The sequence below is a fragment of the Haliotis asinina genome, chromosome 7 (genome assembly GCF_037392515.1).
Source record: "Haliotis asinina isolate JCU_RB_2024 chromosome 7, JCU_Hal_asi_v2, whole genome shotgun sequence".
NCBI classification, from domain to species: domain Eukaryota; kingdom Metazoa; phylum Mollusca; class Gastropoda; order Lepetellida; family Haliotidae; genus Haliotis; species Haliotis asinina.
In genome coordinates, this window is record NC_090286.1 from 5648996 (window position 1) to 5758914 (window position 109919).

Genomic DNA, 109919 nt, shown 5'->3' on the forward strand with positions numbered 1-109919 from the left:
TCACCAGACTGGTACGATGCCATTTTATGACAGACCTGGAGTTCTATATGATATTCATTTGTGACCTGTAATTTTTTCAGACCTCAATCTGTGTGCGATTGTTGCCATGATGATGTATTGTAACAGTCGTCTTGTATTGTTTGCCCAGAAATGGTATACTATGGCAATAACCTTTGTATTGCCCACAAGGGCAAGGATCTAGGTGAAATTATTTTCAGTAGTTTTCATGGAGCGTTATGACAATATTGTTCCATTGTTTGATAAGAACCCGCAGCAGTGTGATGTCACCCATTGTTCATGTAGTCAAGACAGTCAGATTTGATGTTGTTTCTGCTGTAGGGTAACCGTGGTAACAGAGCTTATGTCTCTCGTTGAGATCAGGAAACTTCTCCGTTTCCTGAGATAAGACTGGGTAATATAGAAGTATCCTGTTATGTCAGGGAATTACTTGTGTTTATTTGCCATGTGAAATCGCTAGAAAACTTCAAAATCCCCTCACTCAGGACACAGAACCTGTCCCAGCTATGATATTTTCATGTTTTTAATGACTGTCCAGAGTCGTGGGTAGGGTAAACTCTACTACCTAGAAACACTGTCTCTATGTTATGCGATGATACAAGTAAACCAGACACCTTGCGATTTGTGATGTTTTTGAGATTACTGGAAGTAAATGCATTATCATGCTTTATATCAGTGTAGCTTTATCAGATGCAGCGTTGCTGATTCCTAAATCGACACTCATTGGAGGTCAAGGCTGTTTGTGACATGTGACAACTCACCTACTTACACTATTACAGTATTTGTTGAATGTAGATGTTCATCAAGTTAGATGTTGATCTTGCAGGGGAATGTCTATGACACATATTTTCCACAAGTGAATGGTGTTATCTCCTTTTTGCATAGAAGCGCATAAAAATGTTTTTCTAAATTCGAGACATATGTCTCTGTTTGGCAATCTGTTGCTTTGTAATCTGTTATTGCCACATTGTTTGAGATCGTAAGATGCGATAGAAAATGAGAACACTTGACAGAGGTTCTAACACAAGTCTTTGAGAATGAATCATTTGCCTGGAGCTGCCATTTTGCTTGCATGAAATCCTCCCCTAAGCCCATTGCAGAAAGAATCACTAGATGCTGCTTGGTGTAGGCTGGTGAAAGCACTAGCACTTGTGGATCAAGGAATAGTGGGGATGGAATGGTCTTGTGTCCTTGGTAACACGGAGACACTTTTGTCCGTTCTTGTCTAACAGAAAACAAACTTAATGAGCTGTAAATGTGTAAAGTTTTGATACAATTGTATAGTGACAATCCTTGTGGTATATTGGATTGCTGGTATTTTGCATATGTACATATATCCATTGTTGCAGGAACTGTTGTTAAATGTATCCATGGCAACACATTCAGGGGATAAACAGTGTTTGTCACCTTGTGATCATTACCTCCAGAACTGTATCACTGATAATGAACTTCCCTCTTTATACAGTTATATAAAACTGAAATCAGTATTTGAAATCTTAAATGACACAAACTCACCTCGGAGTAATATGGTATGAATCTTTTAACATTTGATTTGAGACATTTTGTTTAAGCTATTAGTGCATTCACTGCCGAAAGGAGATTGCTTGCACAGAACAGGAAGTTCAATGGGGTGGCTAAATCATTGTTTCCTGCTAATCTTTGTCCTGTTTTCAGCATGCCATTAATCAATCTTTTCAAGTTATCCCACATACCCTAAATTACTAAAGTGGCTGTCCTGACTTTTGTTGAGAATTCAGACTGGTCCAGACTTAACATTCTGTTCTCTTCTGTTCTCAAAGTGACCAACTGTGTGAAGGTGTGTTAAAGATGAGAGTTATGCAGAGGGAAGCCCAGTGATTAAAGCTGTGGCACCTCACACTGAAGACCTATTTTCGATTCCAGTTGGGTACAATGTGTGAAGCCCATTTCTGGTATCCCCAGCTGTGATATGCTGGCATATTGCCAGAAGAGTGTAAAACTAAACTCACGTTCTCACTGCTAAGATTTCTTAACATGGGGTTCTGGTCTTCCGTCAAGGCGGACATTTGTTAGCTTATTTTTGGGTTTTTTTTTTTCATTTCAGACGTAGGTCCACTTGCACAAAGTGATGTTATTGCTATGTCTGTCTTAGGATGTGTTAGAGTGTGTGAGTTATGATCTAAGATCACTTTGTGGAAGTGGGACCTGGCCATTCGTCACGTGGGGATGGTATATGGGATAAAATTAGTATTGTCTTCACATCATTGTTTCTGGACCTACCACCTATCCACATGACGGAACAAACTTGTGGACCATTATGCTTTGTGCCAGAGTACTGTCGGAAATAGGAAAAAACTGAGTTTTCACATTTATCTCAACATCTTATGTAGTTGATATATGAAAGTGTGAAATACCTGTGCAACAAAAAAGTTTGTTTCTATTTCCAACAATACTTTAGAACTATTTACATGGTTTGTCGAAATGATGTTTCTTTTGAAACATATATTTGTCAGACTTTGATAACATGATCATCTTAGGTACGTATCTCCATGAGATAATAGAGTAACAATTTTTCTTTTGATGAATAATATGACTAAACAAGCATCTTCATTGATGTAGGTGAGCTCCTGAACAAATGTATGTTACAAATGTTTGTATGATATGTTACTGGTCTGGATATGCGTATCATGTTTTGCTACGGGTTGCGTCCTCGAAGTGTGAAGATTCATCCCCCAGTGATCATTTTCAGAAGAAATGAGGGAGATATTATTTTTGTCTTGTCAGCTCATCAGCTTGTCAATCTGAGGATTTACTAAGTGGTGATGATGCAAACGTTTTCAGAAGGAACATGTCGATATTGAACATAGTGTATATTTTTAATGCACATTTTTTATTTCTAAATTTTTAAGGTATTAGATGTATTAGAAATGATTATCATGTACAACTGTTCTATTATGCTGAATTTTATATGAACATTAGGGCACTATCCCTTAAAATATTCTTTGTTTCTCGTTGTTTAAAATGAGAAAAATTAGTGCAATGGCTGTTTTTCTTTATGTGTGGTTAGAAGGCAAATTTATGTTTACCTGACTTAGTTTAATGTGTAGCCCTGCCAGTGTAATGTTTACAGTTACCTGCTCCAGTGTACAGATGTAATTTTTAAGGAGGAGAAATAGCCAGACCAGAAACGAGAAACTTTTTTTGGCCAGAGTACCATTGCCACCTTTGCTTGACATTGCATGGAGGACTGCCATGTTGGCCGCAAGTCATGTAGGATACTTAGTTGAAGCTAGCTGCCATTGTTTCACCAAGCCTCGTGATAGGCTTGCAGGAGCAAGTCATGTGTTCTTGTTTACAGTTATTTTAAGAGACATGATCAGTGTATGACTGAGGATATCTGTTCTCTTTGCATAAATTAAAATTACTCTCATATTACATGGTTTCTGTCATCATTCAGAAATAATAGAAAGCCGTTTACTTGGTGTGTTGGGCAGTGTGCCAGCCAGAGAATCCGTGGTAGATGGTCCTTGGCTTTGTGATACTGAAACATGGGCCATAGTTTGGTGACACAAGACTGAAGGCTGTTAAAAGATGGCCTTTATATGTGTTACACATCATGGACTTGGTATACAGCTGATAAAAGTACTGGTGCTCTTTCCGAGTTGTCTTTTTTCAGCCAGTCGACAGACTGGAACTGATAATCCTTGCAGGGCTGACGAATTTCCGATCTAACCATCTCCAACTATAACTACTGTCAACAATCTGGTCCAGTCTCGGAAAGTCAAATTTGGAGGTCGCGCAATTTGGAACCAAAACCATTTACTGAATATACGCCCGGCACAGGAAATGTTCCGGAATTAAGTCGGGCCCCGTCACTCATGTCGCAACATGGAACTCTCAACGGGTGCCGGAAGTAGGGACTCGCGAGACAGAAGTAAACAACCCAAGAATTGTGAGAATAGAAGATAAAGTATGGTAACGCGACACAACAAAATATTTGACACAGGTTTATTGCACAAAATGTTATTGCAGTGGGTAGCTTTCTCCGTGCATAATACAGAGTGGTTGTCAGAGAGACAGAAATCAGCAAAAACAAAAGTTACAATATCGCTGCCACCATGTGCCATAACGAGGCTGACTTCCTGTCATGTCCATAACAGCAGTTTTAAAACGTTTCCAAGGGAGACTTGATCGGAAGTTGAAAACAGCAGTTTTATCAGCACTGAAAATAGGATAATTGAAAATCGGTTTGTCTTTAACATTGCCATTAGATGTGAAAACCATTTCATATCTAAAGAATAACTCTGGATAGAACAAGGTTTAGCCAAACTGTAAACACATTTAAATAATACGTATATATTGTTTATCTCCTTGTATTTAGTTAAATATTAGGAAATTGGTGTAAAAGTACAGAAGTCGGACTAGCAATACACACTATATTATTGTGTTCGCCACATGTACATGTAGGAAGTGTTTGTCAAAGATTGATGTTACGTGTTTCTAATTCAATGTTTTACGTGCTAGAGCAGAGTGGTAGACGTTGTGGAGATACATGAGATTTATCACATTTGATTAACGATATGTACATGATAATAACAATGTCATCAGCAGCATTTGATCTGTGTACAGCTGATATCAAATATTTACACATGTTTCAACAAGTAAGATAAGGGCCATTTGCACAAAGCGATTTTAGCGCTACGACTGTCTTAAGCCTACGTTGGAGAATGGGAGTTACAATCGTTGTAGCACTAAGATCGCTTTGTGCAAGTGGGACATTATAAGTTGTCACATCGTGTCGAGGGAAATACGGGGTTTTATCAGTCCCGAGTAAGGTTATATTCCCCGAGAGGCGATAAAACCCCGTATTTCCCTCGACACAATGTGATAACGCATTTATCTAGCTGAATGTTTTCACTAAATCAAAACAAAACAACACGCATCGAATCGACTTGCTGTCATGTTGACACCAACTGATCGCTTGACCTCAATGCACCGCACGTTACTAAAGGCTTGTCGATGCACGCTTTTCTCACTTCTCGCGTCGTCACCCAGGAGTAGCGGGAGGATATAACTTTCGCAGCGGGAGTATAAAAGTCGTATACTCCCGCTGGCGGATCGTCATGGATGTACATCTTATTCTATCAGAGTCACGTGGACCAATCAAAACTCGACATTCTTACATGAGGCTAGATAAGATCCGTTATGGGTTGCAGTAAAAGAGATATGAAATCATGAGAAGACAAGGAAATTCCAGCAATTCTTCATCATCATAAACTCAATAAAACCACAGACGTTTTATAAGCACTAAGATATTTATAGAAAGTATGTTACTCCAGTGAGTGCAGGTTCCCCCCGACTAAGCAGAAACTTCACCGTTGAAGGTATCCCAGGGACTTCTTGCAGTGATACCTACGGGAGTTCATGAGATATGGCGTACGCTCTTCGACCGACCAACAGGTCCTTTTTTGTATGCTACTACACTGCTTTGGATGCAATGAAATGTTTATCTGACACCCTGTTGCTAACATATCAGTGTTAGTATCCTTGCAAGACAGTAACTCAATTACATGTTCAGCCCTGAACATAAGATGAGGGAACGTCATGCACTCAAAGTGAAAATCGTTTGATTTACGTAATCATACTCTGGACACTGATGCAAGGAGACCTTGTGAATACACATTGTTAGTGCAGGCATATTTTAGTCATTCAAGAGATATATGTTACCAGATATGGAATTGGAGTCTAGTATCAGTGGCGATATTAGCGCTAAGGCGAGATTAGTTAAAATCACTCTATAAACGAACCCGGACCTACCGCTCATTATGGGCTTATGTCCATGTTTGACACACACAAGAGTGTACACTTGAACAAATGGGAGAAATGTTGCAATTTGGTTGCTGGTTTGAGATCTGATTTCATTCTTATATGAAATTAACAATTAGTTAGATGAAGTCGTGCATATGTTTCAGTTTATTTAAATTTGCCTATTTGATTTAACGTCCGTGTGCTATATTATGATTCCATGTCAAGACGATGCTTTAGATGATTAATTTTGTCTAATAATAATGCTGGTAAATATGTAGAAGCGAAATAGTACAATAATGTGACAGAATCTATATCACATGAGAGAATCACTTGCAAAACCTGAGGTGAAATTACATTCAGTTACTGCCCCTTGTGTCACTAAATTATGACAATTGCGGCTTAAACGTAAACAATGATGCACTAATAATTAGGATCAATGTAATGCTTATATGGACACTATTCTAAACACAATGATGGCATATAAACAGGATTGTGATAAAGAAAGTAAATTAAACCACAGGCCTGTCCACGTTGGCCATACTTCGAAAGAACAGAAGTATCTGTCCAAAATCAGCTTGGACAAGAGAGTTAAATCGACTTTATATTATACTGAAATAAATTAGCTGAGTTCAAGTCACTTACTCTGCAACGAAGGTCAAGGACACACGGACAAGAGAGATAACTCTCTTCAATAAAACAGGACGTAGACATCTAGTAATCTCTGCAAGTTCAGTATTTTCACAAGAGTATTATGAAGGATTGTCAGTTTCATGAAACACATCAACATTGTTGAGAAGATAAATGCATAAAAAGTCATTTGATGGCCTCAGTCCAGACTCGGATGAGTTTAGTGTCGTCAGAAATCTCTGCTATGAAGTATTCCATTTAGCCAATCATAAGGACTTTCTCAGGAATGGTTCTGTTAGGTAAGTGTTTGCTTCCGTGGACAGACTGACTTGATTCACGCTCCGAACTGGCCAGTCTCAATTCACGAATTCTACATATTTGATCTAATTAGATATATTATACCATTATCTCATTAAATATATCGATCCTTTATATATACACACTAATATCACAGTTACTGAATATTTACAAACCATACATTATATACATAAAATCAATCAATCACGTATCAATAAATGCATATGTAATGATTCTAGATTCGTAGTATTATGCATCTTTATCAGTAATGAAGTTTTTCAGTACAAGTGAATGTAGTATACTATATGGTACATGATATTCTACATATATACAAAATGGTCAGCGAATTTAATTACAGAGGATGGGTAAATGTACATCAGTGTTGACATCTTCGTGGGTCCAGGGAATAATTATTGCCATGGTGGTTTACCTTCGACCTCAACAACACCATGCTGGGCATAACAATGCAACATAGAAAGTGTTCAAATGCAACATATGTTATATTTGGGAGTACAATTTTCTCAGTTAAGTACAGATACTAGTATTTCTTGATTGAATCCCATCTGCGATTCAAACCCACACTCTGAAAGCTAGGCACCTAATTGCCAGCACACAAAGTCAGTTATCTAACCCACTCAGCCACCGCGACTGCCACTGTCGGTTAGAGCAGGTTTACTTAAGGCACTGCCTCTATGGGGAAGGTGTGTGCTGCAAGCGTGGATGTTTAATTTCCATGGCGGTCATGTGGTTGTCCCAAAGTCTTTTTAATCAGAACTGTCCATAAAAACAACTTCATCCATTTCTCAGACATGATCAAAATGCTCATTTATTAGTGTACTCAGGACTCGTTTATCCAGACGACACATATAGACACCATTTCGTCAGGATAAACGAATATGTGCTACTATTAGTAGGTTTGAACTTCTATGCACCCGATAATACATGCTTATGTTTAACAGAATCAGTCTATCAAGGCTAAAATATAAAAGACCACGTACTAATGTCAGACTGGAGGGTTGCATACAGTTCTCAAAACAATAATATTGCAAAATTGAACCAATTCGTCAGTGATAAAATATAAATGGAAAACAATTGCATATGTACAAATGTCTTTAACTATGTGTAGTTTTTCTTGTTGCATATTAAGTATAAACATTTATAAATCAAATGCAACAAAATGTTTTTTCACCGCAAGAATAATGTTAAAAAACACAGCCCCGCCGTGCACTGTAACTATTTTGATATGCCATTCTTTTCCTTCTTGTCATTGTTAGCGGCTGGCTTGTTCCGACCAGTACTGTAGTCGTCTCCCTTGTCATCGCTCTTGGGCATTTCGAGGTTGTTAGTGAGGCCTTGCATTGAGAGATACTTCTGAACAACCATCTCCCAGTTGACGACGTCTTCGATCCCCTGCGGGCCGTGCGTACCCCCACCAGCAGCACGAAGAAACCCACCTGAGGATGGAACAGGATATGATAAATCAGTACTATCTTATAACGGTTAGAAATATCATGGGGATTGTCATAAAAGCATTGGTGTCATTCTGGCTTCACGAAACTATGACTTAAGGGAGAGTGTAATACAATGCCAAATATATAACTCCTATGAAAACGGTAAGGGAACGGACGAATATGGCAATCGCTGTCTATGCTTGGTTATACCAGAGACCATGGTCTCAGACCATTATAGTGCGGCATTAAACAACAAACAGGCAAACAAATCTTTTGCCCTTTAGTTTATGTTCCATAAACTCGTTTTCATCAGTATATATAAGTAGACCACAAGGGTTCTGACCTTCAGGGGCGACCTGTGTGTTGCGGCGAGCGATGTTGCGGAGCCAGTTGGCAGAAGACTGGGCCATGAGGTCAACGGAACGGGCGTCGGCGTTGGCGTCCATATCTTCTTCTTCGTCTATGAAGTCGGAGGCTTGAGAGGAGCACATCTTGCCTGTAGCACAGAAAGGGGAGGTGTGACAACCTACACTCTACGCCCCAGCGTTCCATATCACGACTACTAATGCAAATATCATTTGGGTAGCACTGACACATATTCACGTCTAAAATTTAAATTTAAAATTAGTAAATCTGGTATTAGAACCCCGATCAAAGATCTCTGGTACGTCTAACGGGATCTGGTGGTCAGGCTCGCTAACTTCGTTGACACATGTCATCGGTTCCCAATTGCGCATATTGATGCCTATGCTGTTGATCACCAAAACCAGCCCGGGTGATGAAATAGGTTAGTTTAATAATATTCACATGCAAGGAAATGTAATAGAGCTGGGTGTAAGGGGAAGAAACTATGTCTTACTTCCATGCTTGATAGCCACCTTGATGTACGTCACCAGCTTCGTCAGAAGATTCCAGGGGGATGGTGTGGCCGACGTCTTGTTCATGTTCCTGATCAGCTTGGCCCTCCCGAACTTCCACTCTGTATCTGACTGTTGCTGAATACGCTGGTACGTATCCGACATCATAGCAATGAGGAGATTGATGAGCACGATCAGCGTCACCATCATGTACGTCCCGAACACAATCTTCACCAACGTCGTCACCCAAAATGGACTTCTATGAATAGGAGGCAAATTATCGGGCTCCACAAGCCCAAACAGGGCAAAGAACAGATACTCGAAGGTGTCGAGGGGTGTCTGTATGACAGCCCCGGCGCTTCCATCCCCGTCCCCCAAGGTCGAGTCGAGTGCTCGCGGGGCATACACTGGTTGATACAAGGCTGCAAGGTGGAGCGTAAAGCCAATCATGAAGATGAGGAGAATGACGAGGAAACGAGTCAGATCCTTCATCAAATCTCGGATGATGATTGCCCAAGGCCCAAACAGGTGGTGAAATGATAAGAAGTCTAACAGCTGCACAAAACACAATAGCAGTGCCCATGCGAAGAAGTGGTTCCGCAGATATATACAAATGAACCGATCATTGTCTCCAAAGGCAATCGCGATGAGATGGCAGAAAATTCCTATTGCACATATTCCTATGACTACGACCCGGATCCACCCGAGTCCTGCACGATCTCCTGGGTTGGTCAGCTCCGACACAAGGAGCCCGCTCAGCCAAGCCAGCAGCAACCACTCGTACCAATGTGGGATCAGAGAGCCTGATTGGTAGATGGGAACAAGGGGGGCAACTGTTGTCAGGCAGAATAGAATCATTAGGTAGAAGTGAGACACGAGGTATGCCATGAATTTGATGATTGGGACCTTGTTGAAGCGATGCCTCAGTGGCATGCAGAAAATAAACCAGATTATTGGGATGAAGAGGAACGTGAAGAACAACATAATGATTTTCCATGTCGCCCACTGGAGGTTCCCCATCCACACGTCGGAGAGGTATTTCTGGACGGATGGATGGGACACCACCTCCTTCTGTTCGTTTTCGATCAGCACATCAAGGAAGGGGACTCCGTGAGAGTCAACTGACTTTAGCAGGTGCTCGGCACTGTTGGAACTGGCTGCAACAGCCAAAAGGTCTGTTGCCATGGTTTCACAATAACTTCCCGCTGCCAGCAAATCGCGGGATCTCTCTTTTTCCTTGATTGCCAGAAGACGGAAGTTTTTGGACATTTTTGCAGCAGTGTCAACCGGCGCGGGTGACAGCAGTATGAACTCTTGTATACACACGTTGTCGATCAGCTTGCCACACACCATCAAGTCGAACACAAACTGGAATGATGAAAGAAAAGGAACTGAGTATATATATTTTATATAATTTAGAAATACATCAGTCATTGGGGTAGCCTAGTGGTTAAAGCATTCGCTCGTCACGCTGAAGACGGGTAAAAAAATCCATCTTGCAGTGAGCATAGCTTTGGATATTATAATGCATATAACACTGATTCCTATCAGAGTTACATCCACGCAAATTATCTCCCCTTTATCGTACCTGCATACGGAAAGCGGCACCTACATTTGTTTTATGGACCTTCTGGCTGTAGTCACAGATACGTCTTTGGTAATTTGGCATCCATGTTTGGTCATATGGCGTACATCTTTGGTTATCTGATGTATCGTCACACTAAAATTAATGTCCTTGAACTTCACTGCGACGGTTTGGATCAGTGTCTGGACTATAGTACGTGACAGAATTGTCCGTTAAAGAGGTTCTAGAAAAGCTGTACATTCCTGACCAGATGGTCGGATGTTGTCTGAGGTGAACTGTGGCTTACCTTCTTGTCGTCCACCGTTAAGGAGGTTCTAGAGAAGCTGGACATTCCTGACCAGATGGTCTGATGTGGTCTGAGGTGAACTGTGGCTTACCTTTTTGTCGTCCACCGTTAAGGAGGTTCTAGAGAAGCTGGAAATTCCTGACCAGATGGTCTGATGTGGTCTGAGGTGAACTGTGGCTTACCTTCTTGTCGTCCATCAGAGCCCTCGTATTGTGGTCCTGTTTCATCAAGTAGCTGAGGACGTCACTGTGGTTGGCGGCAGCGGCGTAGCAGACTGGAACCTTCCCGTCCTTTGTCTCGTTCATCGGGGACGCCCCCGACTCCATGAGCAGCGTGACGACGTTGTTGTAGCCCGACTTGGCGGAGAAGTGCAGCGCTGTCCAGGCATTCTGCGAACACGTCAAGTGGGTTAATGGATGGGTGAGTGAGTGTGCAGATGGTTACTCCCTCCAACCAACTGGGACTTCCGATCAATGTGAGATACAAATCCCCTCAATACTGAGGGTTAAACATTCATTTCGCCAAGTTATAATATGGAATCAAACAGGAAATGGTGTTCGATTATCACCCAGGCTATCAGACGCCACCCAGGAGCATGCTTTCTCCTCTCATAGTGTGTGAGTTGAGTTTTACGCCGCACCTAGCAATATTCCAGCTATATGGCAGTGATCTGTAAATAATCGAGTCTGGACCAGACAATCCAGTGATCAACAACATGAGCATCGATCTGCGTAATTGGGAACCTATGACGTGTCAACTAAGTCAGCGAGCCTGACCACCCGATCCTGTTAGTCGCCTCTTACGGCAAGCTGAGTCGCTTCTCCTTCCATACACGATCACAGACACTGACCGTTGTTTCATAGCTTGACAGGGTACTGACATACTGACGTCTACCGCTTACACTATCAGACATCGATGTCCGCCTCTTGTCCAGTTACAGACATTTATGGACACATGAGTGTCTGCTCATTACCCTAATACAGACATTAATGTCGGGCCCGGGCCCTATCATAATGTGTTGTCCAATTTTAAAACAAATCGCGAATATCCTTTCATGCCTCTTAATATCATACATCTTCTTAAAACAGTGAAAATATATCGATTTTACCATGGAACCCTTATACAAACTCAGTGTTTACGAAATCATCATTTTCCTATAAGGGGACTGACATTACTTTGCGTGGTTATTGTAATAACCAACGCGAAACAGCTGATCGTCTGTTTGGTATTGTAACCATGTGTCCATCTGGGGACATTTTGAAAAAGGGTCAACCAGAAAGCCTATTTATCCATTTAACTCAGCAATAAAGTCATACTGCTTGGCTCTCTGTTACCTAATTGTGGACCAATAAATCGTTTAATAATAGTGTGTAAACAATATATTTTCAAAAACAAAACATGTACAAAATTCAGAGAGAACTCACATGCTTTTTACTTTACGAAAATACGCAGCAAAAACGTACGGACATCTAAATGACTAAACCAGTTTACTAAATTCAGGTCATCTTGTCGCCGTTTGTTCATATAGACAATGATATGCAGCCACGTGCAACTATGTATATATGCAGCAAAAATATAGAAATTATGTGAAAAAAGAATGTGCGACTCCCTACCTTGTCACAGGCATTAATATCCGCCCCTTGGCCCAGGAGTAGGGCCACCATCTCGTAGTGCCCGTTGGCCGCCGCCAGGTGGAGCGCGGTACGGCCTCTCTTGTCCTTGATGTGGAGCTGGGAGGTGGACTTGCTGAGCAGCAGGCTGACCACGGAGCAGTGTCCACTCTGAGCGGCCATGTGCAGCGGGATGGAGCCCTGCACAACACAGAGAATGAACGTTACTTGAGAACGGATAACGGTATTGGTAAATGCTATCTACAACGGTTTGAGTTTGCCAACAAGGTCCATCTATTTCAGCCCAGTCACAACTAGTCGTAAACTAATATTTATAAGATAATTGTAAATTTGTAAAATTAACAAATATGGGCCTTGATATATTTATATGTATATAAATGCCCCCAAAACAGCATTCAGTCATTCATTTTGAGCAAAAGTAGATATTCTCGGCCATGTGGTAATTTGTTTCGCCCATAAGCGAAATGTGTCAATAAATTAACCGTATTACGTCAAACTTTTGTGTTTTCGAGTTTTTTATCCTTAGCATATATTCATGATACCTGCATGCTGAATTTTGTTACATTTTTTTCCAGCACTGGCCACAGTGCAGAGAGTTTCAGCACTTTGGGGGTTACAGAATTATATTGTGACGTGTTATTGTCATTTCCTGGTTCTTTTCCTCAGAGTTTTTCTCTTACCTGTATGTTCGTGGGCGTGTCCACTTGTACCCCTGGGCAATTGAGGAGAAGTCGCACGACCCCCTCATGACCGGACTGGGACGCCAGATGGAGAGGGGTCAATCCATACTGAAAATATCATAACACACATTGTACGTCCCAAGATAAGCCTGACCTGCTAAACTCCACAGTCAACACTCAACACTACAGGCATTCATTAATGTCACTTAAATATCCAGACACCCACATGCCATGCCATCACTCCCGCACTACCAACACGTACCTAAGCAGCACTCGTAAGCTTATCGTAACAATTCTGTATACATGGCAAAATCAGGATTTGTCTTTAAACATTTTCCGAAAAGAGGTTCACTGTAGAGATATTGACAACATGAAAGGCACGCACTTACCTACAGGCATTTGGAAATATGGAAACATCATAACATACGATGTTCTAAGTTTGGTAAAATAGTTTGCATATAATCTGAATGGCAAATATAAGTATGCATGCCTGTTTGGTTGATATTAAAGATGGTACAGATAGGAAGCATTATATATGAAGCGATTCTAATACTTGTGTTTTTGACCGTAACTTTGCAGTGATTCGACCACTTGTCAGCATGGTAACCTTTTCACCTTTTAATACTTTGGTCCAACTGTCAAGTATATAATTTACACTATTAAAAAAAGTAGGGGATATTTTATTTTGAGATAAAAATTTTCACATATACCAATGGATACGAAACAAAGTTATATAGATCCTTACTGAGGAAGCATTTTCAATGAAATTCACCGCCCAAACACAACAATGACACCCTCAGGATCTGCACGGGATGCTACTGTTGATCATGGGGGTTGTGCACAAAATTGGCATGACTCAATTTGAAGGTTGGAGCCACTCTAGAGCAAAATCTTGAAGCGTAAGCATCAGATTATCAGTGGTTGAAGTCGTTAATCAAACAGAGACCATATGCCGTCTAACACAGAATGAGAGTTTACGTGCCCTTGCCATGCCTCAGGTTGGCACAACAGAGGTCGTTGCGGCAGGGACAATGAATGTTTCCCAGTCTGTCATCAGCAGATTATGGTCCAGACATCGTGATATAGGGTCTGTTAACGATAGATCTGGGCGACCAAGGGCATAAACTGAGGCTCAGGACAGATTTATCCCCACTATTGCCTTGGTAGGAGCAAATCAGAAAAGTTATCAACTTCAAAGAGATACTGGTTTGGTAGTGAGTGCCCAGACCACCCGGTATCGACTGTACAGACATCACTTACACGCCCGACGCCCTCGTGTCATTTCCGGTTTGAGGGATCATCACATCAGGGCAAGACGCCATGGTGTCGTGATCGTCAACACTTGAATGATCGCTGATGGAACAATGTAATGTTCTCCGACGAGTCGAGGCTCACTGGACAGGCGTAGGAGGATTTGGCGCCGACCTAACGAACGTTTCCTTGATGAAAACGTCATTAGACATGATCCATAACGGGATAGATCTGTAATGGTGTGGGGAGGCATCACTGCTGCTGACAGAACGGACTTGTTGCTGGACGTGTCACAGGGCAGTACTACCGGGACAACATTTTGGCACCCCATGTTGTGCCGTTTGCACGTCGTCATGGCCGCCGTTTCAGTTTTCAAGATGACATTGCCAGATGTCATAGGGCCAGGATCGTTACAGATTACCTCCAACAGCAGCATATCACGACACTACCATGGTCAGCGCTCAGTCCGGACCTTTCCCCAAGCGAGCATGCCCAGGACATGCTTGGACAGAGGATACGCCAACGTCAATAATCTCCTGACAGTGTTCAAGAACTTGCTGCAGCGTAGCAACAGGAATGTAATAACGTTCCCCCAAATGACCTGGACGCCTCGTTAGGAGTATGCCACGCCGAATTCAAGCTTGTCTGGCCAACCGAGGGGGGTTTACCTGCTACTGTGTGATGATAAATTTGCTGTTTGACCCTGTTTGTGTCTACCCTTACTCTGGAAAATCTGTGCTTCACTGACTGTACCCAGGGTTTCGAATAAATTGACAAATGATCCCTTAATGTGTTTCTGTCATTTGTTTCCTTCTTGACTTCATGATCTCCATTTCATTATCCTTGTAAATCCCATATCCCCTACTTTTGTAATAGTATATTTTCTTCGGTAATTGACATTGTATCGGTATAATCATATTTACTTACACATCATGACAAACGTAACGACAAACGTTAAGAAACGTTACTGTGAAAAATACTTTGGTGCACATAGCGGTTTTTGCGATTGATACATCAAAATTGTGTTACGGAAACAGAAAATACTTTAATGTCAGTGAGACAAATTAATGTAATTAATTCATAAATGAAATTAATTCAAATTAATTCTTTATAAATGGGAACGTTTCTATGATTGTACTTCCTAAAGAGTGCTGTGAAGTCATGACGTGCATACAAATTATACAAAGCGTATATAGACTGGTTTATATTGTGGATATACACTCTAAATATATATTACGCCATAAAAGCGTAGTGTCACATTTAACGATTCGAATATATAATACGTGTAAAGTGCGAGTGATGGACTTTATTGATTATATTTGCCAGTGTTATGCAAGGCACATATACACGTGGGATTATATATGTGTGCGCTGAACATACATTTGTGACATACATAAGCACAACATCTTCTCTTAAGTGAGTGAGTGAGTTAAGTTTTACTCCTCTTTTAGCAATATTCCAGCAATATCACAGCTGGGGACACCAGAAAATGGGCTTCGCACATTGTACCCATGTGGGGTATCGAACCCGGGTCTTTGGCGTGATGGGCGAACGCCTTCACCACTAGGCTACCCCACCGCCCTCTTCTCTTAAAATAACAGCTGAACATGTTACTGTAGTTATTCAGTTATGTCATGACGCAGTTGACAATATCGACAGGAAGAATCGTGTGGACCTCAGAGCTGCGAGTAGTTTAAGCCTCGGATAAAGCATAATTACCCCGGTGTCATCCCACAGATCAGTCTTAGTGCAAAACTACCATCCTTAACATGGACTGTCATGGCTATAGGATCGCTTTGAGGGCCCGTTTGCACGAAGCGATTGCAGCGCAATGACACAAGTGAGTCAAGGTTAATCAGAGGAAGACGCTGGCCACGGAACCGGAACCGGAGAAGAAACCGGAACCGGAGAAGAAACCGGAACCGAAGAAGAAACCGGAACCGAAGAAGAAACCGGAACCGGAATTAAATCACACATTCAATAACATCAAGCATGTTTCTGTGCAAATAAAGCTAGCGTGGATGTTAATGGTAATATATACACTATACAAGTGAAACATGGCGCCAACATTTTGATGAATGTATGGTTAGACGGTACAATACTTTCGCACTTGAGCTTATCCACACCTGTACAATACTTATCATAAACTCCAAAATCTTCAGTATATAACTGACTTTCTAATTCAACCCACATCATGCCGTGTTTAAAAGCGGCGTAAAACTAATTTCACACACAAACACTTGCCTAAACAGTGTCGGAAGGGTAGCCAAATGGTTACGGTGTTCGATGCTCAATCGAGTTCGATTCCGACATTTGCTTAACGTGTGCCCGCATAGTGATACAGCTGAGACTTATTTAGGGTGAAACCATATTCTTTCCTAGAATTCGTAAAACAAAACGGTTCAAACTACTTTCCCCGAGACTACAACGCTGAAATAGATAGTGTTACGTCAATATACGAATGTGAATGCTTCAACATGGCAACAGTGATGAGCAACATGGTGTTAAACATACAACGGACATATGATTGCGCGTGGAAGCCACGTTGTATACATCGGCTGAAACGTGACAGACGTTTTATAGTTAGGCCACACCAACTGATTCCTTTTTCACTGAATCGCCAAGAAACTTTTCAGTTGGTTTTGCTGTTTTCCTATGAGGGATTTTACAGGTAGATAAACTTTGACCAGCGTAACACCCGGCTACTATACCTTCTTGCCATTACGGTTTCATAATGGATAATTATGTTGAACTTTACATTTACACTTTATTTGTCGGAAATGTTTTGTTGAAAATTGAACAGATAATATCCTCAAAAGGTTTAAGCTGATGTCCTAGTATTTGAGGCAGTTATCTAACGCTCGCTTCAAACGCGCTTAAGAGTTTTTGTATAAACTGACGAGCAAAAGGAAAGTGTTTCTTCCAATATGAAGGAAATGAGAAAACCTTTTCATGAAATAGAAAATATATATTGAGGCACACTGCAATACACGTGTTTTATCAGCAAAATAACAATAAACACCGATGTGGTAATGACCACTGCAGAATGTTCCAAGGTCAAAGCCATGCAACGCATCAGTCGTTGGGCCCATATGTCACCAGCACGAAGTCGTCTTGTCATTGTGAATCGGCTCATGCAATGACACAATGACGTGGCTACCTCTGATGATGTCACGGTCAACATCCGGTTGGGTTGATGAATAACCCGCAGATAGCGATCCTCTTTGGGTTTTGTGACTGGGACGTCGAATTCTAGGTCGACCACGTGTCTGATCTGTCATATTGAAACGGTTAACAGTTTGACTTGTGCAAACCAATGCCCTTGCAATATGGAGGCTCCTGTTTGTGGCATTTATTGTGGCATTTCCTCATGAGATATTTGTCAAGTAATTGTTCAGCCGTCACGACCCGATGTACGAAATTTGCTTGTGCATAGGACAATAATCACAGTTTTGCAAAACTTCGTGCAAAACACAAACATATGTTTTAGGTTGCATTTTGGCAAACGAAACATGATGGTTGCGTTGTATAATCAGTGTTCTTCAAAAATTTAATTAGTTTTCTTAGCAAAGTTGGGATTGCTGCAACAACTACACCTGTTTACTTTCTTTTGCCCAGGTGATATTGGTGTGGTCTTCAGTGGAATGTTCAACAGAAGTTCTAACTGATCATCAAAACACAGGTGTTGTCTTTCGTAAAAAAATCACTGTGAAATGTTCCTTTTTGAAATTCATAATGTGAATAGACTGACACTGAAATCGAAAAATATTCAAGAACAAACAATTAATTTGCAGTGGCAAGTGTAACAGTACAAATATTGGTTATATACATATGGTAAATTGACATGCACACTGGACAGGATTGACAAACATTTACACATGCTACTCATCGACACATTTCTCACCTCACAACTGGTTGACAAGAAATTCAACCATTTCATGGCGAGCTGGAAAACGGAAGAGTCAGTCTACAAACATGCAGGGAGGTGAGGTAAGAAGAAGTGGAACAGTCTATTTCACATATTTTCACACACAGGTAACAATCTATCTACATAGATACACAGGGTTAAGGACTGACAATGGAAGGGGTACTGGGATAGGAGGGATCTATTCCTACAAGCACCATGTCGATGTAAGATTGGAACTTGAGTATTCCGCGCTTCTTGAAAGTCTTTTTGAAAATACACGTAGGAAACTATTAAGTTATATTCTTCACAATGGAAGTTTTAAAAATTGCGGTTTCCCACTACAGTTGAAAAAGTTACCAAAATAATTGGCAGATCGGATCGATAAATATGTTTGGACAGATTATTATGTCTTAAACGTTATTATGTAGAAAATATCCAGACTCAGTATGGTATTAACAGCTTCAGAATTTATCTTGCAGCCCACAATTCTTTAAAATGCATACGTTCGTGAATGCAAGTATCGCATATTAACATCTGAAGTTCTTAGCTCTCAGTCAGTACTAGACCTGCATTTAACCCCAAACTATGCACTACTGGACTGTCTACACAGGGAACGATGTTGGAATTATTTTCCAGCTGTAAGTACCAAGCATGACTACCATTTCTATCCAAGCTGAGGGATGCATGCAGACATATCAACAGCATTCGAGTAACACACAACACGTGACGGTCGCGCTGGTCCTGTGATGATGCGCGATTATCAGTGAATGTAATAGACTAGTTCTGTGTTCTTGTTACCTCTGTGTCTTTAATTCCGCCTTCACCATTTGGAGGTTCACTCTTGACCGTCGCTGGCACCTTGGTCAGCATCTCGCGGACAAAGTCAATCTGGCCGAAGTGGGCAGCCACGTGGAGCGCCATGAGGCCAGTCTGGAAAGGAGACGAGATTATACGTGAGTGGACGAGATACGACATGAGGATACGAGAGTAGATGATGAACAAGGAAACAGAGCCAGAGATCTGGGGAGAACTGCATCATACAGTTCATATAATGGCGACCACGTGAGACGACAACAACGAAGATGATGACGGTGATGAAGAGGAGGAGGATGAACAAGAGGACCTCAACTTGACCCTGACTAATAACCTCTACACGTCTGGGACCTAGGCAGCGCTTGCGTTCCACAGCCCATCATGCAAATCTATTACGTTTGCAAGTTACAAACATCACCAATGAGTTGCTCTCTATATCCAGATTATGGCCATTGACTAAAGTGTACTGAGCGATATGAACAGAAATACAAACATTTTCATTTATACTTGTTTCTTAAATCCAACATTCAACAATAATTATACATAAAGGGGACTTGAAAATAGTTCAGTTTGTTCACGCCCAGTATTTCTGTGGGTTCGTACTTCCATCAGTGGGCTTCCTGCTGCTTGTAGCTCACCTTCTTGCTTGTTGTCTTGAATGACACTCGGCCTTTGAGGACATCCAGCACTGGAACGTGGCCGTGTTTGGCGGCGAGGTGAATAGCCGTCATCCCGTCCTGCAGAACACAACCGGCTTACAAAGGTCAGCCGATCAACCATGTCAAATCAGCGTCCCCGCTAACCCTAATCGTTAATTACAAGATCATTGAAACTTTCATTGCCGTTCATGAATGATAATTTTATGGGTATGCAACGCCTTTATTCTCATATTCTCTTATATACCATAAAGTCATCATCATTCTTCATCACATTAGCTTAGAAAATGCTATTCTAAGTTTTCACTGACTGACAGGCTAATAATGATTGTTTCACACCAATAACATGATCTTTGCATGGCATGTTGCATGACTACAACAATGGTCTCAGTCCCACAATTTTCCAATATTTTGACTTCTGAATCACTAACATTGCAGTATTTCCCTGCTATATAAAGTATGTGAACTGCACCATCACGTAAAAGGGACACACTGTATATCGTGTTTAGATTAAAGAGATACTGTCTACCATTCTTACCCCGTTCTCGTCGGTGGGGGACGCGCCGGCCTCCAGTAGCGCCTGCACCACGGCCTTGTGACCCCCTGCTGCAGCCAGATGGAGCGCCTGGGAGTCGTTAGTCTGTCAGGGAGAGAGACTTCGCCATAGTAACACTACACATAGAATGAACTGTCTGGGTAGGTGGACACTGTCTCATCGGTGTCTCACCTATACCAACATTGGACCAAAGACCCGAATGTCTTGACTGAACATACGTCTTAGGATTTGGGGTAGTTTGATTGTTGTCGCACTCTGCAATATTCCGGCAGTACGTTTTCTGAATATTCGAGTCTGAACCAGACAAGCCAGGGATCAACAGCATGTGCATCGATCTAAGGGATACGATATGATATGTGTACAAGTCAGAGAGCCTGACCACCCGATCCAGTAAGTCGCCTCCTCGAATGGAGGTAACGCTACTTCAACATGCCACTTACTGATGGATTATACACGATTTCATTCAAGGTGTTTTAATGGTAGACTGCACATGCCTTCACGGGACATATTTGATAATCAATGCAAAACATGATGTCAACGAATGTGTCTCTCGATAATGAATTCAGAAGATTTTCTTAGTAGTGGGGTGAGTGAGTTTAGTTTTACACCGCACTCAGCAATATTCCAGCTATATGGCGGCGGTCTGTAAATAATCGTGTCTGGACCAGAAAATCCAGTGACCAACAACATGAGCATCGATCTGCGCAACTGGGAACCGATGACATGTGTCAACCAAGTCAGCGAGCCTGACCACCCGATCCCGTTAGTCGCCTCTTACGACAAGCTGAGTCGCCTTTTATGGCAAGCATGGGTTGCTGAAGCCCTATTCTACCTCGGGACCTTCACGGGTCTCTTAGTAGTGGATATGACATTACCTTCCATATTGGAGATACAACAGATATGACAAAATACCTCTCAGTCAGTTTTTTGACTGCCAAAGAGTCAAAGACTCACATCCAACTGTACCATCAGCAGTACGGTACCTACCCTGTTCCTGGCAGTGGTGACGATGTGTTTGTTGAAGCGCATCAGTTCCTTCACGACGGCAACACTACCCTTGGCTGCTGCGATGTGGGCACACGTCATGCCGTTCTGGAAGCAGAGGTCGCGTGGTCAGAACAATACCCAAAACAAGCTGCATGACCCTGTGTCAGCTAGCACATTCAACACAGGAATCAATCTATGTCACTTTCGTCTCGACATTACAAGATTTTGATGCTTCTGAAAATTCCAACTTTTCTTGTCACTCTATTTTATCGGGTATCAACTTCCGTTGCATTGGAATACATTGTTGACGCTGTGGTATACAATTAAAATGTTTCAGTTACCCAAATATTGAAATATATTTTCACTGATATGCAACTATGGCCTGCAGGACCTGCCATGCTTATGCACTATGACAACTTTATGTCTAAAATACCCATAAAAATATAGAGAGAGTAACACATGTCAATTCCTATTTGATTCCAACATTAACAGATATTAACTGTTCACAAACGGAAACACAAAGTCATCCGTTGTTTCCATATACTGTTCAGTTCCAGGACTGAAAAACAAACGGGCCCCACACAAGATATAGATACGAATGTCCCTCATATCGATACGTTCAAGGTAGATCAGAAATGTATTTCAAACCAAGAGGCATACAGTAAGCACACTTGAGAATTAAAGGGGGACTCGTCTCTTCGTAAAAGAATGGGCATGCTTCATACACTTTCGCTGTGCAGTTACACACATGGTTCAGTCTTGCAATATCCGTACATCCTTGTACGTTTGAGACGAGACAATCTTAAAAGAGGTAAGAAAGGGCGACAGTTCAGTAAGATACAGTAAAGAGTTATGAAAGCACTATAACGACACTTGACATTTGTTATGTCTTCAAATTATTTCTTTGAATTAATTCTGAAATAAATATATAGTGAGCATTGTATTATAAAACACGACATAAATATACGCATGTTTACACATAGATGCCACTACGAGCTACACATTGAGCAGCATCACTATCTACTCAGTCTACTTCATCCTTGCCAGTCAGGGATATATTTATCACAGCTACAAAGTCACAATGAATCTAATCACAACAGTTTGACTATGAAAAACGATTGGAATCCCTTTGACGAAATGCAAACATTTGCATGCACAAGAGTTGTTTTGGCTTTTTCATGTAGTTCCTTCTGGTTGCTTATCGGTTTTCAACAAGTTCCGTGGTGTTGCTATAGCAACGTCTTGTACACTTGCGAGTGTACGAAAACCAGCTACTCTCTTTAATGTTGATAGAGGTTTCTACAGATAACCGCTAACCAGTCCACATTCATATTTGCCTACATCTGTCTACGTACACATTGCACAATAAAATGGTAAGTGTTTGATACTTGTGATTGCGAAAAAAGTCATGACAAATATTTGCATGCTATACCCTAAGATCAATTGTTTGAAGGCGAAAGTCTTCAGAGAACCGAAGTCAGGTCCTGTTGAAACTGCATCTGAGATATGCAGAGTAAGACAGAGTAAAATAGGAAATGTGTAGATGGAGGGAAGTCAATACTCTGAGGGCAAACTTTAATGTAGCATAAAAGCAGTGTATGTAGGAAAGTAGTTTGATACAGCAGAACTAGGCATGTGAGTGGATTCTATTTACATGTAGCATGTTTTGACGTCTGTCGTTAAATATTTTGAGGTTAAGTAACTATGCATGTGGGTAGATTAATATGCACAAAAGATAAATAGGTATGTATACCCGTAAATATTTGATTGCATCATCAATAAACATGCACGTCCGTAAATAATTTGGTGTAGCATGAATACGCATGTATGTGGGTAAATAATTTATTGCAGCATGCACGGACATGTACGTAGGTAAATAATGTGGTTCATCATGAATAGACATGTATGTCGGTAAATAATTTAGTGTAGCATGAAGAGACATGTAGGTAAATAATTTACTGGAGCACGTACGTGGGTAAATTATTTAGTGTGGTATGAATAAGCATGTACGTCGGTAAATAATTTAGTATAGCGTGAACAGACATATACATCAGTAAATAATTTAGTGTAGCATGAAGAGACATATGTAGATAAATAATTTAGTGTAGCATGAAGAGACATATGTAGGTAAATAATTTAGTGTAGCATGAAGAGACATGTAGGTAAACAATTTAGTGTAGCACGTACGTGGGTACATTATTTAGTGCGGTATGAATAAACATGTACGTGGGTAAATAATTTAGTATAGCATGAACAGACATATACATGGGTAAATATTTTAGTGTACAATGAATGGGCATTACGTGGGTGAATACTTTCGCGCAGCATGAATAGACATGTACGAGGGAAAATAATTTAGTCTAGTGTGAATGGGCATGTGCCCGGGTAAAGAAGTTAGTGTAGCATGCATAGACATGTATTTTGGTAAAGAATCTGATGTAGCATAATTAAGGTAGGTAACTATGTGTATGTAGCATGGCTAAGCATGCATAAAAGAAAATGATGCATGGAGAGACATATTGATTGGTGTATCAATGTCCAAATAGACAGACAGGCAGACAAATAGATAGATAGATAGATTGATAGATAGATGAAAGGCCACTGCAAACTTCATAAAATCTATTAACAGTTGAATTCGAAGGTTGATGTTGAAGAAATCAATAAAAACACGCGTGGCTATGCGCTCGTCTTGTTTATTATGTCAAACAAACAAGCAATAGTCGCTTTGAAGCAGAATAAACATTCCTTTATTGTGAGTTTCCACTACAACATACTCAAAATTTAGCACCCCGAGAAAATGTTCAAAGTAGCTTTGATATTATACAGTATCTGTAAGTATATGAACCTCGTATATGTTTAAATACCACATTTGATGCACATAAATACAATTCTAACACTCACTGGTACCGCCTACAATCTAAAACATGCTCACAAGATTAAAACATTAAAATAAGCGCTCAGTACTACCGTTCACGGCCATCAATGCACAACGCAGCATCATATATAAGAACATACTTACTTCATCCTGTGTGATTGGCACGTACAGTGAAAAGCATATATAGATTGAGGCACAACAACATGCTAGTGTTAGTAGTGTTAGTGCTATATATACGATAGATGGTTACATAATATACTGATGAGCGGAAGTCATGGCTATATATACAGAATTAGGAAATGGTTATATATTTAGCGGTTGGCATGGTTACATATAGTAGAGATAGTTACAAGTAGACCATACCCCATGTTTTACTGAAACCATGATACTGGACACGTCTTTCTCTGTTATGAAAAAAACCCAACCCAAACAAAATTCTTACAAGACAGCCTGTGACCAAACGTTGTACAGAAAGAATTGATTTTGGAATGGAATTAAACAATTTACATATAAGAAAGAGTTTAAGTAGTCTAGATAACTTGGAGTCAGTGATAGTTGATGTCTGTATTAGTGAGTGACAACTGGTTTCAGATACACACGGGGTATGCTGTGAAGTTTACGGTTATATGGAAAGTATGTAGAGATGTCACATTTGCATTCAGTCTGTATTTACTTAGCATAAATGTACCTGCACTACAATAGCATAACACACTTCAACACATAACTGAACTGCTGTTAGTAGCACAAACATCAGGAATTTTCCGTTATTAGCACAAACCTGGTAACTAAGTGCCACTAAATGACAAAATACCTGGCATTTTGTAACTGATACTTGAACAGAACAACATATCTAATTGTCGTTAAACGACAAACAAAATCCTGATTTTCCTTACTATTAATAGCATGATATCACATATCTAAATGCCATTAAATTATACAATATGGGAATTTGTAACTATTATAATAATGATAGGATGATTGACAGGTAACTGTAATTGAATGACAAAATATATGATATTTCTAACTGTAGCAAAGATTATTACTAGTTATTATTACATGTACATGACAAAATTGACATTTGAACAGTTAGTATTACAAAATGATGACACGAATTGTTACTAAATAACAAAATACCTGATCTAACTGTTAGTAGAGCATATTACTACCAGGGTCAGTGTCTAAAGACGTCGACAGCAGCTGACTACAGGACGTTCTCTGTTAGCGTTAGCATGGCTGGTACACAATGTTATTTGTCACTAATAGCAGGATAAGGGTTGCCTGGATACCCACAAACTGTTGAGTACCATGTCCAGGATGTGCTTTATTCTAGTCAGTATGAGTGGAACTCGGTAACTACTACTTACGGTGTTAGCCATTGTGACCAACTCAGGGCGATACTTGAGGAAGAGTTTCACAACGTCAGAGTGATCATTTTCAGCCGCCAAGTGGAGTGGCGTTTGTCCTCGCTGGAACATAATAGAGTGAGTGAGTGAGTGGGTGAGTTAGGTATTCCAGTAACATCACAGTTTGTCAGTCTGGCATTTGAGGAAATCTCAAAGTGATGCTGGTTTTATGTCAAGTAGAAATCATGACAATCTGTTGATTCCGTGGCTGTGGTTAAGCATCCAAGTAATTATTCATGAATAAAGTAATGGACTCCCTCTGGATTAACGGGGCTCACTGTATCTGTGATGATGGTAGCTTTTCCATTCCAGGGGAAGATTGAACGGAACGGTATTTCATAACCCTAGCAGAACAAACCATTTCTTATAGGGCTGCTGCAAGGGCTGTCCTTACAACCATGTCTATTTTGGAAGTGCGTGTATTCAACTTCAGAGTACAACATGATTTTGTGGGACTAAACCGTGTGATGTGGTTACCTCGTCCGTAGCGTTGGGGTCCGCCTTCATCTTGAGGAGTGTACTACACACCTCCATCTGACCACTCTGGGCAGCCATGTGCAGAGGTGTCTTCTTAGCCTGGGGACAGGGGAGACAAGTGCTATGGAACTGTTTTCTGATTTCTTGGATGTTTTCATAAATTAAATTGACTTTTCAGATTTACAATTAAATACATGATATTTTCGTTTAATACGCATTCTACATATTTTCAACAGAATCATCATATTTAGAAAACAAATTAAAGTCATATGACATGGTTGACCACGAAAGTTTTATAATGTGAGCCATTGTCCTCTCATCTTAACTGATACTTCTTGTTTAAGGGATATTCGAAAAAAAAGTTGCTTTCTGATCGTTTCAGAGCTCAAAGTAGCATTACTGCCTACCAGGGAGAGAGCGTCAATGGTGGCGTTGTGGGTCTCGATTAGGAGTTTCACCAGCTTGTTGTAGCCGTTCTGTGCCGCCAGGTGGAGTGGCGTGAAACCCTGCTTGGACTTGGCGTTCACGAAGGCTTTGTGCCACAACAGAACATCAGCAACCTGGTCATGGCCGTTCTCCCCGGCCAGATGGAGCGCTGCCTTACCGTGCTGGAGACGTGATGGAGCGCGGAATGAGTGAGTGAGTATTGCTTGATATACGGAAATGCCAGAAATTTGATTCACACCTAGTACCTGTGTTGATAATGTAACCCCGATCGTCGGCATTTAACATTAGGCTAGTGAGACAGTGCCCTTCACGTAATGCATACGACATGGTTCATAGAATTGGCGAAGAATGTTTGTTGATAAAACTTAAGGACGAATAACTTCGTCCTTAAAAATCAAAAATCAAAATGCAGTATTAATGTTAGCAGTTAATTTCACATTTTTATTAATAATCTTATTCTCGCTATAAAACGAATACAGGCCAACCAGGCAAACTAAGATTTTCTTGTCATGAGTAATATGTGTTAATGTATTTCCTGTTATGCGTAGTAAATGGTTGTCTACACCCTGTTCACTGTCCTACCTCATCGAAAACGTCCACCCTAGCGTGATTCTTCAACAGGATCTTGACTATCTCCAGGTGACCTTGCTCACTCGCCACCAGCAGCGGGGACATGGAGTTCTGGAATTAAGCAGACATATGGTGGTACTATATTGCTGTCTTTCGGACATGTTTGGCGATAATAACTTAACTACTTGAATTGTTTTTAATATATTTTCTCAAATCTCATATACACTGAATACTGTACAATACTTGTGCCCCATCAGACAAAATGTCATGTGATAGGTTTCAAGTAAAAGTTGCCTTGTTGTTTTCAAAGAGGGCGTATGCCTGTGTATATTCATGTGCATGCAGGTATTCCAAGTACGTGTGCGTGTGCGTGTGCGTGTGCGTGTGCGTGTGCGTGTGCTACCTTGGCCTGTTTGTTGACTGCGACCTGGAGACTACTGGCTTCGATGTGTTTGACAATCTCAAGCATGACGTCATCGTTTCCGGCGCGGGCACAGTAGTGAAGTGCACTTTCGTGGGTCTGTAGGGAGAGGGGATTACTACAGTTATACATCAGCAACAGCGTCGCTTGGCAAATGCAAGTAACTTTCAATTTTAAAATTCATTCCAATCCATTTTAAAAGCAAACCTAAAATAGTTTATGTTTACACATACCATGTCAACGGCCACAGACCCTTCTAAATCTGTATGTCATCAAATGAAGGATTTTCACCAATAAAACACGTATTGTCTGATATTCTTTAATCGAAGGGCAAACTTAAGGGCGAACTTAATGGTAGAGAGCCATGAAGTTCTCACAAGTTTGGTTTGGAGGTTGGTATCGCCATCAAACTCCAGCATCAGCTTCATCATGTCGGAGTCCTCGAACTCGTCGTGAGCCATGTTCTTGGTCAACTCCGCCGCGTAGTGTACCGGGGTCTCCCCCTCCTGCAGACACAAAGACACACGGCGTTAGCGAATCTACGCCACTGTTACTAACAAATCAGTTACATGTTCATATTTAAAATAACACTCACCCTTAACAATCTTATATAAAGTCTTAACTTTCGAGATTTGACATATACGTAAATTACATATTTATTCGAAATTACAATCCCACTACTGAGGATAAGAGTTCATTTATTGACCACTTCTATCTTACTTGGCCTCAAAGTGGCCTGTTTTCAATTGGTTCGTGTGTTTTGGGCGTATGTGTATGTCGAAATAAAAACTGTAGTTTTCTGATTTTCCGTCTAGGGAAAGACCGCATTGGGTACAAAATGGTTTCATATGCTCCGGGTCATTACTGTTATGCAGTTTTCTGATTTTCGAAGGCAAGAGAACCAGCGCATTGCGTAAAAGATGGCTCAGACATTCACACTGTACGTACAAAGTTCTGCTGGTTCACCATCATGACGGCGTCTATCCGGGACTTCTCCTGACAGACGAACCGGAGGATCTCCGCCGCCACAGACAGATGGCAGTAGCGCACCGAGACATGGAGGGCGGTTTCCCCCGCCTGCAGCAGAGATCGTGTATACACCACAACAGCAATGGCGTAGTCAAGAAATGAATGAAGTACCTGACATCGTTACTATCCCATGATGTTTACACATATTTATTACCCAATGATCTACTTTGCAAAAACAATGATAGGTTGATCAAATGTTCATAAACAGATAATATGCAAACATCTTTCATGACAAAAATCAAATAAATCCTGGTAACAAAAACAACTAACAACAAAAATCCAAAGAACAACAACAAAAAAGAAAAACAGGAAAACAAACTCGTATGTTTTTCTCTGAATGTCATTCACTCCCTCACCTTTGAGTGTTGTAGCGGGTCCGAGCCCTCATCCAGGAGTGACGTCACCATCTTGATGTGGCCATATCGGGCAGCTATGTGAAGGGCCGTTTCGCCGTTCTGGTACAAGGATAGATATACAACTCCAGGGTACTACATCAACCACAAATTACTACAAATCCGCTCGGTGCGTAGACCACCATTTCCATATGTAGATAATATACACATGAAAACAGTTTGGTGGTGATCAAAGATTTTTAATACACACTTCCTAACTTTACATACGTTATGCTACTATGTGGGCTACAAGTTGGGAAGGTCATTGTCACCTAATCTGGTCTCACATCAATGTTGGTCTTTCACTCCGTTGTTATCAACAGACCACAGCCTTGGACGGTAATATATTTTCAACAGTCTAATTGTACATGGCATGATAAACAAGAGGAGAAAGGGGTATCTGTACATGAATCCATGTTTAGTTTGAGTGTCATGGATGTGACGTCATTACCTCTCTGGTTGCGTTGACGTTGGCTCCCGACCTGAGCAGCATCTCGCCACACTTCTCACCCTCCACTGTCCTGGCAGCGATGTGCAGGGGGGTCTCGAAGGCCTGCAGGGGTAAGGAATAGGGGCGTTTTGAAAGGTAAAGGCGAAAGCAGCTTTTTTTCTCACAGCAGATTCAATAATTGTAGATTGTAGATACCGTGTTAATATAAGTTGAAATTTGGTAATTACGTCGTCTAATCAAAGTTTCAATGTACGTCAGTGTACGTCAAGATATGGTACTGCATTCTACCTCTCCTCCCTTGAGCTCCACCTGTGCACCGTATCCTAGCAACGTCTGGACCACCTGAGGCTTGCAGTGTTCTACTGCCACATGGAGAGCAGTCGATCCGTCCTGCAGTACACAATGATGACGTTGTTCTCAAAACACCTTCAAGGCATTAAGACCTTACATTTTATCATTCCCTCCAAAATGACAAAATGAAGAAGGGATTATTTAGTGAAATTTTAAGGGAACTTTTTCCAAATTCATTTTGATCACAAACATTCTCCGAGTAAAAAAACGAGGACGTCAAAGGGAACACTACAGATGTGTTGGCTGGCCATCTTATAATCAGATCACACAACAATACACTCAGGAAGGGCTAATTTTGTTTTGCAATAACTGGTTTCTTTATAAAGCCTTGTGTAAGGCTGTTGTGGTCTGTGGTCAAACCTTGGTTTTAGTGTCGACGGGCGCTCCTTTCTGCAGCAGGGCCTTCACCACCGCTGTGTGACCCTTCATGGCGGCCGCGTGGAGGCAGATAGCGCCGGACTGAAAACACAAACAGAAATACACTTCTGTACGATAAAAAAACTGTCGAAACATAAATAACAGCAAGAGGTGCGTGCATTTACACATGTGTTAACATCACCTTGATCAATAAGGACAATAACTGGTTAAACTCTACTGGTTCGATAGTTTTGTTGTTTAAACACTTGAAACATGGATTTGACAACTTTTGCAAAAGCTACATTTTATTTTCTTTGGCACGGCATTTCATTACTTGATGGGTTTTTCTGTGAACAGTAATGTCATGAGAACGTCAATGTTATCAATGGGCGCTCTATTGTTGTTTTGAATTGTTCTTCACAGAATACCTTATTTGGCATCTGTAGAGGCACGCCCTTCTTGAGGAAGGCCAGTGCTGTTTCTGGATGTCCGAACTGGGAGGCTATATGCATCAGCGTGCTGCCATCCTTTGTCCGCGCGGACACAGACGATTTGAACTTGTCCACCAACAACTCCACGATGTTGGAGTTGCCTCTCTCTGCCGCGATGTGGAGCGGAGTTCTGTCAAACTGTCATGACAATCAGTGGGACATAGTAAACAGAAACAATCATCCTCCTAAAGCGTTTGAAACTGTTTAATGTCATTGCATGCTAATATTAAACCCCCGTTTGTCTCATACGCTCATACTTGATCACGATATCAATAAGAAATCAGCAAACGATGTGTTTGTTTGTTGTTTTATGTTGTATTCAGTCTCCTGGCGGAGTGTTTCTACAAAGCGTTCAAAATAATTACACCGGACACATATGAAAGAACCGAGGAAGTTAAAGTTTTACGTGTAAACGCTGGACTATAGTCATCACGGATGGAGATGACTTACAACAAATAATATCGGTTGTTGTAGATATGAACACGAACTCTCCACTTATTCTTTAGCTTTGTTATAATCTGAGCAAAGAGACAACGTGTCACGACTTAACACTGATTCCACAGTGAGGTAAAATATTCTGAATCCAAGATGACTTGTTTTATACCCTTGAAGTTCAAGGCAGGGTAACATCAAGCACCTTCTATTCAGGTCGTTTATTATGAAATAACCGGGAGTCGACCTATCGAAAATTAAAAGGAAGATGTTATTGCAGTATTTACGTTGTCGGGTGTGTTTGGGTTGGCTTTCATGTTGTAGAGGAACTTCACCAACGGTTCGTCTCCCTCCCAGGCCGCCAGGTGGAGCGCCGTGTGACCTTCTGCCTGGAAACAACATAACACACACGTGATGTAAGAAACAAACGAATAAAAAAAACCCCAAACAACAGAACAAAACACAACACAACACCAACAACAAAACAGCAACAAAAAACAAAACAAAAAACAACAACAAAACAAACAAAAACAAACAAACAAACAAACAAAACAAAAAAACTGAGTGCCGGGCTGTTGAAACTGTTTCGCATTCAGCTTAAAGTGTTACTTATATATCTGTTGATATTCCGCATGTAGTAAGGATTACGTATTTAAATGATGTGGTAATTACCTGATCTCTACCACGAAGGCAGATAGATACACAGCTGGGCGGATTTTACAGATACTATTTCACACTTAATTATCAGTTACGTATATTATATGTCTCCACTTCGAGGCACTGTGGAAGGAGCGTTATGCAAGGCCCAAATACGTGGAAAGAGACTTCTTTGGAAAGAGACTTCTTTAATGGACAAATACGAGCAAAATATATGAGTTCATATCATAGATGAAATATAGTGTTTACCTTACAACAGCACATTTTAAGACACAGCAGAGAGAAATAACATGTTGTACCCGAACTAATGTCAGTCTGTTACCTTGAGACATAACAGATCAGCAAGATATTTCGAGTGAGTGATTATGGCCTGACGCCGCTTTTAGCAATATTCCAGCACTATTGCGACCTAGGACACCAAATATCGGCTTCACTTCTTGTACAAATCGAAGATGGGCGCTTTAACCACTTGCTTTGACTACTCGGCTACCAAACTCGGCACTAAATTCCGAAATAACAAAAAATTATATTTCTTTTTTGCCCCTTTTTGTTGTCTCACATTTTGGTATTCCACGGGAGTCTTGCTGTCCAGGAGCAACTTGACCAGGTCAATGTCCCTCCGCCGGGCTGCGATATGTATTGCTGAATCCCCCGTGTCCTGTAAACAACAAACGCCAACAATACCGACATCAATATATATGTTTAGTAAGTATATTTTATACCCTGTCACCAGTCGCTGAAACAAATGTATCTACAAGCACCCCATACAAGTCTAAACTACACGACAAATCAAGACGCCTGCTCATTCTGAATATGAAGACGATCCTATGGGCAATATCATAAATAATTATTTTGAACAACTTGATAATTGTTTTTGTCTGCGAAATATGTTTTATTTCCGGAGACTAGAGCGTTTTGTTTGTGTCTCTTTCTATTTCTTTAAGAAAATTATATCATTCCATTGTTGTTCTTTGGTTTTTGTTTTTGTTTTTGTATAATTATGTATATATATGAAACGAATGTCTTCTATCATAAGGGTCCAGAGAGCAGAGGTTTTTTTTTTGTCGTTTAACGCCGCATTGAACATCTAGAGACGAAGGGTTAGTTAAGATTCTTCATCACAAAATTATAACCTTATATTTTGTACATATATTTGTGCGAAATACGTACCAATTTCATTAGAAGAGTACATATCTACTATTTTGATAAAAGTTTTTGTTTGTAATATGTTGCTGTTGTATCATTTGACAGAAAGCCATGACAGGTCTTGAATTTGAGCGTGATTGTAATGCTTTAAATTTGTCTCGAAAATGCCTTAACCGATGATAAATGCTGAAATGGCAACCGTGTTCATTCTGCTATTAGAGAACTTCTATACATATTGTTTTATACACAGACAGTGATGATCGCATAATTGATTTGTCCGTGCCACGATCGTTACATTGTATCGATACGCCTGTGTGCGGACTTGGATGTACAGGGATGGCACAGAACAAGCAGAGCATTTCTGGCACTGACGTCAAACAACTCGAAGAATGTCCTGGTTATGCAAACGGTCTTGGGTCCTATATTTGGTCCTGGAAAGTAGGCCTGTGTCCTTGAAATGAAAGATATGTTAGAATGCCTTGGAATGGACATAAGTATTGTGTACCGAACACTATATTCTGATCAATTTATCATACACGTTCGTACACATGCACCTGTCTTCAGGGGTTTCTGTTGTAATTTGAATTGGTCACGGGTTAGCGGTTGTCAGGACCTATTTTTCCACTGTCATGAGAACAGTGGCTGATTGCTTATCGTTCACACATAAATGCATTCTATTCTGACATACACAAAAATGTACCCGGATAAAGACCAGTGGATTTGATGGTCCGCCTCAGCTTCAAATACTCTTCGCCATGGACTGCCAGTTCCTCGTTCCTTCATCATATGAGCCTTAAGAAGGAAAGCTACAGCCATTCTCGAATAGGAGTGAGTAAGTTTTTTTACACCGATTTTAGCATTATTCCAGCAATATTGCGTCAAGGACTATAGAAATGGATTTCACACATTGTACCCATGTATAAACTTCAACCTGGCGCTTTAACCATTATTGTAACACACCGCCTTACCTCCAATACAGAACACTTCGTATTTCATGTTTTATTCTGCTTACCTTTCTTTTATGAAGAACCTGTTGTTCTGTGGACAGGAGCAACAACTCCCTGCATACGGCCACGTTGCCAACCTCGGCTGCCAGGAACAGGGGGATTGACCCATCCTGTTGAAAGAAAATACACACTGATCTGACATCATCCATCATGAATATAAAAATAAACGACAAAATCATATGCATGATTCATAATCTCATTGTCAATCTGACTATTATAAGTATACGAACCAACATCAAATAGTGAGTGTGCATCCCTCCACCACCTGTAGCAGCCTTCACAGATATAATCTTAATAATAGGAATAAAAATATCTGCTGGAAGAAATGTAAATGTTATTTTTCTGATAATAAACATTTGCTAGTGAATGAAATGATTCCAGGAGTTGTATTCTGCCACACAGGTAACACCTGTTACAAACACATGCAAAGGCAAACCAATCAATCATCTGAAGAAATACGGCAAAGTGGGATACCAATGGAAAAGTATAAGTGCTACGGACATAATTTTCGTTTTTGATGTGTCAAGTTTGAATATGCTATCTTATGTTCTCTTTATATAGAAGCAAAGCACATCTGTCGCTTATGATAATGATTTCACTGGGCGGCTATTTAGGCCGAAGTGGCAATCTAAAAGGGCTCAACAGGAAACAAAGGCGGCCAATGGGTCAGTGGTATCTATTGTAACTGTGATACTGGATATGAGGGTGAATATCTGAAGGCAAATGTGAAAAAACACTGATCTCAAACCAATACCATGCGCTCAGTAAGTCCAGGGTGTATAACAGTATGGTAAATATAGTACACCCTGCATACACGAAGATGCCCATCACCAAATGAGGTGCATTCTTCGAATATAAATACTACCTTATTTCGCTCGTAGTTTGTTGTGCTCGTACGGTTGGAATCATACAAAGGACACTGCTTTTAGATTATAATAAAATGATTTTGGTGATGTATATTTTCATCTCCTCGTCAGGTGGTCGAAAGAAATTCCTGTATTGCTTTTGGCTATATAAATATCTATATGCATTTTTGATCGTGAAGTGGAAATATATGATAAACAGTTAAGTGTTTACAAATTCTTTGAATATTTTGTCAAAGTTAAACTAAATGTTTTCTCAAGGATGAACGGTGACACTCACTGAAAGCTACAACCGATCTCAACGATTACTTTACATATGACGTTTATAAGGCTTCTTAGGTCTATTTGGCCTTTGAAACTTTCCACTCTCGCTCTGCCCTTGTCATTGTACTGTCTAATGAGAAGATCAATGTACATCAAATGCCTCTCTGTGTCCAGTCATTGAACGTTTAATGCTTCGAGAAACGTCTTTCAGTGACTAAAAAGTTGTCAAATTCTGTCATGTTCAAAATGTCGAAGTCATGCAGAAATAGACAATAAATGAATTGTATTTTCGAACATGACTTAGAAACTTTAAAAGACTCGGAAAATCAATGAAGTGTTTTGTGAGAACATAACATAACTGTAGAGCACTTCACCTCGCCATTGATCGTCATGGTTGTCGAGGTAACGCGAAGTTCCTCTATAGATAAGGCACACCCCATCAATATTCCACTGTCTACCATTATGCTACAGACATAGAATCAAATGTACAATCAATTTTAAGGACTTTCAGATCATTCCCTGTCGATTAATTGTCTGTCATTGTGTAATATCGAAAATAACCGAACAAATAGTCTCTTATTTCAACATAGGACTGTTCCTCTGTAACTTTCCATTGTTTTATTACAATATGAACGTCTCGCAGAAATGGTAGTTTATGTCACGGGATGAACAAGTTGGGGCTTTATCAATTACCGGGAATGTTAGCTCCTTAACGTTGTTTACAGCATTCAGTAGAAATTTGAAACCGTTATTTTGTAAACATGTGAAGGACCAATTCTACTGCCATTTCCAATTTTTACTTTTGCCACTTCATCATGAGTTTGTTCAAGGGAAACTTGCAAACCCATACCAAACATCTCAGGATCTAATTCAGACAAGGATTTGCCGTTCAGCCGATCCGAATTTTCTCGTGTGAAAGTGAAAAGATACACTACAAACAACAATGGTTACACGAAATTCCAATTCCTTGTTTCATAAAAAAATGGTATTTAGGAATGAATTTTCATTTTAAAGTCGTCACAGACTGCCCCTGTGTAATGAGGTAAAATGAATCATAATTCATCTTGCTCATTGCTTGCACCTATTATGTTGTTTTTGCATTTATTAAATGTGATTTTGTAACGTACATTGTAATTGAAATAATACCAAGTCCGTACCAGAGAGCCAAATGTTTTTAGCGGGCAAGCCTTGTTTTGAGACTTCCACGATTTCCAGATTTCCGTTTGACAGCATGCTGCACTACGTGTTTGCGAGGATCAGAGAGTGAGTGAGTGAGTTATATGGCGGCGGTCTGTAAGTAATCAAGTCTGGACCAGACAATCCCGTGATCAACAACATGAGCATCGATCTGCGCAATTGGGAACCGATGACATGTCAACCAAGTCAGCGAGCCTGACCACCCGATCATGTTAGTCGCCTCTTACGACAAGCACAGTCGCATTTCATGGCAAGCATGGGTTGCTGAAGGTCTATTCTACCCCGGGACCTTCATGGGTCACATCCAAATGAATGAGTTCTGGACTGACCATTGCAATAAGTTGCGCAACAGGACGGAACTCAGTCAGCAGGAAACGAGACTGCTGTGTAATCAATATTTTAATTTGCATGCCTTTGCATGTGTTTGTACTGCACTCTGCAACACGAGACCAACTATGATAACTGTATGAGGCGGATGTTCATGATGCAGTGTGAATTGTACAAAAGACACTGCTTTTCGCTATTTTGCTGGTGATGGGAACAGTTTTGATGCTATTACTTGAGACTGCAAAGGATTTAAAAATCAAATAAAATGAATAATAGTAGGGTGAGAATCAAAAGTGAAAGCTTTAGTTTTGTTTTATTTAATGTCATCTGGTGAAACACTGAGACGTAAATTTATCAATGAAATACACGTTTTCGGTCAATTTGTAAAATAAATAAGACATTTAGTCGTTTTGCAATTTGCCTGTGTAACACTTTCAGACGTTCAGAGTGTTGAATAGTATACTATTGATACTCTCTGTCCTCTTTCCATTGTCATGTCTTGGGGCACATTGGCGTTCCCATGATACACAAATCAGGAGTCTCTTTGATCTAAAGTCCTTGCATGGCTTTGGCTTGGTATAACACGTGGTCGGTTCTAGGTTGTTGTCAGACATACACGTGTAAACATTTCATTATAACTTAGCAAATACCTATTCATATATCTTTCGTTGTACATCGTTTCCTGTTGCAAAAAATGTCCATATACAAAATTAAAAAAACACGTTCACGAAATAGAACTGGAATTTCGTTGTTTTTATTTTGAAAAAAAAATTGTTGGTATGAGTGGCCTATTAACGAGGTAAACAGTGTTCCTTTTGAAGCAGAAAAAACAACACTGAAGCCAGTTTATACTTCAATAACCCCAAAAATATAATCGAATTCAAAATGGATACCGGATATTGTTTCTGAAAATGAGTGTAACCAAGGTAAATACGTTCGTTCTAGATGACGCAAAGACGAAGAAGTCAACATATAAATGAATGACATCGTAAAAAAATATTTTCTCTCCCATTAACTATTCTGCAATAACAATCTTGTATTTTTCAAGCAATAAGAACCGATGGTATAGGGAGGCTTTCTATGGACAGACCTCGTGCGGTTCGGGTTCAGTTTTATTTTTATATATCTATTACTGACAGTGCAAGTATTACCAAAGAGATCGCGCTGATTATTATGCGCAAGTCAACTCTCCACAGCCAATGACAACATTGACGTACCGCGTGCTGTATTATTTAAACCTAAGTTTAAACTTAGCTGTAGCTGCAGAAGCAGTTATGAAAATGATATTGATTAAAGAACAAGGGCAGAATGACCCCGTGAAAAGATACAAGATCTTTCAGAAGAAATCGATGATCTACAATATTTAGTACTCGTCTAAAATGATTAGAAAGCTCCTTACTGAAGCAATAGATGAGATTACAAAACCACTGCAATTGGCCATGTTCATTGTGAGGCAACATTCGCATCATAAAGAAATGCATTTTTATTGCAAAGCAAGAATTAATATTCCAAGACAAGACCTAGTTGGAGACACACAACGTCCGGTACTGAATGTACCGGAATACGATGTCTTACTAACTGATAATAGCCGCGCTGATTTCGAAGAGAATGCGTGAATTATTGACAACCTAAAATCAAAATAATAGAAATAGATTGTTTATATCGATTTTATGCTATTGAACAAAACCGAAATGAATATTCGAAGACGGGATTGAGATGTGTATTTATGGTCGCAAGGGAATTAAAATGTATTTTTGTAATAACTAACTAACGACGTGCACAATGAACCCCACGTCTGTCATAAGCAATAACTCGTGATCAATAGTTATGCTAACATATTTTAACATGTTCTTGACCTATCTATATGTATCCATGGTGACGTATATCTGAGCTGGTTTTCAGGTCAACGTTTGTTTGCTGTGGTTTGTTTCCGCATCTGTTTGTTATCGACATTTCATTCAGTGAGTGAGTGAGGTTTTACGCCGCACACAGCAATAATCCAGCTATATATGGCGGCGGTCTGTAAATAATCAAACCTGGACCAGACAATCCTGTGATCAACATGAGCATCGATCTGTGCAATTGGGAACCGATGACATGTGTCAACTAAGTCAGCGAGCCTGACCACCTGATCCTGTTAGTCGCGTCTTATGGCAAACTGAGTCGCTTCTCCTTTTATGGCAAGCGTGGGTTGCTGAAGGCCTATTCTTCATTTCATTCAGAGTTCTGTCACTGTCAACATTGAAAGGAACATGTCCGTATTTCGTATCCATATGACTATCATATAATGAGGGGAAAAAATAAGGGATCACATGAAAGGACAAGTGCTCCTTTAATATTTCCCAATATCTCGCTTTGATGCGATTCTTTGTTTTTTTCCCATCAGCATATATTCCAACTATCTGCTGCCCATGACAACCGAATCCCCTAAATGCGCATGCGTGTTTGTGATGGGTCCTATCATGGGAGTAGAATGCTCTCACCTCACTTGGTATAGTCGGTATTTGACAGTGATGCATTAACACATATTCATGACCTAGTTCTGTAGAATCGTAACCCAGCTTTTAGCTGACAGCAAGAGTTGCATTGGTATTTGCATCAAGATGTCTTGGTCCTATTGGTGTGTATGGTGCATCAAGTCAAGTAAAATCGGTTTCCAGCATAAAGTGATCTTAGATTTCGAATGGTGGATTCAGTTTTTGTTTGTGTTGCACGTTTATTGGACAAGGCTCTGTGAGAGTCTTTTTAGACTCAATTATATTTAATTCTGTAAATTCGTGCCAAATATAGGTCTCAGACATCTAAACCTTCAGCAAAAGCCAGAGGTAGGCAGCTTGCAAACCCGGAAACATGACTCGGACAAACCGAGATCTGAGCCCAGGATCTGAGCCCAAGATCTGAGCCCAAGATCTGAGCCCAGGATCTGAGCCCAAGTTCCTGGCATTCACAAGGGACTTGAATAATGATGCGTTTCCAAGTATGGAAAACAAAGATACGTTGACTGATACGTGTACTGGTTGGTTGAAAGTAGTTCTTGAGACATTAAGTTCCCAGTGAAGACATCATGGAACTCCAAGCATCATCTCATAGCAAGCTAGGCCGTGGGACCTGGACCAATAAGTATACTGCCGGCTCCAGATTGCTCACCGTTTACCATTCTATGGAGGGATATGGCGGGAAACAACACAGAAAGTACTAGGCTCGGTAATCTGACCAATGAAGCAAAACCATTTGGAAACGCCTTTTCGCTTGAGCTGGCATGTTTTGTCACTGGAATGCCTGAACAGCACTTAAGGTATAGGGTATGCTTAATTGTAATGAATTACTTAATGGAAAAGATTGATTTCAGGAAGCTTACATTTCTAATATTTGAATGTGAGCATGAATTTGACCAGGGCTGATTTAGATAAAGGCAGGAAAGAGCTATGGCAGAATTGTCTTCCTGGATCAGAGATTTCCTGAATTTGCGAAAAGTATGTCGTTTTGGTTGATAATCCTATTCTTAGCGTTGCAAGTTCAAATCTTTTCAGTCCAAAACTGTAATTATCTGCCCTTCATTTAAACACTTTGCCGTTAAATCACTGCATGTGAATGTGGAAGAGACGAATGTCTTCGTGTGAGGAGAATTGGTCCTGAGTTCAGGATCATACCTTGTCCTGGGAGAGCCGTCCATCTTTACCGGATGCCCTGAGAAGCAGCTGGACCGCGTGGACAGCTCCTGCCGACCGGGCACACGCCATGTGGATGGGCAACTGGTCACTCGGCTGAAACACAGCAACAACAGGTATTTTTAACATGGAGACAACATCATCACTCGGGGTACTGCAAGACAACCAGAAACATCGCCAGTGTGTGGATAATGGTTTGATGGGACCTACCTTACTTCGTCTTCACCATTGATAACAGTCCGGATGAAAGAGGCTATTATGTTAAGATACGTTAAACATCATGGAGATTCCCTTGCTTGATACTGACATATCTGGAAGATGAGTGAGTGAGTTGAGTTTTACGCCGCACTCAGCACTATTACAGCTATATGGCGGCGGTCTGTGAATAATCGAGTTTGGACCAGACAATCCAGTGATCAACAACATGAGCATTGATCTGCGCAATTGGGAACCGATGGCATGCGTCAACCAAGTCAGCGAGCCTGACCACCCGATCCCGTTAGTCGCCTCTTACGACAAGCTGAGTCGCCTTTTATGGCAAGCATGGGTTGCTGAAGGCCTATTCTACCCCGGGACCTTCACGGGTTTTCTGGAAGATGACTTTGGAGAAAATCTTCTGATTTTAAAGTGAAAACATTCTAATCAACCAGGTTACATCTTCCTTGCTATTGCAAGTTTTGATAAAAAGATTGTGGTAAATACTATGAACGCATTTATGACCATAGTTTCGTTTCGGGTGTGACGTAAACAATTCGATTGGTCTGCTTTTCAAAGAGTGATGCCATTCGAATCGGACTAGAGTATGGTTTACGCTGTTTTTTTAATCAACATTCCAGCAATATCAGGGAAGGAGAAACCAAAATGGGCTTCACACACTGTACCCATGTGAGTGGGTGAGCGAGTGAGGTTTTACGCCGCACACCGCAATATTGCAGCTAAATGGCGGCGGTTTGTAAATAATCGAGTTTGGACCAGACAATCCTGTGATCAACAACATGAGCATCGGCCTGTGCAATTGGGAACCGATGACACGTGTCAACCAAGTCAGAGAGTCTGACCACCCGATCCCGTTAGTGGCCTCTTACGACAAGCACAGTCACCTTTTATGGCAAGCGTGGGTTGCTGAAGGCCTATTCTACCCCGGGACATTCACGGGTCGTACCCATGTGGGGACTAGAACAAGGTAATTACAGCACAAGGGATAATAGAAAACTATATTTCGCAACGACGGCTTGTTTAACGCAGCTATGTTCCAGTCATGTGGGGCGGTCTGCAAATAATCGACCAGACAATCTAGTGATTGGCATTATGAGTTTCGGTCTACTCATTTGGGATACTATGACATGTGTCAACAAAGTCAGTGAGCCTGACCACCAGATCCTTTTGGTCGCTTCTTAAGACAGGTATGAGTTGCTGAAGACCAATTCTAAACAGGATCTTCACGGGTAGATATAGTTATTATGGTGCAATCAGTGAGTATAAATTCAAATCAATACAACGAATACACGAACAATCATTTTATTACAGTCATATTTAACTTACATCACTGACAATATTTATTCAACAACAGCGACGTGAGCCACACATCCAGTACAACGGGCCGTGACAAAAACGACGACCCTGCCTGACAACGTCAGGATTAAGGGTATTTTAACCCAGATTTCTCACGGAGTAAATATGATAAATAGACGCCATAAATGACGAGAGTCCTCGACCCCCAACCCTTGATTTCCGCTCTGACATTATCAAGCATCGTCTAGCTCTGCGGCGAGACAGTTTATGGGTATATGACAGGATTGATGGTGATACGGAGGATAGAGGATGCAGACAATGTACTGGAGAGTAGCAACCGGGGACAATGGAACGTTCGCCAGAGCTGGTTAATTGGAAAACGGTTTACCTAACGCTAAATCAACCCACTGGAAACTGGTAATAACCCATTGGCTGTAACTATGGCATGTGACTGGCGGTATGAATTTTATCAACAAAATATAACATATATTCTTTAATACTGAGAGGTTCTGACAATCTCTGATAGTGACTAATAGTGACTGTCGCGAGGAAACAACACTAGTCATTCACAATACAATGGGACTGGGAATTTTGTCAGAGTAATAAGTCATTGTTGAATTGATAAAGATCAAATATTGGACGTGACGGACGGTTTGCATCGGATGAGGCCAATGGCCCAGAGCCCTTTGAATCCTATAACTCGAACCAAACTGTATTCTACATTGACCTGCATAGTGGTATGATTTGACAAACAGAAATCACGGGACTAAAAACATTAAATCATAAAAAAAAACAAAATCAATATGAAATGATCAGTTCATTTGCAACACGAATTGTACATAATTTCCACATACTATAATTTGGCCTCAATGAGAAATTGGCTTCCCATAGGAACTCGAACCCGGTCTTCGGCGTGACGAGCCAACGCTTCAATCACTGTGCTACCCGACTGCCCTCGATTACTTGTGAATGTCACCTGAACAGTACAGTATTCAACATTACCATGAAAACGCTGGCCTTAATTTCTTGGCACTAGAAAGTACCTATCCCTATGTAATTATAAATACTTCCCAATGGCCCAAGGGTTTCGGACTGGGCAAGAGGCCTCATCCCAACTAATAGCTTGTGAAACGTAATTATCAAATCCTCATATTATACCGATGCCGCCGTGTTGATGTATTTTAGGTAGTTTTTATATTTCTTCGATGAAATACGTTTTCCCTTTCACACAAAGATTCCTCCTTGTCATACACAACTGAACAGACATTGATATTCATGAGGCATTTAACCCATACTAGTCTCTACACGATCATTGCTAAAACATTACAATGCCAAAGCGATAACACCAGCTCTGTGTGTGACACACCCATCTCAATGAATGATGATGCATTTAAAAAATCATCAGGGTAAAGCATCATTCATGTCTGTCCTTGCAATAGCTTTGTTGTGTTGAATAACAATACCCTTGTCCCATGAGTTGAAAAGAAATATCACGAATCGTATCATGAATATTTAAATCATCTACATTGCTCCAAGACCGGGTAACATACCACACAACCTCCTATGAATATAAATCAGTCAGCTATATTTTATTCAGTATATCACATAACGAGGAAATGCGGATTTAATTGCCAAGTGTGTCTGCCTGAATAGTCAACTACCTGCGCGTCCATCCTATTCTCCACGTCGTCAAATCAAACTACCACAACGAGGCGTGACGTCATGATGGTGATTAACGTTATGTAATGAAATAAACGCCGAATGTCAATAGACGTTGCAGCGTCGTTCACAAAGAGAAATTGAAACCCCATAAAACTCTTTTGCATATTTCCGGTCAATTTCCTTACAATTAAAGCCAAATGGAAACAACTTGTTTCGTTCAACCAGGAAAATTCTACCGAGGTTCTCGCTGATGCGAAGTTGAAGTCTTGTTGCCCCACTTTCGTTTACCCTTCTGGAAAATTGACGCTTACGTTCGTGGTGGAAGAAATTAATTGCACAATAAGTGCAGTTTTATCGAGCTTTCATTTACACTGATATGATCAGTGAAGCGAAAGTGAAGTAGGGATATACGTAAAGGCTGCCTTGTTCACTTGGATATCAACTACAAAGACAATTGATCTTGGAATACATATATGCATCCACAGCAGAGTCGGTCTGTTCACGTCACAAGCTTACCCAGAAAACAATCCTGGGAAATAATCGATTTCATAGAAACCATTGACAAGGGCCTTGCTCGCGTTAATGCATGAAAATCCGAACACACTCACGTCTCGGGACGCTGTTGATAAACCCTTCTCGGTAGTAGATAAAACAGGTTGCTTAAGGACCTGTCAACGGTGACTATTTTTGAAATTGCGACAGGATGTGACAAATCTAGACGAATACTTTTGTCATTTGTCAAAAGTGTGGGAACCCGTGCGGCTTTAACTGCGTTTCGGAAATCTTTAGAATGAAGAACCGCATTTGTTTTGTTAGACGGAGTCAGAAACATAACGACATTAGGTTACTCCTTATAACAGAATACTTTATTATAGTGGAGATCTGAAATGGTATAAGTTAAGATATACGGGTTATATCCAAACAATATCCAAACAATATCCAAACAATATCCAATATCGATATGGGTTATACATTGTGATATACTGTCTCGACCCATTTGCCCAGGCGGGGACGTCATAACTCCATTTACACCGAAGAACAAAAGAAAAAGTACCTCCATGCTTGATGGTAGTTAAAAATGAAAAAAACAAAAACAACAAGAAATCGTTGTTTGATTGAGATGTATAGATGCAAATATGCTACGTTTTGGCGACCGATTTCTGCCTAGTACATTTTTAGATATGTGTAATGTTTTCATCAAAATCTATTCAAATATTCATTTTGCCCTTAAGTTTACGATATCAGTAAACACGGTATTTCTTCAGCTCAGAGAAATGTGATTGATGGGTGCATATAGCGCCGTGTTCTATATACCCATGTGAGCAGAGCCCCAGGGCCTTGATGTAATATAATCGGATATAATGTCTTGTAAATTGATAGTTTTGCGAATACTCCATCAAATATCTCAGACTAACTCTCATAAGGCAACCCCACCAAGGGGAGGTAACTCATCTCTTTTCCAACACGTGTTTCAGAAAATGAGGAGAAAAGATACATTCATGTGTATTTTTGCTTAGCTAGTTCTCAGAAAGAGGCATATTTCAATATTATGCTATGTTAATGTTAAGAGTATTTCGATTTCCTTTTGAATGAGTGAGTGAGTGAGTTTAATTTTACGCCGCACACAGCAATATTCCAGCTATATGGCAGCCGTCTGTAAATAATCGAGTCTGGACCAGACAATCCATTGATCAACAGCATGAGCATCGATCTGCGCAATTGGGAACTGATGACATGTGTCAACTAAGTCAGCGAACCTGACCACCCGATCCCGTTAGTGGCCTCTTACGACAAGCATAGTCACTTTTTATGGCAAGCATGGGTTGTTGAAGGCCTATTCTACCCCGGGACCTTCATGGGTCGATTTCCTTTTGAAAAAGCCGTGTTCATTTTGTAACCCGTCAAAGAATTAGTCTCTTTTGGGGACGGTGGCTCAGTGGCACAAGAACCAGCAATTTTCTGTACAAAGTTGCGTCCCTATGGGTTCGATTCCTGTCCCATCAATGAAAACATTCAACTACTCCCAAAAACATATGTCGTATAACATTGTATGAAATAGCATCTGCCCGGCAGCCCGTTGCTTCCTTGTTACATGGCGGGCTTACAACTTTTTTGTAGCCGGCCCTGTCCGCCAATACATTCTCCAAGGGTATGTATTTGACCATGTCATTGACTAAGGGAAGTATTTCGAAAGTAATTTACAACTGTGGTAACTAGATGATGCCTGTGTGGTTCATGATCAATCAAACTAACTTCTACAGATCAACCTACCCATTTATCAAACACTAAATGTGACTGCTCTAGAGAATTCTTTCCGACACTTAATAATGTCATTCTTTTCTGATGGCAGTGACAATAAATGAATTAACAGTGACCCCCAAGTCATGGTTTTATTAAATTTGCTTTTGCGCATGTTTAAGTTTACCTCACTGCAAGTAATTCATTAATTACTTCCGTTTAACTCCTTGTCTCATTTTCCTACATTTAATACAGGGCTGGTTACATGGTAACAGGGCTGGGAACTTTCTCAGTTATCAGCCCTGTGGACTTCTTGTCTTTTTGTAGGAGTTTCATACACGGTGTATACCTAAGTAAACAAATCAAGAAAAGTTTGTCCAAATTTCATCAAATTTACGCCGTTACTAATCTGGCCTGAATCTGCTCCACCGTGATGTTTGTCCTGCAAAACTGGGATACACCTACACATAGCCGGGGTATCAATAGCGCATAGTTCTCAGCACCGATCGCCAGCATACCACTCAAACCTATCTTCGATAATCTGGCCTTCAATGGCTCGCCTTCAGCTTCCGCTCTTCTAGAATATTCCCAGAATGAGAAAGGGTTGTCTTTGTTAATGCGAGGGTCCGCTGGCAAGGACAAAAACTAATGCTATTTGGATTTACATATATTTACTTAGCTCGACTTTGATTAGATTTTTGTTGTTCCAGTGATATTAAAGACCTGCTTTGTCATTTGTTGTGTCCAAATAACTTTGGTGTAAATATCGCCTCGTCAACACTAGTATCCAGTCTGTATATGAATACTTTAGGATAAAACAGCTGGACAAACAGCCGCCATATTGTCTCACACATACAGTTTGCAATTACCTATTAAGGTTGAACGTCTGTCAGAAACATCGATTATATACGGTTTAGGTGTGACTGAAGTGGTTCAGTTCACTTCTATTTCGGTTCAGATAACATCACAGTAAAATAATTTGATTGCTTTTAGTACACATGATTAGGGCAACTTTGATGCCGGCCGGTGGGTGGTAATGCAAGTACGATAATTAATACACTACAGGGCGAAAGAAAGTATACCTTTGGAAGTAAGACTTGAACAAAACATATGAAAGCTAACAAAAAGTTACTAGTGTGAAAAGGATATCACATCTCCCCAGTTTATCTTCACACAGATGTAACCCGCAAGTACGTAAAGTAATACAGTACTGGACGAAAGAAAGTATATCTTTGAAAGTAAGACTTGAACAAAACATTGGTAAACGTTACCAGTCTGAAAAGGATACCAGGTCCATACACCTCCTCAACTCCAGTTTATCTTCACACAGAACTACCTCGCAAACCCTAAAGCTGTGCATTTTCAAAAGGAAATACATATTCCTAAATCAGATCGCGTCACCTTGACCAAAGTTAAATTTCTCAGTCAGATTAGATCATAGCCACATCAGCTAGGTGCTATGTAAGTAAGTGGGGTTTTTTTCATCCCAATTTAACACCCTCAGTTTCCATTTCTCAGCGGTCCCAAGAAGCACCTTCTACCGTTAGTCATGTTGACACAAATTCATAATCAATTTCTGGAGAAAATAAATGATAAATATGCACACAGTCATCACCATGTGTTTTAGCTGACCTAATCCGTAACATCAAAGCAGCATTATCGTAAGCTCGGTATAGTTTGGAATAAATGTATCCTTGTCAAGCACCGATGATGATCACGGTGTCTACTGCTTGTAGTTGGTAGGAAACACTTACCCCTCCGGGTATGCTGGGATCGGCCTTCCGGTTGAGCAGCAGTTTGATGATGTCATCTTTGGCGAATGAGGCAGCGTAGTGGAGCGCCGTGCGACCATCCTGTATGAGCACAAATAGACAGAATATAAGTTCTGGTATAAGTAATCAAAACGCCAACGACAGACAATAACCGAAACAGACGTGGCGAAAAAGACAAATATTGTTAAAACTTATATTAAACTTAAGAATCAAGGCCCAAATTTTCGAAGCTCTCTTAGCGCTAAGATAGTCGTAACTTAATGTTAATGAATTGCAATTACGACTATCTTAGCGATGAGAGCTCTTCGAAAATCTAGGCCCAGCCTACCATTCATACCCTGCCCATTAAAGATATAACAACAAGTTGGTGAGGTGTGGAGGTATTGTAAAGGTCAAGGTCAAGGCAAGAATGACATTGCTACATTGTGTACAGTGGAAGCTGTCAAAACCGGTACCTGTCAAAATCCGGCAAGCTGTCAACACCAGCATAGTCTCAGTCCTACCGATGGCTTGTACATTTATCAGCTCTAAAATCCAACGTTGTCTAAACCGGACTATTTCTTCAGTCCCGATGAGTGCCAGTTTAGACAGCTTCCACTGTGTTTCGTTTGCACTTTAACGTCGCCCTCACATGCGACAAGGAATTCATCTTTTTAGAACAGTTTGAAACCAAGTCTTCCCGTGTGAAGTTAGCCTCAGCAACACCCCACCTATATGACCCACCGACTGTATAAAACTGAGTCTGAACCACAGAGATGACATATTACAATCCTCGATCAACGCAAATGGTGTATGGTCACAGGTATCAAACGAGTGAACGAGTCTGACCAACTCGAAATCAGTTTGAAATTAGAGGGGATGGTGACATTTTTAAATTTCAAAATGTTCTTCGAATTTTCATAGTTGCCTCCCTGTCATGGGTCAGCCGGAAGTACGTCGCTGTACTCACAGCAGAACTCCAGGGGCATCCGTCACGACCCTGTGTAATCTCATTACTGATTTGGGTTTAGGCCACTTTTGAACAACAATCAAGGCTACAGCAATCACGTATACCTTTAAGAAAGGTTCCTGGTAGACATATTGAAGATATGTCACATATCACTGACAAAAATGATGTCCTACGCAGTTCTCAATTTTGACTTGCACCATATGTTCCCGATTTTATTCTGGTGAGCAGGTGTCTAGACTTAGAATATGTTTAATGTTGTTTATACCAGTATGATAGTGATTCACAAACACATACTATGTTATCACATCTTAAGGTGTCAAACACGGTTATTTTTCTGGTCCAGGCTCGACTCTGACTATAGCAAAGATTTCTTACGGATATGGAAAGGGTTTGTTGTTTTTATTTCGAGAGAGTACACGTTGCGGATTTTGCGACAAGAAATTCATCTTTTCGAATTCAGCGTAGTTTGAAACCTAGTCTTCCTGTGTGAAACAAAAGTCAGATTTAGAAAAGTTTATCTTGTTGTGGGGTCAAGGTCACACAAAAGGTACATTAAAGCTTGATGCCTAAAGGATAATCGCACGATCTTATATCACAGAGTGAGTGTAGTTTTACGCCGCCTTTAGCAACATTCCAGCAATATCATCTTGAGGGACACCGGAAATGACTCACTGAATCCAAGAGGGGAATCGAACCCGAGTCTTCAGCTCGACGTGTGGAGTCTTTAACCATTAGGCAAAGCCTAATCAGATTGGAAGGCGAAGGGTTTTTTGCGCTTTAGACGACAATTTGTTAATGGTTACAAACATTGATGTTGATACACTCCACAGAGTGGGAACAGCGGGATATCAAATCTATCTGAGTTTTCAGATGAAACGCTCAAATTCGACAGGTTTCTTTTGTTTGTATTGTTTAGGAATAATTACATGAAAACACTTGTATATTGACAGTAAATCCCCTGAGGTCTTCATATCAAGCCATGACAATAATTCCATATTTACACGAACTTCCTACAAGATGAAGGGACTATCGAGGAACAGAGCGTTAATTTCATTTTTCGATGACAGTATTGCACACTCGCACAAGAACAGTAGCTACCCTGCCGCACCACTAATAAAACAGTATGCACAGAATATGAACTAATGAGACAGGGAGACAAGTACCAATATTTGTGCACACAACAAATCACTTAAGTCCAAAAAATGTTTTAATAAAAATACAGAACAAAGTTTCGTTCTCGAAAAGTTTGAAACTTGAGATAGTATTGAATCGTTGCTGGGGAGGATTAGGCTGTGTTATTATCAACGGTATTTTGTCAATATGAAATCATATCTTGTCGTGATGGTTAATTCATAATCTATTCACCCAGAGTTCGTCTTTTTGATTCCTCATCACCTTGCAACAATATGTCGTAAAAGTACAACGTTCAAACGAATGAGCTAATTGAAAACTCATGTCAAAACCTGACGCACTGCTCACAGTATCCGAGATGAACCGTCAAGTGCTGCTTTTAGATGAACACACACCTTCTGAACAATCAACAACACAAATGCGTTCTGCTGAATTCACCCGCGGCGCTGTTTACCAAAAAGTGGTTTGTTTCGTATTTCCGGAACGAAAAATCCGGGAAAGGTGTTACACTTTAGGGAACAGTGTTGGTTTATTTGCTTTGAATCTTATGCCCGTGTTTCCATGGAATTCTTCAAACACTACGATCTCTGTGTAAGGAACGTTATGAAAGACGATAGTGTTTGATCAATAACTTGCTGATGGCGACTCCCGCCGACTACCGCACGTGGGGTGTCAGTTTTCAACTGACGTTAACTACGTAATTATCATCGATGGTGGTTTGATTGTACTTAATGTCTTCTGAGTTTATTTTGGCTGCAATGCCACCCAGCTCACTAAACCGTGGAGTTTGATTATTGCTCTGGTTGTAGACGTTTATAGCAAAATCATTCCGTAATTGACTTTGTTTGCGTAATGAACTTGAAATAAATATATTTTGGCTTCACTTTCACCCTGATTACTGAAACGTGCGGTGTGATTATTTATATAATGCTCAACATTTATAGCAAATGTAACTGCAGCTGTTTGTTATTTGTATAATAAAAACCTATTTCAACAGATGATGGCAGTTATGTAAACGTTTAACGAGCAGTACATATTCAAAGGCCTATCCTTTGACGGTGTTTTTTTCTTGAAAGGAGAGAGGTAATGTATGAGACTCAGTGAGAGATAGATGATGAAAAAAACCCACCCTGACATTTTTCTTTAGACATCAAACAGGCTCACTTATGGACAAAAAGCACAGACCGTACTACAGGGACACTAGCCCAATCCCACTGAATTTTGAAAACACAGAAATATACTGGGGGAAAAAAAAACGGATCACACGACCGGACAAGTGTTCCTTTATGATTTTTCAAAGAAAGCTGGAATAAAACAAGGGAACACTTGTGCTTTCATCTGATCCCTATTTCCCCCCCTCTGTATATATAAACAAAACCAAATATTTCCGTACTTATAAGAAATGTCTTGTGAACGCTGAGTGTATTCATCACATCGGAGTATGTTAAACAACATCAAAATGAAAAGAAGCGATGGGATAGCCTAATCGTAAAGCGCTCGCTTCTCACACCGAACACTGGGTTTGATTTCCCGCATTATTATGTGTACTATGTGTGAAGCCCGTTTCTGGTGCCCGACGCGGTGATCTGGATGAAATATTGCCGAAAGCGGTGTAAAACCATAGTATTACTCATTCACTCAGAATCAGAGCACCACAGATGCCGCATTGGCGTGCGACGTGGCCATCGTTTTATGTTCTACGCCGAATATGGGGACGACCCCGTCAGACAGTTGACTGGGAAGGTAGATGAATACAACGTTTGCTCAAACAGACGGAGATACACTCACAGATGTCTGCATGCTACCAAGACTGCACTAAGATGTAAAGCAACAAACGTGAGCGTCTCACGCAAGATTACAGGATAATGGCCAAGTTTTTCGGATCAGTTTGAGATTCTCTCCCTTGGAATGGAAACCAACGTCATTGGTTAGCACCAATCATGGTTCTTGCACAGGAGTGTGAAATTACGCCGAATTTTACCAATATTTCAGGAGGATTCTAAAAATATCTAGGATTCACACATTGTGCCCGTCGAACCTAACCCAAACGCTACACGTTAGAAAGATAATCGCAAAAAACCGGATAGACAAAATTTAAATCTATAACCGAGTTGAAAGGATCGAAGACCAATGTTGGAAGTTCGTGGTCTTAGTTCAATGTTACAGATAAAAAAATGTGGAGTTAGATTTTCATACATTGTGATACAGATGTGTATAAAACGAAAAAAATTACTTCGTCGTCAAGGTAACAGTCCTTTTGTCAGTCTCTGTTAGTAATGAAAGTAACTCCTTAGAGCGAAATGGCGTCGCGAAAAATATATTAACTGTTAACTGAGATGCACTTAAGCGTTGCTCAGAGTCTTAATTAGGGCCAAACCACCACCTCGGTGAGCGTTAGATTCTTATGGGAAAATACCCCGTGTGCATCATAATAAAATAATTCAGATGGAACGTTTCAGATTGACTTACTTTCCAGTAAGTACACTGGAGAATCGTTAGCCTCAAATTCTGCTTCATTACGGCTCAGTAAAAATATCAACCTACTTGATCCAGTACATCAAGCATTGTGTGCAGAACGGGTATTGAAACTTGTCTGCAAACTTGGAGCATATCCAGATCACTGGGCAGTGACTAATGTCAGTAGAAAACTACATTAGCTCTTCGCGGCCGGTTGATTACATACCGATATTCACATAGCTTCACCTAATCATTACTCAGGTTTTGAAGCATATGTGTTAGGAAGCACATCTGCTCAGGGAACATGCCAATAATGAAGCACGCCTGACACGGTGTTAGGAAGCATACCTCTCAATGATTTAGGAAGCACATCCGACAAGGCGTTAGGAAGCACGCCTGACACGGTGTTAGGAAGCACACCTGACACGGTGTTAGGAAGCATACCTCTCAATGATTTAGGAAGCACATCCGACAAGGCGTTAGGAAGCACGCCTGACACGGTGTTAGGAAGCACGCCTGACACGGTGTTAGGAAGCACGCCTGACACGGTGTTAGGAAGTACGCCTGACACGGTGTTAGGAAGCACACCTGACACGGTGTTAGGAAGCACGCCTGACACGGTGTTAGGAAGCATACCTCTCAATGATTTAGGAAGCACATCCGACAAGGCGTTAGGAAGCAAATACGGGTGTGCAACAAAGACCAGTCTTCCTATATGCGAGCGAAGCGAACAAAGGTTGCCAACGTACTTCCCTCCATATAAAATTTCGCCACCATCGAAGGTAGACACCGATTTCCCCAAGGCATTTTGCTCTCAGTTCCAGCGTCATATTTAATAAAGTGTAAGTAAACTTACGCTCAGTATTATTCGCTATACGCCTACACTGAGTCTAGCAAATCCCAGTTGGAGATCGCGTCAGGCAGCCTTTGAGATTGACCAATCTGAACATAGCTTACCAAATCGTGAAGGTGGACGTTCGCATATAACCTTCTGAACTTTCACTTCGAAAAGGTTTGAACCCGAACGATTCCGAATGCCATTTTCCGCTTCCTGGTGATGCACACTGTCAACAGTGAGTAATTAGTCGCCGAAAATAGCGTTTCAAGTGAAGGTGGTAAATCTGACAGCATAACCGTGTGAGGAATTGGATGTCTACCTTTGATGGTGGCGATACCATATTTTCACAATAACAAAAATCGAACCGGACAGGGAAAAATACGCTACCAACCTTTGCAACATATGGTCATTTTTCTGTTGCGCCATCGTATTTGCGCTACAGCTTGCCCGCGGTCGGAATGAAACCTGGAAAGGCATGACGAAGCACAAAGGGAAACAAAATCTCGGAAACAACGCGCTGTGAATGTCGTACTGCCTACATAGCCGTCTGACAAGTATTTATACCTGAACCTTGGACACAACATGATTTCTCAAATGAGAACAACTTGATAACATCTTGTTTATGTCTCCTCCACGTAGTGCAGAAAATGTAACACGATCTTGTCCGGTTTCTGTTTCCATGTAAGAGTGAGTGAGTTTAGTTTTACGCCACACTCAGCAATATTGCAGCTATACTGGCGCCTCCTATTCTCGCGGTACTTACGGATATCGGCTGAAAAAAATAATACAAACAGTTCTTTTCGTATGTATGCTTGTTGTTTTTGAATGAAGAGATCCCCTCCTCTAACATCTGCATCTATCAACTGCTTGATCCATCAAGTTTATTATCTCAGTTGAGCTCGATGAAAAACATGGTCGTCCGCCGCTGACTTTTCGAGGCGTCTCCCATTCTCGCGGCATAACGAGAAAGTAACGTTATTAGGTGTAAGGAAGGGGAATCTTATCGGCAAGGGCGGTGAAAAGTTACGATTTTTACAAGCTGGTTACAACTCAGGAATATTCGTTACATTGCAAAATTTTGATAATTCACTGACCTGGGCCACTTCCTACTTACCGGTCAGTGATGTAAACAACCGTTAAGTATCACGCATCGGCGAACTCAGCAGAAAATGCGCTTACCGCGAGAATAGGAAACCCGCGAGAACAGGAGACGGCGGCGGTCTGTAACTAATCGAGTCTGGACCAGACAACCCAGTGATCAACAGCATGAGCATCACCATCGATCATCGATCTGCGCACCTGGAAATGTGTCAAGCAAGTCAGCGAGCATGACCACCGAATCCCGTTAGTCGCCTCTTACGTTTCCATGTAATATAACACTTGATGGAACAGAGCTGACATGTTTTTTACTAAAGTGTTTGTTTTGCGTGCAGAGATGTCGACTGATTTCTGCGATATATGCTCTCACATTGTTGTTTTGTCCATCACTTATACGACTGATCAATTTTCGAGCATTCATTTACACCTAACAGGAATAAACGCTATAATATCACATACAGCAAATACAAGACCACGTGGTATTTTTATTGTCAGTCGAGTCTGCCGATGATATTTTGGGACATATATTAGTATGGACAATAAAGAGTCATACTGAATACATTTCAAGTTTATGGTCAAGGTTCAAGGCTCCCTCTAATGACACAATTCCTAGCTCATCTAAATGGGTGAGTATAGCTTGATGCCGCTTTTAACAGTTTTCAAGCAATATCGTGGCAGGAGTACGAATGAGTTTCGCTCATTGGAGCCATGCAGGGAATCGAACGCGGGTCTTCGACTTGACTGATGAACGTTTTAACCACTTGGCTACACTACCAACCCAACTCCACTGAAAGCAGTAGTAGTAGCTGTAGTAGCAGCAGTAGTAATTCCCGTCGTCGCCGTCGTAGAAGAACCCCCTTAGTTCGACCAAATGCGAGATATCCACTATATAGTAGCCCACTGTATGGAAAACACCCTCAGTTTGACCTTAATCTGTAACCGTCAACGCGACCTTGACTCAGTTGTTGCAAGTTCAATTTCATATGTGACCGAAATACAAGGGAAGTTGATATATATATTTAGGATTTCACCGTTAGAAGCTCCTAGGCTCCATTACGTCCATGAATGGCGAGAAGTCCATGAAACTGATGCCTCTAGAAATATTGGACGTTTTCTTCAGTGTACATGAAAGAAGCTGTTATTGAATATAATGGTTCTTATTAAAATATTACTTGTGAAAAGGTGTAAGAACCCTATTTTTAATATAGTTTGATTAATAATCACGAAGTGCGAAAAGACGTCTATTTTTACTCCAGTCTGTGATACCAAATCGTTTTTGGACTAGCTCTACAGCCCCTTATCCTCAGCCCTACAACCTCTCCCTCACATCCTCTCTCGGGGAGATGAGTGCGACACCAACATGATAAATGATTTTCTAACATTTCCTTCAAACATTTTCATCATTTGTTTCACATGCTCAACGTTATTTTGCTTCTTACTTCCATATTTTGTTCGATAATCGTGACTACTTACTCTTTTGACATTACAATCGGCATCCTGTAGCGAACAGCCAAAGTAAGGCCGTATGTAACACCTACAGTGGGTTCAGTGCATATCAAAATACGGGTATAACGATGCTTGTACACTGCACGAAGTGTTAGCCTTGCATGTATTCATGACATTGCTGCATTGTACTACAGTTTATTTAATCCTGACGAGTTACGCTGCAAGCTTGCTCCATGGCAACACCACTGAGTGGTATATAGACTGCTTTCATATTACACTTCTTAAATAGAGAATAATCGATTTTACCCTAAATCGTTGAAGTAGAAATGATGGTGAATTGTGAAAACTATTTGAAAATGTCGTTGTAAAAACACAAAATCTATATTCTCTTACACAAATATTAACTTGAGGAAAATATTCTTTGTGAGAAGAAAACCGCGTCTCATTTAAACAGAATCGTAATTTCAGAAAAATTTGTATGTGCTTGATAGTCACTGTGGTGTATTGAACGGGGCTAAGCACTGTTAACCCGTCATGCCACACGCTCAGAACATTCAGCACAAACATCAAAGGCACTTTGTAATGTAGAGATGGATGTGACACAGAAAACCAGAGAATTGATTGTTGAAGGACAGGTATCCGACATGCTGAAAAAACAAACAGCGACTAATACACAGGCAAACATCGGACAATGAGAAATTAACAGATTTACCTGCCCAAACAGACGATATAATGACGCCGGCACGAACGCTGTTGTTGCAGTCAAATTGATGTTTATGTCAGTCGTACCACGGTGGTACGCATAATAATGTACATTTGCTTTTTAATATTTTCTGATAACATCACTTGATGAAGAATTAATAAAGCATTTTTATTGAAAAAGTAAGTTTATAATTCCAGCAGTGTGGACGTAATTGCCTTCAGTTAGGTGACCGTTTGGCTGATTTAGAACCAAGATCATAAACTCGCTACGTGGTTTGACGGATGGAGAAATCGATATTGTCCAAGCATGTATTCAATGTGTGTTGGTATTCTGTTAAGCGACAAGTACGTTTCATTAAACACACCTGACATCATGGGGGCAAAAGCAACAAATCTCTTTTCATAATCATAGGAAAATTGAGCTCACTGTGCGATTCTGAATATGTGGTGAACACATGTTTATGAATCACTGTCAAACAGTGCTACTACGGGTTGCCCTAGAAAAAGGGAACTTAACCTGCCAACTCTACGGCAAGTCAAGTGTTCATCTGAATATCATGGGAACTTATGTTACAGGTGAAAATCAAGGGGAATGTGATATCACTTTGGTTGTTATGGAAGCTTAGGCGTAATGTGCAGGACATTATGTGTACGTTCACTTAATGTGTATGACATTCTGTGTACGTTCACTTGATGTGTATGACATTCTGTGTACGTTCACTTGATGTGTATGACATTCTGTGTACGTTCACTTGATGTGTATGACATTCTGTGTACGTTCACTTGATGTGTATGACATTCTGTGTACGTTCACTTGATGTGTATGACATTCTGTGTAAATTCACTTTACGGATCACGTTGTGAATACGTTCACTAAATGCATGTTACGTATACCCGTGGCATTCCGTTTAAGTTCTCTCGATACATATGATATTTTGCCCAAGTCTGACTTTCTGTGTAGATTCACGCAATACGTATGATATTCTGTGTGATTTATTTAATACGTATAGCATTCTGAAAGTTCAGCTAACACGAGAGTTGTCTCAGTATAACACAGCGGCCATCAGTATAACGTAATAATTACCACTGGTTCAGCTTTCGTTTCTGTGTTTTTCTTTTTCGGTTCAGTCTGGAATTAGCATTACGAATAACCCAGTAATACAAAGAGCCTCTTGACCTGTCATTTCTTTATGATCTTATTTGTCTTATTTAACAGTAGAGCGTTGACTTATTTTTGTTACAAAATATGGATGCTTGTGAGCCAAAATATTGCGTGTTTAATGTTTGTTTGTACTTCGTGTATCGAATCGAAATATACGGAATCGAAAGATGCTGTATCGATGCATCGAACTATCGGTGGATTGAAATTGTTGAGTCTCCGGCAGTTTAGCAATTGACTTCCGTTGATAAATGCGCAGAGCACAATACGGGAAGTTCCAGATTCATTCACTCTGATTTAGAGTTATCCGCCCCTGTTATCTCTTAAAAAGATATGACTGTTTACCTGATATGGGTTTACGTGTCTTGTCATTTCTTTATATGAGACTGAAACTCATTTTACTTTACCTCAAATAAGAGAATTCAAAAAGAAAAGTGTTGCAGTAGTACTGCAATAGTATGTTGCCATAAACTATCGCTATCGCAATCGCAGTAATTGTTTCCCGCTCTAAAGTCACCCATTGTCTCCATGGTTAAGGTATCCAAACGATGATGTATCGTTGGAACTCTAGGTACTGACATACTAATTGATTTCACTTAATACGACTAACATTTTATTCGCTTAATACGCATGGTATCTAGTGAATGATATGCCTAATACGCAGGATGTTCTATGTACATGAGTTTAAAATGTATCCTGTGGACGTCTTCTTAATTATGATATCCAGTGCATGCTACTCTTAATACGTTGAGAAATGTTCAGTAAGAAATTTTTCAGTATGTCTCCAATGTGAAATTTTTGAAATATTCAGCTGTAGACTGAAATAGTTTGAACATTATGGTGGCATTAAACAGTTTGTTGTGTCAGCCCTCAGGAACCTCACTCAACACTTGAAGGTCACACATCTTACTAAAACCAGAAACTGAAAGTAAATATCAAACAAACTGCATTATCTTGTGTTTTGTTGAACTGTGCTCCAAGCATGTGTGAGGATATTTGACCCACACTATCACGTTACGATGATATAGAAATACATGAGAGTTTGGAGTAGTCCCCCTTGAAGAAAGACCGGTATCTATCTAGCTGTGGAAAGATTACATACAGCAGATGGCGCTGTATATTGAAATCAACTTTGTATGTAAGGCTGACACTGTCAGAGTCAATACTGCGAATTGGGAGCTGGCTGTTTTACGATGTGATCATCTTAGTTTGGAGCGTAATGTGTTGGAGAAACTGGTGTTCAATTTAAAGTATATACGGTTTGTGAGGGAGGGTACAGCATGTATTTATTCGAATTAATATTTTCGTCATTATTTTCTTACTTTCGTATTACTTAAAAAAATAATACGGCCTTGTCCATTTTTAAAGGGTTAGGATTATATCGGTTCCTTTCTCATGTGAATGCTTACATTTAAGGAGATAATAAAATTCATCTCCAGTATTATCCATGATACGTCATGAACATTTATATTTTTATTCCGTCTTTTGGACAGGCGGTCAGTTGCATTGTGCATGAAACTATAATAACGATGAACTATCGAAATTTCAGCCAACCTATATTTACTGCTGGAACTGTGGACCGCTGTGTGCAGTCAGAACAATGTGCTGATACGAGTGAGTTTAGGTTTAGTTTTACGCCACTATTACCAATATTCCAACAATGTGACGGCGGGGGACACCAGAAATGGGCTTCACACACTATACACATGAGAAGAATCGAACGCGGGTCTTCAGTGTGTACTGATACAAGATGATGATGATGATGGTGGTGCGCTAACACGGTTTGTTTGCCTTCGTTTTTTGTTTAACGCCACTCTGAACTATTTCTATACACATGACGCCGGATTGTAAATCGTCGAATCTGGACCTGACAGTCCAGTGATAGGCACCATGTGCATAGATCTAGGCAGTTGGGATACGATGATATGCATGAACGATGTCAGCGAGTCTGACTGCCCGACGCCGTCACTCGGCTTTTACCACAAACATCGGTCAACTGAAGACCAATTATACTGAAGACCAATTATACTGAAGATCAATTACACTGAAGACCAATTATACTGAAGACCAATTATACTGAAGACCAATTATACTAAAGACCAATTATACTGAAGACCAATTACACTGAAGACCAATTACACTGAAGACCAATTACACTGAAGACCAATGATACTGAAGACCAATCACACTGAAGAGCAATCATACTGAAGATCAATTACACTGAAGATCAATTACACTGAAGACCAATTACACTGAAGACCAATTACACTGAAGACCAATTACACTGAAGACCAATTATACTGAAGACCAATGATACTGAAGACCAATTATACTGAAGACCAATTACACTGAAGACCAATTACATTGAAGACCAATTACACTGAAGACCAAATACACTGAAGACCAATTATACTGAAGACCAATTATACTGAAGACCAATTATACTGAAGATCAATTATACTGAAGATCAATTATACTGAAGACCAATTATATAACCAATAGTTACGAAGTTCTTGGTTACAGGAACACTAATATGACACGTGATTGTATTTATGATGGCAGAATTGTATTTATCAACTTCCAAATCAGGAGAAAATGTATTTTAATGGTAAATGGTGCGGGAAGAACGTGAACATCCCGACATTGTCCTTTGAGACATTAATACTCTATCATTATAATGTCCAAACTAATTCTGTCATATATTCTCAAATTATCAGACAGGCACCATGACCATTTTTCTTGAGAGTATTCCCTTGACATAATTATCACCCACAGGGCCTAGAAGGCACCACTACCAGTACTAGGCTCCCTATTTCTTTGCGACATGGGAGACAGAGCCCAGCTAATTCCCGGTACTACATTTCCGGTGACAAGCGCATGTTTAAGAACCAGTTATGGGGCCATAAAAAATGACCGGACCTTGGCTTACAGCTGTTTACAGTCGTAATAGTTAAATGGTTAGATCGGAAATTTGTTCCACCTGCAAGGATTATCGGTTCCTTACTATCAACTGACAACTTTGAGACTATTCGCAAGGAAAGTTTGTCACCGGAAGTACTAAGATCTCGCGAAGTGTCGTGACCTACTTACATGCCTAAAACTTAAAACTATTTACATACCTATAACTTAAAGTGACAAACTTCTTTCATATAATAACTTAATTCAGCACATTGTACAAAGAGTAAACCCATGCTTGATTTATCAATATTGACATTACTGGAATACTACAAACATTGCGTAAATCCGTAGTCGCTCGCTCACATTTTTATGAAAACACCCAACTCAAACAAAAAACGATATATACTATCATCATCTCTAATATCAAGCCAAACGAAGATTTTAATAGAAGCAACTTTTTATTACCATCCTTGTTTCGAAAAAATCGTTTAAAGCACTACCCATTTGGGATGCTCCCTGCCGTGATATTACAGAAGTGTCGTTAAATGTAGTGCAACACCACACTGACTCAGTCAAAATATATTTTGAAATGTCAGTCTCTCTTTGAGAAACTTCTTTCCTTTCATACGTTCACAGCAGTTCACAAGACTTATCAGACCGTTACAATACTTTGAAATAACAATACTAATTGAGTAAAATCGATACTAAATTATCCCGGAATCAGTTGTTGACATTTTGTGAAGGATAACGGTCGATGATATTGTTGTGTCGCAAGAAACTTCAAATTCAGACATTGTTGTCGTCGGCTCGTTATTTTAACCCCCCAACAATGAAATACAAACGTCTAGAGGTCTCACACAAACAACTAAATATCGTTCGAAATTGTCGTTTGCAAGCTTGATTTCGGGTAATCATACTCGATGTTTGGTTGATTATTAATGTTGCATAAGTGAAAATCAATCAGCATTTTTATCGATCGTAGAGAGCGGCGTCCCTACCAGTATGTAGCATGTGTCAATAACTCCCTTGGTTAAGTGAGGTCTTTTCCTCAAGTCAATAAAATGAACCTACTCATCTCGGGGGTATGTTAAACACAGAACACCGATATGTAAGCGGTGGGAAAGTGTTTTCTAGCAGTCTCCTCCCACGTACTGAAACGCTCAGATGGTTATCCTCACATTGTCAGTTTCCGTCGAAGAAATCAAAATGCTTTTAGTTCCACTGAAGATGTTGTCCCAGTTTAGATCTCTTGGAGATGCTGCTCTGTCATCGATGCCGCCATTGCAATGTATATCATTCGACCGATCAGCTGATTGTTGTATCGATGCTGGTTAATTATTCACACAATCATTACAACGTCTCATGGTTATGAATTGATTCTTTGGCGCGACCTTGACAACAACTCACCTTGGCCTTGGCGTTGACGTTGACCCCGAGGTCAATGAGACGTTCGGCAATTACAAGCTTGTTCTCTCGTACAGCAACCATAAGAGGGGTCACACCCGTTTCCTGGAACAAAATACGTGATTCTATAGCATCATGTGCATCACATGCACCATACTATTCAATTTATTCAACTATCCTGATATGGATAGTCACATTACACAATGATCAGTAGAACGAAATTCTCGTTATTTGGTTGTTATGTCTGGAAGCTAAGACTATGTCGGTATCCCTATCAATCTGACTAGTGTGCGTCTTACTTAGCACTTAGCAAATAAATCGACAATGAAGAAATTAGAAGATTTGCGAACAGTATATCTAAAGTTTGTGGCGAGATAGCGAGTAGTCTCCTTGTTAAACGCAAGATTTGTTTTATTCTACTACTTCGATACATAAAAATAACACCAGATTAGAGTTCAGTACGAAAGGCGACAGTTGATAAATTAAGAACCATCAATAAACAAAGGTATAATTGCCTACATTTGAAAACGCAGATGAAATAACCGCATATTGCAGCATGACGACTGCAAAATACAAAGAGAAATCGGGAATTTCACATACTCTCAGTATTTTTATTTGGATCCCTTTTTTGGAACCCATTAGGAACAAACGGTGGGCGGTTTTGAAAAGCAAATATAGTGGAAACTGTCTAAACCGGCACTCATTCGGACTAAAAAAATAATCCGGTTTAGACGATGTGCCGGATTGTAGGGCTGGGGATAAGTGAACAAATCACTGACTTGCCGGTTTTGACAGCTTCCACTGTACAATGCATGTATTGTTTACCGAAATACGGATGCTGGTATATGGCAGTGTTAGCCCGTCATTATATTTCTTTATCAAGTTTATTTCTGTCCCAGATATATAATAAATGAACACAAAAGATTGTGAATTTGCTTGAGTTGCATTATTTAGAAGTTGAATTCATCACACAACCTGTACAGTATCATCTGAATAAAGAAGCTGTTAATGCATAAAGCTTGTCCTTATGACTTCACGTGAATTCCCAGATTTGACTTTCCATAAGCGCAAAGACATACTGATTAAAACATGTTTTGACAGTATTGAAATTATGAATATCATAAATACTAGCTTGTACCTAGAGCACGATCAAACAAAGGTGACGGTCACGATCCATGATTCTGCAGCAGCCATAATTACTTTTTCAGTTTTTGTTGTTACAACGAAAGTGGATATGGATTTGGTGATCGTATAGGCAAAACAATAGTAATCTGTTAACACGGAGTCCTCATCAGTTACGCTTTTTACGAAGGTATCTGAATAATGTTTACATAATGCAGAAAAGACAAAGGGATAGCATGAATCCTCGCTGTACACAATTTGTCGGGATTGCATGTATACGTGAGTGAGTTTATAGTTTTACGCAGCACTCAGCAATATTCCAGCTATATGGCGGCGGCCTGTAAATAATCGTGTCTGGACCAGACAATCCAGTGATCAACAGCATGAACATCGATCTGCGCAATTGGAATACGATGACATGTGTCATCCAAGTCAGCAAGCCTGACCACCCGATCCCGTTAGTCACCTCTTACAAGCATGGGCTGCTGAAGGCCTATTGTACCCCGGGATCTTCACGGGTGCTTGTATACGTGCTGTCTATAACTGGTGGAGGTGGTTCAGGAAGGCCAAGGTCGTTACTAATACAAGTGTACTTACAGAGCTGCGCTGCCATTATCGACATGTAATCCCATGTAGTTTGTCTATATTTCCAGAGCAAACAGATTCCAATAATAATAAAGTTCAATTCTAACGTACATGGACAAATATACCTACTCGTTCTGTGGCGTTGGTAAACATAACGGATGTCTAAATATTTGTTGTATTGACCGAGATGTCCACATACATATAAAAAAGGTCAATACAAATGGTCAGTCACATCATAGGGATGAAACAATGTTGCAATCAATTGTACGATCCAACCGCTGTGTTTCAAGGATGAGGACGAGGATGTCCCTTTGTGTACTGATCAGTATATCAAGTTGGCAGGATGTGTTTGACCGTTTCTTGTGGAATTAACAGAGGCGATTCTTCGATAAGTCTCGTATTTCTGAATGAGGGTTGAACCAAGTTTACAGCACAGGCACGCAATTATCGAATAATGATATGACTATTTCTTAAAGTCCAGTAGGTCTGTTAACGATTGGTGGTGGCAAATCTGACCGCACTATCAGAGAGCTGATGGAGAGAATTGTTAGTCAAATGACACAGCTGAGTAAAAAATCAACATGAAAAAATAAATAAGATTGTGCACGAGAAGCTGTGAAGATCTTTGAAGTTATTTTATGTAATGTTCACTCCGAAAACCGCTCGCAATTCCTAGATTATCTGGCAAAACCTGCAGTGCATCAACGCATCAGGAAGGACGACTGAAGGAGAGAATTGTTAGTCAAATGACACAGCTGAGTAAAAAATCAACATGAAAAAATAAATAAGATTGTGCACGAGAAGCTGTGAAGATCTTTGAAGTTATTTTATGTAATGTTCACTCCGAAAACCGCTCGCAATTCCTAGATTATCTGGCAAAATCTGCAGTGCATCAACGCATCAGGAGTACGAATGACTCAGCTCCATTTCTTTCATAGAAATATGTTTGTCTTATTTCTTGAAAGCCAAAATATGGCATGAATAAAAAAAGTATGTATTAGTATAACAGTAAGGAGAAAATTCAGGAATGGTCTTTACTGAAACTGACTGAAGTTGAACCAAAGCGTAGTAGAACAAAGGTTCACCTCAAGTCACTGGAGCGATAAAATGATATCCTTTACGTCAACATCGTTGTTACCTGTCAAAATGGGGGTCCAGTGAACTAATGTTGAGGTAATTAACAGGAATATGACCTAAGTAAGGTACTGTCCTCTTACAGCCGGATGACTGGAGGCAAAGCTGTGAAAAGCTGAACTATCTACTAAAACAGAGTTGCGTCCCTTGGGCACATCAAAGTCTTTGCTTGTGGGTTCTGTTTCCTGGTTTGTAAGCCTCCCATCCGGGCATGTGGGTTTGACCAAAGAAGTATAAGACAGCGATCTGCAATGCTTCGGGATTCCCCTCTTTCGCTTTGCCGTGAACCATTTGTCATGCACTGGTCATTATATTACAATGGCGATAAAGAATAATTATGATTATATGGTTTGGTCTCATTAATATATGCACATGGAAACGAATAAGGAAACAGGTGTTCCTGTACTCATTTCCGGGTTTCTTGCCATGCTCCATATTGCACTGTGACTGTAAATCTGGAAACAAATGAAGCCAAAGGTTCACTTGTACTTTCATGTTTTCCGTTAGTCGTTTCCATGAGTACAGGTAAGACCGTTGACAGCGTTGGTTTACAGAGGACGTTGCATCTTCATAAATATTTTGGACCCCTTCATCGCCATCGTTTATATCAGATAACCTAGAGTTATCTCCCCGGAAGCCTCTCCACCTCCTTCGAACAAGTATGAACTAGGCGGATAATTGTGTGGAGCCTTTTAACGCATGTCGGCTGCTTTATTCTTTGTATCGACATGTTGCCGTCATCGCTTTGTCCACAATAACCAGTTAGATATTCATGCTGATATGTTTACATAAGGTACAGGATAACAAAATAAGAGTGAGTGAGTGAGTTTAGTTTTACGCCGAACTCAGCAATATTCCAGCTATATGGAAATAATCGAGTCTGGACCAGACAAGCCAGTGATCAACAACATGAGCATCGATCTGCGCAATTGGGAACCGATGACCAAGCCAGCGAGTCTTACCACCCGATCCCCTCTTACGGCAAAGCATGGGTTGTTGAAACACTATTCTACCCCGGGACCTTCACGGGTCACCAGTATAGGAGCAGTCTACAACCATGGTTTAGGCTGTCACGGATTCTGGGTCTATTTAGAGAGTATTTGTAGCAGCATGTTACACGGGGCAATTTGTTTACCGGGACTTAGCATTTTTGGTAATAATTTTGTAGTAAAACTGTTAATTTGTCTTCAGTAGCCTATGCTGGTCTTAGAGGCGTTTAGAGGGATTGGGTGGTCAGGCTCGATTCATTCGTCCATCTCAGCCCAGTCGTGCAGATTGGTGGACGTGATGTAAATCACGAGGTCATTTCTTCCAGAGTCGTGTATTTACTGACCCGTACACATAGTGTGATATAGCGTCTGCCCGCTGCTAGTTACATGTCCGTTCTTTTCTGATGGCAGTGACAATATTAATGAATTAACAGTGACCCAGTTGTTTTTTAAAACTTGCTTTTGCCCATGTTTAAGTTTACTTCACTACATGCAATTCATTAATTACTTTCTTTTAACACCATATCTCGATTTCCTATATTTAGTACAGGGCTGGTTACATGTTAACAGGGCCGGCAACATTTTTCAGTTATCAGTCCTGTGGGCTTCCTGTCTTTTGTACGAGTTTCATACACTGCAGCACATTTAGTGGGAAGACTGCTAAGGTCGGTGTTAAACAGGCATTCAAACCACTGAACGTATATGTTCGACAGTTTCAGCTAATCTTCAAATCTAAACGTTTCCTTTGACTGATCGACGGTTAATTCAGCTGTTTCATTTGAATATTTATGTGTAGTATTTGGCATTTACGGACAGATATTGAGGCTGATATTGATATCAAGCCTTCGGGGTGGGGAACTGAGACCGTAATAAAATTGCTGGAAATTGGGATTCAGGGTGAGTGAGGGTAATAAAAAGGATGGTTGGGGGGATTCAGCAGATGGGTTGCTACCATAAATGATTAAACAACGATATTTTGAGTGGGAGGATGCACTTAGTCGGTGAACTAAATCTTCGTGCATCGTGAGCGGGAAAATATTGTTTTTCTCCACAATGGCACCAACTCGGACACATCACTGAAGTCTGTGTTGAGTACATTAACAGGGAGTTTAAGTCACTGGCACAGATCCACCCTGATAAATACCTTTCATAGTGGTAAATGCATAATATTTGTATTTATTTAAGATGTTTACGCTTTTTTCTAGAATATTTTACGTTATTTTTCTGCAGGACCTATTGGTTCAAATACTGATGGAGCAGGACCTATTGTTTCAGATTTGATAACCGCCTGCAGAATTATTGAATACTGGCTTATAGTATTAAACTGAGTTTGTGCTCGAACTTGTACCCTATCACAATATTTAGGTACAGGCAACATGCAGTCAGTAAGTTTACATATCTGAACCAACCATTCCACATTTCAATTTGTTTTGACATACAAAAATGGAATGGGGGCTTCCTGAGTAGCCATCGACTACTGGACGAGAAGTCTGATAACCTTGACATTACAGGTCATTACGGTTTCGTGTGTTGAAATATTCCACGTGATCCACGAGTGACTGCATGCATGCAGGTGTGCTTGCATTTAGTCCTAGGCCAAATGTTAGAAAAGTCCCTATCTTTTAGGATCTCTCAGCAGCAGTAAACGTGTTATTCAGTAATTAGTAAGACACCTCCCACCCGCCAAAAATTCTTGTTGATGTGGAACTAGCAACAGGAGGTATCAGATTACTAAAAACTAGCTGGGTTCAATCCACTGTTGAAACAGTGTCCACATGTTCATAAACAAACTGCTTCAGAATGATCACATTGTCTAATGTGTGGTGACAAGCACTGGTGTTCAGCATGGTCAAGATATGCAGTATGGGTCATAAGGCTGGGTGTATCATATTACCTGATTTTCATGATATCTCTACATTTGGCCTAGGAGTACATTGAGTTAATCAGCTGTTGTAATTAGAGGCATGTTAATGTAATTTGATACCGATTGGTTGGTCACCATAACGCTGCTGTGACAGAACGGCCGTTCGCTACAAAAACTCTGTACTCTCAACTCTGTGCCCGCCTCAGAGAACTCGTTTAAAGCAGTATGGAGATATTTGGTTCATTGATTTCAGAATTATTAACGCTTCTCCGGAAGAACTGATAACATTTCTTCTAAACACCGTTCAAATGAATTGAACTTCAAACTACACGCGATCACATCGGGAGCTGCCAACGAGATATGGTGAGTTAGTTTAGTGTTACGTCACACTCCGCAATATTCCAGCTATACTGTAAATAATAGAGTCCTGATCAGACAATCCAGTGACCAACAGCATGAGCATCAGTCTGTGCAGTTGGGAACCGATGACATGTGCCAATCAAGTCAGCGAGCCTGACCACCCGATCCCTTTAGTCGCCTCCCCCGAGTAGCATGGTCGCCTGTTATGGCACGCATGGGTTGAATTATTCTACCCCGGATTTCAAGTTGTGTACCAGGTACTATTTTTTGTCGGAACGTCACATTAAATGATGAGTGGCGTCAAGGAAAATCGTTCATTTAAGTTTATGTTTATGTAACGATACGTTCCTCTGATGACACGGGTGTTCGCCTCAGGAAACTGATGAAACATTTGGAAGAATCTAGCCAATCACGGTTGAGACCAAATATAGCTTTCTGAATCACTAAAAGATTGATTATGATGACGATGATGATGTGATGATGACGACGCGAAAATGGAATGATGCAACTATCGAACGTAAATTTTGCGAGGTAAACAAATCGACATTTCACAACAGTGTAACGTTTGTTTACAATATATTTGCTGTTTGTTTTCTTTTATTGCGAGACATAACAACTCTTGTCAAAAGTCTCACCATATTAAATGTCAGTTCTACGTTTATCGAACATTCACCCAAAACAATAACTCACAGAACAAATATGCTTTGTTTCCGAAAGTATTTACGATGCACCGAGCATTTTAAGTTTCCATGGCGTCTATTGGGAAACGATATTGTGATTGTTCAAAAACGATGCGGGTGTGCATCGCAAACACGTGATGCTGCACATCAAGGGAGATAATTACCATCTGATCTAGCGGGTAAACTCTGCAACCGACCTATTGTCATGGTATTTAGTTTTTTGAAACGTTCATATTGGTTATGTATGTATAGAGCACAGACTGGATGCAGAGGACATACACTGATGTACATAAAATACATTTACACTTGGATTATCTTCCTAAAAGCAACGTTAATGTTTTGAAAAGAGTTTTGACTGTGACTGTCACAAAAATTGTGTACCTATTGGCAAAGCATCACAGTTATAGTATCTCTCGTCCAAGTATGACGACTCAGCCGATGTGGACGGGGATTCTGTAGGTTCGGACTCTAACAATCACGTTGTTGTCTCACCTCTGATTTCCTACAAACCTGCGCGAGTCCGGTTAGAACTGGCTTTCAGCAGCCCATACTGGTTGTAACAGGCAACTAATTGGGTGGTCAGCGAAACTAAACAACAAACATGGGGAACTAAACGTGAATCTCTTATAATGGGGTAAAAAAACTTAATGTGAAACCTTTAAATCTTGCTATCTATGCTATATATTAGCATTGCAATATTGCTGCTCTGTTACAACTAGCAATACGCTGCTTCTATTTTGATGAACCATGAAAATTCTATCTAGCTACATCCTACCTGGACAAGCTAATGGTACAAATCGTGACGAACAGTCGCCTAACTCGACCAAACCTGTACACACACTGACCGATGCGACAGTTTCCCACGTGGCCAAGATCACGTGGTCTGACCGCACGTGAAAAAGCATGTTTCTTGGTGAGCTGAGAAGCATGGTGCGTTTGCCCGATCCGTACATATGTTTGGTACACAGGTTTGCTGACTTTGTTGACACGTCATCATATCCCAGTTGAGTCAGTGGCTCCTCATTTTGGTGACCGTTGGATTGTTTGGTCCAGACAAGGTTACCGTCTAAGTTAACTTAGGTTCATTATTATTTATTGCACTGCTTATATCGAGTCTATCAAACCATAGCAGAAGATCGCGACGGCTAGCCTTTTAGCGACCAATTGCGCGTCAAATGACTTAACGAGTCAGACAACGTTACTGTTTAGGGTTTCTGCGGAACTTACACAATTCCGCTGTCACTGACACTGATCTCCCAACAAACGAAAATCCGCATGAAACACATATAGATGACCTGCTGTATATACGCTCAGTGCTTTCTGATGACACGGTTACCATCAGCTGAAATTTCCGCAAGCTGACAACCTTGAATATGGACGAAAACGTTATTTTCTGCGACTGGTTAGTCACTGTTGTGATGTGCTCCATGCGCATCACTCGGAAGCGATCGTACGGAAAATAACACTCGGAATGGTTCGGGTACAAACTTTTTTTTCGAGGTAAAAGTGCAAAAGATATGTGAGAATCTGGCTGAGTGCGGTGTTAGACAACAAACCAACCTGCCAGCCAACCTAGTGATACGGTGGAATACCGGTGTCGATGCAGATGGTTGCGTTGATGTGCAGGTGGTGGATATCTTGAGGGATTTCTGTTACGACGCCAATTGTAGTAACGCGTCGTAACAATGTCCCCGCCGTAACAATGTCCTTTCTCCGTTCTGGGGCCCTCGGATGTTAGGCCTGTCTGGTTGACTCGTCTCAGCAGTTTGTCTGACGACGGTCTGCCTTGTAATGCCGAACGTTCGGACAACCTGGATGTTCGAAACCATCTGCGACACGGCAGTAGATGGTTTACGCCCCACTGATGAAAATCGTGGCATTTTGGTGTGTGGCTTTAACAGGTATGTCACCAACTTTCTCAGTCGACAGTGCTTCATACTCTTAGCAGTCACCTTTGATTCAACAAAATCATGATTTTCATGACTCAAGACGTCCACTCCGTAAAGGATCTCCGTGTTACTTCGTCAATAGACACAGGACCTCACAGTTACTTCGTCAATAGACACAGGACCTCACAGTTACTTCGTCAATAGACACAGGATCTCACAGTTACTTCGTCAATAGACACAGGATCTCAGAGTTACTTCGTCAATAGACACAGGATCTCAGAGTTACTTCGTCAATAGACACAGGACCTCACAGTTACTTCGTCAATAGACACAGGACCTCACAGTTACTTCGTCAATAGACACAGGATCTCCGTGTTACTTCGTCAATAGACACAGGATCTCATAGTTACTTCGTCAATAGACACAGGATCTCAGAGTTACTTCGTCAATAGACACAGGATCTCCGTGTTACATCGTCAATAGACACAGGATCTCCGTGTTACTTCGTCAATAGACACAGGACCTCAGAGTTACTTCGTCAATAGACACAGGATCTCAGAGTTACTTCGTGAATAGACACAGGATCTCAGGAGGAGGGGAGGGAGTTTGGTTTTACGCCGCTTTTAGCAATATTCCAGCTATATCACGGCGGGGGACACCAGAAAATGGGCCTTACACATTGTACCCACGTGTGGAATCGAACTCGGGTCTTCGGCGTGACGAGCGAACGCTTTAACCACTAGGCTACCCCACCGCCCCCACAGGATCTCAGAGTTACTTCGTCAATAGACACAGGATCTCATAGTTACTTCGTCAATAGACACAGGATTTCCGAGTTACTTCGTCAATAGACACAGGACCTCACAGTTACTTCGTCAATAGACACAGGATCTCAGAGTTACTTCGTCAATAGACACAGGGTCTCAGAGTTACTTCGTCAATAGACACAGGACCTCACAGTTACTTCGTCAATAGACACAGGACCTCACAGTTTCTTCGTCAATAGACACAGGATCTCAGAGTTACTTCGTCAATAGACACAGGATCTCAGAGTTACTTCGTCAATAGACACAGCATCTCATAGTTACTTCGTCAATAGACACAGGACCTCACAGTTACTTCGTCAATAGACACAGGACCTCACAGTTACTTCGTCAATAGACACAGGACCTCACAGTTACTTCGTCAATAGACAAAGATTGTCTGTGACTTGCAAGTCACAATCAAAACACTTTTCAAACGTTAACGTTGTGTTTTTTCTCAAAATAATCCCCAAACACTATGTGTACATCTTTCAGCTAATGCATCAAGGAGAAAGAGATCACAATGCGGAATTCAAACATTTATAAAAAAATATATACATCAACCGGTATCAACAGGCCTCTAGACTTGAAATGACACGTGATTTTTAAAGGTGTAAACGTTTTGCACAGGGCACCAAAATTAAGACTGTTTTTACCGAAACTTTACCAGAGCTTGAAATTCGATTTAATTTACTAGTCTTCACGTAACGTTCAACACGGAGACAACGATGGGGACATAGTAAACGTAACATGGCTACCATGGGGACATGGCTAACAGTAACAGTTTAAAAAGTTGAAAAGGGTTTCCGATTCCAATATTTGTGTTATTCGTGCCCAGGTTAGGCACAAGTGACGATATAGATGTGGAGTAATTTAGGTTGCTATGTGAATATGGTGACATGTTGAGGAGTTTGAGAACGCACCATTACTACAGTGTATCACAAAAATGCCTTGGTCCTGTGTCCTACGTGCCTTAGACGTGATCGTGCCCAACAGCAGTCAAGGCTGAGACCTGAGATACACCAAACCGTACCTTCAGATACATTTAAATATGCCCTGAGATACACCAAACCGTACTTTGAGATACATTTAAATATGCTCTGAAATACACTTCATATGCCCTGAGATTCACCAAACGTGCCCTGAGATACATCTAAATATGTCCTGAAATACATTTCATATGCCCTGAGATACACCAAAACTTGCTCTGACAGAAACTTAAGATACACCTAAATATGCTCTGACGTGCACCTGACGTGCTCTGAGATACATTTAAACAGGGCCTAAGATACATTTAAACATGATCTGAGATACGCACAGACATACCCAGATATAAACAGAAAGATATACCTAAGTAAGCACGCATTAATGCTATACATATAGACATATCTTGATATACCCACAAACATACCCTGAGACACACACAAACAGACCCTGATATACACACAAACAAACCTTGAGATCAATACAAACAGCCCCCGATATACAGAGAAACATAACCCTGCATACACACAACAAAACTTCGAGATCCACACAAACATTCTTTCACATGCACACAAACATCCCCTGGAATATATACAAACATAATAAACACAAATATACCCCGATATACCCCTTCCAACATACCAGAGTTATAAATATCTCCTGGAATATATACAAACATACTCTAGTAGCTACACAAACATACCCCGAGGTATGCACACACATACCCTGAAATATATACAAATATACCCCGAGGTATGCACACACATACCCTGAAATATATACAAATATACCCCGAGGTATGCACACACATACCCTGAAATATATACAAATATGCCCCGAGGTATGCACACACATACCCTGAAATATATACAAATATGCCCCGAGGTATGCACACACATACCCTGAAATATATACAAATGTACCCCGAGGTATGCACGCATATATTCTGAAATACACACAAACATACCCCGATGTATGCACACACATACCCTGAAATACGCACAAACATACCCCGATGCGTATACGCATATACCCTGAAATACAAAAATACCCCGATGTATGCACACATATACCCTGAAATACACACAAACATACCCCGATGTATGCACACACATTCCCTGAAATACACACCAACATACCCTTAGATAAACAAAAACATACCCGATATACACACAAAGATACCTAATATATCCACAAACATACCCTGGGATACACACAAATATACCCCATGTACACACACACATACCTGATATACTCACAAACATACGACCCGTGAAGGTCCCGGGGTAGAATAGGTCTTCAGAAACCCATGCATGTCATGAAAGGCGACTACGCTTGTCGTAAGAGACTAACGGGATCGGTGGTCAGGCTCGCTGACTTGGTTGACACATGTCATCGGTTCCCCATTGCGCAGATCGATGCTCATGATGTTGATCACTGGATTGTCTGGTCCAGACTGGATTATTTACAGAGGGCCGCCATATAGCTGGAATATTGTTGAGTTCGGCGTAAAGCTAAACTCACTCACTCACTCACAAACATACCCTGAGATACACAAAAACATATCTAAGATACCTACAAACATACTCTGAGATACACACAAACATACCCTGAGATACACACAAATATATCCACGTACACACACATCCGTACCTTCATCCACACACAAACATACCCTGATATACGCACAAATATACCCCGAGACACAGATAAACATGCCCACTCACATAAACATACACCCAGTTAGCACGATGATACAGTATCACAAACATTCCTGAGATAGACCCCAATATACGTCAGAATATATTCCAGAGCTATTGTCCCTCACAAACAAAGCCAAACATTTGCCCTTAGGGCAAGCACGTCCACGAGTAGGCTGAAGGAACCAGAAAAAAACAGGCACCATTGATCTCAAATGTGTGTGCGTACTGCCAAAGGCACCCATCGGATCGAGATCGCGCCAGGAGAGCACTAGACGCCAGGTGTCTATAGGTACATCGCAGATATTGCCTTCATACCAACAATAAAAAAATGCTACATATAAACGGATTGTTATTTTATTGAATTGCATAAGGGAGATCTTGTAGTCAGAAGAGAGTTCATCGGTTATAAGTGTGTTTGTCTAATTCTGAAGCCCCGGCCCTGTGATCACCGGTGCATGCTTGTCCATCGAACGTCTCAGTAAGGCACTTGTGTGAAGTGTAAAGATGTTTTACAGTGAAATCCAAATATTTGACTAACTATTCGTAAAGATACGAGATAATATTTTGTCTGGAGATTTTTTCCGTTTTGTTTTGTTTATCGAACCAATACCTTATACCAAGCTTTCGAAATTTCCATTATTGAATTGTTTTTTTCACAATTATGAATATGAAAAACACCTGTTAAATGTCAGCATGATTTTCAGTTCAAAATAGTTTAGGAGTAGACACTGACATTAACAAGGATGAACTGTCATTGTGCTTTGCTAACACTCAAAGAATAACTCCGCATTTTTAAAAAGATATAATTCAATTAATAACTTTTGAAAGGTACAACAGTCGAAAATACTCGACAGCGCATGCATACCTAACCTTAGTATATAATATTAAAATTTGATTTGTCGGCACACATTTACACTTCGAACATGGTAGTGGCCATGTCGTTGCAAATTCAGTTCATTTCATGAAATCATTTTGTTTGAAAAACTACCCTGGATAGACTACTTTTTGCAACCTGTTCTAGGAATGAGGGTAAAGTTGGTACAAACATATTTAAGGAATGTTTTAGAATACAAACTCGGTATAACTTCTTTAGCGTACCAATTTACGTTGCTGTAAGCGATAAAATTAATCCCATGGCTGTGAGAAAGCTAAGGGAATAGCCGAGTCGCTTGTTAGAATACGAGTGTATCTGTGGCGTATGTTAAAGATTCAATACAAACAACGAACTTTTGAGCCCAGAGTTATTAATATGAACAAATGTTCAAATAATCTCACTTGATTGTGTTTTGTTAACAAATATATGAACACGATGTATACATTTGTTTGAAACTCTGAAGCTTGTGGAGAATTTTAAACGTATATTGATGATTCTGTTGGTCGAGGTATCAAAGAACACAAAGATAATCACAGTAAACGATGATAAGTACTTCATTAAAACATTCAGATACTAAGTAAGCGGTGCCTAGAGGGTAACAGTAAACAGTAAACTCCACAAGCAAAGGGGTTAGTGATGCCATTTGACAGTGATGTTTTCGTAACGGATGATGTTGCAAAGCCTTGCCAACATATCCGTATGTATTCTTGAAATTAAGACAGATCTTAACAGCCAGAAAAGGCCAGGTAAATATATTAATATGTTTGAGATTAACATTGTTTCGTAATTCAGTTACAATTCATTCCTAGGAGACATCCAACACTTTTTCAGAAACTTTTGATATTAGGTTCGAATCCCGGTTCACCTTGACTATGGTTGGAGGTTTGCCTGCACGATATACGTTTTCGTAATCTTAACTTACGATGTACATGTCAAGGATCTACATTACTTCGGATTTTACTCCCACAATAAACTGATACACTATTATAAAAAGCTTAAACTCGATGTTAAACCAAACTCATTCTCTCATTCTTTATCGACAATTTTGACTGAGAATACGTTCTGACATTTAAATGTTAGTGCTTGCAAGCATTTTTATATCACGTTGTCGTTGTCGCTGTGGTTGTTGTTAGCGTTATTGTCGACATCGGCGTCGGCGTTAAATACATTGCAGTCCATGTCGGGAAGCCGTATCTTGTTTCCCTTGTCACGACGCACCCAAAGAACTGTTATCACAAAAATGCACCCGCTGTCCCTTTGGAGCCCCGTTTGCATGGTAACTAAAGAATGTTGAGCGACAAGGGGTGTTATAAAAGTCCTACGCTAGTCATGGACAATGAAAAGGTCACCCACGTAGAGGAAACAACGTATAACACAAAACCGATAATGGTTTGATTTGTATCGTGGATTTTAAACTGAAAACACGGAAATGAAAATTTCTTAATGTCGTTAATAACCCTCACACCTGCTCTCATTTTTTAGGGGGCAACAAAATGCTATCTTTAACATGACATGTTTAATGTGCGATTTGAAGGTTAGAAGTCGACAGAACTACAATCTCATGAAACAACACTGTACTCGTCTCCTCAATGAACTGTCTTTGTAGAACGTATCATTCATCATAGAAGTAAAGGACAATGTAGAAAATATCACGTTAAACCAACATGATCACCTTCGGGTAAGCAACGCATTGTAAGAGTATATGTTAGGGATGTCTTCATCACTTCTGTCATCTGATAGCATAACACGTGGTCTTCTTGCTCTCTTTCTGATGATGTGTTTCTACCTGTAACATTCTCGTCATAATCAGCTTGTTCAGGACGTACTTCTCTCGTGTGTTTTAACAATGTCAGCTTAAGTAGAAGTAAGTACAACTTAAGTGGATGTGTTCAGGTGCATACAACCTGCCTCATCTGTCTGAAGTAGCCATGTTTTGTCTCTCGGAAGGCTCATAAAACCGATAAAAGGTCCATAGTGTTACAGTTAACGAACTGGCTTTTGACGTTTCCTGGTGAGTTTTGGTAGGAATTTCACTGATTCCACTTATTACGTGCTATAGACATCAAGCATGTCAAGCCTCACCGAAACATTTATCACAAATACTGTAAAAGTTTTGGTCAGGAAACTATTGTTTAACTCTTGTGAGTTAAAGTGAGAGAACTTAATGAACTCTCATGTGTATAAGGTTTTGGCAATAATCAGTGAGTGAGTATCTCAGGGTATGTTTGTGAGTGAGTGAGTTTAGTTTTACGCCGCACTCAGCAATATTCCAGCTAAATGACGGCGGTCCGTAAATAATCGTGTCTGGGCCAGACAATCCAGTGATCAACAACATGAGCATCGATCTGCGCAATGGGGAACCGATGACATGTGTCAACCAAGTTAGCGAGCCTGACCACCCGATCCCGTTAGTAGTCTCTTACGACAAGCATAGTCGCCTCTTATGGCAAGCATGGGTTGCTGAAGGTCTGTTCTACCCCGGGACCTTCACGGGTCCTGTAGCAATAATATCACACTTCTTCATAACATGACGCTAACATACACAGATTTGTTTCCAGTTAGGATCCTGGTATGATGAAGAGCGATACTTTCTATGGCTAGGCAAATTCTATATTGCAGTGGATTCCGGCGTAGATCCTAGGCTTGCCTAATAACGATGTTGGGATCTACCCCGAAACGTCGCATCCACTGCAATGAAGCTGTCTGTCCATAATAAGGATCCGTTGTGGGTTACAAGTCACAGTTAATGTTTAACATTAAAGATAGAAACTGATAACTAGTTCAGTGGGCTAATCATAGTTTGGCCGTTTCTAATATTGTTCCATCTTTGTTGTCCTGTTGTTACAAATGTTTAAATGGTCTGGAAAGTATGTATTAACGTTTCTAGTGGTTTGATGAGAGTGGCGGATTGTTTGGAAATTGTGAGAATGTTTCGGTGACATTTACCTCATCCGTAGCTAACAGCTGCGGGTTGGTCTTGTCCATGTTTCTCAACGTCTGCTCTAGTATCATCCATTCACCTCGGTTACACAACCCGAGCAGACGATCAGAAGTACCGGAAGTCGTCTGCTGATAGACACCCCCTGAACTGAGGGACGCCGTGTCCGACCCCGACTCTGACCCCTTGCTCGAAGTCCCACTTCCGATACCACTAGAAGTGGCACTTGTTCTTCCGGCATTGTCAGTTTTAGGGTCTGCCTCCCTAATTTTGTAATCATGGTTGTTCATGGTGGATTCCGGACATCAAACGCTGCCCCCCACATCACTAATCATAGTCAACATCTACACACACTCTGTCCCCAGCGTTGTTGACATTGCTGCAAGTCGCTCAAGACTTGAAAGAAGTCGTATGGATAAACTCAACGGTCTTCACAAAACAAATCGACAACAAACTCCCTTTGGGGGATTCAGCAAGTACCGTTCCAGTCCGGAAAGAAGGGATTCGAATTTCAAACAGTTTTGGATTTCAGCGAATTACTCCCTCCGCGTCTCACAAAGATTATTCCTCCTCATCAGCCAGCCATTAACTTATCCGAGTACTTTTCTTCAGCCTTTCTGATTTGGTCACATGTGACAATAGGTCTGTCAGAGAACCAACAGCACCATGGAAACACCAAGCGAATTCCTCAACTGATGGATGACGGACAGGTCCATTTTACCAGAGGGGGCAAGGAGCATAACTGTTCAAATACCCGAATATCCGAAACAAATACCCGCCACCCGTTTGTACGTGCAGTTGGTAGAACGCCTAATGCAGCCACACTTCACGTCTGTTTATCGTAGGATAAGAAAATAATTCAAATCCAACGGTAGGAATTATTGAGCGGCTCCCTCCCGCTCTGAAGTCGATTGTCCCGCAGTAAATAACACCACAGTCTTCGTCAGTAGCTAAGAGGCCCCGTATCCTGTGCTGGCAGTTCCAATAACGAGATTGGAAGATGATCGAATAATTGGAAAATTACGCGGTAGCTATCGCGTTGTTTTGACGTTTAGCTGCGAAAATAGTTAACGAAAATTACACCACTCTTCCTTCTCATAATCATTTTCAACTATTTACCTATGTCTTGCTGCAAATGTTGTTTCGCGTCATAAATACACCCATTGGGGGTAATTGGCACTGGTTCATATCATACTTGTCACCACGAAGTCGATTATCGATTAGGCTGCTATTGATACGGCAGAGAACTGTTCCTTAGACCACAGTACAGTCTCTTATGGTCAACAAGTAACGGCAAAAGGATAGCTATGTTTGTTACGAATAACGGTGTCGTGTTTACAAAGCTGCTTCTTTCCTCTTGTTTGTGAACGCAGGTGGACCGTGACGGTTTCAGGACGCCATTTATGCATCCTGTTAACCAGGCCCGTGGAATTACAATCATAAACAATCATAAAATTATATCACAGATCGATAAGCACTATAACTCTCGGTGGCCGTGAGACATAAGAGTTAAATGATGTCACGTGACTTAATCAATGCTAACAATGAAGTGTAAGGAACCGCAACTTTGTTCCGAATTCAGTCGATAAACCATACGATAATACAAATTTCATTCCTGGATGAATCCCCATTAAAGATTAATACACATCGTAGCTGGTGAGGAGCCTTTGTGCTGTAGGCGACAGAAGATGCCCATACTGTTGATGTGTCATCGCTGAATAAACGTAGGTCTGCAACCGAAACCAATTTACTTTTACGGCGTCACAATGTACACAAACACTCACTGGATGAGGTGTTATGAAATATTAATTCATATTTATAATACATGCGTCAAGATAGACCATAGTTAGTTGATGGGAGGTAATTCTTCATAGTCTTTGTAATAGCTGTAAGTGCTAAGCGATGGAAGAGTGGGGTGAGACGTAATGTCTTTGGAGCTGTTTAGTTTTGTTAGTTAGATGATTAATATTGAGGCGTGTTGCTGATCAGAATAAAAGTACAATGACAGGTGTACGCCAGATATTAAAAATAACTTGATGAAGGAAATGACTACTCTCTTGGCATTCTGTGTAGGCTCATTTCTGGGAGTGGTTTTTTGCGAGCTTAGCGCATTGCTTTAATGAAGTTGTCATGCAATGCTCTTATTGATATGTCATAAAATGAACAATGGAGAGTTGACAAAGAGAAATCTGGCTATTTGCAGAACTGATTCTCTGAGGAGGAAGGCTTTACACATGGGAAACCAAAAAATTAGAAACCTTTGATAGAGTTCTGTGCTTTGGGACGTCCCTGGGCATGTATTGGTTGGCAAAAAGCGAAACGCTCGATGTCTGACATCGATTTCGTTTTTTGTGGGTCTGATGCGTGTGTATAAATTGTACAGTGTGTGTGTTTGTGGTTTGTACAGTGTTCATGGGTGTGTGTTGTTTGTAGTGTGTGCACCTGTCTGGTGTTTGTAGAATGTGCACGTGTGTGTTTGTACAGTGTGCACGTGTGTGTTGTTTGTACAGTGTGCGTGTGTGTTGTTTGGACAGTGTACACGTGTGTGTTGTTTGCTCAGTTTGCATGTGATGGCTGTAAACTGTGCATGCACCTGTATGTGCTGTCTGTATAGTGTGCGTGTGTGGTTTGTACAGCGTGCATGCATGCATGCATGCATGTGTTCGGTCATGTGTGTTGTTTGTACAGTGTGCACGTGTGTGTGGTTTATACAGCTAGTGTGTGCGCTGTGTGTGTGGTTTGTAAAGTGTCCACGTTTGCCTGGTTTATACAACGTGCGTGTGTTGTTTGTATAGTGTGTTTAAACAGCGCGTGTGTGCGCCGTATGTATAGAGTGTATGTGTGTGGCTTCCACGTGTATTGCCTGAACAGTATGCACGTGTGTGTGCTGACTGTATATTGTGCGTATGTCTGGTTTGTACAGTGAGCGTGGTTGTGTGGTTTGTACAGTGTGCATGTGTGTGTGTGGTTGTACAGTGTGCATGTGTGTGTGGTTGTACAGTGTGCATGTGTGTGTGGTTGTACAGTTTGCATGTGTTTATGTTATGTTTGTTCCAATGTAAGTCACAGCGCCGTTATTTAGAGTTTCACTTCACTTCACTTATTACAGATCGCCTCCATATACAGTGGAAGCTGTCTGAACCGGTACTCATTGGGACTGAGGAAATAATGCGGTTTAGACAAAGTGCTGAATTGTTGAGCTGACGGTAAATGTCAAGCCGTGGATGGGGCTGAGATTTTATGCCGATGTTGACAACTTGCCGCATAGGGCAGATGCCGGGTTAGACAGCTTCCATTCTAGCTGGAATATTGCAGAGTGTGGCGTTAAGCAACAACCAATCATCGCACTGGTCAGTGTTCGTTATTGTTGGCAGAATACCGAACTTGTCTCTCAGGTCTATACCGCCGACACAGCGAAAGTTGTGTAACACCGCACTTTACCAGCACTCCAGCCTCTATAGCAATCACATCTGGACCAGACAAGTGGTTGACAGTGCGGACACTGTCCTAACGTTATAACAGAATTCCATTTAATCATTAGCCTCCACAAAAACAAGAAGGAGCTGAGGACTGATACTAATCCTGCCCCCATGGCTTGTTTTGGAATGTTGTGTGTTATGAAACATTATTTATTACTACGGGACTTTGATGCCATTCACCGTTTAGCGCCGGTACACCAAGAAGCTAACTGAGTCACGTGTCAGATCAACGGCTGCTCACAACCGGCGAGCCTCGTTATGAATATTTCATAACAGAACAATAAGCTCTAAAGATCAACCTCTTTACCAGTGGGAATAGTCTGTTTATGGTTACAATAGCAACATAAATGAATGAATTAAACTTTGATATTTACGCCAAGGAACGTGATGGTGTAAATGCATTTACGCGGATCAATAGGTTGAACCCAAATATCAATTTTTAGTGGAGTGTTACATCAAATTTAACTCATTATGAATATCGCTAACGTTTTTGACAATAATATCAGTTTAGTCATTGTAAATATTTTTATACTTTAAGTAAAATTTTATTAGTATATTTAAAAAAAAAATACATTTCTACTTTAAAAATACATATTTTATGAGAAATAATGCTTTTCCAGGAACTACTTTCAAGTCTCTGGAATTGTTTCAGACAATAAACTCACAATTCATAAATAATTGATAAAATATGTACATTTCCCTATCCAGTGTGTCTGCCAGATCCCCTGACCAGACACAATGACTGTGAGTTTTGTTAGGTCACCAGATGAGATAACACTCTATTAACAAACGGAAATATCCGCTAAGCCTTTTATGACGTTTAAATCAATGTGTTTGTTGAGGTACTAAGGATGAAGGGACATAAGGCATTTGTGATACGACATTTCCGTCAGAACGGTGTAGGTTGTAACGAATCATTGTAGATCCTTGAAACGCTGAAACGCTGAAACGCTGAAACGCTGAGCATCACCGGAGGCGTTGATCAGTACAGCAGGGATTGGTCGTCGCTATGAGAAGGTTCACGCTTCAGTGAAGTCACAAGGTGAAATATAAACCTTTATTAGTGTTACTGCATGCAAAATACTCTTTGATCTTTTTCATCCTTCTTTGCGTTTTCGAGGGTGTTTGATCTTCATCAAGTAGGTACAGTTAGTGAAGTGGCTTTTTTTATTTTGTTACCGTTTGATTATCGTAGAGAAGAGGTATGCCTCTATCCCATACCATATTTCATGGGATAGCCGAGATTTCGACATAAATTCAAATGTCGTATTGTATGTACATAAAATTATCATCGTTCATCACATTCATTTCTAAATGCCCACCAAAGACGACTGTACGTAGTTGTTTGAACAAACCTCTGTTATACATCATACATATATTTGTTAAAACGCTTGTCTGATTACACCTGTATCATAGAAAATAGATATATTTGTAAGCTGTCTTTGGATCAAATCTGTGTTGAAGATCATAAATATACCTGCCTTGTGTGTGTGTGTGTGTGTGTGTGTGTGTGTGAGAGAGAGAGAGAGAGAGAGAGAGAGAGAGAGAGTGAGAGAGATAACAGAGTCTGACTGTATTTAGTGTGAATGATCAAACTATGTCACAGATCATAAACATTTCTGTCTGGAAGCAAGTGTTTGATCGACTGTGTATCACATATATTTTGTGTTATTGTTTGATGTTGCTGTTCAGAGAATCATGGAACTCGGATTGTAACGCTAACGTCTGTGCTGGACTAAGATTCAGTTCATCTGGTTAGTCATCACACAGTATGTTTGTCTGGATTAAATATCCTTTCAGTTGTCCTCACAACATTTCCTTGTCTCCCTGGGCGTGTTATCCTTCTAGGAAACTGTCGAGTAATATGCAATCAATAATAGAAAGTTTGTTGCATAGAAATAAACCACATCACCTCAACTCAAGGTGAATATTGGACTTGAAACAAAGAGTCATGATGAGTCAATATGGCCGCTCTCCCGACAACACTGTCGTGGTCGATGACATTCGTGTCATCTCAGCCTAGTGAGTGAGTGAGTGAGTGCTCGGTTGAGTCGGTGTGTGGTCGAGTGTGTGAGTCGGTGAGTGAGTGAGTGAGTGGTCGGGTGAGTCGTTGAGTGGATGGGTGAGTAGATGGTCGGGTGAGTGAGTGGGTGGGTGGGAAGGTCTTTGGGCGACTGGATGAGTGTTCGGGTCAGTGAGTGAATGAGTGACCGAGTGAGTTGACTTTGGATCTGCGTTGTTAAGTGTAGTACGCTTATAATTGGGAAGTATAGTCGTGTAAACACAAAGAAACAAATAAACAGTCATGCGATGTACACATTCGGCAACAATTTCGAAGGCATGGTCACAATACTTCATGCCCACTGAGTACAATATCACGTGAATAGGGCAGCCGTCAAGCTCATGGCTTCTTTTCTCGTAGCGTTGCAATCATTATGGCGTTACTGGCGCTTTGAGGATGCTACAGGATCATCAGCTACATTTAGTATGCCACCATTAAATATGGCGCCTTGTAATTGAGTCTGACCTCAAGGAGCAACCACACAGATATTCGGATGTCAGCAAACACGCTGAGAGGAGTAGCCAGCATATAGAGAGTGAGTGACTTTAGTTTTACGCCACACTCCGCATTATTTCAGGTTAGACTAAGGTTAACCTTAGTAAAGGTTGCTTTGTGAAAGAAGCCCCAGCTGTATGGCGGCGGTCTGTAAATGATCGAGTCTGGATTAGACAATCCAGCGATGCCGAGTCTGAGCACCCGGTCCTGGAAGTCGCGTGTTATGACAAGCTTGGGTTGCTAAAGGCCCATCCTCACGAATCCTCTAGGGTCAGTCAGGATATAATGAATCCCCCGACGGTACTTAACCTCGGGCTCCGCGGCACACCATGACGCGTAACGTTTAAGGATACCCCAGTTGATAATATACACCAGTCCACATCTTACACAAAAGCAAAATATGATTATTTATGTGGGTATACGCAATCTTGGAGTTATCTCCCTTGTCCCTGATTCAGACAATGTCAGTGACCGTCTTGAAGTGGTACACGTAATTATGAGACTCCTGCTGTGTTTAAGATTCAGGAATCGCGAGAAATAAATTCCCATGGATTAATCCAGGAATCAATAGGTAAATAGTCCAAGACAAACACTTATTCTATTTTAGAACAAACAATGGATGCAGATACTCAATACTTTTCACATCAACGCTGTCATCCATGTCTAAGTCTCCAAGCCACTACGTTCTCACCGTATGAAAGCAGCGGCTCTCTCATTGTCAGCAGTATTTATGAATACCTATAATTTTCACTTTAGACGGCCAGAGAACAATAGGAAGACTCACACGACGTTGTAATCACCAATGATCCCCATGCTCCGCTTGTTAACACAAGGGGTTCGATCTTACACTTAACACTCACTGGACGTTTAGAGGTGAAATACATTTGAGACTGGTTCACTCGCTCTCACTGTAAGGTCAATGTCCTCTCTCTCTCTCTCTCTCTCTCTCTCTCTCTCGTCCTGGGTTAATTTCCTTATTATGTCCTAAGTCATAAGTCGAAATTGCGTGTGAATGTGAGTGTGCATATGCATGTGTGCGTTTGCGCAAATGTCTGTTCTTCCTATCAGACACTTCTTGTCCCAGTCAACATCCCTGACATGTGATTTCAGACCTACCTAGAGCTAGGTGACTACCCATATCACCATACCTTGTTCTGACCCATGTCCATTTCTATTATACTGGGGGTCGGGGGAGTCAGTACTTGGAACTGGAGCCAAGGGCAGTAAGCACTGAGACATTTACACACATCAGTGAGTGAATGAGTCCTATTTTACGCCGCTTTGAGAAGAACATCATGGCGAGGGTCACCAGAAATGGCCTCCACATACTGCACCTATGTGGGGGGGGGGGGGGGGGGGGGGGAGGGAACAAATGAACGCTTAACCACTTGTTTACGACTTGTTAAATGACACGCTCATTTATAATGGAATGGCATTTGACTGGTATAATGGAGGGGTACTCTGCGAACCTGTGAGTACATACCAAAATCCGTGCCACCCACGGTGTATCTTGGATTAAACAATGGTGTTTCGTATTTCAGAGGAAATGCCCCCCACAGCGCCAGGTTGAGATGAAATATTAACAAGACAGATCCGGTGGCCTCCGCTTACTGAATTACCAAAGTGTTGTGGTATTAATGTGTACTTACATATTGGTTGCTATTCATGCTTATTAACCTCTGGAAAGAAACAAGATGTCAACTATGGCAACAGTCTTCTCGAGCACACCATGTCATGTGAAACTCTACTCTTCAAAATAGTTAGGGGAACTGTACTTTCAATGTACGATTGTCGAGAATGGGAGATACATATGATCGAATCAATGTTGATACAATAATAATGGATGTTTTGAGAATGCATCACCACACTGATTTCATTCAAAGCAAGGCTGCTCGTTCAGTTATCCCCCTTAATTTGTTAGGTAACTTTAGTATGAGATGAAAATTTCATTTTTTACAATTTTGGGTCAGTAGTGTGTGATTTGACCCTGAAAAAAATCCTTGACGATGCACACATGCAAGAAAAATATCGGAAAAAATGATCTTCAGTGATTTATCCACCTGCCTGAGAAACGTCAAGATTCATAGTGACGCCCCATGTACGTGTCGGAGGCACGACAATCCAGTGATCAGCAACAAGAGCCGCGATCTCCACAATTGGGATACGATGTCATGTGTTAACCAAGTCAGCAAGCCTGACCAAATGATCCCGTTCGTGGCTATTTACGACAAACATGAGTTACTGAAGATCAAGCTAGGGTCTAACATATGGGATTCTGCAGAAAGGTAAAGAAAGGTAACACACTGTCAACGCGTACTTGTCAACAGGGACGGGGTAGCTCAGAATTATACGGTGGATTAAACCAAGTCCAAACTCTTTTAGCTGGTGAAACAACAAATTACATCAATAAATACGTCCAGCAGTGACTTCAACCGTTCCCATGTCCGGCAAGCCAGTGTATTCTAAACGCGGTTTTACATATATGTGTGGTCGCAATACTAAATCGACGCTTAGTCTCTGAATCTATATAATTTTGAAAAGGAGCCCCAGGGAGAGCAGAAATTCAGAACGTGAGGAAATCTAGACTTGCTTTATTTAAAATAATGTGGTACAGAGACTGTGAGACAGACTAGGGAAAATAACGTGGTACAGGGACTGTGAGACAGACTAGGGAAAATAATGTGGTACAGGGACTGTGAGACAGACCAGGGAAAATAATGTGGTACAGGGACTGTGAGACAGACTAGGGAAAATAATGTGGTACAGGGACTGTGAGACAGACTAGGGAAAATAATGTGGTACAGGGACTGTGAGACAGACTAGGGAAAATAATGTGGTACAGGGACTGTGAGACAGACTAGGGAAAATAATGTGGTACAGGGACTGTGAGACAGACTAGGGAAAATAACGTGGTACAGGGACTGTGAGACAGACTAGGGAAAATAACGTGGTACAGGGATTGTGAGACAGACTAGGGAAAATAACGTGGTACAGGGACTGTGAGACAGACTAGGGAAAATAATGTGGTACAGGGACTGTGAGACAGACTAGGGAAAATAATGTGGTACAGGGATTGTGAGACAGACTAGGGAAAATAATGTGGTACAGGGATTGTGAGACAGACTAGGGAAAATAACGTGGTACATTGATTGTGAGACAGACTAGGGAAAATAACGTGGTACAGGGACTGTGAGACAGACTAGGGAAAATAACGTGGTACAGGGATTGTGAGAAAGACTAGGGAAAATAATGTGGTACAGGGACTGTGAGACAGACTAGGGAAAATAATGTGGTACATTGACTGTGAGACAGACTAGGAAAAATAACGTGGTACAGGGACTGTGAGACAGACTAGGGAAAATAATGTGGTACAGGGACTGTGAGACAGACTAGGGAAAATAACGTGGTACAGGGATTGTGAGACAGACTAGGGAAAATAACGTGGTACAGGGACTGTGAGACAGACTAGGGAAAATAATGTGGTACAGGGATTGTGAGACAGACTAGGGAAAATAATGTGGTACAGGGACTGTGAGACAGACTAGGGAAAATAACGTGGTACAGGGACTGTGAGACAGACTAGGGAAAATAACGTGGTACAGGGATTGTGAGACAGACTATCGGAATACCAGCAGGTGAATACCCGCTCATGGCCCCGACAGTATACATGTGAACATAGTTGTAATTAAAGCCAATGGACAGACGAAAATATAAGAAGAAGACAAAGTCATCAATATCCCGGCAACGGCAAAATACTCTACGTGCATATTTCTACCAATTATGTTAAAAGTATGTCAATGTTTTGGTGTGTATATGCCAGAGTGGAAGGAGAGTATTGTAAGGTTTTCCACTTCTGCTCCTTAAAAGAACGCTACCACCAGATAAAGTCGATGTTGAACTTGTTGCCATGGAAACGAAAAAGAAAACATTCAGAAGTCCAAACCTACCAAAATAACCATACCACCAGACCTATCTATGTGCCAAGTTTGGTGAAGAAATAGTGAACGGCTTGAAGTTCTGCTCCGGACAATGGCACAACCACCAGTTTCAGTCAAAGTCAAACGTTTTGTCGTGGATACCACAAAAAATAAAATTCACACACTGGTGTAACCCCCAAAAGGTACATCTAGGGATCATGGCGTACATATCTGGGTCTAACCGCAAAAGGCATATCTAGGGACCATGCTTGACTTGTTTACCAAGTTTGGTTAACCTGTCACGAATACTTTAGGAGATAAGCTTCGGACAAAGTATCGCGGACCGAACTCGTTTCTATATTCCATCAGATTCGTTGTTCTGGCGTCCCCTGTCGTGATATTGCTGGAATAATGCCGAAAGTGGCGAAAACTCACTAACTTGATGTTTACATTTAAACACAGTCGCAAACATATTTAAATCTAAACACGTTTAGGTCTTATCCTATGTTACAATGGAGGTGTTTAAGTTTGTTGTTAGGATCTACATATCAACAGTATATGTGACAGGAAAGGCAGCGGCAACATATATGTTACAGGAAAGACAGCGGAAACAGTATAGGTTACAGGAAAAAACAGTAGAAACAGTATATGTTACAGGAAAGACAGTAGAAACAAATGCAAATACAAAGCTATTAGTCCAATACGCCAGTGTTGAATGCAGTGAGGCAGGGACGGGTAACACGGATACCCGAACGGATGGTTGATGAGTAGGGTCCGGGCTCGTTACGATCATGTGACTAGGAGATTAAACAATTTACTATGTTATTCTTTCATGATTTAAAGGTATTATTGTCTTTGAAGATTTAGACATAATCCTTAGTCATTTGTAAACATAATACATAGTAAAGATATTGAAAAGCTCGAAATTGTCGCCTGTAGAATTTATTGCTGTTTTTTTTGTTGTTGCAAATTTGATGTCAGGAATTAACATAACGGTTGTCCGAATAGGGTAGGTTAAAATGGGTAGGGTACCATCTAGAAAATTTGGATTCGTCCAAGCTCTAGAATGTACAGTTCTGTAAGGACAGAATTTATCTAAAGGTCACGATGACTCTCAGACGTCATGATTATCATCACTAAACCCCGGAATCCACAGACACAGTCCATAACGCAAAAACTGAATACTGTATAGTAACTTCCTTCTCGGGTCCAAGGCGTTGGAGAAGCCTAGTGGTTAAAGCGTTTGCTAAGACCCGGGTCCGATTGCCCACATGGGTACAATGTGTGAAGCCCATTTCTGGTGTCCCCTGCCGTGATATCGCTTGAATATTGCTAAAAGCGGCGTAAAACTAAAATCACTCTCTCGGATCAACTCGGATTTTTCCGGAATCTATACAATCCCTCTGAAAAGAACGGACCGTCAAGCTTCTAGTTGGTACCGGTCATTCCAGTCAAAATGAATAGGTCGATGTATCGTAACCTAATCAAGTCAGGAGTTTGGAAGCGGTGGGGTAGCCTAGTGGTTAAAGCGTTTGTACTTCACGCCTAAGAACCGGGTACGATCCTAAACACGGGTGCAGTGTGTGAAGCGCAATACTGGTGTCCCTCTCCGTGATATTGCTGGAATACATGCAATGCTGAAAGCGACGTAGACCACACCTACTCACACACTCATTCACTTACTCACTCACTCGCCCAGTAAGGGGGTTGCTACGCCCAGACCAGAATAAATTATTTACAAACTGTCATCATATAGCACGAAACAAACAAACAAACAAACAAACAAACAAACAAACTCAAATACAAAGTCACAATTACGAATATGGTGAAAAGTATTATGTCAATGTGGACGATGATTATCAGTGACGGAAATACTTGTGTTGCTACCCGAAACTGACAGCTGTTGAAATAATACCCGCCGTGTGGAGACACCCCGCGTCGCAATTATACACTGCGCCATGCGTTAGTTCAGTAATGGGAGAACAAATCCATACATTTTCCATTTCATGCGCATATCTTAGATTGTATTGTGTAATTACAGACATGTATTAATACATGATATAGCTTGGCACTGAATCAGGCAGCCCGAGTTCGGTATGGTAAACGCCGGGAGAACGCTGTGTACTTTCAATGCTTATCAAGCGAAGCGTCCGAGAAATATGTCAATGTCGGTATGCTAAATAACGATCACTAACTGCCAGGAAATTGGAGCTTAACATTCGTCAATACTAGGGTATTTCTAGGTACAGCCAATGACAATGCAGTTTTCAGCGTGTTTTGTTTACGCTGGGTATTTGTACGTGTAGATGAACGTGTAGTGAATTCGTCCTTTACCATCTCTCTCATTCTCTTTCTTTCTCCTCTCTCTTACTTCTCTCCTTTCTCCCTCTCTATATCCTCTAAAATTCTCTCTCTTCTCTTGTTCTCTTTTCCTCGTGGTCTGCAATAATATCGCACCCTACTTCCCCAATCTCTCTCGTTCTTTTTCCCTTCTCTCTTTCTCCAGTTTCATTTCTCTCTCTTTCCCTTTCTCTGTCTTTCCTTCCTTCCCCCCTCTCTCTCACCCTCTCTTCGTCACTGCATCTCAAACAGACGATATTGTCAGTAAACACGCACCAGAGTTTTGCATAACAATGAGTACAATGGCTGAATTGTCCGTAATGTAAGACTATACAAAAAATAAATACTCTCAGACAATTGATCCATGATAATACATTTATATCACCACGACTCTTGGCGTAAATATCAAAGTTTAATTCATTCAGTTATGTCGCTGTTGTAACCATAACCAGCCTCTTTTTGTCATCAAAGAGATTGATGTTTAGAGCTTATTGTTGTGTACTGAAACATTGATAACGAGGCACGTCCCTTGGGAGCAGTCGTTCTGCTGTCGCATGACTGTCAGCTTTGGTTGTCCTTGAGAGCCAGATATGTACACTCGCCGGTGCATGACATCAAAGTCCAACGTGAATAAATAATGTAATATCACACAAGACCTTCCAATACTAATTTTATGAGCGTTTAAGGAGACCAGGTAAGAATTTCCTCAAAACTATTCCTTACCTCTCCATTGCCTGTACGGACATTTAGATTCAATTCAGTGCTCACGTGCGTAGACTCGACTTTCACTTATCATCTTACTCAAACCTTGCAGCACGGTGCTCACGCTATCCACCACACACACACACACACACATACACACACACACACATCTGTGTGTGTGTGTGTGTGTGTGTGTGTGTGTGTGTATATATATATATATATATATTTGACTGGCAGTTGACTATTTATCTTTGTCCCATATGGAAGGGTAGCCTAATGGTTCGCACGTCACCCCGAAGATCTGGGTTCGATTCCGCACATGGGTACAATGTGTACCCATTTCTGGTGTTCCCCGGTCTGATATTGCTGGAATGTTGCTAAAAGCGGCGTAAAACCATACTCACTCACTATCTTAAAAGTGTATGTTTGTACAGCATGCTCTGGAGGAGCTGCACGACACCAGGTAACAGCAAGTCACAACAGAACCTCCAACTAGCAATCAATAACTACTTTTGAAATAAAATGTCTCTGTTCTCTGGTCCCACAATTGTTTAGTTCATGCAACACGTGTTTTTATTCGTTTTTCTAACTTTTGTCTGAAAAATCTATCCCACCTGTCATGCTGCGTTCTCTATCGGTAACATCGGGGTGGGGATGGGATGGGGGACGTCATGGCCGGCGTCTCTTAATTTACTTTTCAATTTGATCAAATATCCTTTAATGTTTTCAAGAATGTGTTAAAGTCTGTTAACATGTATGGCTCACAGAGAGACGTACATTGATCAGTACTTTGTCGATTCTTGTACAGCATTCCCCACTGCGGCACGGCAGGACGAGTGTACAACAAACACGATTATCTCGTAAAACCGTGTAAGAAAAAATATAAAACCGTAACTCAAACATAATTTTCTTAATTCGGATGACAGGGTGGATGTTTCGTCTTTCGCAACGTACATTTGGAGCTTGAGACACTGTCAGTGTCAAAGCATTTGAGTGATGATTATCTTATCGCTAAGTCCATGTTTACGTAAGGAATATGTCATTTAATCGCCATAGATTGTTGAGGCATTGGAGATACCCGATCGTCAGTAGCTCTAAGTGTGTTGAAGTGTGAGAGAATAGTCCTCCTATTGTCGGTAAAAGTATATTAAGTCTCAACTAGCAATATTTCAGCATCACGGCGGGGGCACCTATAACGGGCTTCACACACTGGAGGCTACCCATTTTGGGAATCGAACCTGGGTCTTAATCGAACGAACGAACACTTTAGCCACTAGGCTAACCCGCCGCCCTGCCATGAGAGAAGTATGAGAGAAACGCGATTGAAAGAAACTTCCAATCAAGGTATGGCAATTACGATCCTCTTGGCGCTAAATATTATTTAAAAACTATTCGACAGAAACGATCTTCTTAGCGTTAAAAACTATGCTAAAGTATGAGAGTTAAAAAGTAACGGATGACATTGTGTTAATGAGTGTTAATTACGATTGTTTTAGCAGTAATTCTAAGTTCAAGTAAGAGAGTTACCATCATTATTGCGCTGTGACTAGGTTGAAGTATGAACACGAAGCATGAAAGATGAGATAGTGATATAGCCACCTGTATGTTAATGACGGGTAACTACGGTAATGTGTGGGGATTTAGCAGTAACCCTTAAAATGTGTGCATTCAAACCACGGTATCGCTAAGATCTGTTGTGAAATAGTCCACCGAGTAACTTTCCTGAACACACTTAAATGTTTTTGAATGGCAATCTGCATCCTTTTAAAAGCATTGTGCTACGTTGTGATTAACAAGTTCACTGCATACATAATAAACAAAAGCACTTAAAGAAACCCAGAGAAACCCTGTTGGTTACTTTGCTCAGATAGTCGAGGGAATGCAAAGCAGCCTCTTCTATGGATTCTAAATAAAGGTATTGCGAAGTCGCTTTTGTTCTAAAATATTTGTTAGTTTGTACTACACAGTATAGGTGCGTTATGTCGATGCTATGTATCGGATGTGCACCAAACAAAACTGTGATTTACATTGGCAGCAACGCTCAAGACTATACGCAGCCATACCATCGGGCTTTATCATCCGGTCAAGCTTATCTGCAACTTGCATCGGGAGCAAAAGTATGTGACAAAGGTTAAAACTGACCAATGAAATGGACGCATTGTCTTTGTTGCTTTACCACTTCTACCGCGAAAAGGAGGCTTTGCAGGCAAGGGAAGACACTATAGACACCACAGTTTCATCGATCCTCGGACCAAAAAACCGATACAATTATTTTACGCATTTACATAATATTAATTATTGTACACCAATCTGCTATCGAGGCGCACTAGGCGATTGAATATCCCTCTGTTGATACCGCTCGACAATACCTCGCACTGTGTACCAGGGGACATAATCCTTACTCAATCTCAATGAGGTATCAATAGGCTGAGGTTAAACCCCTCAGGCTTATAGTAAAATGACGTTCAAGGGGATGTATTTGATCTGAATACATTATCCTATTCACTGTGACAGTTTGCAATAACCAAATACTGCTTTGTGCAACAATTTTAACATCATTAGCTTCAGCCCATCATCACCATCATCATCATCATCATCATCATCAACGTTGTTACAGTTATTTCCAGATCAAAATATATATATTCAGCAAAGAAGGATCGGGTGATTCTGGCACCGTCAGATTGGTTAGACGTCACCTAAGACACCCGTGCGCACTTACAAGCAGCCCAGTCAGCGAATGGGGCTGCTCACAGAGAGCGTTGCCCAGTCGAACCCACCAAGAACTTTCTGGACAATATGGATACTCGCCAACTCTGCGGCCTTCTGCACTGGCCTGCGTTTGAGATGTATCAGACATTGAGAATCAAACAGAGATTCGGACAACTTTTTCTTGAACCTTGCCAGTGACATTTGTGCACAAAGGGACCGAAAATTCAACGTAATGAAATACTTTCATCAGCTTTATCAAACAGGACATGTCCGGTTGTCAGGATGCTTTGTGTCAGATGAATGAAAAAATCCGAAACTATGGCACCCTTTAAGCCAAGGGACAAAAACTTTTTTTGTGAATTTGTACATGCCTCACTGAAACCAAATTTTATGTTACATGGCAAACCTGTAAATAGTTCTGTTTATCCGTTTTTGACTATGCTATTCTAGCACTGAAATGTCAGTACCTATTTTTACAGTTCATTCTGCGTCACGATTATCTTTGAATAAATACAGCTGTGTTTATGCTTAAATTCGTCTCTCAGATAATGTCATTATAGAAGCAAGAGCTTGTCTGTTGCCTCCTCACTCTGCATTCAGCAATACCTCTGCCACAAAACGGGGACTACACGCACGCATGTAGCAAGTGTAAACAAATCCAGTGATTAACATTATGACCAACGAGAAGTAACTGTCATTAAACTGGGGTGGAAAACTCGTGTAGATGTGTGTACGATAGCACCCTCTGTCTGGCGTCTCATCCGAAAGTCTGTCATAAACATTACAAAATGTTTCAACAAAAAACTGATGGTTGAAATGGTTTCGCAGGATTATTCTGTAACATTAGTGTTTTAAAAATATGTGTCATTTCCACTACTCTCATACTCTAAAGCATGTTTGGTTAAATCATTTGGCTAAGTGTTTGGCTATCAGCTAAGTGACAGACACTACTCATCAAATGTGTTGGGCTGCATCCAGCACGTCATCCGTAGCCCTGAAGCAGTGAACAAGAAGCTATATGGTGTGGATCTATACTACTTTATTCCCGCTGACATGTCATTGTTCCACTTCATGCCAAAGAAATCAATATGCAAACATACAAAATACGCCTACGGTTAGATGGGTAAAACCATAGAACGTGAAATAAAACACCTAGTCCAAATTATCATCAGAATCAAATTCCATTTGGCGTTAAGGAAAAAAAACTTTGAAAATTATCTGAAAGGATCACTGAAAATCAACTGGTGTTCCGTAACGGGTAGGCATACCCGGCCCTACTTGGGAGAACGTTTTCCTTTCGAGGTTTATAACTAAACAACTATAAAGAGAAATTCTTTAATAATTCCACCAAAAATCTTTACATAATTTGCGATTTTGTAATCAGTCAGATGTTTCGTTTATTGAAATGGATTATATAGTAATCTCAATGTGCTCTATCTGCCTTATCTCCCGCGTAGGTTCTGAATCAGTGCCGTTGATGGAACAGTACAGGAAATTGGTATTCTCATCTGAGAAGCGCCCCCACGGGACAGCGTTTGGTAATCATTGAACGCAGTCGTTGTTTTCTTTCTAGCTTCATGCCAATTACTTACGGCGTCCTGCAGCAAATGTTCGTGACAATACGGTCTTTAAAACGGAAACACAAAAGATAACTTTGAAACACCTTTCCCTTTAAACCATATGTTTTTCACTTTGATGACAGGAAACAAATGCACGACAACAACGAAAAATGGCAATAGTAACTGTCTTGTCACGTATGCCCATGCACAACACTTAGACTTCATCTCACAAGATGATCTTTCGGGTTCAGATCAGATCTGTAAGGCCATGACAAGATATTGATGTTTGGTGTTTAAATCAAACCTCTATCGCTTGATAATCGGAAGAACGGGTGTTGGCGAATATGGTCGATTTACCGACTTCAGATTAGATTATCTTGAGCCGTCACCTCATCAGTTTTGTGTAGGATGTCAACACCGTGTCTGTCGAACTGTCCAGAGCGGTTTCGGCTGAAAATGTTCACTTCCGCGTCTGTAGACATTTCTTCCTTACCAGCGTTGAAAAAAATAATCGCCGCCATTTTCCCACTTTCCATGCTTGTATATTACTCTCGGGCAAATGATAAAACGATACTCCTCAAAGCAATTAGATGTCCTACAGTCTCGATAGTTACACAGATCTCTTGAATGATACGTACCATGGAATTATGGGTAAACGCAGACTGGAAGTCTCTAGTTTCAATAGATCGCTTGATTGGAAATTTGATCTTTAATAATCATGGTTACTGCACAGAATTGTCATGACTGACATTCCTATTCCGCTTTTAAATTCCTTACCAAGTTATCTTTGTGTAGTCGACGATGTCGTTTGTGCACTAAGTCACTAAACGAACACGGACCAACATCGTTCAGTGAGAAATATCGAATTTGTATCGAACGTTTCATAAATAAACCAAAATCTGCATTCTGACTCTCTCCTGTGAGGTTTTCATTTTTTTGGTAAGAATAACTAATTTTCCCAGTAGCTACACTGTATCTCGTCTGGAAGTGCTATTCCACTCCACTGATAAAGAAGGTGTTGGTCGCCGAGCCATTCAGGACTGAAGTGTGCACTGCGCATGCTCATTTTAAAACGTGACGGTTCATTGCTGAAGAGGCGAGCATCCATATTTGATGACGTCGACAGCATTACCCAGTGAAGCGTAAATCTTCTCCTTCTTGTCAGTTTGTATGTCTCAAAGTACAAATAATGGGAATATCACCCGTCTTAACAGTAAAGGTCAAGGACGTCTGGAAACTAATAATCACTAAGTTACAATGAGTAGATTTGTTTTTCATTCAACCTATTATACGTGATTGGAACATACTGTTGCATCAAAACCCTTTACGCAATAAAAGTATTTTGTTTGTTGTATAACGCCAAACTCAGCAATATTCCAGCTATATGATGGCGGTCTGCACTCTGTATGGGTCAGACAATCCAATGATCAACATCATATGCAGGTGGAAAACGATAAGATGTCTCAACCAGGTCAGCGAGTCTGACCATGACCTAGATCATTGTCACACGCTGGATCTACATATATTTGAACTAATAGTTTATAACTATCTGGTATCGTACGCTCAACCTTCGACCTCACGGTTTGCTGTCATATTCATTTCTCTTATTACAGAAACGTAGGCCATCGGCCCATAACTTCATGGGTTGCATTGTGAATGGCAAAGCATAAATATAAACAATATTAAATATTAACATCTTAGATGGATTGCATTGTAGATAAAGCTAGCTAAGTTATTTAAAAGTTTACAATCTGCTGATGACAAAAGACTTTTGAATTTGGCTTTACTTGGACTGATACAATAGGTTTTAGGTAAATGGTTCAAGCGGGGGTGTTTGAATTTGGAACACACGGGGAGAAGATGGTATTCCTCTTCAATACTGTCATCAATGCGCTGTAAACAAATTCCTATCTACATCATTATACCTTCCAGTTTATATACGTAACTGATGTGAAAATCATCTAAACTGAGCAAGTCCTACTTTAAACCTTTCAAACAACATTACACCATAACAAGAAAGATTAATATGCGTTCAAGAAACGCTATCAAACAGTGATGATGTCAGCTGTTCCACAAATGGGAGCCTATCGATGGATACGTCACAAATACGTACAAAGTCATGTCAAGTGGAATATCCACTTGATTTGATTTGTACTGGATATGCCCGGGAATAACGTGAATATCCAGTACAAATCAAAACAGGGATTGCTTGTATTTTGTCACTAATGTACGAGATTTGGAATCTTTCTCCACATATCTCCCATGAAACATTTTGAAAGCATTACAAAGCCTTGCTTTCAGATCCCTTGATCAAACAACTACTGAACCATCACCTTATCGCCCCTGAAAAAAACCCTTTGCACACAGGTGTGATGCAATAGAAGTGCTGACAGGCACATGGTGCTAAGTCATTAATGGGGACAAGGTAGTAAACCTTGTCTTAATGGAATGTCAGTCAATGAGTGCGTGAGCGAGTTTAGTTTCACCTGGCTTTTAGCAATATTCAAGCATTACCACGGTGGGAGACACAAAGAAATGAGCTTTGCACATTGCAGATGTGGGGAGTTGCAACTCGGTTTTAGGCGTGACGAGCGAATGCTTTAATCACTAGACTACCTCACCGCCCGTGTTGGTCAGTGAAGAGAAAGTTAATTGTTGTGAAAGTATAAGTGCATCTCCTTCGGACTCCTTGTCACGTAGCCTTGTAAAGAAGCATTTTCTTGACTTTTGAAAAATTACATCTGAGTGAGTAGATGAGGCAGTTTCTCTGGTTACGCATAAGGGCCGAGTTTCGCAAAGCTGTAGTGCCGCTACGACCTTCGTAAGTCTACTTTACAGTATAAGAGTTATGACTGCGGTACCGCTACGACCTTCGTAAGTCTACTTTACAGTATAAGAGTTACGACTGTCGTAGAACTGCGACCGTCGTAAGTCTATTTTACAGTGTAAACGTTACGACAGTCGTAGGACTACGAAAGCTTTGTAAAATGGGGCCAAGCACATTCAGTTCCTTACTCCCCCTGCACCCTGCAGTGACAAACAATCACCAACTGTTGTATCGAATTCACGGGAGTCTCGAAGTACTTTTGGTCAAATCGTAGTCTTCATTTACCTTGTAAACTCGAAGTTGGAATAAGTCCGTAGATCCTTAGACAAGTTCTACAAGAGGGCGTTTGGAGTACCTGACTCGTGACGTCAGCGATCATTCGGAAAGTCACATACATGTTGCTATGACAACGACAGGTGCGTGGTTGGGTAATATGAAACCCCAATTTGCACCTACAGCCCTTGTGATGTGCACATGTATTGTCCTAATGTAGTGTCTGGTGTATGATTTATTAGACTGTCAACGGGCGAGATTCTGTAGTATTTCATAATGGGTGTATGACCCTATTGTCATAAAGCCTAATAGCTGAAGAGTTCTACTGTCAAGATTCGTGGCAACCAGCATCTTACTTCTTTCGAAAATGGATTGAAAAGTGATTCACACAGTGCCATCGACATGTTGAATTGTCTAATATTAGTTTGTGCAGAAAGATCAATTTTCTCAACCGTTTCAGATTCTCGTTACCGCCTTGTAAACATTGGCATTTATCAGTCTCTAATGTGGTGCGATACCATCCAAAACAGCGAAGTACGAGTTGAAACCTCGCATCAGACAAAATGATCTAGATACAAAATTATCCGAATACATAGCATGATCCTCTATTCGTTTTAGTTATGTTCCTGCAACTATTTACTTGAATGTAATCTGTAGGACAGAAGAAACATTCACCAGTATTTGATGTTGACTGCAAATGAAATAATCGTGATTTAGTTGTTGAGTGGTGAAATAGTTGAAATGCATATTCCAGATGTGTTCTCGGCCTTATGTTTGAGTACCTCGGGACTGTTTCCAGCCTCGTAAGGTTTGACAACGACTGTCATTTTTACGTCAAATCGTATTTTGAAGTGTATAGTTTCTTTTGTCAAGGAGTATAATAATGTAATCGTGTAATGTTTATACTCCGTGAGTTTATACTGTTTAATGTACAGTTAGCACGAAGGTGCTTTCTTGATTCTGAGCTGTTTGACACAAAAGTCTGTGTGACTATGAAATGATTCACGTTTAATAATTGATTCAATAATCGAACACAATAAATGCATCTTAGTGTCATTTGGCCTGAATAGCCAGCTCCTTGTGACAGAAATATGACACATCTTAATGTGTAAACACGATCACCCTCAGGAGGAAACCTGAAACGAAGGTTCAATAAAAGGTTGTTGATCCTGCAAGTGGGAACATTCTAACAGTGCAAATATTCCACTTAAAGCAGTAAACATGTCAAAACAATCAAACATCATCGTTAAAGTCAGACTTGAACAAATAAATGTAGTAAATTTCTTTTGATCAAAGTTCGATAAAGCCAATGAATTGTTTCTGTACTTACCGCGTCTCCGGGAAACCGTCCCTCGATGGCCGATAAATCCATAGGCAAAACTCATGAGTTTAGATACTTTCACGATTCCAAAGCGAACACTTGATCATATTCCTGCCAGTCTGGTTTTTATCCTACTGTCCCAACTCATGCTACCTGATAGTGTGACACAAGACTCCTTCCTGGGATCAATATCAGTAAAAGTGCGTATTTGTCCGTGAAGAGCCGACAGGCTGTAGCGGTTCTATATGACGGGTGCCATGACTGCCGAGCATGCCAGCAGACGTCATTTAGTTGGGCAGACGACAAACCAGTGCAGCTGTTTTGAACCAATGAGATGGTCTCTGGTTTAATGGAATTTCGCTGTCGGATTATAACAATTCTAAGCCAATATCTGCTTCACGCTGGCCTATAGAAATGTTTGGGAGGAAATTGGAAGAACAATTGAGTAGTAATTAAATTTACAAAAGTACAATCACGATGTTTGTCAAATAACACAGTGATTGTATCTAAGCATCACAACATTGATTGTTTTCTCAAAGAACTAGGTATTAATGTAATAAGACCAGTAAATAGACGGAAGAATTCCATAATCATCTCTTGGCCTAAAGTCATCCATGTTTCTTTGATATTCGATTCCTAAGTCCCATAAATTCTGTGTAAAGAGAGATCTGTTGTTAAAACGCAAAACCAGATCCCTCTCTCAAAGGCTAAGCACATTATCATTCATGGAATCCTGGAAGAACTTTCTGACATTCTCAGAAGATATTTCTGACAAATGAAATTGGAATCATTAGAACTTTCAGCACCGCAAAGGATTTGCTTGACTTTTCCCAATCTCAAAAAGATCCAAATTTAATACAGTTGCACATCAATGGCTTGTGGTTCACAACAACGTGTCAGCAAAGCTGGTCTTTTTCGTTGATGACTTCAATGTAAATTGCTGGGGATCAGACATCTTGGCAACAACTATTCCCATTAATTGTCTTCTTCTTGTTGACTGATAGTGTTATTCATATGTACATACGAGTATAGGAATTTCTGAAAAGTTAAAAGAAGTCAAAGCACTACCAAGCAGAGCCGTATCTATGCAATGTAATCGTTGAGACTCCGATAGCAATAAATCGATGGTAGAAACGAAAAGCTACCGATGCATCGATAGTACGCGTGATTATTGATAGTTCAGAATATCCACTTCCTTCATAAATGCGCAGCGCAAAATACAGGAAGTGCCAGATTCGTTCACTTTGATTTAGAATTTTCCGACCATGTCACCAGTTACACAAACTTGACCTGAGTTTCTTGTCAGCTATAAAAAAAGACTGAAACTACTTCAGCTTTTTTTTTTTTATTTCACATAAACAATACATTCGTTTGGAAAATTACCTAAAATGAGACAATTCAAGGAGAAAAAACCTACATGTATTGCAATAGTTGTTCGCAATAGACTATCGCTAACGTAATAGTTGTGTCCCTATGGATAGTGACCTCTACTATCCAGTCAAGATTACATGGCCTCGGAGACAACACATCTCTGGTAATCACTGTCTGATAGCAATTGATGAACAGATGCTCTCTAACATCGCAATGGCATAATACATCTTTGGCAGCGAATTCTCATATATATCTATTATGAATTTTTGTCGCATTTGTAAAGAAAGAATGTGATGCTGTATGTAGTATAATCCTGGAAGGTTCCATTCGTATTTTTCAGGGGCAAAGGGTCAGTGCCATGTTGCTAACAACAGCTATACCTAAAACATGTATGAACATTTCAACAGAATGTACGTAGTGGTCGTTTGTTTCCATACAAAGTCAACATGGTCGATGTTGTCGCAGAATCAAACAATACAGTTGTGTGTCAGATGTTGTGTTCAAACAGATAAACTTGCCCAGCTCTGAAGCATCCTGTAAGAATCCTAAAATACTTTTCCAATCGATATGATCATTTAATTCATGACAAGTAGTAAAACAAATCCAATTTTGCTAGAAAAAATGCATTGAAAGGTAGGTCGATAATGTATCGATATCAACCAATGTTCCTTGATCGAAAAACGACGGTTAGTTGTTCTTCAAGGATTTCATCAAATTGATGATGAATGTTGAATAAGATCAATCATACGAATGAATACGCAAATGCCACAAGCAGTTTCATATTATTGACATTTATCTCAAAAGACGTAATTGAAAATTCAAACTTTAAAGAGCGTACGTCTTTATTGGAATTTCGTTCAGTTTGTCTACCAGAACAATATGTAAAGTTTGTCGTTGCAACGGACGGGCTTTAACACTGGGTACAGCTGGTCTATTGCGCTTACAGTTAGATCAAGCCAGACTGAAGTATTCTGTCGATAGGGCACTCGAATGAACTTTACACACAATAGGAGACCGAGAACGTGGACTTTGAAATACTGAGCTGGTCTAAATCTCTGGTTTCTGTGATGCTAATGATGTATTCTCTACTACCAGATTAGGAGTAGGAGCAATGCATTTGTGAGTGATCTGGGGTTAAATACGTGCGTGCATATATGCATGCGCGTGTGTGTGCGGATGTGCTCGTTTGTGTGTGTGTGTGTGTGTGTGTGTGTGTGTGTGTCTGTGTGCATGTGCGTATCTCGTCATTGGTTTTCTCTCCATGGTAATGTATCGATTGTGTCGTTTGCGCATTTTTTCATAGTAGAGATCAGATGTTTCATAACTTCTCCTGATCCGATACCGATTCTGGATTCGAACTGGACCCATGCAGCCCAGACTCATTGTAACAGGCGTCCAAGTGGAACAAAGACATTACACGTCTCAGAGAATAGTAACACCATCTCATATCTGACAGGAGCCCTTTCGAAATGATATAATGGCAATTTCAAATTCATTAGACGTTAAATAGGCTGATTGGATACGGACGTCATGGAGTGGAGGTATTTGAGTACTGCACCGAAACCTGATAAATCCCTAGGGTATACAGTCTATATTACCCTGGCAGGGGACCATAAAGTTTGTTACAACACAACCGTTACCTATTGACCACTCGCATTCAATCACTGGTCAATACTGCCGGTCATGCTCTAGTTGGTCACTTTCCGATATATTGGTTAAGCAATTTTGAACATATGGCTGATTTTGTTCTTGCTATATTGGTACTGATTTGCTGATCGATTTGCGATCTGTAAAACACGGTCATTAAACATCCTTGATGGCAAGACAGCATTGGGTACCCCAAGCTTTGCATGACCCAAACACAATAAATATTTCTTTCTATGTGTATAAACAAATATATATAAACAATCAATAAACTTGAAGATATAAGTAGTAAGTCCTAAGACTGCAAAAATACAGGGAGGCAAAGCGACCGGGTCATCTAAAGTAAGTATGTACTGCAGATCAGGACCCTTATTCTCGAAACAGTTTCGTATCCCTAAGAATTCTTAACTTTGATCGTATCCAATGTGTTAAGAATGGGCTTAAGAAATGCCTAGGGCTACGAACGTTTCGAGAATACCTAACCTGCTTTCTTCAAGCATTCACGATGTACCAACGCACAAAGCCTAAGATTTTGATTTCTCAAGGTTTACATTCCGCCCCAGCCCGGAAGATTCTGGTTAGAACTGGTCCTCATCATTCGATGCTTGACGAACAGTTTAGGCGACTAACCGGATCGGTCGGTCAGACTCGCTGACTTACTAATCCTTGCTATCGTATCCCAATTGCTCCCGATGCTCATATTGTTGATCACTGGATTGTGTGATCCAGTCTCGATTATTTACTTTCTGGAATATAACTGGCATATTGCTGACAATATTTAAAACAAAAACAACAAGGCAATCGCCAGTGTATTGTTTAGAAGATTTTTCCTGAATAATGTATCTTAAGTATTGCAACCAGATTGATGTGCAAGGTGCTGATCAGTGGATTGTCTGGTCGATGATGTATACATATACACATATAACTGGAATATTGCTAAGTGCAGCGTTAAACACCAATCAACAAACCAAATAATCAACCAGCCTCCCGCACCATGATAACAGTTTGCGATTTATATAAATTAAGCACTGTCCTAAGCACAGTAAAACACTCTAAAACAACCTTATCACTGTATATACATGTATACCGTGAATTAAAAGTTAAGCGCCACCCAGCATATTTTGCAAAAATATAGGTTGGCACATAGGAAATCTCGCAGAAAAAGAGCTGTCCTAATTTGGTTTAGTACCTTTAGTTTAAAAACAAAGCCATAATGGAAATTATCTATTTGCTTTCAACAGGATGTTTGCGCTTTTGGAAAACATGCATTTTGTTTTCCTCCAAAAGATTACCTTCTTTTGAAATGTGAAAATCAGAAATGACTGTTACATGGTCACATGATTGTCACTTTTAACACGTGAAACCTAAATTTAATAGTCTTGTATAAGTGTGACAGGAATAGTTATTTTGCTTTAAAAAGCAGTGTCATCATATCTGTAACAATATTTCCCTTAATTGTAAATACAAATGATTATGACATCCCTAAATCAGTTACCAGATGAACCTAAATATGGATTGGTGTTCCCAATTAGTTCAGCCTAACATTTCCACAGCTTCACATCTTAGTTTTGAAATAAGATGGCGCTGAACTTTTTATTCGCGCTACATTACTGGTCCGTGTCTTCACCGTAGGGATATTTCTAATCACCACCTCATCACGGTCCAGTTCAATTACAGTTATCAATCAACCTGTGCATTACTTTTAATTGTGTATTTAGCATTTAATGATGTATTTGCTTGAACAAACACGTTATTCACAAAACATCTGGATACGAAAATGATCCGTCACTCTGCATGTGTACGCCATTGTACTTTTATATATTCAAGAAGAAACAGTATAGTATTTAAAAGTATAAATAAAACATGATAATAATTCATATGAAATTAGCATTTAATCAATAGTATCTGTGATGACAGGGCATTGCAGAAACTATAAGTATGTCATGCGTCGCATCTTTAAATAACATGAAAGCATTAAAGGACTTCTCTGTATTGCACGGATTACAATAAGAATACACCTATTGTACATGATCCTTGAGAGTGACGTCCATGAATACCATCACGTGATACTGTGCGTGTGTTTATCTCCCTTTGGCATCCTCTGTGGATTTACCTCCCTTTGGCTTGTTTGTGGATTTACCTCTCTTTGGCATCCTCTGAGGATGTATCTCCCTTTGGTATCCTCTGTGGATTTTCTCCCTTTGGCTTGTTTGTGGATTTACCTCTCTTTGGCATCCTCTGAGGATGTATCTCCCTTTGGTATCCTGTGTAGATTTACCTCCCTTTGGCTTGTTTGTGGATTTACCTCCCTTTGGCATCCTCTGTGGATTTACCTCCCTTTGGCTTGTTTGTGGATTTACCTCTCTTTGGCATCCTCTGAGGATGTATCTCCCTTTGGTATCCTCTGTGGATTTTCTCCCTTTGGCTTGTTTGTGGATTTACCTCTCTTTGGCATCCTCTGAGGATGTATCTCCCTTTGGTATCCTGTGTAGATTTACCTCCCTTTGGCTTGTTTGTGGATTTACCTCCCTTTGGCATTCTCTGTGGATTTATCAACCTCTGGCCTCCTCTGGTAATATACCTCCCTTGGGCATCATCTGTTGATGTGTCGTCACCTAGTATCATCTGTCTATTTATCTTGCTTGAGTGCCCTCTGGATTTATCACCAGCGTCCTCTGTAAATGTATTTTCCTTTGGCATACTCTGTGGATTTATCTCCCCTGAGCATCGCCTGTGGATGTATAACACGTTTATGCATGTGGCTGCAGGGGCAGAGTTCTTTAATCTTCCTTACAGCTTTAGTAGACTTCCTGACCAAATTCCCTAATTCAGATTTTGCGAATCTTGATTCTTTCAGAGACTGATGAAGTCAAGCACAGCCTTGATTCTTTTAGAATCTACGTGATCTCCACTTGTCTCAGATAGTTTCTAGAAGGCCTTTCTCCTTGTGTTGTTCTGGGACTTGGTTGAGTGCCAGCAAGAGATGTTGCTTTTGAATGATAAAGGTGCTACCATGAATCTTATGTAATATCGACGCAGATACGTTACCAGAAGTGCTATATATACGGTTATACTTGTGTGCTTGACTTACCATTGTTCCGAAATACAACCTTTTCAAATGACTTTTGTCCGATATTTGACGTTTCTGTTTTCTAACCATGCATATTCATTATTACACTTGTGAGGATGACCCCAGGTCAAGCGGCAGGTTATCTTCTGCTCACATGACCTGCTGGACATTCAGTCATTAGCGACTAAGCCCTGGACGTTTTGCCATCAAACCAAAAGCGAAATTCTAATGATAGTTACTTGTCAGAGTAACCATTTTCAAATGTATTCAAGAAAGTCTAAAAAACAAATTCAATCGGGCACAGGCAAACATATGGAGGTGTGGACATGAATAATTCTTACATCAAACTGAATTGATTTAAATATGTTTCTAAAAGAAACGATTCACAACGAAAGACCGACTACATAAACCTGCCACACTGAAACATATAAACTACCAGACGATTTCGACGAGCAACTAGAAATTTTTCCCTCTGGGCCCGGATTCGGTATGAATGTGGAAAATGTTATTAGCTTAAAGATGATATACTAGTATACAGGTAAGTTTTACACAAATTGTGTTTAAAATCGGTATATTGTGTTGATGAATAATAAATCGTTTCTAAACCCAGCATACTTTTTAATGATACCGCATACGTAGCCTGGCTAAGCAAAACAAGAGGAATCATTAAGACACAACTCATCGGCTGTACAAAGAAATAACGCCAGCATCAAGGATGTTTACATGTTTCAGAACGCTGTTATTTTGTCAGCTAATTTTACCTGGATAATTTAAGTGTGCTATAGAACCTCCACGGTCTATTAATTTCTGTTGTGTTCAATAATGAATATACTATGAAAAGAAGCGCATTTCTGTTCTAGACCGAGAACAGGCTCCATCAATAGAACATTAGGGTTTGGCTTTTTTTAACCAGCATTGAAGCCGACCCTGTTCCGTGAAGCGCATCTGTTATGCGAGAAAAGATATTGCGGTTGTTTCCCATTCCAGCTGCTATCACAGTGTATGGTCGAGTTACTATCACTGAGTGGGCGTCCACAGTTCATTCAGGAATGAGCGCGTTTTATATTTATTCCTTAACTTATACTGGGTAATATTTCGGTGATAAAACAATAGGATGGCCCATCCATAGTCAGTCCTCTGACCCACACAAAAGCAGACGACAGAACAGGCTATATATTTCATGCCATTTTAAAATCATTTCGGGCATTTGTAAAGCCACAAGAACAATATTCATGTTTCTCATGACTTTTGCAAATAAATTTGGGTCATGCGGGTGGGTTATTCTTATTTATTTATTTTATTTATTATTAATATATTTTATTTACTTTCCAAAACCCCTTGATTTCTGTGGAAATTTACACCTTTTCTCAGACAGAAAATCAAAACTCAGAAGTATTATAAATTCATCCGCATTTTGAGAGTCTATGTTGCATTTTTTCTAGTGTAGTTTTGTTAAATCTTAGGGTCGGGTCGCATTTTTGGGTCGGGTGGTAATGAGAAACAACAATATATCACGTGTGGCCATCAGATTGTGAGATTTCTACGAATAATATATAGACGAAAAAAAATACACTTAGTTTATTTGGCATTTGAAATATATGAAGTCACTCATTTAGCGAAACGAAACAGTGGCGTTACTCCTTGTGTGACAAAGACGTGTCTGAGTGTTGAATTGGTGTCTACGCCCTCCGTCTAGTGCAGGGAGACGCTAACAAGATTTAGACTGTAGATTATCCATGGTCTAGTGTATTTAAATGTATGTAAACCGGGTTAGACCTGGTCTTCAGCAGCACGTTTGTCGTGCGAGGCGACTAATGGGATCGGGTGGTCAGGCTAGCTGACTTGGTTTGATACGTGTCATCGTATCCAACATTGATGCTCATATTGTTGATCACTAGATTCTCTGGTCCAGACCCGATAATTTACAGACCGGCAACATGTAGGTGGAATATTGTGAATGTTAAAGAACAAATAAACAAACACAATGGGTGCCTGGAACATTGAAATAAGGACCGTAATAATTGATGGGGGTGGTGATGATAACGACGACGACGACGACGACGACGACGATGATGATGATGATGATGATGATGATGACGATGATGATGAACCCCGTGCACGTCTCATTATCAGGCCAAACGTTGGAAATGGTCTAGAGCACCTCATGTAACAGGCAACTACCCGGAATGGGTGGTCAGACTCACTCAGTGAATATCATCAACCAGGTTGAATGGATCGTTGATTCAGACAAAACATGATTGTTTACAGACATTTGTCATATTGCTATGGCGTTCAGCCACAAATAAGACATCAACAGTGCTCTGCCATTCGTGCAGTCGAGTTCATAGACAGTGAGGCTGTCATGTATGGCGATCTCGCAGCTCGATATCTCCCCATCGACAAGGGACAAAGTCATTGTGTTTGATGAACCTAAAAGCCGCTGAGCAAAAGGTGTGTCCACAACTTCATCAGCAAGCTCTGCCATACTTCTCCATGTTCCGCTAACGCTATATGGCAAAAACAGTTGTGTGCGTCGTCTGTAAAAAACAGTTACTTTTTTTTGTAAAAGTTGTTTAAATGGAGGATGCTATCAGCTGGCAGAACACGCTCACCTTTTCGTTTCCTTTCCTCTTACCTTTCAATCAGCGATATTACATCTATACCGCAGGGGTCTAAGTAATCGAATCTGGGCCAGACGATCCAGTGATCGGCAACATCACCATCGATTTACGCAACTGGATAAGGTGACATATATGAACTAAGTCAGAGAACCTAACCAACCGACCCATTGGTCGCCTCATAGCTTACAAGCACTGGTTACTGAAGCCCAACTCTAATCCGTATGTTCACGGGTTACCTTTTCTGCGACCACCTGGTGTCATCACAGATTTTCTATGATTAATGCCAATTACGTCCCTCGTGCTATTTAGCCTTTGTCGAAGCTGGTTATTCTTTGACGTTAACGTTTACTATCAGGGTCTTGTACAGTGGGATAAAGACCCGCCGGAACAGCGTGACAAGCAGTTCGACTCAGATCAACATCAGTTGTGGCCCCGCCGAAAGTGAAAAATTATGAAAAAAAAAACCCAAGAAAATTATGTAGTTCGGTGTTCGGACGTTTAACCACCTGGTTCCGATCCATCCACGTCAAAAGTTGAACATATATTTTCAATATTATAAAAATTAACACCAGCTCAAACAAGTACAAGGAAGCGTAACAAACTCATTTTATTGAAAAAATGACTATGTTCCTATTCAACCAACGAAGACGATTCTGCCCATGTCCATGTAAACTTCAGAGCGAGTGAGTACGGTTTTACGCCGCTCTTAGCAGTATCCCAGCAATATCACGGCGAGGGTCACCCGAAATGGGCTTCACACATTGTACCCATGTGGGGAATTGAACCCGGGTCTTTGGTGTGAGTGAGTGAGTGAGCGAGCTTGGTTTTACGCCGCTTTTAGCAATATTCCAGCGATATCACGGCCGGGGACACCAGAAAATGGGCCTCACACATTGTACCCATGTGGGGAATTGAACCCGGGTCTCCGGCGTGACGAGCGAACGCTTTAACCATTAGGCTACCCCACCGCCCTCTTTGGTGTGACAAGCGAACGCTTTAACCACAAGACTACCCCACCGCTCACAGTTACAGAAGTAGACCTTCTGCCAATCTGTCACTGACCACTAAAGCCCCGGGTATATTGCAATGTCCGCCCAATTTCCCCAAGTACTTTCAATCCGGTTCCACAGCTGTACGATCGAATATCAGTGCCCGGTATCGATCGGGACCAATTACACCTGAAACAACCCCTGTCGGAAGTGTGGCAGTTAGCCGGATACCAACGGCTGAGGGGTAGGGTTGAGATCAGCGACCCCCGGGGTGCTAGCAGGTGCCAGGCCAACAGGACACATGTAGTGATGCATTGGTATGACACAGTACATGGTTTGACTATCGTCACACGCAGGGAGAAGTGCTATCCTAATCTATAGATCGATATTGGTTTTCGTTATGGAATGCTAAAAATAAAATAGATTGAGAGATACCTGGGTGCTTTTAGTCTTGAAAATGGAATTAATAGTCTTGCTGACTCACGTTGGTAAAACTCATTTCCATTGATAGATGGTTTACAAAACCAATCCAGTCGTGTTGTTTCTTGCGCCTCATTTAGCGTAACGTTCAGTGTCCATACAGAAATACTTCATGGTGGTGGACGATCTAGTGACTGACATCATGAGTATCGATCAGCATAATTGGGATACAATGAAGTGCAATCAACCAGGTAAAGGGACATAATAGCTTGGGACATTTTCTAGCGTCTTGACCCATGCCTAGTTTGTCGTGGGCCTGTGAGAAAGTACCAGTGTGGGCTCTGTTTTCCCTGGGGTTGTTTCAGTTTCTACAATGTCTTTATCCACTTAGTTTCAGAGAGAAACCGGAAACCAGTCGTTCCTGTTAAAGGGTTTTTTATTTTGTTTTTTATTATTGTATTCACAGATACCATAGTAACGATGGTCAGATGGAAGAAATCGCCAACAACTGGCTTGCAGAAACAGACGAACGTTGTAAATACAATAAGATGGCGAATTTAAGTGGAGCCAGCATTGGTTGGGTTTATAAACAGAGTTAGTGAATGTCACATGAATGTGATTGATGTGATATATGTCAACACAAACGGATAACGTTTTATAAGTCTGAAGCTTGCAGAAACGTTTTAAACCTTCATCAGCGAGTGAGTCTGGCCGT

The 109919-nt window shown here is 40.6% G+C and overlaps 1 protein-coding gene across 4 annotated transcripts; it reads right to left on the reverse strand.

The window, feature by feature from the left end:
• Positions 1 to 6969: 6969 nt before the first annotated feature.
• LOC137291338 (serine/threonine-protein phosphatase 6 regulatory ankyrin repeat subunit B-like) lies at positions 6970 to 77727 on the reverse strand. 4 transcript variants are annotated; one of them, XM_067822644.1, is made up of 30 exons: positions 68990 to 69100; positions 61484 to 61585; positions 47381 to 47479; positions 40197 to 40310; positions 33901 to 34005; positions 32302 to 32400; positions 31373 to 31474; positions 30591 to 30791; positions 30166 to 30264; positions 29743 to 29844; positions 29455 to 29556; positions 28968 to 29066; positions 28531 to 28659; positions 27960 to 28088; positions 27565 to 27681; positions 27174 to 27272; positions 26552 to 26752; positions 26145 to 26243; positions 25629 to 25730; positions 21390 to 21494; positions 20385 to 20486; positions 19829 to 19927; positions 19176 to 19307; positions 18375 to 18416; positions 13220 to 13327; positions 12522 to 12719; positions 11091 to 11297; positions 9040 to 10405; positions 8524 to 8676; positions 6970 to 8183 (listed from the first exon to the last, which is right to left on the reverse strand). In XM_067822644.1, the coding sequence occupies exons 2-30, from the start codon at positions 61562 to 61564 to the stop codon at positions 7963 to 7965; spliced, it is 4812 nt and encodes a 1603-aa protein (XP_067678745.1). In that variant the 5' UTR covers positions 61565 to 61585; positions 68990 to 69100; the 3' UTR covers positions 6970 to 7962. The 4 variants fall into 4 exon arrangements, with proteins under 4 accessions (XP_067678745.1, XP_067678746.1, XP_067678743.1 ...); XM_067822642.1 differs by lacking the exon at positions 68990 to 69100 and adding an exon at positions 77414 to 77727 and having other exon boundaries at positions 7214 to 8183; XM_067822645.1 differs by lacking the exon at positions 18375 to 18416 and having other exon boundaries at positions 6979 to 8183; positions 68990 to 69068.
• Positions 77728 to 109919: the final 32192 nt, after the last annotated feature.

Excerpts from the sequence above, each read along its gene's own strand:
- LOC137291338 (XM_067822642.1), bottom strand. The coding sequence starts at position 77,695 with ATGAACAACCATGATTACAAAATTAGGGAGGCAGACCCTAAAACTGAC. Across the intron at positions 29,067-29,454 it reads ACGTCAACGCAACCAGAGAG|AACGGCGAAACGGCCCTTCA; the intron begins GTAATGACGTCA and ends TCCTTGTACCAG. Across the intron at positions 28,089-28,530 it reads TGGTGAACCAGCAGAACTTT|GAGGGGGAGACCCCGGTACA; the intron begins GTACGTACAGTG and ends TTGTGTCTGCAG.